This window comes from Opisthorchis viverrini (genome assembly GCF_000715545.1).
Source record: "Opisthorchis viverrini unplaced genomic scaffold opera_v5_453, whole genome shotgun sequence".
Taxonomy (NCBI): domain Eukaryota; kingdom Metazoa; phylum Platyhelminthes; class Trematoda; order Opisthorchiida; family Opisthorchiidae; genus Opisthorchis; species Opisthorchis viverrini.
This window is the reverse complement of record NW_008752111.1, coordinates 1,368-137,984: the sequence shown is the minus strand read 5'-3', so window position 1 is coordinate 137,984 and position 136,617 is coordinate 1,368. Positions and strand designations below refer to the sequence as shown.

The following is a 136,617-nucleotide window of genomic DNA, read 5'->3' as shown; positions in this document are numbered from 1 at the left end:
GAAAGAGTGAAAATATGTTCGCAGGATGACCAGGTGTAAGCTTGAAAGACAACGTCTATAAAATGGAAAATGGTATACCTAAGGTATTGCAACAGCCACATAACCTTTGCTGCTAGTACTTTTAGGCTCATTCAGACAGCCAGCTGAGAACAAGCGCGCGAAAATTTTCCAAAAATTTCGCGAACATGGTCATGATCATTCAAATGATTTGTTCGCCCGAAATATTCACCAAAATATTTTCGAGAGATTGAATGACACTCCAGTAAACAGCCCGGTGGAAGCATAAGGCGTTATATTTATTTCTTTGTCCCTGTCTGCGGTTTTGTGAAGAACTTGATTAAGGCACTATTATTATTCTCTTTAGTCTCATTATTCTCTTGTTTTAATAATGCAAATGCTGGACACAAAAATCAATTTGAATACAAACGTGCTATTTGTTACGCCTTGTAAAGAGTAACTGTAACAGTGTAAATGCAATTTTGCAGCTCCACCGCTCAAATGTCTTGGCCAAATTGTGGATGGGAGTGGTTTTAACCCCGATACAAACCGTCTATTCCTTTTGAGAAAATGTGCCATCACCACATAATCCACAAGCACTGCATTTTTTCTAAGAGCACTTCAGTAGTCTTCGTTTGCCTTAATTTTGCTAAACATGCAAGTTGCTTGTTTAATCTCACATCTGCCTGTCAATTTTCTTGGTCCTTCAACCATGAATAGATGTTGAGTGCATTGTCTGGTCGTCTTCAAACTTTAGCTTTTCCGAAACCATTTTCCACCAAAGGTCATTAGACCATCATTGCTGATGCTTCTCCCACTGGAATGGGAGCAATGCTTGAGCAATGTGACACCACGGATATCTGCACTGAGGAGTGTATTCAGCCACGAACCAAAAGTTATCTCTGAAAAACGTACTGCCTGCAAAGAATCTAAAGTTTTCTAACCCAGAAAATCCGAAAGTTTACGACCGAGGCCACCACAGAACTATGAACATAGACCCTTTTTCGATCAAAGTGCGGCAAATGTGATCAGCAATATGGATGTTTTGTTTATTGTCGTATACAGGTTTCTCTTGTTTTAATTTTACAAGTGATTGACACACATCAGTTCAACTATACTTGTGCGCTTGATGCATGTCCACACGTCCCCACTGGTCAAACCGAATCTCGTTGAATCGAATTCTTCAGCAAGCAAAATTTTACAGGAAGTGCAACTTTTTAATTTGCGATCAGCTGCATATATTGGCCCGCATATTTGACACTGTTTGATGGCTAAAATAAATAACACGTGGCATGTTTAGAAACCGGAAACGTATGTTAAAGACTGCGGATGGAAACTGTGACGGCTGGAATTTATCTGTGATGGCATGGTTAGATGTTGTCTTATGTAACAAGCAAACAGTCGTTAGAGTGAAACAACAAGCGAGACGGTTTCATGCATCCGGTGCGCATTCTTCCCGTCTGTTAACCACTAATGGGTGATCGATACAATTGGTCTGGAAAAAATAGACGAAGGCGTTAGGATCTCAAGATGTTTTGTGACGTTTGCAGGTCAAATATGAATGCTTAGCAAACAGTAACGCAATAATGTATTGATGGTTACATAGGATGATTACTTTTTCTTCCATTTTGATATGAGTTTAAAACATAGACCGCTGTGCACTGGAGACGTTACACAGGCTTCAGTGTTTGAGCATTGAGGTTTTTGAAACATTGCCAGAGCCTGGTGAGAAAATCAAACAAGTCTGAAGGAAGTGCATCAAATAGCTGGTTCGCGATATTTTGCGGTAGCGCCCGGTGTCCGTCGACCAAATTCTTCGGACAGCACGTTCAATCAAAAGCCAGAGCCTGGTGAGAAAATCAAACAAGTAGTCCTGAAGTGCATCAAATAGCTGGTTCGCGATATTTTGCGGTAGCGCCCGGTGTCCGTCGACCAAATTCTTCGGACAGCACGTTCTCGCAATCAAAAGAATAGTGAATACGTTCCACGAGAGGTGCGGCAATGAACGGGCAGAACATTGTGAACGCCACAGCCACAGTCATCTCCCTGGATTAGGTCCACTGGAAGGGGCCCATCAGCTGTTATATACTCACTAATGTATACCCAGTCTTGCCCACAGTGACACACGCATATCTTCTAGTATTGATTCCTCTAAGTAAAAGTCCACGAAAACCGACAAATCGTCACAACAGTGTTTAGTTGTAGACCTCCACATACTCAGATCATCGGCTTTCATTCGTAACTATTGCACGCAGTTGTCCAGCTGGTGGTGATGCTACTGTGTGCTACTGTGGTGACAGACTGGTTTGGTTGTCATCGAGGTTTTCCTAACAAAGTGCTTTCAGAGTGCCCGAAATTACTGGTTGCCGCTGCCCATTTTGAATTCCAATGTAATCAACATAAAGGAAGATTCTTAGTTAACGTGAAACATTGATGGTGCTCATTTTTAATCATGCTGTGCATTGTGAAACACCGTTGTTCGGTTGCGTACTATATGGTAAACTTAGGACGTTCAGTCATTTTTGCTGAGGCGAAGTGTACAAAAACAGTGTACACATCGCCAAGGATAGTTTTATTCGTGCCCGAAATTACTGGTTGCCGCCGCCGATTTTGAATTCCAATGTAATCAACATAAAGGAAGATTCTTAGTTAACGTGAAACATTGATGGTGCTCATTTTTAATCATGCTGTGCATTGTGAAACACCGTTGTTCGGTTGCGTACTATATGGTAAACTTAGGACGTTCAGTCATTTTTGCTGAGGCGAAGTGTACAAAAACAGTGTACACATCGCCAAGGATAGTTTTATTCGCTTTATTTTGTCTCAGCAATATTTCCATAAACATTCTTGTGCTACAAGCAAGAGATACCCTTACATAATCACTCAAATGCTCTTCGTTTTTGAGATGCCATTCAGAGCAAAAGGCCAGCCAGAATAAACATGTGCTAACCACTATTAACAAGACAGACAAAATTGTCTGAGGACAAGGTGCCAATTTCGCACAGTGAAACACACGAACATGAATGCCGGAGCACACATGACGTAACCCTATATCTGCCACCATTCTACACCAAAAAATGAAAACTTCTTTTATTTCTTTGCAGTCCTAGTGAATAAAATATATGGAATTACCTGAACAGTCCGTGTAAGAGGCCCGCAGAAATTATCCAGAAAGACCAAACTGGTCGAAAAGCAGCACCTGATTGACGGAGAAAGCAAAAAGTTCGGCAAACATGTCCATTTTGGTCAGAAATACGGAGTAATTTATATATTTTGAATCAGACAGAATTTACGCATTTGCAGGTCACCATTTGAAAGACCATTAGCTGGATTCTGTAAACTTCTGTCAAAGCACTAAAATTTTTGTCATGACTGCGTCAGTGGTATTCTCGAGAACAGAATCGCAAAACTCAGTCCGCTTTCGACACTCGTCGTTGCACCGATGCGTTGGAAGTATTTTGTTCGTATTTTTCTGCATGGTATTAGAAACGCGTAGGTTGTGTGTTACTTTTAATAAATGTTACACACGCGGTAAGATACTTCCAAGGTGCAAGAAGTGACAAGAGAACACCTTTCGCGGATAGAATAATTTCCCCTGAAATCTGCACTAATGAAATCTGTTCGACTGCCGTGTCAACAAACTGCCAATAGACGAATTCTGACCACTCACACATATTTCTTTATGGAGGCTATTTTTTAGGTTTGATCGGCCTAAACATGCGAGTTCAAACGTTTGCAGGCGTGAAGACAAAGTATTTCTTAATGTACATCGTCAGACATTTTAAATAGCAACTGCATCCGCACTGTGTGAGATGATTATGTCTGTTCACTCATCATAATATTGGGATTCGCACACCAAAACTTCACACAAACAGAACAAATTGTATGAACGAAATAGAAATATGTTTGAACCTAAATGTGTTGAGGAGCTACGTGGTTATGAAAGGGTCATTCCAGACGCTATGCGCATGTGAAAAGAATGACCTGAGTAAGGTAATGAAGCTTCTCCCAAGTTAAAGTTTTACTCCAAGGATTTGGCTGCTTTCTGCACCACAAAAGTTGTTGGCTGCTTGGACCGTCCATACATAAACACCTGACAATCTGAATACTGGGCATTTTAGAAATATCGATGTCTACACAGAGCTTTGTGACGCAGGTTATTAATGTAGTACACCCGAATTGGTTGAGTTGGGTGTAGGTCGATTTCGTCGCTTAGTGACCGGCAGGTTTTAATAAATGCTATCACACATGTGGTCCTGGTTATTTATATGAATTATAAACTTCTCTTTTTTAGCGTGTCTTTTTGATCATTCTGTGAACGCGTTCTTCTATAAACATGTTGGACTTTATGCAGAAGCATATAAGGGCTCCCCGCTCCCCTCAACCAAGGTTCACCTTAGTGGAAGAAATATCGGTAATTGGTGAATTATTTATTTTGTGAGATATCTTCAATTGAATAACGGTGGTGTCAAAGTGTCTGGAATTACAAAGCAGCTTACAGTGTGAGAATTGATTGCAAAATCAAACGAAGTCCCACTGCAAGCCGAAATGCACCATCCCACAGGGTTGTGCCTAGTTGTGTAAACACACCTTCGAAAGGTTCTTGATTGCAATGTATAAGGTTGTAAAAACTGCGCCGCTGCGTACAACAGATGTGACGTGTCAGTAATGTCCTCCATCCGAAACGCCTGCTCCTAATCCAAGGTCGATTTGAAAATGATTGAGTCGTTTGAAAGTATTTGATTATTCGTACCACACATCCGAACGACATCCACGAAAGCTCAGAAGTGCAATTAAACATTTTGTTTTCCTCGAACTGTATGTGCAAATGTTGTTATCGTTCTTGTTTCGGACAGCAAATAACCGTTTTGTTCGCAGCGGCATAGAAGTCAGACAATTAGAAATCGGTCTACAAACAATTGCTTTATTTGCATAGGTACGAATCCTGTCAGTGTATCGAGTAAGAAAAATTCTCCCTCAGCTCATCATTTATCCCACTTGTACCACAGCCCATGTTACCGCACGAACTGCACAACACTCGGGGAAGAGCAATTCAGCCAAGTTGCAAATAATAACAGACGGCAACTTTATTCTTTTGAGCGGTCAGCCACGGCACTGTCACAGAATCTGCTTATTCGAATGCAACTCATTGGTCCTGTCTTTCAGGTGGCAAGTTCTACAATAAGATGGGTCTGCAGATCCTCCAGTATGGAAGCATCCTGCTTACCCTGAGACTCCTTTTCGGCCAACGGCGCCAGCGCCAGTTTCCTCGTCGGGTGCGACAGCTTGTCCGATGTGAACCAGTCTGTCGTCCTTACCCGACTGAGTGTCGAGCACTGACAGAGTAATCCAAGAGCAACTGGTGACTTGACACGTGCTCATTTCCCGCAAGGCGCGGTGCAACCACTGCTTCAGAATAACAATGCAAACCGTCGGATCTCCGCCTACTCCTGGCAGGGTTCGGTCATCTTGTATGATCCCATGAAAACCTCGCCGATCTAACATGACCAACTCAAAGTCGTCTTCTGATTTGGAGCTGTCTGTTACGAAACGCGAAGTGAACGGTTACAAAGAATTGGGTAGGAAAGGGACAACCTCATTTGTACAGAGACTGGTGGAAAGTAAGTATCCTCAGTCGCGCGCTGGAGCTTTCCTTGTTGTCGTTTGGACACTTAACATGAACGAGGAAACCTTATCATGCGGCTTGACTATTTACAAGTCAGTGTTTGGTCACGTGCACGGACAGGGTTTTGAACTGCTCTGGCGACTTGTTAGTCGCTAGTTTCATCAGTAATGTACGCGCTCGCAGCAGAATAATCATAAATGCTGATCAGTACCCTACGCAGTTTTGTAGCATAACTGTAGTTTTGCCTCAATGAAAATACACACCCTAATTTGTACAATAATTTTGCACTGGTACAATGTCAATGTACGCAAATCTGTCTCCGTTTTTTCATGATTTACAAAAGCTATTTACTCAATATAATGACCTTTTTGAATACGGAATTTAGATCCTTTCTGGAATAGTTTGTCTGGTTGCGTAAAGCACCTCAAACACAAGGAAATACAAAAAAGGAGCTCATCAGGGTTTTCCAAGCGGCTATTTTGTGAAATACGCAAAGCATCTACTAAATAAGCCAATTTTTATAAAGCTGTCTGGATTTTTGGTTAAAGTGTGTATGTTTTATCAGTAATTCGGGTGGGTGGTTAAAGTTTCGGTGGCTAGTTGATAGCTGGAGTTTTAATTGCCCATGTTTCTGGTGCATGACAAAAGGCTCATGCGCAAAGTCACAATTAAACCATCAAGCGTTGTAACGCTACCCCAAGTTATTCAAACGAAACAGAAACTGTTGGATTAGCACCCAAGTGATACGGTTAAAATGTTTTTTTTAACTAAGAATTTTTTATTGGTGGGTGCCGATGCACCCATAAGTACTGTTGAGTATACAGCGGTTAACCCCTTAGGTTGTTGGTGGTTGACGTTGTAACCACGACAATATCTGGCATCTTGGTCCGCCGGAGCAAGCCCTTTAGTGCGTCGGAAGAGATTTTCAGCTGCACTCTCTTTGTGTGTGAGCAGCCACGATGAGCGGACAGCGAGTATCGTGCCTGAACAGATAATATCATAGAAGTTGCGAACAAATCGCAAAAGGGCGTCATCAGTGAACAAGTTATCTACCCGAGATCCTTCAACCCAGTGGCTAAGTGTAATAACAACCGAAAATAACAGTGGCTTTGGGAGATGTGCAACCATTGGCCAATGCATAATACCGGTGGGAAGATAATTCTAGCAACCATTCTTGGGTCTTGAAACCTTTTTATGCAGACAGCACACATCAACATAAAGTGAGTCTAACGTACATGCCAGAGTAGTCTGTTGTCTAGCCTGTTTCAGAGTGCGAATTTTAAGTTCTGTGAGGTGAACTAAGCGAGACATTTTGTAGGATGATTTTCAAGTGTCTCTGGCCATGGTGGCCCACGGTATCTATAAACATTCCAGGTGACAGCAATAGATGGCAAAATTATCCGTCAGCTTTAACACACAAAGATGCCACTGGAAAAAGGAGATGATACCCAATTCGTAGCTCGTACGTTGCTCACTCTGCTGTATGTATCAATGGAGACGATATGGCTACTCACAACACATGACTAACGAGATAGGCTGTAAGGGTGGAATTCACGAAGGTGCGTGAGCGGGGGTACAGGATGATGTTCATACTTCTCAACTAGAACCTTTTATTCTAATGCCTAAACACATTGCGGTGGTGTTTGGCGTAAGGCCATTAAGGCAAGGAGCAAGTTCCCACCGGTGTTCAAACCAACAAACTGGAGGACGAGAAGAATGGGTTAACCGAATCTCCACCCAGCGGCCATTGTTGAACATATACTCCCAAGTATGGGTAATGGGGGTACACAGTCGTCAACCCGCGGTGAGGTTTAGTTATCAGTGTTGTTTTAACGCGAAACATTGGCCATCACACAACACACATCGGTCGTTATGATATATAACTATTATTAGACATTAATTAATCGTAATGAATAAGTACCAGTAAATCAAGAGCCAATTTATGGAAAACTGTCGTATATATTCCACAGATGCATGATGCATTTGCTGGTTTTTTTACCGAATGCCATGATCTCTTACAACATTCGTTGCAAAACAAACGCAACTTAACTTCATGGCCAAGTTTAAGAACCAACATTCTGGATAAACGAAATTGTGTTAAAAAAAGAGGAACAAATGTGAATACACTCTGGGTGAAAATAATGGCTCATCTGTAATTTTGACTGTCAACTTTGCCGTTCCACTAGCTGATTGTGGTAATGTCTTTTTGCAAGTGCATGTCACACTAGTTTCTCCTTCTTTTGGATAAGTGTCATGCATACTAGGAGGCTGTATTTGGGATTTATTGTTGCTGATCGAGATTAGGTCTGTTTTTTTATCATCGACAGATATCTCACATGTTACTCCCTCTGACTTTGCGCTTTCTGGTATGCAGTTTATCACATCCTTGCTTCCAACCTTCAGCATACCATCCGCAGGCTGGAATTTTGCTGTCACCGTTTGTTGTTCTGCAAACAACAGAAAATTATGACAGCGATTATCCAAGGTGATGCAAGTACTGATGCATATTACTCGGCTTCTTAGTCTTATTATTGAAAGCTGTCAACTACGTAGTAAAGCACTGAATATACCGCACCCACCTTTGTTGTAAAGTATTTAAAGCAGCATATTTCTGGGTATGGGGATTAACACAAGTGTTCTTCTTTGCGGTTGATTTATAAACGGACTGGGCGGCACATACTACCCTCCAAGTTGTTCTCATTTTAGTAGGTGTTTATGGGTGGCAGCAATATACAATACAGCGGTTTGAGTGTCAAAAAGTATATTACATCACACAACGCGGTTGCATTTGACACTGCCCCGTTCAACCCAAATGGTGCATATGATGTCCCCAAAAAGCAATGGTTGAGATTACCGGCAAATTTTCTGTCACTAACAAGAGCTAATCAGTGACCATTCAGGCGAGGTTCCTTTTGATAACTGCTGCCTTTTCACTGAAGTCACAAAACCAATGAAATAGGAAACGTTGAAATGCTATCAGGACTCCAGGAATGTAAAGACAACGAATGTAAAGACGGTGGATCTGTATTTACGAGGCCAGAATATCTTCTGAAGTTTTACAATGCTTCGATTAATTAATCAACTTGGGATGTTAACTGGTACTCCGGAGATCGCGGATGCCGAAAAACCTCTATTCAGGCGAGGTTCCTTTTGATAACTTCTGCCTTTTCACTGAAGTCACAAAACCAATGAAATAGGAAACGTTGAAATGCTATCAGGACTCCAGGAATGTAAAGACAACGAATGTAAAGACGGTGGATCTGTATTTACGAGGCCAGAATATCTTCTGAAGTTTTACAATGCTTCGATTAATTAATCAACTTGGGATGTTAACTGGTACTCCGGAGATCGCGGATGCCGCAAAAACCTCTTTAGATGAATTTTCAACCTCAAAAGATATCTAATACATGATTAAAGCACAATGCTCAGACGATACCGAAAGTCTTAAATGTTCATCGTTACAAACTGGACCGAAATAACGCTAAACACACGCCGTTTTCCAACGTGAGGGTAAAGTATGCAGCTCAAAAGTTATTTCAGTCCATCATTGAAGTTTCCAAGTATAAAATGAAGAATTTTAAGTCATGTGAGCGATGATATAATCAGGAGTGTTTTCGTGTTCCCAACAAACGCTACCGCCTCCTATTCCGGACGTTTATTTCGACGGTGAACATCAACTTTAATCCCGGATAAGTATGTCATCTTTATTTCAAAATGATCAAAGGTTACTTGAGCCAAAGTTTGCTTTTTCATCATATCCTGTACGGAAAATGGGAAAAAATTTGATGGTCTCGTTGAAAACCTCCTATTTACTTTTTCAAGATGCCCCCCGACCCAAATTCTGACTGTACATTTCGTTCAAAAGTGAACATGTCAAAGGAAGCTAGTCGCAAACCGACAAGGGGACTGTGTAGATGCGGAGTTGATAACCTCGGTTGAAATTTCACTGCTTTGCCTGTACAACAGAATTGGGATTCCACAAGACTGGTTGTGTATTCATCGGTGAATAGTTTTCGGAGCCAAAAGAACTGGATATTAAATGAACGCAATGGGAAAAAATTTGATGGTCTCGTTGAAAACCTCCTATTTACTTTTTCAAGATGCCCCCCGACCCAAATTCTGACTGTACATTTCGTTCAAAAGTGAACATGTCAAAGGAAGCTAGTCGCAAACCGACAAGGGGACTGTGTAGATGCGGAGTTGATAACCTCGGTTGAAATTTCACTGCTTTGCCTGTACAACAGAATCGGGATTCCACAAGGCTGGTTGTTCTAACTACTACATGGAACAGACTCGATGCAGTGAGGAAATTAAAGAAAAACAATTGGACGAAAGCCAACTAACAGTCATCCTGAACAAGCCGGATTATTTAACCAAATTAAAGCTTCCCGTTGAATGTCACCAGTCAGGTGAATGACTAAACCAAAAGGTCGACGTACAGAAAAAAAGGAATGTAACATTAAAGTTGAATGGCTGATAGGAATTGACTCAGGGGCCGAAATATGGGCTACAACATGCAGTAAAATATTGAATCATACTGTTTCCGCTTTCGCTGAACCCACAGTTCTGAACGCAAACTTTTCTACAGGGTTCAACATGTGGATCAAATTTTCGAACAGTCTATGTTCATTACCGTTTTATAAGTAGTTCAATGCGCTTCTGAGATGCCGCAAAATGATGACAAGTGTTTTTTTCAGTGTAGGCCAAACCGCCACTCCATTTGTCTGAGAGAAAACATCGGCACTGTTCTTGAGTCCTATCGATTAGCTGATTTATAGCCCCGGAAGCCTTTGTATGGTTCGGTGCAAAGGCGGTCAATTATTGTCAGCAGGGAAGATCCTTCGATGGCATCTAGTAAACCTTTTGGCAACAAAGTGACTGAAGCATATTTGCTCGACGTCGTCACATACGTTGTTTTGTCCGCAAAGTTTAGACTGATTAATGTCCGGTTGGTATTGATAAAGAATTCCGAGACATGCCAGTTCAGATGCTAATCACAAACATAATAACAAGATGTAAGCTAAGCTTGGCAACACGAACGTAAAAGGCTATTGTTTATGCAGCGTACGCAGCTGGATCCCTTAGAAACCCGCGAAAAGCTGTCTAAATACCTAAATATAATCATTATTTTGGAACTTCTCCTCGGCCACCATGTTGTCTGTTACGAGACCTGTTTAGCAAAATGTGGAGACTGACCATTGAAGGAGGTACCGAAATCTTACGGCCATTATCGCCACACTTACTCTCGTAACTGTTGAGAAAATACCTGATTGGATAACAACACAACCGCTCAACGCATTAGTAATATCTCAGTGATTATCGCTGATACACCGAAACTGGTGTGCCACACTGGATACTGATATATCTGAAGTAGTGTACCTAGAATAATCTTTGGAACTATGCATTCCGATACAACTAACAGTGAATCAAAACAAACTAATGATTCATCTCGTGGGTAGTGATAGGTGTGTGGTTAGGCTGACGATATAAAACTTAACAGTTCTTGCTGTTGAATGAAATCCTGTATTGTTGCACTAGACCTCTAGAGCTCACACCTTCCTAAACCAAGAATGAGGCCGAACCTACATAGTTGTCATGGAATGCTGAACTGAAAAACTTGTAACCTTAGAAAACTGCGGCAGATAGCTCTCCGAAGATTCATTTGAAGAAAGCAATAATTTTGCTTTATTTGATCTTACGTAATAATGAATATCTGAGTTATTTGTTGGAAGTAGGAAGGTTTGACAGACCTGAAATTTCGAGAACAAATTTAAGTAACATCAATGCAGAGACACACCAGAGCCATTGCATTCCTCCCGGCAGAGCTGCAGACGACGTACTGCCTCAGCCAAACTTGTGCACCTAAACAGTACAACTGTGTATTGATGATTGCATTCTTGGTAGCACATTCGGTGGTGCATCTCTCTGGCAAGAGATAATGTTTCCAAGGCTTTATTTTTCGGAAATCTATTGCGGATAAATTTTCACTTCAAGGTATGGTGACGCAGACACACTCATAGTTGCTGAAAAAAGAGGGGCTCCGATATTGAGAACGATAATAATGATCAAAATAAAAATAAGAACTACAGCAATTAAAAATCATAGTTTTGTGACGTCCGCCACTCAAGTAGCTTTCATATGTTGTAGACGTTTGACATTCAGCGTTTTCCGGTGCCAGGTAAACTGCTTTGAATTACAGAATGTTTTGAGAAGAAAGTGGGTTGATTTCAATTCCAAGTTCTGAATGAATCATTTTTGTGTACAAGGTATGCGTGGCTTCTGTAATACCAATATTACCTGACATAATGCAAGGAGGCTCGGTTTTCGATTATTGTGTGACAATAAATTGGAACCACAATCAGGGCCACCCCGGCGGCCTTTCTTCGTGACATTTTTTATTTTCACCAAAATACGGTTAAACTTAGCAGCTAGTTGAGCCAGCCAGCTTCCCAACGTGGTCTGTAGTTGCGAGACCTCAGATAATGCTTTTACTGTAGCCACAAACGGAGTTGTAGCTGGTGCGCTGAGCAGTGTGATTACTCAAATTAATGGACTAATTATCAGGAAGTTTTCGGAAACGGCTTTATAATTTTGGTATTATTTTTTGGTGCACTGCTTACACTGCTGACAAAAAATACGTTGCTATTGTAAATGAGTAGAAAAATTAGGCTGCCATATATGAAAATCAGCTTTCCTTTGAAACCAATCACTAACAGAAATATTTTCAAATGCCTAGTTTTGGAAGTTGATTGGAAGCCTAGCCATGAAGAACGCCACTTTCGATTAGCCCTGCTTGTTCACTTTCAGGGAATGACTGCATTATTTGAAATAACAAATTTCATATCGAGTAGCTTCCATTCAGAGGACGGATAATTCATAGGACAATGGAACCTAAATTGACTTTAGGATTACACTCCCAGAGAATATGGCACACTAAATTGAATATCATTTAGAAAGTCAGTAGTAGACTATGGGGATCGCAACACAGAAAACAAGGTGCTATCGATTTATATTCCATCATACAATACAATGAGCATTATTATAGACTAAGGTACCCTTTTAAAAGAATATTACATGCAAGGATTGAAACATCTAGGTTTTCCACAAAAACATCTATTTGCTTGCTAGTCTTTCCCTCAAGTTGCAAACTAGTGTTTTACATAAAAGACAACGCAATTCTGAAGAAAATTAACTGGATGACACAATGGGTAGTTCAGTTTTGTGATTTATTCGCTGAATAGCCAATCGTTCCGCATATTGGGACGTTGGTTAACAAACATATCTCAATAATGTGGAACGTTTTTGAAGGAACCACTTAAATTATATGAACTAAAGGAGTAATCTGAGGAATTCTTTGATCAGCATTAGGAGTAAACGCATCAACTAAGAGACAGAACATGCACCAATGTACCTGGCAGAAACAATGTTGACAAAAAGGTGATTTTCATAACGTCATCTTCTTCTTCTTGGTAAATAACAATTTTCAGCTAAACATATATGTTGCCTTCCATGTGTTTATAGTGGCGGAACGTTTTAAAATCTTCAGTATTACGCATCTCGTTTTCAGGAAAATTTGTGCCAATACTATCGAGAAATAGCTGCTGCGATATTCTCTTATCACGGTCCTCTCTCTACCGAAGGGTCTTTGGTGCAGCGTACCTGTCAAAAAATAGTAAATACGGCCCTGTATATGTGTTAGGGAAGTTTCAAAACTAAAAATGAAAATCAACATGACCATATTGCTCTTTAACTGAATTTAGACAAATTCGCCACTAGATATAAGTTGAAAATTTAATACCAAGTCTTACGTGAACACACAATATTGTGGAGAAGTAATATACTGAGACTAGCAAGCTGAAATTTCATCATTCCTTTGATCCATTTAAAAACTCAAGACACGGCTTATTTATACCATTTGTATCTGACTATATTCTATTTGTTACCAGAAACAAGGACCACATACGTGTTGCTGAATAAACTCATCACAACCAAGCTACTATAAGAAACGTATCCAAGGTTGCATCGTGTCTGTACCACATCTTTCATGATCACACTACAACGTCGATTCATGAAAGTGTAGACAAAGTTATTACCACGTGTATTAATGCACCTTTTTTCTTGCAGAGACTCAAAGATCTGTCAGGATTGTAACTTATTGCTGAACGGTGGATATTATTGCTGGTAAATGGCGGAGCCTGGACAGTAGGACACATGTATGCCAAACATCTCCAAAAAACATCCATAGATTTTAAACTTAACTTCAGAAGACCGTTAGGATTTCCACCTTGGAATGTTTTTGAAACATATTATCACCATAAACTAATCTGAACTGCAGTGCACCAAATTATGAAACTGACCATTAAGTCAAAAATAGTCGGACACATTTGAAAAAAACTTGAAAATACAGAAAGCATGTATGACAAAACAAAGTATCAGACCATCGTGGCTCTCAAGGTACACAAATGCCGTTTTCAAAGCCATCTTATTGAACCACAGTTTTAAGTTGCTTGAGTAGTTGAGTGAAATAACACAGATTCCTTAAATTTAAATAATGAGCAACCCGGTTTTACCAAAACTGGGCAAGTCAGATACCAAAAATTAAACTCACCCAAATCTTGCTCAAATTGCAGTGAGAGAATGGAACTAGAATATACTATGCTTGGAGTTTGGAAGTTAGCTCAAACATCTCTGGTACCTATTACTTTAAAAGCAAATGAGCGTTGCTAGATTTCTGTTCAGAGTTAAATTTTGATCCATTTTTTATTATTCCAGCTTCATTGTTGTTTGTTTTTATGCCAAGATCCTCAAAAAACCAGCTGTTGATTTGTATGTTCGGATGTGTTTTCGTAAGGTATTCATAAGTGCGTTCACGATAGTTTTAGGGTCAAAATTTCTTCTTAGTAGGTATGAATACATTTATCCTCTGAATAGTAGAAAGTGAGTAACCAATGAAGGACTGAAAGTGATTTTCATGTTGCCTTGATCTAATGGCAACAACAAACACCGACCGATGTCAAGGTTGCAAATAGGCAAGAGTTAAAAATAGGGAAGACTACTAGCAACCGAGAGATCCTCTACAACTGGCCAATAAAGTGTGACCAATAATCTTCCGTGTTGTCCCAAAAGACTGATTGTGGCAGTATCAAGGGACTTGCCGATATGTAGCACTTCTAACGGGCAGGGTCACTGACTGTTTACTTAACCATTGAGGAAGTAAACGAACTTTTTATACAAATCATGTCGCTCTCTGGTATCGTTCACAGATGTTGCAGATTTCGTCCATAATAAGCTTCGAGCAACGGTCTATCGTCTGAGTGAATCACAGTACATTCTACGGTCTATTTTCAAAATTACTGCGACCTCCGTTAGACAAACGTATAATATCTCGTCATACGTCAATCACCTTTACACTAATAAATAACTGATTGGAGCAATGATATGGAAATAGATATAATCAGGCGTGTAACTTCCTCTTGGAATTCGTTTTTTTACGTAGCCGTGGAGGGAGAACACTCCCCGTGTTAGATGGAAAACCTGTTTGGGTAAGGTTTTGCTTGCTTGACCAAATAAGTAGATAAGCTAGCACCTTTCAACCAATACATAGCAGTTGGGAGCATTTGTAGTCGTGGGACCACCTGAAACAACATACTTGTGCTCAACCGAAGGTCATTTCGCTTAAGCGCACCGTGGCCGGTTTACATCTGGGGTTATAATCCCTGCTATTTAATGGAAGGCCATCAGCAGGTCCGGTTAAAGCTTCACAATAGCAAGGTCCGCGCGGAGTACTAAGTGCAATAAAGTGGGGTCTGCAGACACTTTTGGCGACAGCTTAGCGGTTGAACTCAATGGTACTTACTTTGAATAACCTGAGAACCCTAAGACGAAAAAAACATCGTGTTTCTCTGTAGTTATCCATCAACATGATTTAGTCGGTTCGTTGAAGGTCAGTAGAGGCAAGCGCCATTGTTGGCACCGTTGCGGGCCTAGCACATTGCAGTTTTCGGTGAGTTGAAATGCTTAGGTCTTTACGGCGGTGGGTGCAGAAAGTCACATATGGCCTTACAAAGTTAAGGCAGGTCTGTTAATTAGCGTACTTGGTTTACCCGCAAACGTTTCGCTGACGGGCGGTGGCTTACCCTGTTTTGCCAATGACTAACGTGAGAGCTAGTTGCAGAATAAAAACACTTCCCCCCTCAGCTGGAGACACAAATGAAAAAATCGAATGAAAATTTGTTGAATCTTGTGTGATGTGCAGTAGAAGCATTATCACCGGTTAGTCACGCTGTGAGGAGTCACCTCAGTTTGCGTATCATTCTGAAGTACTGAGTCTGTTCTAATGAGCCAAGTGACATTCATTTCTCATATCAAGTAGGAACATGTTATTAATAAAACAACTTCAGATTGTGTGATCTCGGCTATAATTATTCTTTCCAGAAAACAGAGGTTTTCTAGGAGCAACCTAAATTAACACATGGATAGAGAATATCCTCCCTATGTAAACGGTTCGCCAAACCCCGTCATTGTATAGTTTAGGGCAACTAAAGCCAACAATATGTTGGTTGAACATGAGCGGCTTCCTTGCTGAGGCCCTATTTCTAGGCCGGCCGCTGGCTATCAATAATTATGCTCCTGACAACCAAACACACGATTTCAAATTTCCCACCGAACAATCGCGTGAAAACGTCACAGGAACATAATTTCGTTGTGAAAACGCCATAAACATCTCCTTCCCATGAGTTTGAATGGGTTGTGAGACCAACATATTTCATCACAAAACACCTTTTTGATGTCTGAATCCACAAGGTTTAGTAAAAAGAAGGCTGTGTTTGATTTACATTACCTGTGTGATGTACATATTCACAACCTGCCCTAACATTCTGCCAACCAGCAATTCTTTCAACGTTAATATTCTCATTAAATTTCACGATGTTCGGTTACAGCTATTTATAATTTATTCAGCGATTACTCGAAATCGTCTGCTTTAGATACCTTTAAGATAAAATATGCCTTCTCAGTTATTTTATCAATTTTTGGACGTTTTCTGCTGAAAATATATACTATAACACTAATGTGATGGAGCATAATTCCTCCGGAAGCAAACAACATTTTGTAGTGATTTCCGAGAGCTATCGAATCGCTTGAGTTTGTGGCAGTGCCACCGGGACCAAGAACCACCCGTGATGCGAACTTTATACTAATATCAGCAATTGGTGAAATCCCTCTTTGAGCCTCATGTTTGATCTAAAACTTGCTTTCATCAGGATCGAAATCGTCAACATAAATCGGTAAACTGACAGCTGGATCAATCAAATGAAATTGCATTGCTCCGTATCTTGAAGATCAGCGCGAGAAATTGGCTCTTTTCAGATTGCTCCAGTGCGATTCCTGTAATCGGCGCATTTTGATTAGCATTTGATCTGTATGACTTTCAAACATGCTGTTTTTGATGCTGCCTCGTAGGTTTCTAATCTGGGGGCGGGAATATCTTACAAAGAGTATTCGTCCTTGGAACTCATTAATTGCGATATCTACTCTATCAGTGTTTTACCATAAGTTTCCATATTTTAAAGGCAACAGTAAACCCTACATAAGAAACCTCCTCAGAGGTAGTGATATGTGTACATCCGCCGCGCTAGTGCTTCCACGCCGCAAACTGTACACTAACAAACTCAGTTTTGCCTCTTCATGACAACTATTTAGAACGAGAGTAAAGGCGTATGAACACACGCTGCTTTCTTTCGTTTGAACCATATCTGAACCCTCTGGAATGGGTTTGTGATATGAACAAATGACTGTGTTCATACAGAACGAACAACCGTCAGTGACCAATTTTACTCAATGAAAATCAGAAGGTATTCTAACGCATCCAATCACCGTCGTCATATTGGCACCCAACCACTCAGTTGCGGTGGAAGTTAACAATAGAACCTTTGTTGACTGGAATGCCCACAGGTTGCACGGACTCTGTCATTTTGCTTGGGGTTTCTCAGAGAATACGTTAAGTTCATCGAAGGGACCGAAATATTGAATGATAGAACATCCGTCTGTCTAGCGTTGCGCAAGCAGGGCCAAACAATTCCACTGTCAAATGATTTCCTTTTTCCAGTGTTGTAATTGCTCTTTGGATCTAGAGTGTGTACTTGATGAGGAGGATGCAAGTGAGCACTCGCTGAATTGCTATGATATGATACCTATTTTCGGTGATATCCAGGTCGCCAAAGCCGAACCTGATATAGTTTCTAATCGTTGGACGAAATAGCTAAACCATTTTGTTTCTAGTTGTCTGATGCTTCTAGCACTTAAAAATGAAGTAACTAAATGGGCCGACTGTTTAAGGAGAAAAACATGATGTGGTAAGTTGAATAAACAGTGGAATTCAATAGCACGACTTGCGTGAGTCTGTGATTCTAAGGTTAGGTCTGGTGCTTCGAAACGTTGCATATATTGAAGATTCAATGATGACTGAGGCAGACATTGAACCAAACTACCTGCAAGAGTATTCCAATCTTTCAAAAAGTCTGTAAGCTTTCCTCATCTTGATCTGGATGGCTGGATAAGAGTGGCGACGTGTTACTCACTGAAGTTGTCCAATATTCGTGAGCTTATGAAGCTTTCTTTAGGACTTTTTTGCCCAGTTTCACAGTTGTAACATCCTAGTTGTTCTCACGTTTGACGCTGTTTGGATGACAAACAGAATGTGTACTGAAAAAGACCTCCAAGTCTCTGTCTGATCTGGCTTCACCATGTTTGTCCGAATGAGTGAAACACCGTAAGAGTTCTGGCACTTATCCACCTCTAGTTGAAACACCCCTATAAAAATAGCGGAAATACTAATAACGTTTTATAAAGCAAATCTCATTACACTGCGAACATGTTGAGTATAAATCTCGCTTGAAAGAGGTGATCCCGGGCAAGAACATTGGACTACATGGGAGCTGAAAGACATGGAGTTCAATTCTCATCAAGGCAACAGTGAAGGTCTCTCAATGTGTGCACTGTCTCATGGTCAGTTACGACGAAAAATAGCGCTTCCAGATAAAGCTGATATCCCTCCACTCAGGTTGTCGAGCACCTTTCGCTTTCCTTTTCCAGAAGGCGGCATCGATCCAGTCTCTTGTCGGACGCATTGGGTAGTTTCATCAACCTAAATATAAGAATAACTGGTTAGGTTTTAAAACCGCATACTGAGCAGTACGGTTCCAATTGTTATAGCACCTATCCAAGCTGATATCTAGCTGATAATTTTGCCTAACCTGCTGGCACAATATTTACGACCAAACTGCTTAGCTAAATGGTGTGCCTACAGCCACCCCCATGGGGTACTTCGACTTGGGAAAGGTGAAAGCCTTAAAACCGTGGAGTTGACACCAGAGAATAACTCGTTTTGTATTTATAATTGACCAATAAAATGAACTCTGCTTCAAAACGGTCTTTAAGAAAAAGATCTCTTTAGGGAACAGCTTGTTGCAAGTCACCAAGCAGATAATGGAGGACCACCATACACAACCTCTATCGGATCGAATCATTTTCATCTCTTTCGTGTCGTATTGTGTTTTATATGGTCTTGCACTAAAGGTGATGCTCAACGGCCCTTAAAATGTTGACCTAGTTTATAGCTCCGCCAGCCTATGGGCCAGCAAGGGGTTAATACCGAAAAGACTACAGGCGTTGCGTCTTTGTGTTGTTCACATTTCGATTCCGGTCAGAAAGCCGCTCCATCACTGGTAATCCTCATTTTCCACTTAAGTGAGTCTCTGCAACTGATTGAAATTAAGATTTGCTGTAGAAACAGTCTTTCTTGAGCTATCGCAACCATACTGAGGACGCTAAACGCTAACTACACACGAAGATAATATTCTGAAAAGCTTTGGGTGCCAACAAAGTAGTTTGCAGTTTACTGTGCCGAGAACAGGGTCAGCTTCTGAACAAACCGGAGCAACCCACAGGGCTGCTTACACACTTACAAAATATAGTGCTGAAACTTGTCAGCGAACCGCCAAGTTACGTACCTGTAGCCGATGCGAGACAGTCTGATACATTATCGTATCGAGTACAGATTTTGGTAACCCTTGCAGTTCGAAGTACGAAAATGTTTTCTGTAACGAATTCATGAACGGAAATACAAAATTAAACGTAGAAACATTCGAACTACACCACAAAACCTTACTTACACCCGATAGCAGCAGCTAGCTTAAAGAAATTTGGATCATCATAATGAGTCATCATTATGATGACAATGTATTTTGGGGTTAGTAAAAATCTATGAATGACAATGGATTTCATGCGGCAAGTGGTATGGTACATTTGGTGTAAAACTTGCACAGAAGTCTTCTGAATGCAAAAGACTAGCTCATGCATGTAAGTCGCTACGGCTGCAGCTGTACCGTATTCTGCTTCTTGCCCTTCGTGGCACACACAAACCATTCCAAGTACATGACGCTAAACACCATCTCATAATTTGTTCTGTCTTCTCTCAAGCAGGTGTACTACAACCTAACATGTCCCTTGGGCAGCTTCTTTTGAAAATTTGCCACCATTCTGCAGACGTAAATTGGTCCACTAAAAAAATAAACAGACGAACATATAGAGTCGCCTTTGCAAAAGCTGATGCTTTTGTCAGAAACATTCTTTGACAGCACCGAAGACCAACTTAGAAACTAAACCTAACGGCACACACCTGCTCACATGTACAAATAATTTTGCCCCATATTTGCAGTAAATAGTGTGTAGAAGTTGATAAGTTCATTTGGCTGGCATGACACGTGTTCACCAAGCAAGAGACGTATGTTTGTCTTACAGCTATGGTCCACAATCCTTCTTTTGTTCCGTGTGCTTCTAAAAATTCTGGAGAAATAAACTAAATAAAGCTTCAAAGGAGATTACTCACATGGCCAGGAAGTACAGTAGGTTCGTCACATAATTATGTAACGACAAGCTAGATCCCTGGGTGCTTGGACATCATGTAACGATTACTAAAGTGATGGTTTTTCCAGTGTTACTCACCGGTTCCGTGAAACATGGTGCAAACCAAATAAATTGGCTGAACAACCATTGACTCTTTCTTCCACAGACCCGTATGTGATGCCTAGTCTCCCATTCCTTTTGTGGTCTAAGCTGTATTTGCAGGTAAAGATGCATGTATGTTTCGCATGTAGGTTTTCCTGGCAGTCCACACTGCGAAGGATAACATACGGTTCCTTCTTTTGTATGGATGGGTAATTTAGATCAAGAGAACATTTTTATTTATTTATGATCGTCTCATTCTTAGGAAGGTGATACCATTTCCTTCCCTAATGCCTAACTATTAGTTTAAATGAAGTGAGGAAGGTGTTGACTTTTCCAAATTTCCGTAAATAACAGAACCGCAATGGACAAAGTATGTACAAGTTTGCGGAGCCAGGCGAATTTAATTCACATAGTACACCAACACATGTTTCCTAATAAGGAGAACCGTTAGGACACACTTGGCCACCTAATAAGTTCAGTACCGATTTATTCGCTTTTTTTGGGTTGTCCACGCATAAATGGTTCAAACTAAATGAAGCGAAACGCCATCACCTGCAGTAATGAGACGATAAATGGAAATATGCAAGGTCGAGTGACTTACTTTTACAATGACTGAAAGACATTTGATTTGATATGGATGCAGAAGTATACTCTTGCGATGTACAAGCCATTCATAGAGCATGCGAATTTGTCGGTTGTACCAATTCTGAAAACAATGGGTCGAAACGTATAGGTCGAAAATTTGTGTGCATGTGAAACTTTAATATAAGTCCACCTCAATAGTAGTTACTTGTTTTTTCCTACAACGGTGGTCCGCAAACTGCATCGCCGAAACCTAAGATTACACTTTGCTAACCTGTTCAGAAGACAAGACTCAAATTGTAGATTGATAACTTCGGAGCCAATGTGGCTGGATTACAAAAGACAGTATTTCAGAGCATCTAACATTCTCATTAGCCTTAGATCTGCATATACATCTGTAAATAATGTCTCCTATTCAGTTTTATAGTCATCGTGCCCCTTACAAAAGCCAAAAACATCTCGATACGAAGAACTGAGAAATTCGTTACCAAGTATTAAGGCTAGTCTTTCCACCTAACGGTACGTCGAACCTGGAGCAGAGAAAGGGTTTTGTCCCAGATATACGAATTTGATCAGCAAAATGCCAGTAAACAGGCACGTTGGACATAAGCACGCCTAGGTTTTATCCAGGAGTGACGTTCATGGATGAGCTTCTTGAAAACTGATGCATATGAATACTCCAAGTGCTCTAGCGGTCAAACGAAGGAAGATTTGTATGCATGAATGGTTTAGATGTATAACCGTTCAAGGAACCAACTAACGTTATGTAATGAATGTAATATAATCAATGTAACTAGACGGGATACTGTGTCTCGCATCTGGTAGCGTGAATTGTCCATATGGAAAATTTTTAAAATTCAATACAACTTAGAATAGTGTAAACCAACGTGACAAGTAACGTGTGTGGCTATTTTCAAGGATTTTTAGCAATCAGCTTAGCACTAGTCAACTACATTTCCATTTTTCATTTTCATTCATGTGCCCTGTTTGGTGTGTTCATGAAATGCACCTCTGATTCAGCTGCGTGAATCACCTCTGTCGCATGTTATCACTGCCTACATGTAGGAGTCACTGTTCGTGCGGTGACTGGGCTCGGGCTGAGTTTGTTGTGGTATACAGAGTGCAACTCTGTTCTTATTTATGTGTGTGTGACTTCTGGCTTCCACATCTACTGACGTGTGCGGTAACTCCTACCCCGATATACTGGATGCTAGCCCCATCGAAACGATATGTTTTAGTATCTATTGCTTCAGCACATCTTCATTCAGGATTTACTTGAGTTTGTACACAATGATTGGCAGATGAAGTTGTCCGGCTATCTGATTCAATTCCTGGCAGATGGAAGTGACCGTAAGGTAGCGTCGATTAGGAGCGAACCTTTTTTGTCATGATCCAGAATCAGCTTTAATGTGGCTACGGTAGCGTCGTCATTTTTAGGGGGCTACCCCTCGGGTCTCTGTCCCGCAATTTCAGGTAGTTTTTTTCTCATTTTTGCTTAATGAATATTTCAGGGCATTTCTGCTTTAATAACCTACTGGGCTGTTCAAGGTCGTTTGCTCGTCTAAACGCATCCAAGCATAATTACTTGACACGGTCGACAGACGGTCCAGTATCCTTTATTTTACCGAAGTGCAGAAGTGGGAACTTGCAATTCATTTAGCCCTCAGAATATGTGGGATTCCTGTGGATTCCTTATGGAATCCATTGTTGGCTCTGCCGGATAACCTACAGTCGAGGTAGCTCACAGTTCTTCGTTGGCAGCTAGTTCCCGTAAGGGAACAGTTTTGTTCAAGCAGTTGAGGAAGGCTGATTGTTGCGTAGCTGTTTTACCAAAAACTACGCCATCAACACAATACACGAAAGTACTTGGATTATGGGCGTTGTAACGTAACAACCTTTCAAAATTTTCCAAACAACATCAGTCTTTTCGAGGCTACAAAGACCACAGCAACGCAGTGTCTGAATTGTGAAATAGGTGTCGGTTGGACTTATTTTAACAGCAGTAATAATGTCCTTACGGAGCCACGTTGTTCTTTGTGCAAGAGACATAGCCTCACGTAAAATGGCGGGAAGGGGTAGTAAACAGTTGTTAATTATTGAGTTCGTGTGTAAAGATTTCATGTCAGAATTGATTGCTACCACGCTATCACTTGGATAGGTAGCTTGTAGAGAAATAAATTGGAAATTGTAATTTATTCGCTTTACCACTAAATGAGAACACAAATCCAACAGACTACTCGAACAATTATGGTGATCTATTGTGGAGTGTGTTGGAGGGCATAATTTTACACTTTTCCGCCCCACAGAATCCCCCGGCACTCTTGCGTCTTCGTGAAAATACAAGCCACCGAAATCGCTCGATTTTGGGTTATAGCTGCGGTACACACCAAAGTTTGGTTTTTTTGAAAGCTAAAGATTCACTCAGTGTTATGTTTTTCTTGCAAAAACCCGATAACACAAGTTATTACACTTTTATTTAAGTCCCTACGATTCTTCACAAGTGCGTATTGCTCATGTTCCCTTTGATGGTGGAGATCGACTAGTCTTTCTAGATTGCTTTCAGTGAATACACTTGCACGGCCACAAAATGCTTTGACTGGTGGTTGGCATTTGAAGACATCCTGGACAAGTAATTTGGCTGCTAATTTTTCTACTGGAGGACTTAAAAATGCGGTCTGCGTAACCAGTATTAATTCGTTACGACTTTGCAGCTTCTGGGTGAAGCCAAAGATGGCATCTGTTCATCAAATGCTTCCCACTCTGAGATAAGCTTCTGTTAAGCAGTTTCGTCACTCTTATGAATAGCCTCGAGTGGGAAATACTCCGATAGTTTGAATATCGCTCCAGCAGAAGCGGGAGGCGACCTTTGTGCTGAATGTTGTTCAGTGTCACGTTAGCAATGACTCAACTTAAAAGATGTGATTTCGTGATTCTTCTGAATGCTAGTGACCACTAGCACTATTGATCAAGTACCAAAGGGCTGATGAAATGAATCTGGATGCAGGCATACTAGTGAACAAAAACAGTAAACCGATGCAGGGGAGTGTAAATTGTGGCTGAAATTTCTATTTCTTCCACCAACCTTAGGAATTCTTGGTCTTTTCAATGGGGGTGTGCCTTCCCTGTGGAGAGAGACTGTTCACCTTCAGGGCGAAGAAACTTTAGGAACCGAGAGGCATTTGCTAATTTAGCGTGTAATCACAGTTTATTTGGTTGAACCGTCACCCAACTGAACTTAAGTAGGCTTACCTCACAAAGCGAGATGAGGGAAACTTCGTCCACCAGATTGTCGTTCAATTGTTGCAGGTTATTGTGAACGAAGACTGAGTACGCTCGACCCTCCTCGTCCGTTGGTTTCTGTTGAATTGTAAATCCGTTAGCAACAGAGGGGTTACAAAACGCAGTGTTGACAACCTGATAATCTAATTCAAGCACCTGATTTGAGGCGATCCTTGGGATGGGAAAACTCTACGGCATTGATAAGAATGTTTCATGGTCCATAATGGTTTCGATATTTACGCTTACTTGCAATGAATAACGGAGTAGCTGGATCGACGACTACCATGTGGGAATCATGGGCACTAACTAGCTAGCTGTGGATTTTAATTTACGTCCCAACTGTCGATAAAAATTGAATTTTCCTGACCTTACACGGTAGAAACTTGTTGAAATGGATATATTCAACGGCTATTGTCCCAAAACTTCCAGTTCTAGTTTATTACGATCCACTACCAGTTTGACAGCGATTTTCACTCTTATTTCATACTACTCACCGTGAGGCTCAGTAGCGAAGAAAGTAACTTGTTTTCGTCGAAGCGAGTTAGCTTCCCGAGAACTCCATTCAGTACCGCCACAAGTTGGTCCACGACAATAACAAGCATATTGCGGTGAACGCCTTCAAAAAACTCCTCTGTTTCTATGTGTAACTGGTTCTAAAAATGAAAAAATATACTGTTATCGAGCAGAAATCCATAGTAACTATGATAAAAATATGTTGGCCGGCACGTTGTTAATTGTCACAGTACCACTTAAAATACACTTTCTCTGCAGTCAGGCTACACTCATTCATAATGCCATGAAAGGTGCTGACTAAGTTTTTTACGACCACATTGATGTGATACGAGTTACGACCACTTTGACAAAATAAGTTTTCACATCATCATGTCCTTGGGAAAAAACTATGACGAATACCGGTCTCTTCTTGCAATTCGTTCTTCCATGACAACACTATCTGAGTTTCTAGGGTTGAGCTGTAGTTTGGTGTCACATAGTCAAGCATTATTTCATTATAGAAGCTCTTTTCTTTAAACAATGACTTTGAGTAGCCACGACTTGACTACTCTTTTAATGGGAGAAGAAAAATGCACCTTGAGTTGTGATGTGTAGCGCAACATAGTCATTCACGAAAACGGAAGTAAATTTGTGGCATTTAATGTATCTATATATATGTGGGTGCTTTGTCTGAACAAACGAATTGTGCCCAGTACCACTTTTCACCATATTGGTGTGCATCAGGTTAAAAGTGTTGTTTATTGTGGTCCGACAGAGAGAAACACTCAGTCAGTTCATTTGTAATTATTCAGCTGGTTTGGCGGAATAAGGAATTAGGTATCCCTCCAATCGATGATAACGATGCAATCGTGATTTCGGTTCATAAGTTCCGTTGCAATGAAGTCGGCCAGCCGCTTCGGCTAGCCATTGCTTTACCAAGGTCAGTAGTTCAAATTATGGTATTGACTAGGATGAAGCCGCAGGGCTCAGCGGTCGGTAATGAATTAACATCAACCGACTGAGTCACCACAAGGATAATGTAGGCTCGATTGATTGCCAAGTCCGTAAATTATGCCGATCACCAATGATTTTTTAAGGCGGCAAGTCTCTGATTGAATTACCTTGTGACCAATCCCGATGGAAGCCGTAATCAAATGATCAGGTACCACTTGCGATAATCTAATGAAGTTGATGGCAATTTATAATAATACACACAGACCTGCAACGCTAGTTCTCTTCTAAGCAATGCTTCAGAAAATGGGGTTTTGATCAGCAGGTTATAAGGGGTGGTCCTTGTTGAACTTCTTTCTTGGAGGCAAGCATTCGCTCAAATACTGCATAGACTATCACGCTCAATCAAAACTTGAAGCGCCGATGCAATATTTAAACTCGTCCAAAAATAATGTGAAGTTACGTTCCAAATTCAAATTAACAAATTCTCAAAACGTAGGATAACTGGCCAAGTGTTTAGTGGGGTGAGTAAACATTAGTTGCTTTTGTCTTCTGTTTAAAAAGCACCGACCCCCCAGAAACATACATCGAACGCATTTGTAGGTACTCTATGAACGCACTAATCGGTCAAAGAGAAATGATACAATTTTAAACTCACAGCATTCTGTGTCGTCCCCTTAGTGGGACTACCTAAAGAGTTGCTTGTATCCATAGAATGGCACAGCGAAAATAGGTGCGACCGTAGTTCGGTTACGGTGTTGAGCATTGTACAACATTCGATCGGTAGAATCAGGTCGGTGTTTTTGCTGCATTTTCGTACTGTTGACTCCAGTTCAATTAGTGTTCTAAAAATAATGAAGCATAAATATTTTAACACTTCTATCCAGAAAAGTTCATGATAGGAACGAGGTCATTATACCATGTATCCTTGCATTTTTTCAGCAAATTCCATATGGAGATAGAAAAATGTCTCGCACTCCCACCAACAAGCTTCAGGTACATCCAAAAGTAGGATAACCGTTGCTTTGAAATATTTATTCCAATTGCACTGAATGACGTTTTTAGGATTTCAGATATTCTGACACATTCTTCTGCTGCTAGACTCAGATACTCCTCTAGAGCTCTTGAGACTATCAGTAGTAGTTCCACCAGCAATATCCTGATAAGCGCTTCATAACTTTTGGTTTCACTGTTTCCAACTGGCATGTTACTCGAGGAAAGTACGATAGTTGGAGTACTGCCAAGTCATATACGATTCAGATGTCGGGCTAGAGCCATGAACTATCCGGTCAAAGTTTCTAAGTGTTGGTGCAAAACATTGTTATATCCTGTGACAGAGGTGAGCTTTGGTAGTTGTTGCATGCCTCACTATATGAAATTATTCAGTTTGTACTAACCAGAACTCCACCTGAGTTCATCTGACTCTCAGTGGGGAATCTACAGCAGTTTGAAGGTAATACGAACCTATAAGGATATGGTAACTGAGAATGGAATGACAAGTAGCCAGACTTCAACTAATCGAGTTTTTTTTAACAAATTCGCCTAGAAGATCATACAATTTGTCCATCACATTGACGAAATAATGGCAAAGGTGGGTCAAATTGAAGACCATTTCTATTATCTGAAATCCACACGAAACAGACAATCGGGTAGGTTGTTTTACAGAGGCAAACAACTTCACGCTTATATGAGCTTCGCCTAGAGATCATACAATTTGTCCATCACATTGACGAAATAATGGCAAAGGTGGGTCAAATTGAAGACCATTTCTATTATCTGAAATCCACACGAAACAGACAATCGGGTAGGTTGTTTTACAGAGGCAAACAACTTCACGCTTATATGAGCAAACGTAAAGTGCAGAGTCGTACAATAATCCTTGCCCCATATCACTGATGTAAATCAGCTGTCTATTCTAATTGCTTTGATATCGGAAGTGAAACCAAAGGAATGGCCAAGAAACCATCAATGCAGCAAGTACCAGAGTTTCGCACTTCTCTTTAAACCATCTTTCATAGCTTTGAGACGGAGGATCTACTCATTGTCAACAGGAATTTTAAGACATGAGTTTTCAGAGTGAGTTTCGAAACTGATTGATTTTCGCTAATACGTAGTACTTTGTTAAACGAAAGAAACAGCACACATGTTACTCAGGTACACACTAATAGAGTCAGACCTTTCAGGTAGAAATTATCATCCTTTTAATATAAATCAATGTAAAACTATGACCAGCTACTTCATGCCCATTGCGTGTGATTTGCTCAAATTCCTTGGCAAGTAAAAATTAAAACCAATTCGAATGGACCGTCACATGCTTAGTACAGGTCCGCGTGTGGGTCTTTAACATTTCATTTAATATAAAAAAGAACTGACATAGTACAACTTCCTCGAAGTGCAAATAGTGTTTACTTTTGAACCTCCATTACTTGTGTAAAGATAAACTTAACTCAAGTTTAAACATAAACTCAAAGATTCTCCTCCCAGAAGTTCACAACCGACATTCTCCCAAGCGTAATGAAAGACAGCTTTCGTGTCACTCATCCAATTGAAATGATGTGGATTTGCGCCAGTTTGCTTAATCAACATAATGTGTTGAAGATTGACCCTCTTAGACATGAACATCAGCATTCAAAAGAATATTGAAAGATCAAATCAGAACTGCACACGATTCGACGAGCAAGGATGAACATTCTTAGGAACCAAAAACTAGTACACATTTCCCTGGTAACTCCAAACTTTCAGGATCTTGTAATTTTCGTAAACAGGCGTTCTTGAACCATAAAAATGTAGCTTGTTCTATCCATAATCTTCCTTTTTGATTCCCTGACACTGAGCGCGGACATGAGCAACAGCCAGATATTATTTTGGTCAGCATGAGTGAGCAACATAAATTTCCGATGTGGGAAACTACAATCCCAGTGGCCGCCGAGTGATATGACCGTATGAATAGTGCAATATGAATATTTCCTGTCCGTTCATATCATCGAAACGCATCTCTTGAGGAACTACTGCAGAATGATGGGATTGAGAGGAAGTCTCCATAAGGCCATGCCCGATAAGGTCATCCAATCTGGCACAGTTCAGTTGTGACATGGATGTCATAATGAAGCCGATACCGGATCTCTACTGTTGGGGTCTCTGTAGGCAAAAATCCTGTCAACATGGAACATGCTGATGACATCGTTCACATCATCGAAACGCATCTCTTGAAGAACTACTGCAGGATGATGGGATTGAGAGGAAGTCTCCATAANCTACTGCAGAATGATGGGATTGAGAGGAAGTCTCCATAAGGTCCCGTTTTGGCAGAACTTCTCATGATCTAGCTTTATACTCAAAATTTAAGGGCACTCAATGCACATTCCACATTGTATCACCACTACGTGGACAACATACGATACTACCATCAAAGCAAGCAAAGCGGTTTTCGGTTCAGTTCATACTAATATCAAGGTAACAAGTAGGCCAAAACGGAATGGATCGTTAAGTTTTCTTGACATTAGCATTGAAATAAGACTGTTGGGACTATGGAGTACTACGTATACAGAAAGAAAGGCCAGAATATTCACTTTTACAGTATTTTCCTTTGAAAATGAGGCACAACCTAGTTAAATGTCTGACTAGAAAAGCAAAGGAGATTCGCACTCCCGAGCACTTACAAGGGTAACTAAATTTCCTGAGACACTCATTACTGCAAAACGGATATCGCGAGAAGCTCGTACTCAATACCATCAATTTCAAAGTCCACATCTAAACAGTGTTGGTTTGGGAACAAGCTCGCCTACATGAGGCTCCTATTCAAAAGTGAGTCGGTTGCTCAACTAGTTACAAGAATCCCTATACACTGTTGACACCACATATTTGGCTGCCAATCTGTGCTTGAGTTTAATTTTGACCCCACTCTCAGGTTCCGTTTTAAGGGCAAATTCCCAAGTTCTACCACCAGCCACCGTGTACATTCATTTTTATGCTGGTGCCGAGCATCGATAAGACGTTTGCTGGACGGAATGCAAGAACACAATCCCGTGTCTCCGAGCGGTAGCTGGAAGAAACCGGGCTCAAGTACTATTCCATCAGATTTGGTTAAAACCAGTCATGCCAGCGATACCGCAAAGCAGGTACCAATGAACCGGTCACGGTTGATGCGATCTTGACCACTATTAATCGCAGACGTGATTAGAATCCGGCTGATGTACCCACAAATTTTCTTCTAAAAGAAACATTAGCTACCTCTGAACTTGAGTTGGCCTTCCCACAAACCTGACTGACATAGATGTCACCTACCTGATGCCGTGATCCGTTGACCCGGTATCTCGCATTCAACTCCCTTTCCCTTATTTTTCTTCCTATTCTACCTGATTTTCACGTCACGTTTTCACGTTTCCACCGGTATATTAACTCGATTTGTTTACGCTGCTGCTAACTGCATTACGTGCCATGCTTGCAAACTTGACCCGCACCAGGTTTTTGTTTAGGCACTCGTCGAGCTGGAATGGCCTGTCCTGTTTTCACAGTGCACACAATAAATACATCTGTAACTCGCCTCAGTACACACATACACGCGCACAAAGAAAAGGGAGGCAAGAACTCTATACGTTCATGGGCAACCATATAACACGCATAGTAGTTATACTGTGAAGTAAACACGCCCAGCGCCCGAACCTTCACTCAGGAACTCATACCAGTTGTGCTCAAACCATACGTCACCTTTTAACTTATTTCGTTTTTCGCATTGTATTTATGTTGTACACGGCGTTCGAAGTAAATGGAAAATAATTTTACACATTATAAACTGTCATTGGTGGATACATTGGATTCTTACATTACCCTTCACAACCACACAACTAATAAACCTACATGCTGTAGTAGTTTAGGCAGAGCAAGAAATGACGGCGGGGTTTCAGTAGGGTGAGGTTTCCGTCCAGTCTGTGAGACGGAATATTATAGGTACATATCTTCAAGGCGTTTGTGACTTTTCCCATTTATCATCTTTACTCTTTTCACTAGAGACTTGAATAAACTAATGCGAATATATGGTGATCAATAATCGGTTGGCTTCAATTTTGGCTGTTACTGTTGTTGACGAGAATTTCAACGATGAAATCGAATCGTAACGGTATAACTTGTGAAGTCTTATCCATCCTGGGAGAAGAATCACTTAGATCTGCATTGGTAGGCTTTCTCTTTCCTCCAAGTCATGGGCATGTCATGGTAGCATTCAATGCCATTTACTGGACTGTGAGTAATAGCTGCAAATGTGGTAACGTTAAAAAGGCTCAGAATCAAAAATGAAGGTTCTGAGCAAAACACTTACTGTCTCAAAGGTAATTGTGCAATAAACGTTTGGTAACCATATCAACTATGTGAGCTGTGAATTTAGTCAGTCTGGTAATTTACTAGTTGTAATTTTAATTCATGAAAACTTTGCTTAGCCCATCTGCCGCATTGCCAGAGAACAAGTTTGTAGCACATTTTTTCTGGATTTCGAGAACGTTTACGAATCGCGACTAAGATATTCTTTTGTGATAAAGAGTTCATTTTCCAGACTCTATTGTTCACAAATTCGATAGTGGAATCTTCGATATCTTTGGGTTTGATCTGCTAATATTAACTGTCCCTATCAGGCAGAAAGAGCCATGAATATGACCACTGATTAGCAATCAGTATTTTCGTATCCAAACACACTACATCTTTTGAACCCTTTTTTACATGGTTTCATAGCATCGTCAATTTAGCCCAAAATATAAACAGTTTAAATTCAGTATAAGTTAGTTCGAACGTTCGGAGGGACATAGCAGAAATATGTTGATTTATTCATTGATTAATTCCCCTATAACAAGAACTCACCGTTTGACTCCTTCTCTCAACATTTGTGCGCACAACACCCGAATACGCTCACTCAGGTCCTTCGCTTTCACTGGTTGGGGCCAGGCAAGTTCCTGCACAAAATATTTTAGTTTGTGTAATCGCCACAGTAGCTCGATCACCGTCTGACAGGCTCGACTCCCAACCATACCGCTCGAACTCTCCGGACACGCAAATGGTTCGGAAGTGAATGGCAATCCAGAAATGGAGAACAAAGGGTTCTGGAAATTGCCACCAAGCGAGCGACGAAATTCCCCAGGTGAATGTTGTTGTGCGCCTAAGTTGACGGATAAACGTTGCTTCATGGCATCCGTACCGGCGAATGTCGCCACGTTATCCGTATACGGCGCGGAACCTGTCGCCACCAATGGTGGATGGACTTTTAGTCCGGACTGCGTGTCGCCATTCGGTAGCACTTCCATACGACCTAAGGTGACAGATAAGAAACGACTATGATCAATAGTAACGATGAAGAACTTGAAGAGTCCGTCCTCAGAAAAGCTGTCCAGAGTCTCCTGCGAATATTTGTGTCCACTGTGATCGACAATTTAAGCCTCATTTTTGGAATTGTTATACCTTTTGAATGTTTTAATAACCCCAAAAACTACCTGATCAGCTCACTAATACATATTAGATCAACCCGAAGTTCGAATGCAAAATCTATTTGTAAGAAAGTGGGATGAAAAAGCGAAGCCTGAGCATGTCATTGATAACCTAAAATCTGAAGAAAACACATAAGTCTTTTTAATACGAGCTTCCAACCAAAAACCTCTTCTCAAACTCTATGTCTAGAGTGAGAAATCCAGGACGTGGGTTACAGAGATGACCTACGTATTTATACAATGCTCACTAGAAAATATAGTCAGTGAGGATGCTACAGATAAACTAAGCGGATTTTTAAAAGTGATCTCCGTATAAATAAACATAAATGAAATGAAAAATCTGGTTAGTTAATTAGCGCGACGCTGCCTGTTTTCCCATATTCATCAAGTAAAAAGAGCATCTGAATGCCGAAATGAAACTGCACTGGATGGTGCAACCCAGAAGGGATATAACTGTCATTAAAAGCATTTTTTGTGGCAACCTTTTTGCTGGCTACTATAAGAAATCTTTTTCTCTGAAGCAGTGTGGATATGTGGTGAAACAACTTATTTTATAATCTAACTCCGAAGCCCTACCTACAGCTGTCTCTTTATCCTGGAGGCCGACCTTCTGTGCTACACTGATCCTGCGGGCCGGAACTCAGTCCCCAAGGGTTCAGTCATTCAAGAAAGCCAACGGGGGCAGCCTGACGAAGAACAATGAATGAGGCTACGTGCTGCCAGTATTCATATTACTAGGCGGCCTGCAGATAAGCTCATATTATCCTCTGAGGTAGAAGTGCAAAGACAGCAGAGGTTTCCCCCCAGTCGACCAGCCTGTTCATATTTATGGAAGCAGCGATACTGCCATCTCCATAGGAAGGACGGGTTAGCAAACGTCGGCCCAATAAAACGCACATACCGGTCGCCCAACCGTTGACCTCGACCACCGGCACACTATTAAATATGGCCAAAATACCAAAACCAAAGTGTTTGGTGCACAAAAGGCAACTGGTGTTCGCAGCTACATAAATAGTGATACAGTAATACCCTACTCCCTGCGCCCTCGGGCTAGGCCGGCACCATACAGTCAAGTAGGTCAGACTAGTGAGTCATTGGCGCCGGGTTATGTCCCCAAGAAAAAATCCTAACAACCAATGTCCCGCGGTCAAGACTGTTGTGTCAGTGGCTAAGAGCAGACTTTATGAACAAGCCCTGCGTTCTCTGACGGCATTGCGGTCAAAGGCTTAAAATGGAGAGCCTCAAATCAACCCCTCCCTTGGTCTGAACAGCCGGCTCTTTCAGCTATTTGCTCACTGGCCTTCTATTCTTCACTCCATCCTCACTCATCGTACCATGCAGTTCAGTCAACCTATCTGCCAGTCCCCGAGCCACTACTCCATGTCAAACTTCAAAAGATCTGATCTACGTTTCAGCCTGTGATGAACAACAGATATCTCTGGCTGAAGCCTTGTTTCTCCTCCCGATCGGTGTATGTGTTTTCGAAACAGGCATAGAACGTCCCACTTCGATTATGCTCCTAAAGCCGCTTAGGATGAGCTCAGGTGTTCCACATTTCAAATTTCGGGTGTATGCTTCGGTCAGCAGGGACAGAAATAGTATTTAGGGCGGGTGACGTGAATGCATAAGTTGGAAGGCTTTGACCGGAAGAAACAAAATTAGCTGATCGATTCCGAGTTGAGGAATCAACCTGGTATCCGTCGCATCTAATGTGTTCTCTGGCATTATTTTACGCAGATTGGCGGATTATCGGGTGAATACTTCGTGAGAATCAAGCTGAGTTTTGCTCTTGTCAAAGAGGTATCGATCATGTCTTTACCTTGAGGCAAATTGCTGAACGGCGCCAATCCGTGAGACCTCTCATGCTGGTCGTTTTTCATGATTTGAAAATTTCTCTTGATTCTATCGATCTTCAGAAACTTTGGCAGTGGCTGGCGATCAGTGTCCTTTTCGAATTTGGTTCTCTTGTTAGGGCACTGTGTGTAAACTCCTGTGGTCTCGTACGAGTAGATGGCAAGCTTTCGCCTGATTGCACCACATCCAGTGGTGTAATATAAGGCTGTCCTGTCTGGCCTTTCCCCTTGAACACTGTTATTGCTCTGCTGCTTAAAATTTCTCTGCCTGCTTCTAAAGCCTCGAGAATCGAAGTGCTCCCCGGGCGTTTGCTCACAGACTTTGTGTATGCCCCGATACTGCTCCCTTTGGTGCAGAACCTTCCCAAATGCAGTCGTTTTCAAATAACTTAAATATTGCTGCCTAGAAGTTTGGCATGCGCTTCATACTCTGTAAAGCTGGATCAAACCCACACTTCATACTTGCAGGCGAGCCAATCGAGGCGGTAGATAAATTTGTTTACCTGGGCAGCTGTATAAGCTCCGGTAGACTGGCTAGAGATGAGATTAATTCCCGAATCGGGAAGGCCAGGGTAGCTTTTTCCAATAGTAAACACTTACGGCACCGACGTGACGCGAGTTTATCTGTCAAGGACAGATTTTACCCTGCGGCGGTGCGATCCAAGTTGCTTCGCTCTTCTGAGAAATGGCTTCTACTCGCAGGGGACATACTAAACGTGTCTGTGTTTGACCATCGTTGTCTGGGAACCATTGGTCGTGTCTGATGGGGTGATCAGATGCGTAATGTCGAGGTAGGCCAGACGGCTTTAAGAAAGGAGGAATCCTATCGTGCTAGTCGGATTACTCACGCTTCATAGGTTACGCCGGTTAGGACGTGTACTCCGCATACCAGAAGTTCATCTGCCCCAAATAGCTCCTTTTGTTCACCCCGGTGCTCAGAAAAAGCGACTGAGAGATAGACAATACTTGACCTGGCAACCAAGTATGAAAACACTAACCAATAACCTTAGTGAGAGCGACAAACGCAGCCTCCTAAGATGGGGACACCGGGAATCAATTCATCAATGGCTATTGACACCGGTAAAAATGTCCCAATCGAGCAGTCAGTGGCGCTAATGCATCAAAGCTATCACCTTCAATGAGAAACTACCCAATGTCCAAACGAACTGAAAATGTCATCGCCTTCAAGGCTGGGCTGTATGTCCCACACTTACCTGTTTTCCGGTGATTTAAACTATAGCAGGTGAGACCAATGTGCCTATGGCACACGGCTAATAGATGATCAATCGACGAATAACCAGAACAGCCAATATGGATTGTGACGGCGACATCGTAGCCACTATCAGTCAACAACCGGTTACAAAGATGAAACTCTATTGAAAAGTAATGCTGGAGATCAAGAAGAAGTTACAAAAATTTGTTTGAGATGACTCACCAGCGCCCGCGACTACAGTGATGGAAGGTAGCCAGCGTTCATTCTGATAGCCCGTGATCAGAGCTTGTTCAGTCATTTCGGCCATCAGCTCGATGTAGCTATCCACTAGAGGCGCGAAGCGATTAGCTAAGTTTTGGTGAAAGTGGCCGTTGCACAGATTGGCTAGAAAGTTAATGTTTGTGATATGATCAATAAGTGAATGTGACGACAAGTCATCATCAGGTCTAGAGAGGTTGACTGTCGTTTTTAATGTTTTCACTTTTACGTAAACTTCTCACTTATATAAACTTCACCTGGATATAAGTGATAAAAAATAAAGCGATCAAAAAAGAGAAGTAGTCAGTATGACAAAACGTTACACAATTTGTTTCGATTAATCCTATGAGGTGACTGGCACTAGATGGAAAGACACGAGCAATCCAGATTCCATGTGACAATTGGTTTGGTAATTTCGAGCTAGTGCGCTTGGAGAGACGATTTAATAAATGACAGATCACTTATCAAACTGGAAACGTTCATCGTGAACAATGGCTGTTCAGCCATCAAAGCTACTAAAGGTAAGGCTCCGACCACTCCACATAAATTGGACATGTCTCTATCCAGTGGCATCACTCACTACCACAAACTAGACGCATAATGACTTATCCACATTCAGGGAGGTTATTTGTTTTAGCGAGTTACATGCTGAAGGTTATATTGAACAAAGCATCCAAGCGAAGCGGCTATACGGTTTCACTCTTCTAGATAGCCAAACCCATAGTTCACTAAAACAGCTTGGCGGATCTGACAATAAGACTGACTTATTTTAACGCATATTATGCGGGTTTGGTATTGCATAGAGCTGCCGCGAGGTGGAAGGCACTTATTTGATCATTTAGTCTGGTCGCTCTTGCTGCTTCACAATTACCTAGCGGTAGTCCCCACCATTATGGAAGACAATCGGTTAGTATGGTGGTGATGATTATTCGATGCGTGGGACGCATTTTCCAGCCTAATTGTCGAGTTTGGCGCAAAGGCCGACAAACGCATCAAAAACCACCAAGTTTGGGTGACTGCACGTTTTTTTCTGGAACATTCGAAACAAACGCAAATGACAGTATTGACGCTACATGCGCATAGACCATTTCGTGGGCTAAACAATACTACCTGTGCTTCCGATCCTGGTTTCCTACCAAGCCTGGAAATCTACCATGCCAATGTTTGTGATGTAATATAATCAGATCACAACTGATCGCCATTGTACTCATTGTAATCGCCCCGGAATAGGATGAACTTCCTCCCTGTTCAACACTACTATCGGGGCTAAATTCATTATCCTCACAAGCGTTGCAGTTCACTGCCACTGTGTTACAATTACTGCCCTACACATCAAACCAAACTGGTATACCGAGCTGGAATGTTCATCACTAGTAAAATTTGTATTTTTTGAAAGCAAATATATTTGACGGGGGTTCGTAAAAATTGAGATACTTTCTCTTTGTGTCAACAAACTAATACCACTCAGATTTTCAAAACTGCAAAACCTAGCTACATCAAACGATATCCCACAATACCGTTGATTATTTGAGGCGTAAAACTCGGATTTTAGTAGTTCAAATTAATGCTGCCCATTTTTTTTATTTCGTATAACCTCTTGACACAGACGAAACTTACTGTCATTCAACAAATAATCATTCAGTAACTGGAAGAGTTCGAAGATTTCCCAGCGATAGTCTGGAAGCTGATCGAGAAAGTCAAATAGATCCATTTGAAACAGTGACCAAAAGTTCTCCGCATGTGCGACAAACAGGTCACTAAACCAGGAGAATGACTGACGGGAGAGGACAACAAAAATAAGTCAGTAGTGAACGGAATGTAAACATTACATCTTGCTAATTAGGTGCGTCATCATGAATCATCATTAATGAGTTGGAGGTCCGTGCAACTCGAGATGGGTCTGCATATTACTCTATAATGGCTGAGATTTGATAGCAAATGGAGCTAGAACACCAAACATTAACAGTAAGTCTTGGGGGACCGTTTCATTTAGGACTGACGAAACGTCATACTTTGTTGAGAATGCTGATCAAGGTGAAACACTCTACATAGTAAAATTCCAGGAATAACAGTTATATTGAATTGTGATATTCAAATCTTAGATCAGTTTATTATTTTATAAGGACTGAAAGTTACTGTGGTCAAATACATTTATTCAAGGTACGCTGCGAAGAAGCCTCAGGATGAGATACAAAGGTGTCGTAAGTTTCTAAAATGACGGTAGTTCAGAATGCTAGTCCAAACACGAACGAGAAGAACAGTCATTGAGTGCAAGTTTAAGAAGCAGGAGTTCTGCTTTGGTCAGACGGGTGAAGCCATAGCTCCTGCAATAGCCACAAGCATATCCGTATTTTCCTGAAATGTCTTTATTTGAAGTGTCTGCAAAAGCTTAATTTTCGGTTCCACAAGACGGGCTCATGCATCAGATAGTGCCGGACCTAATCACTCACTACAACAGAAGTTCCACTACGTTCGTCCTCAGTAGGATCTACTTCGAATCTTGCTTCGGATGATTATCTCATTAGGCATGTCAGTACTTTCGGCTGACATGATTTCGCCACCCCCTCCCTTTAGGTTAGTCCCGGGTATATCTATGATGTTGCATCTGTAAGCGCCTGACATAGCACTTAGTTCTCATTAAATTCAGTGAATTAATGAACACTGAACGTATGTGTTAAAAACCGTATGTGACCCAGTATAACCACCCACATCACACTACATGGAGTGGACGATATGGCCGATGTTACTTCAACAAAATGCCAAGAGCGACACACCCCATAGATTGTGTGGATAACGCGTTCAACACAATATCTACGGATGTTTTAGCGCTAAATGTAGTTAAACTTTCCGACCGTACGTGGCTGTTATTCACAGTCATAGTCAATGTCGCAGTAAGTATAACGATAGAGGTGGATTAAAAGCAGGTTAACTGTTTCACATGCAGATACTACTGTGTACGGGTTGTGCCAATCCAAATAGGGTCCAATGGAGAGGCCACAAGTTTGTCGCCAGAATGAAGCAGTTTAGGACAAAATATCCCTTCATAAAATGGCGACAAGCCTTGAGGGAGTCAAAGTTTTTGCCTATAGCAGTAATGGTACATTCCAACATCAGATTATTGTTTGCTTGCGTCCAATTTTTGGGTAAAAACTTGAATTACTGCCACGATAAAGTCTAACTCACCTGTTTTCTTGCTGATAGCGAATACCGCTTGGAGTTACAAAACCAGCCATAATCCCTGACCATCCAGAATATTTTGAGTCTCTTTTACACCAGCAACATCATCCAGAAAGTTTCATATCTCAACTTAATCTACTCCACGAACACTAGAGCCGCTTTCCTTTATTGCATTATTTTGCTGAGTTTTCGAACTTTAACCCATCGCTAGAACTGACACTTTCATCTACTTCTGCAAAACTCCTGCTTCATCCAGGCATATAGTGACAGTCATCCATATCTCGCTTATTTGGAAGCTCATAGCTGGCCTAATTGGGCTTGGTGTCAATAACGGAACAACAATTCCATCAACTCTAGGTTATTGCAACCCATAATTAAGTTAGGCAATCAATCTTCCTCAAAATCACGTGAACTGCACTGGTCAACTTGCAGCAGGAAATCAACTCACGCCATCATGTACACGCTTGTTATTGACTTTTCAGAGACCACACGAAGCTGAAAGTTGAGGTTATGGAAAACAGCATGAGGCTGAACTACATTATTCGACTCTTTATCCGGTACTTTGAATTCTAATGCTCTATCTCGAGAATAAACCGATTTCAGTATGTCTGTAATTTAGAACACAAGACGGTATTAACCTGCGTGATTGCCCTAAATTCCCTTGCGAAATTTGGAATCGGATTTGTGCACTTGTGAAGCTGGCATGTGAAAATGAGGTATTTACCAGCTACTTATGGAGTTGAATGAACAGCGCAAATACCAGATATGGTAAATACCGCTAAAGTCATATAAGATCCGGAGTGATGTGTGAAGTTAAACGGGTTTTGGTGAATAAGCTTAAATGAGATAGGTTCAGGAGTAGATTACTCTGGTCTTGTTGTTGTCTACAAATATGTACTAATATCCACAATCCAATGCTTTGGCTGACAAAACTGCTAGAGGCCCAACATTGCAAACATTTGAAGTCCATCCTATTCCAGTGTTTCTGAGTTCATTTGCGCAGTTTGGTTAGCTACCGAATTAGAAGTTACGCACGAAATCAATTGTGGTGAATGTTTTTATCCACAAGTTCTTTGTGAAAGATGAAGTGATCAGGTTCTGTATTTCGTCTTAGAGGATTAAGACAAAACTTTCAGGTGCTTGTGAGAGTTTTTGGCCATTAGGTTCTTCTCAGATGACGCTTGTTCGGTAGAATGCATTTTCCGCTTGGACGGTATCGCTAACGGCTACTCTCTTCCTTATCACTGACTGCCTCGAAGGGCCGTTAACACACAGAGAGGCTGTTTTTTTGTTAATCAATCTTGACACTATTTAGGTATGCATAACAAATGGCTTTTTCCAGTAATCCAGTTTGAATCATCACATGTCAGAGTTCTGGGGTATAATAGACGAATACCGGTGATCGCAACCATGGAAAGATTGACCGGTGCCTTACTTTATACGGTCAAATAGGATCGTTCTAGGAGCGTCTATGCCCCTTAAATGACGATCTCGACCAGTTGAGATAGCAAGCGTAGCTGGAGGACATAAATGTACGAACCAAGTGTCACATAGTATACACTGATGTTGGAAAGCAGTGTATCAGTATCATGTAGAGTTCAAGTCAAGCAAACACAGGCATGTTAATAAAATAAGTGAATTTCCACCCGTCTGGCGACAAATGACATATATTCACCCGGTTTTGATATTAATGTTTTTATCCTGGTTTTGAATTCATTACGGCTGACATGAATGTGAGTAAATTTGTACCGCGCTGTCCTCTCAAATTCTCTGGGAGCAATCGCTTTATTCTGGGTATAAATGATTCATCTTATCACCAGTTAGCCGTATCCATAAATCTTGATATATCTACGAGAATCAGATCTCAGCCACCTATTACAAACATCTTTTATGGAAGCTGTAAACGTTTAAGTAAGTTACCCAGGAAAGCTCCAGATCTAGTTGATCTATTCGTTTACATTTTTGAGAACGTCCTTTAGCTATTTGCCATGGATTTTGCTTTTCGTTTGCAAGAAACCGTTTGTCAATTAACTGGTGATGTTGCCACAGTAATTTGTTCGATTTGGCTCAGGTGGAAACTTTCTTTGCGAAACTCCAGAAAACACTCGAATAAAACAAAACCTGCGTCTGTGTAGACCTGATTTAGTTATCCTTTTGCTCATGTTAACAAGCAACAAACTAGCCTATCCTCAACCCGTGGGATGACAAACAGGTCGGGAGTTTTGATACCCCTCAGGTGAAACGGATACGGTCCCTCCTAATATATACAAAGCCGGCTGCTTTTGGTGATGGGCAAATGAAAACATCGGCCGAAACATGGACTCCAGGAGCAATTTAAATAATAAGATGAAGTAGGCCTGACTACAATTCAAGCTCGTATTACTAAAAGAATTAACCAATTCCCAGGTAGACCTGACCTTTATGATGCTGTTAAACTGAACTCTGAATGGCCTCCTGAGTCTTCAGTCGGCGCGATGCTCGATATTTCAGAATAAGGTTTTGACATTAAATAAGGTAGGAAGTTTTTAAAATTCTTCGCGTGCCGCTTACTTCCTTCAACCCGTTCATCAATCATATGCCCTCATCAAAAGTAAAGTATTTTGCACGGACCATGGTGCACTTGCTTGAAAATAAGGCCAGTGATAAAGACATACTTCATCTCATTTTGATTAGCTTCTGAGGGTGGGTCATGCCATAGGAACAGAATTAATCCAGCAGATTGTATACTTTTATGTGGCAGTCAGAATATTCCATGGAGCTGCGGTAATGACAAATACGTTTATGTAGCTCATATTCGTTTTCTATAAGAATTGCGCAAATATGAGAATATCTCTCCTCTGGCTTTATTTTAGCCACATGTCTGAAAAAATTAGTTGGGATGGACCCACAACAGTAATCGGTATCTCCAACCACAGAAAATCCCATCAAATGAAGTTTGTGCCCATCCTTCTGCTGGAATTTTGTGCTCAAATCTGTTCTTGTTTTGGTATAACCTAGGAAGAACATGAAAATTGTTATTCAATTTAAAGATAATCTCCAGACATTCATGCGTTAACTGTGAAAGTCAAAAACGGCACTAAAGATTCAGTAGTAAACGGAAAACAATATCACTGCCTTGTAAATTCAAAGGACCAAATTGAGTCTTTACAAAGAGAAAGGTAGTCGTATTTCCGTAAATTTATGGACCTAGAACGTGCGTTAGCATTTTACTTCTCTCTTCACGATTATTTTGTGTAATACTAAAATAACAGTTAGCAGAAGTGCTGATCTAAGAGACGGGAGTGACATAACTGTGTGGAACGAAGGCCAACAGAATATATGGAACGTTGCGAGGTATCCGTTAGACACCGTTGTACAAGAGAAAACAGTTGACTATTATATAAAAAATATACAATGTTATTTCCACCTGTTTGGTGCCCAGTTCCAGTAATTGTTTGAGTGTGAAATGATCGGAATTGTGATGAACAGGTTTCGGCCTGTTGAAAGTTGAGATTACACAGATATACATTAATTTCTTCTCTGTTTATGTTTTTCTTGATCAATCCAATCTTTACTCTTGAAGAAAGTCACGTGCGATGTGCAAAACACTGTGTCATCAAGCTGTGCGATAAGATGTTTTCCACCAGTAACCAATCTGGAATTAAAAAGCAGTGGCAGTAGTATTCCTCATGTTTTTTTTTCTATTTTTGCTATCTTGCTATTTCGCTGCCATAATTTATGATTACCAGAGCTCCTGGTTATGGACAGGAGGACGAGCGATGTTCTTGGCTACAGGGTGTATTTTACCTATATAAATACAAGTCAGCATTCGTGACTTTCAGCTTACTGAATGATTCAGCTTCTGGAGGCAATTCGCCAGGCGCACTCTTCAGTCAGAATGGTCGCAAAATGGGGCTGTTCATACTCCTAGCCGTCAAACTATGACGGAAAAGACAACCTGTGCGCTCAGCACCCCTCAGTGTAACGAGTTTGGCTGAAAACCATATCTAGATGATCGGGAGGCTGGAATTTTGGCATGGTTGATTTAAGTGCGCAATAGAATTCGCATGAGAAACTTTATGGGGGTAGCACACCACTTGGACATAAATACGAAAGTTAATGTCGCACAAAAAAAACCTGCCCGGTATGCTCTATTGATACGCACATACCCATACGTTCAAATTACCTCCCCAGCTAAAACGAAAACAATCTTTTGATATTTTGAAACTGGTGTCAACATGTAGCCTTGAAAATGCAGTTTATGGACTTAGAATTTATACGCTCGTGGCATGCAAAAACCAAAACCTTTTAGATGTTCTTATTTGGATCGCTACAAAGGCTAAACTAACTTGAAATTGAAGACCATATATTAAATCTATCCTGTAGATTAATGTATGTTGTCTTACTCCATTGCAAACAACGTGGGCTGAATATTTAAAAAGTATTCCGATTTCCTGTTGTTCAGCCGCTTTGGATTGTCCGGAAACAACAAACTCCTTGTGCTTGTTAGTTTTTTACTTTTAGCTTTGCGTCGATTCGGTGCTAGAAAATTTTGATTTTCTTAACATACGACTGTCGAAACTGTGGACGGACGCAGCATGACACCAGTAATTTATAATTTGACCGACCTATATGTGCGGATTTAAAGTAACCTAAACGGCGTTAATTATCTCGTTTTCACTGCGCGGAACTATACCATTCAAACTTCGCACTCAGCCAACGATATTACTCATGAAGATGTATCGTTTGAATCTTATCCACAGTGGATAGTAATGTCCAACTGCCTATTCAGGCGATGATGTCGAAAAAGAAATGTCAAACCGGTGTCACGCAAGCTATAGAACTCAAAAAGTGTGGATTGGGTACTTTTTCATAGCTTCATGCTTACATTTACTAACAAATGGGTCATAAACTGTACGAACATCGTCCAGGGGTTTAGTAAATGCCCAGCGAGTTAACACTGTGGAAGCCGGAATTATAGCGTCCACGCTAAATTGATGATCACGAACAAAGATTGTGAGGCACAGCACTTTGAAGGCTTTTGAATTTGATGCTCAGTCTGACGCCAACGTATAATATAACAGTGGAATATTACCTTAATTTTTGAGTCTCATCTTCCTGGCAAGTGATCGCGCACTATGATATGATATAACACTTGTTCCCAGATCACTATCATATGGGTAGACGTGTTTGGAAGTAAAGCGACAACCAAAATCATCATCCCGAAAAAGGTATAAGCAGCTGCTAACGGGGCTACGTCCTCACTGGTTTGTTACTTCATGAAGTATATCCAGAAAAGCAAACAAAAACTGAGTATTTGTAAAAGAAAGATTCAAGGATCTTATATGCATGAGGACACTGAAATCAAAAAAGATATGTAAGAACAGTTGTCTAGCTGCTAACTCTAATGCGTGATCTCTGTTGAGTTAGTGAACGACAAATCAGCGAGATTCACTATTGTGTATTTATCATGTGGACTGAAATAAATTTTTCCCGTAGACTGTATCGACCAATGAAATTTTGAAAGCAGTGAAAACCTACCGATTTGTCCGGCACATGAAAGTTGACATTCGAACTCTATATGCGTCGAATACACAGTTACGGATTTTCGATCATCGCCAAATGTATATGAAGCGGGGCAATTTTTACAGTCAGAAGAAAGCCACATCGCACTTATTTGTAGGTTGTGATGCAGAGTTATATGTTACTCATGTGCAAAACATATGTAACTTCCGCAGGTTTTTTTGTGATACCCATGGTATAAGTTAAAAAGCAATCCCCCAAGATTTAGCTCCACTTAGCATTATACAAATCAGATGACAATCTTTCTGAGATCACGAAGGCAATTACTGACCTCAGCATGATGCTCCTCATTTTGCTTGAGTACTTCTATGCACAGTTCGGCCAGATGGATCATCTCATACATTCTTTTGTTGGCGGCATCCACACCTGGTAGAAATGAAGAAGAAAGCGAAACAAACAGGGATTTACATTCTAGTTGCAGGTGGTGACCGTCTAGTTTGAAATCGATACGTTTCACCAAATGACTGTTTTATTGCATAGACGTTGCAAATGAACTTACTACGGTTAGCTTGTTCATAATAAATGAAGGACGAAACCGTACTGGCGGGAAAAAGCATAACTAAAAAATACTACTCACATTGACTACACGAGATAATCGTTATACACATTAAGAACACTGGATAATTTGTTACACCATGAAAAGGGACGCGAAGTCATCTTTCGTCGTTTCTCACAACAAATTTACTTTTTTTCACCTCACCCCAACCTTTTTGAGTTTTACGAATAAATAACATTAATGAATGACCACAAAAAAGAAATACTGGCCAAAACAAATTTGTTGTATGTTATCTGGGTAATCCCTGGAATGCAGGTGCCGTAACTAGCAAACCGCCTTTTGATCTAACTCCTGGACATCATCACAGAGTTTCTCACAGACACACCAACAATCGCATCAGCGACAAACAAGGATTGGTGAGCAGATTGAGTGAGCAGACCGTTTTGCGCTCAGATACATGACCGTTTCGAACAGGGCTACTCAAAGCGTGTACAGCTATGATTACACTAATCGACCAAGCATGTGCCCTAGTTTTTGGAAATGGACGCCGGTTTGTCGGTCCATCCCGATGAAAGAACATTACTCAGTGCTTGAGGGTCCATATTCACTGATCGTAATGAGACGCAGTTCGACTTTGAGTGAATGGGCGTAAACACTAGTCTTTATCACATATCTGGATACCTTAGTTCATTGATATGCTACGGAAAGAATGAAATTCACGGCTTGCTATGCCTTCTGAACAGAAAAATAGCGTCTAAGTATTAAATTCTTGGGTTTGAAAATGCCAGAATATTTTTGGTAACATTGCTAGAAAAATCTGGTTGCTTCTAAAACATTTGATCGAAGGTAAGCCATTTAGCGGGATTTTCATTACGGGTAACAACTAGTTTTGCGCCAAATTGTAGCTGCTGTTTGGCGGACATTTCCAGAGTAACGCACATTTGGTGGTATACTCCTATCTCAGAAAATTTTGTACCCAATGAGACGATATTATTTGGCTACCAATATTTTTTTCAATACCTCGTGTCCGGAGAACGCAACTCAATAATGATGATATTCATACACTTAGAAAAATGCGAAACAACATGACGAAAGATCCTGGCGTAGGAGGTCCCGAAAGCAAATCACATCCAAATTAAGCTGAATGAGATTACGAAGAAGTCCTGTAGTTTGGTCTGCCACGTCTAGCATATTTCAAATTAACATCAAAGTATACTGGAGATTTATACATCATCTTGTTTCAATCTACCTTTTAGTCGTATTCTGCGGCAGAAAAGAATTAATGGTGACCAAAACATTTTGCCGCCGGATTTAAGAAAAAATTGTTTTAGCGCGTCCACGAAAATAAGGCTCAGTAAACGTACGGCAACATGGTATTGATGTAAATGTGTTAGAAGAGTACTCAGGAAAGCAATACTGTCCCTTACAAAAAACAATTAACTCTTCGTAAACATTTCTTGATAACCACACCTGATTAGAAACGGCATCACAATAGATTTTGTCTCTAAATAACCAACAACGCAGGTGGATTCGGATCGCATACTAGAAGGCACCGATCAAAGGGACTTTCCTAGAATTCAACTCTCCTAATGACGGTTGACCAGCATGTCAGCACGAAATTCGCCTGACATGTCTAACGGGCCTAACAGCGGTATAAGAACCACTGATTAGTTGCCTATTCTCTCAGGGTATGACGGGGAAGATTTACTCACATGGTGGGAGATACCGATCCTAACGGTTCGAATGACAAAAAAGGAAATTCCCCATCACTAATTCAGAGTTTTACAGCATCACTGTGAACCGCTAGCAGTTTTTACGGGGATAACTTGGGGCTTATGTAACTCCAAGATTTATATAAGGTACAAGCTCATAACAGTTTAATATAATCGCCGTGCATGGCTTCAATCTGACAGTGAGACTGTAACTGGGTTAATTCATTTCACAAACTACAACAAAACTTACTGTGCTTACACTTGAGAGCATTGGCCTATATCCAAAAAAAGTCTGGGAGCAGTTAATGACGGGATTGGCTAACAGTTCTCGACAGAATAAACCAAACATCATTTCCCAAAAATGTTCCTTTTGAATACTTATAGAATAAAAATTTCAAACTTTTTGCACGGGATGTAAAAACTGAAAAACGTAACTTATTACAAAACTCCGCTACCTGAAAGCTTCAGTCGGAACCGAACAAAACGGTCAACTGACAGCCACGCAGTTGGTTTTTGATCCACCTCATTCTACAGAGGACAGGCGTGCTTACTTACAGGTTTCAACTAGTTTTTTGAGGATATTTCGTCAGCTAATTCTCAAGGGCACTGTAGGGTCACAGTTTGAGTGAGCAGCCGGGTTTTAGACTTTTCTAGCATGTTCACCCAACACCAACGGATGAGACATGAGTAAATGACACGCATCAATTGAAGCACCTGCGGATGTTTGGTATCCGAAAAACCGTGTTTCTGTTTTACCTCATTTATCAGTTTAGCCTACTATACTGCAGCTAACCGAGTTTCAGGGGGTTAGTTGTAAAAAAGAATCTAGCTGCAAGACACTACTTCACATGCCACCAAGAGACTTGAGAGGTTAAATTGTAAACATTATTGTTCGTGTTTCTTCACCTACCTCACTTCATACTAAGGAATCTAGCTGCAAGACACTACTTCACATGTCACCAAGGGACTTGAGAGGTTAAATTGTAAACACTATTGTTTGTGCTTCTTCACATACCTCAATTCATACAAATAATTCGGATTTACCAATCGGACTGGCATATGCGTGCATCATCAGCCAAATACATGTATATTCGGAGATGTCCACCAAGTTAACTGCTTACGTCCCTTAAAACAATAAGTCACAAAACCTCCGTCTTATATTTGTGGTACCGTTTTTTAACGCAAGAAGCGATCCTACAGCGACTATCGATTGTTCAAAGGGTGGTCAAAAATTCCAAGTCGGGTACCATCAATCAATGTAAAAAAAGACACGTATAATGAGGACAAAGAGAGAGATTCACTCAAATATAGGCCTCGCAGAATACCGAACTTGCTAGTACAGCATATGCTGTATGGTGAGTTAATAGAATTAAGTTACCATACATGGAAAATCGGCCTAAATCACATCAAGTTCGGCAGCCAACCTGATTGAACAGTGATTGATTGTTGCCTTGTATAGCGCACAATGCTAGACGCGATTTGCAAATCTGAAGCTCCATCCTATGGATCAAAAAGTCAATGAAGAGCTTCTACAAGACTGGTTTCTAATGGAATATCTTTTCCCCATTTTGACTGGGATGTGGGGGTAGTTAGGAATAAAGACATTGTCAAACAATGTTGTTGAGGTTCGTTTATAAACCAGCTTGGTTCGTGTTAACACTTTTTATGGAAAGAAAATTTCTTCGGCGTTTTGCATTCTAAAAATAACAGAGATCATAAACAATATACCTCATATCACTTTTGTTTCCTTTTATCCACAAAACAAAACGGCAACACTGTTTTGCAGCTACTTAAGGGAGTCGTTTGCAGCACGTGCTCCTCCCAAATAGACTGTCTTGCGTGCGAGCAAATGATTTTGCTGCTGAATGTGACGAGAGTTAGGTTATTGAGCAAAAACAACTATTTTTACAAAAACAAAAACCCACACTCACCTTGAATGCGAAAGCCAGACACAGCTGAAACACACGCACAAAATGCAAAGAACATGATCAGTTTTGGGTACGAAAGGGTTTAGTTAGGTTATGTAATCTACGTGAAATATCGGAAAAAAGCTATGCAAGCTGCATCAGGCCGCCAAATTCAGTTTATTTTGGATGGTATAACTCGCTAGTTTTTACTATTTGAGCCTTTCGGATTTTGGCCACAGTACGAGTTTTGAGTGCTATTTGACTAGGTTTCTTGGTCTTGGGAAAAATGATCAATTTTTAAATAAAAGACGACCTTTAAAATGAAACCGCCTGAGTAGAATGGCAAGCTAGGTAGTAAGTGGACCATCCGCTGGAAAATGTCAGCAGAAGACAGAATGTCCACTGTTCTGTTTGGCTCTTGTGGTGCATTGAGTGATTTACTTATTTAATAATCTGCATTATCATATTCCATGGGTCGGCATCTTTCATTAAATAAATCTAACAACACCTCACATTAAGTAATTTCTATAACTTACCCTCGATTGTTGCATATTCGGAAATCCTCTCGTAGTTCAAAACAGCAGCGTTTCGAAGACAGGTTTTAATTGTATTTCTGACTAGATCAGCGGAGGCAGGCTCTCCAGTTTCCTTGGTGAGCACCTAGACGTTAAATAATCGCACGGAAGAGAAGTATCTTTTTCATTCGAACACACTCGTTTTAATACCTTTGTGAACATAAAAGTAATGCGTTATTTTTCTCAAAACAGTTTAGTCGTAAAATGCAGTTTTTACGTATTGTATTGAACACCGTTACTTTAAAATCTGATCACCAGCTGAAAAAATTTCGACAAATAAATCTGGTCATTTCTTTTGTGAAACGTATAACGTTTTCAATGTGAAGTCAGAGCAACGGATTGTTAGTTGAAGCTTTATACGAATGTCAACATTTTTTCCTGTTTGATTGTGTTGCGGATAATGTTCCGGGTTTTCCCGTCTATGCCATATGTATATGAAGTTTCCGTGTTCTTTGATAAATTCTTGACCCTACCGACACAGATCATTGAGTAGATACTGGTCTTAGCTCTTTTTACATTACTATTAAATTGCCCTGATGTGTGCTGAGCTGGCTAATTCCGTCCAACACATGGGTCTTCACAACTTCGCTCGTGCAGCTGGCCACCATGAGTGAGCTGAGTCTAAAGCCGCATGAGTCAAATAAATTAAAATTTCGTATTTAGACATTTCTCTAGTCACATTTAAAAGACCCAGACCCACCTATAAAGCTAAGCGCCTCACTGGAAAACATAAGAGAGTTTGCATTTTCAGGTTTACATGAGCTTTTTTATGCAACTACCAGAAGATGTTTATCCGTGCGTGACTACCACGTGAAAGGAACAGCCTTTAATTTAGTGAGGTTTTTCAATGCATTACTTCCAAACAGGCACATATCTGTAATCTGCTCTCGTGCAAATCAATCAAGGGCGGCATACAGAATAGTAAATATAGTGGAGTGAGTATACTATCAAATGAAAACGCCAGCCAAAGCGGTAAGATATATTTGCTCATATTCATAAAATTCTTCCTCCAATGCTGTTCAAAAAAGCAAACACAGAGCAATCAGTGTAATTTTCTCACATGTGCTTTTTCTTCCAAGGCGATACATATTTTGACAACTTTTAGTGAGAATAATCCAAACGGCTTATTTGCTTGTAATCTCACGCCGAAGAAATAAAAATTTCGATGACATTCTATTGACCCCAGTAGGCGGAGAGGTTTGATCTGTACGGCCGCAAGACTTTTACTATTGAATTTTGGGTCACGTTTATTTTGTAACCAACATGTACACTTATAAATATACATACAGACCTGAGCCAAAAAGGCATGGAAACGATTACTTTCTTTCATGCTGTTCTAACTTTCATACCAAAAGTTGAAGATTTTAACAACTCACTGTGTCAATCGTAACACTGTAATTGTCACAAGGTATATACCCTGTTTCAGCCAGATTAAATACATACATAGGTGCTTCTTGTTCATTTTGTTCACGTAGAATTTAGAAACAAGACCTTATAGTTAAGCCGGAAAAATCCACAAAGGGCAATAAATTAGATGGGACCATGCAAAAATTCATCAGTTTTCAGCTTTTACCACAGGTATGCTTCTGATTTAAAGATGGTGCAATCACAAATTTTTCAAAATAACAGGTGTGTAGGTTGATAGTAAAAGCTAGCCTAAGATGACTTGTCTCAGTATTTAAGAGCAGCGTATTTTGTTACCAGGAACTTTACTTGTTTAGCCTTGACGTCCATCGCCATTTGTGAATCGCCAACCGCTTGATACTATCATTTTTTCTCCAAACAAATCAGTCAAACAATACCGGGACAGTATGTTTCAAATTTGCATGAGCAGTTTCCGGAAACGGTAAACTTTCAGAGAATTCTTGCGTCTTATCTCCATAGAAAACTCAGGAAAAATGTACTAACCTACAATGCGCAAAATATGTGAAATAAAGATACTTGCAGATACCTGCAATACCCTTTCAGTGTCTTGCTGCCATACATTCTGGGAGGAAGCAGAACCTCGAAGAAGCTACGAGGTCACCCATCCTATGCAGGAGCAGTCAAGGTTCAGGGGTTGGGTTCGAACCACGGACTTTTTGGTCAGTAAGTTTACGCTTTGTTCAGTGGGCTATTTCGAGCTGGGAAATTGCCTACCTGTCTATATTAGAACTGCATCTACGTTGGATTTCAGTTGGTTTCAGTTAATATCGCAAGACTTTTGTCGGTAAGCCCCATCTCATGTCAGAATCAAACTTTAGGGCCGCTCAGTAGGAAATGATATAAAAATGAGGCTGATTGAACGTACCCTTTCAAGCAAACTGATTGTTTTTTCGAGCGCACCCTCTGGTCGTCCAAACGGAAAACAGTATCGGAATTCAGTGATTTGTTTTTCTAACAGAGTTGTTAAACGTTGCTTAATGTACTGGAATTGTTCACGTTCTACTGCCAGGACAGTGTGAACGGCTTGCGCGTGCTGCCTATAACGAAATCGAAAAGGTAGGAAGAAAATATTATTGGTTCGAGCATAACATCCTGGCTTACCAAGTCTGACGTTGTTACAACATGAATAATACTGTGGCGAAGCTAAGTACGAAACAGCATTTTTCTACATCATTATGATGAACAGTCAAATCCACATGTGGTGACTTAACTTCAAATGTACTGAGCATCGTCGTTCGACCTATGGAAACATCGTCATTTTCGCCTCAGGAGTCTATGCGTGGGCTGAATTTTTTATGGCAACAGAGTTCTCTCAGTTGATCAGCTGTAATCAGTTTACAATACACGTCGACAAATTGATGATGTTCATGGTAAAGATGACGATGACGGTAGCGTTAAGGATGGTGTCAGTGTTGGTGATGATGTGATTTTTGTGGGCGTAGTCTGTTGCGAATATACTGTGGGCATTACGCTTGACCCAAAAAGATCCAAACACCTCAAAAATAAATAACTTGCTCGGAAATGAAATCATTTCATAAAAACGCTAAACGTTCTCTTTGAATTGCTTCTCCGTAGGGTTATACAATACAATACCAAGTTGTTCATGGTTTGCAGTTAGAAGGTGCGTGGTAATATAACTTTGTGAATGCCAAACGGCATCTGATGAGGCATTTGCAGGTAAATTACTCGCTCAAATTCCAGTCAACCGTTTTTTGTTCATGGTTTGCAGTTAGAAGGTGCGTGGTAATATAATTTTGTGAATGCCAAATGGCATCTGATGAGGCATTTGCAGATAAATTACTCGCTCAAATTCCAGTCAATCGTTTGTGATGATGTTCATGGTAAAGATGACGATGACGGTAGCGTTAAGGATGGTGTCAGTGTTGGTGATGATGTGATTTTTGTGGGCGTAGTCTGTTGCGAATATACTGTGGGCATTACGCTTGACCCAAAAAGATCCAAACACCTCAAAAATAAATAACTTGCTCGGAAATGAAATCATTTCATAAAAACGCTAAACGTTCTCTTTGAATTGGTTCTCCGTAGGGTTATACAATACAATACCAAGTTGTTCATGGTTTGAGAAGGTGCGGTGCGTGGTAATATAATTTTGTGAATGCCAAATGGCATCTGATGAGGCATTTGCAGATAAATTACTCGCTCAAATTCCAGTCAATCGTTTGCGGATTCAAATCACCCCACAGTTTTGTGAGTTGCGCACCGCTGCTAATTCACACTTGTGGTGGCACTATTTTACAGTCTCTTGTGGTATTCAGTATGTTGAATTTTGTGTTATCTTCATCGAAGGATCCAGTGCACTTCCTTTACAATCGAAATCATCGGTCGTTAATACTGACCCTTTTCATACGCAACACCTCATATGTTCGTAAACACTGGATAAGGAGCCACAAACAAACAAACAAAATTTCAACAACTTACGTCTTCCCGGTTACGTGATTGGCACAAAGGGAATAGCTCAGATGGAACAAATCCGGATCAATTTGTACTCCATGCTCTGCTTTGTCAAGGAGGTTTTTCAGGAAGGCCAAATGACGTTGGCATTCGCGAATCCCGTAACGTGCGCAATACTCTTCGAGTAACATTTTTTGACCGGGGCTGGGCCACCCAAGCGAAACAAACGAGTCCTTTCGGAAATTGCCAGAATAAAAAATACCGGGATAACTTATTCAAGGTTATTTAGGACGGGGTTGTGCAAAAACACCAGCCTTCTATCCATCCACTCATTCATCTACATGAGAATAACATGTGCTCTACAGAGCGACAGAGAAAGCTCTGCGCGATGATTCGACAATTCTTTCTGTCAATCCACGCAAAGCACGCTTGTTAATTTACTACACCTCCTATTGAGGCGCAGTCTAAATGGAACTGAAGAGGACTAAGGAACCATCCCTTTTAACTACATGCTCATCAGTTTCCTTGCCCCGACTACACAAATTTTCGTGTTCTCACCTGCTCCTATTTCATGATCGCTGAGAGACCGCCGCGTTAGTAATGCGTAAAAACACGGACGCTAGCTTAACTACACGTAGTGTGAGGAACACGGTAAATAACAGGTGTCACGCATAAAATCCAAACTGTAGCGCATGCAATAGCGTGTGAGTGATGTCACGGTGTTTGTTATTTTTTTAGTTAGCAGGAAAGTCTTCATAGTTATCACTGAAATACATTCCGTCCGATATCATTGGGACAGGAAACGTCGTCGATAGAATTGTATGCACTGAGTACCACAAGCGAAATTTTTATTTGCAGTGGCTGGAAGACATATACAAACCAGGATAGCGAAGAACCCTACACGAAGGGTTAGAAACATGTAGGAGGCTGTACGCAAGGTCATTCTTGGAGCACAACTGATTTTGTCATTTTGATTTTCATGAAGGAGCAAGATCCTATCATTAAATCCCGGTTAACTGGTGCATGTCGTGTCGAACTATTGGTTTTGATTGTTGCTTGAAGGCAGACGTACGTAATAATTTAGTTCGTTGTAAAATGTATTCACTATATAATGAAGCTGGGTGAGCAATTCTGTTGTGGACAGATGATGAAGGCACATAGGTTTATGGAGACATCCGAAGCTGCTTTATCGTTTTGCAAATCATGAAAGAGAACAAGCTAATGCCCAAGCAACCTCTTTGACAACAAGAAAGTAGTTTGCAGCTCCGATTTCGCTGTGCTTGCCTGATGAGAACCGTTGTGTACAAGAACATGGGTGAAACTGAACTCACGGCTTGACAATTACCAAGTCTTGCGCGATGATCAACAATTGTTATGTTCCTCAATGGTCATGTGTGTTTGAAACGTTTGACTAAACCAAAACTCAAATGAAACTGACTGTTTTCTCAGACAAGAGTGTGATGCCGTTAACCAGACGCTCACGTGCTTCACGCCCACGTGACCAGTGCCAATCACAACGAACGCTCTCACATTGGTCAGCTCCCAGCGATCTGAACATGAATTTACTCCAAACGCCAAAACCTCTTTCATGATAATTTGAGTAATGGTATTTTTAATGAAATTTATGGATCTATCCACCAAAACAACCGTTTCTAGCATCATGTAAGATGTCACTGTTTAGAGATTTTACACAAATAGTTACGGCAGGTGATAGAAGATCAGGCTGAAAATGGGAAGAGCGGAGACTACGACGTTCCTGATATTCTGACAATTACAAAAAATGCACCCAAGTTTCAGTACTCTTGATTTTCTCTGAAAATTAATTCATTTCTCAACAAAAAGTATAGGCATCCGGTTTGGTCTGTGTTCCAGCCAAACGTCGTTCATATGGTGTTCGATCTGTCCACGGGTTTGTTCCCAATAACCAAATCTATGTATGACAGCGGCTGTTTATTCCGCTTATTGATACAATGGTTTTCAAACTGGCAGCAGCTTTTTATTGTGATAATTTTACTAAACGGTATTTGGTCAGTCATCCCACTTAATATTTTACAGAATGTCCATAATAACTGGTCCTCCAGCCCACCATATGATCTGATCAGATCGTAGAACTGTAGATCAAGCTGCATCATAAAGAAGGATCTGGCCGATTCCTATAAAATGCATCCACAATTTTGTCGCATGTAAGATTAGAAAGAATCACTAATCTTATAGTGATGTCGTTGGATAAACAAGGAATACAAAACTGTTAAATGTCCATGAACATCAAATAGGAATTATTGCACGGCTTTGAGCCTGTATGCCACAAAACCTGACAGTGGCATGTCGTCAAGCCCCCACAGATGCTTGTAGTTTTTGGCCGGAAAAATATTTTATTCATTTCACACAAGAAGAACTAACGGCTCCCCATAACTGCAACATTTTCGAAGTAATTAAGGTCAAATTTTGGGAACTCAGGTTGCTTTAAAGCACCCGAAGTAAACGAGCTAGGGAAATAGCAAAGCTTTTGGGATGAGTGGTGAATATTACTATCACGTTTTCAGAGACCATTTATCAGTGTCCCTTCTGAAGGCACACCAAAGTAATGACGGAACAGCACCTTCCTCTTAACTCAAGAACTTGGCCATACCATTTGCTCAACAAATCAACCTTTCTAAAGCAGATTCTAGTCAGATCCATTTCGCAAACGTGACTAAACTTATCCTAGGAATTACCACCGATTATGCTAATGATGCCGTGCCTATGTACATAATTGATTATATTACCTCATTATCTAGACAATATAAATGTTCTAAACAGTCACCTCATCTTGTTTTCCTTGTATTAGATGTGTTACGGTTCCTCCTAAATAACACCAGTTTCCTAATATGTTAACAAGGCCTTTTGAGAACAATCTTGTATAAGACGCATGAAACACTTCATGAATAACCACGCGAGCATAAAATTAACTTTAATTAACCCACTCACTTGAAGTCGTTGGTTCAGGCTCTGCGCTTGTAGTTCGCAAAAAAAGTCGAAATGGTCAACACTGTAAACAGGTGTGGTTGCCAGTTCCTCAATTCCACTATGGCGTGAACCCTCAAATTCTAAAACAAGAGGAAATAAGTTCGTTTGAAATAAACCAATGAAGTTTTAGAGTCAAAAGCAACATAGTGCTGACAACTGTGGACGTTTATTATTTTCCAAGCGAGTTAGGTATAAATAAACTTTTCCTTGTACTGTCCCATTTCTCAATTTTTTTCAAAGCATGAACAAGCTTAAAATTTGTCAATGTACTGATATGCAAAATGAGTAGGAAATAACTATCAGTAAATGGTAAAAGGTGTAATTCTGTTGTATTCACGGATGCTCACGAGGAATGCACAGTAGTCCAAATGACCCTAAGAAAACTATCTAGTTTGCCAGCTTTCTGTAAAAATCCCTAATGTGAACTGGTCAATAATTTGAGTGAAACATAGTCCTGTTAATAATAAACGTATCATGCAAGTTAATCCATAATAGGTAGTTTGTTCTCTTAGGTATCTTCATTTGGACCCTAAAAAAGATTGATGTTTGCGAAGGACATAATGTTGTAGATAGTATTTTACGATTTTTGTTCTCGGCAGCTTATTATCCGTATTCCAAAGGCTCTCTCTGTAAACTATGAGATTCTCAATCCTCATAGTATAGAAGTAAAAAACTCGGATATTAGGCTCACATCTGAATGCAGATTTTCACTTGATTATTCCTATTTTATTCACTACTGGCTATATTGTTCCGAACTTATGTGCTTCATTTCATGACAATCTACATGAGGCACAACGTATGCCATGTATGCCATACTTCTGGGTTACGTCAGTGCACCGCTAATATGAAAACAGAAACGTACATGTTTTCAATCAACTGGAAAATGTTGGGACCGATTGGGAAGTCATCGTTTCAGAAAGGTTTGGTAAACAGATGTCGATTCAGATATTAAAAATCAGTCCTTTCTACTTCGATATTAATTTTACTTTTTTTTGTGGACAATTTCTCGTTTGCTTTGGTGTCAGAACAAGCCAAACTTCGTCTATACGAAACTGATCAAGTAGTCGTTTGCTACATCTTCTCAAAGCACTTCCAGCGAACATTGTACATTACACAGAAGCTCTTTATTATGTAGTTATAACTGCTGGCTAAAACATTTTATTATCGTTTAGGAACTCAAAAAATAATTGCTTATTCGATCTGAAAGGAATTGTCCACTGAACTGCAAACTGGCAACCTTTAAAAAAGCGGTCCTACCATTTTTGAGAAAACACCAAGGGATTACTTCACTTGGTGGCTTGTGTCTGTGTAAATCGACGTAAGTAGTAGGTAATCTGTTTTTGTTGATTTGTCGGAACATATATACATCTTAGCCGTATCCATTTTAGCGCTGTTTAAGCAATCGTCTACCCGTTCAATTGTCTTTTGGACTCTGACTGACTACGCTTTAGTCGAAGCAGCTGGAAAACTAAATACCAGCCCAAACAATTCGATTTGTCTGTGTGTAGTTTTATCCTGAGTTCTGTTTCATTCTTTACCGCTGAAAAAATTTTCAAATGCCCTTGAAAAACGCAACTCTTTTGAAGGTTGTTCATTCAGTCCCCATGAATTCATGTTCTCCCTCTCAAGGGGAGGTTCCATAGACTGTTATGATAATAGCGTCGTTTTTTTGCTTGCTGTTGCCAGTGGACCAAGTCATTTTGCGAGTTTTTAGTACAAAGGAGTAATCGCATCTGGAAAATTTATTAAAAACCCTACAATAAAACGTTTGGGCATTTATGAGATTGGTCAAAGCAAGAATCCCAGTATGCAGAAACAACAGCATCTCAGTTGTTGTCACACTGCTTTTATTCTAAACAATAATTTTAAGAAACCCAACGACCAAACCTATCCGCATATGCTGTTCTAACAGAGCAGACGTTTGCCTAGCCCAGCAACTGGTAAGGATTAGTTCTTTTTAGGCTTTGGGAAGGCTATTCGCCCGTTTGAATAATCGGTCACCTCGAAAACCGCTAGCAAACACAAAATCACCTATTTTGGTCTTTCTTGTCAAGCGCGATGACTTTTACGTCCTATTATTAAGGATTTGGTGGATTAATTCGGTTGTCACAGGCAGGCTAGATAAATTGCCTCCAAAAATTTGTAACTGGCAGGATTCCTATAAATCACTGTCCTGATAATAAATCTAGATTGATTGAGCCGAAAAAGTAATGAGTTTTTTAACGGAATAAAAGTGTGCGCTAAATATGCACAAACAAAAATTGGGTAGAACTGTTTGCGATAAGTGAATTGTATTTAACTGAGCGCAAATGTTTCCATTTTACGCGAACCATTCAAGAAAATTATCAAATTTTCTTTCACTGTTGATTTCCATTTCACAAATAGTAGTTTTGAATTCTGAATGTGTCCTTTTGCATCGGCTAGTGTGGGACACGATATGACTGTAATCCTTGACTCAAGTCTGAGACAGCTCAAAACTCGGGGTAGCAGAAGGATGTCCCTCACAGCTCGTTTCATAAAGCTTTTTAGTTAGATGATTTCATGCTCCGTTTACTAATTGATATCCTTACGCATAGCACTAGGTTGAACAACTCCACTTGGGGTACAAAAACTAGGATCTACTGTGATTTACAACTTATCGATGAAAGTCAAATGACATGTGGTGCGCACGTTACGTTTACGCTAACCGTCCAGTACTTCAGATATTCAAGCATATCCTTCTAAGTCAGTTTTGACCTCTGAGAAGAAATTGATTTGTGACTCCATATGCTTTGATCACAACTCAAGATTAGATTTCGCAACTAAAATGAGGCTGACACTATAATAGTAAAATATCACAAACAAAATAGATCTCATTTATTTATGGTCGTCCTTCTTATGAGTCCGTTTAACATCGAAAATAATTAGAGAGTTGAACAAACCGATCCCTTCAATCTTCTGATTTGTGATATATTTAGCATAACTACTGCACATGATGGTCAAAAGGTCTAAAATACACTCATTTTCCAAATAATTTAGTTTCAACTATGAAGTATACTGAATCCCAGGTCGATTTCTTGTTTACGACGTACTTTAACTGAATGTGCTGCACAAAGTGGAGCCATGTATCAGTTAGTACGGCATTCGAGATATCACATTAAATTTACTTCCTGGAATATATTTATAATAAAGTTTCGGGGAACTGTTTAAAGGCCCATGATCGGTTTCGCATTTGATTTGGGTTCATTCAGAGCACGAGTTTGACTGTGCATACCTGATGACCTCGAAAATGTGCGAAACTGCTCGATCAATGAAGAAGAGCATTTGATAATACTGTTTCCTTAAACATGTTAACTGCTTCGCTAATTATTCTGTGCGACCTAACCAAATATTTTCGATGACTGGCCTCATCGCGTTGAAAACGTTTTTTTGAAAAATCAGAACACCTAATGCTGCGGACGTTCTTCTAATAAGTGTGACGTTTCCAACAGTGTAATACCCAATAGGACTAGGTGAGTCTAACGAAGTATACGTTGGATTGCTTCACTGGTTCTCGATAGGCGACACAAAAATCCAGGCAGTGAGCTGTCTAAAAGGCATTCTTTTCAGTTGGGTTCACCCGTTTTGTAGACGCACTTTTGGTGTAGCTGAATTTGTGTTGGTCCTGATAACGAAACTTCCCACAGAGTTATGAATTGCAACTTCAGAAACTGACAAATTTTGTGGTCAGCGGAACAACAGTTTTGAGTGTCACATTGTTTGTCCCCTGTGAGTTTTGCAAAGCTGTTAGTATTTTAATCAGCTGAGTGCAGAATATGTCTCACAAATGTTTTGAGCAGATTTCGTTGGGAGCGTTCAATTTACTATTTAGTTTTTGTGCGAGCTTGGCGCACCTATAACAAACGGTTGAAAGTATTCCAAGTTACTAACCACAGTTTACAACTACGCCAAATCTACTTGTTGTACTTTACCATCAATAAGAATGTCTTATCCAATACGTGTTATCAGCCTATGTTGCACCATTAATTTCGAAAATTGCAGAGATTTTTATAAAATGTTCGTAATTTTTTAAAATTCCTTTTGTCTCGAGATTTGACTCGTTGTACTATTGCCTAAGGTCGTCCACTCTTTGGCGTCTCGTTCATCCAAAGGTACTTTCAGGCCTTCCAGTACATTACGAGAGCAAACATGGCGGTATACTTTTCAAGCTTTAAGGGGTGCGAAAATTCTGACAGTGAACACAAGAACAAAAATGAGAAACGCAACGCGAAGTTGTGCCGCGGAGGACTAATACTTCGCGAAGTGACTAGCGGCAAATAGATGAATTCAAGTGTAGGTTTTCACTACACACCGGAATCCTACCATATTTATATTGCTTTTGTGGTTTTGGTGGACAATCCATTAGAATTCACATTTGTGGACATAATATCTGAAAGTACCTTGTACAAATTCAGAAAATTCCTTGTTTAACTGTAATGCAATTGCAAACTTAAATCATATAGTTTAAGCAAAAGCAGTTCACGTCAATTTCGATATAGCTGGAAATAAATATTTAACTATTTCACTCTGCACTTACCACGAACAGGGGTCCTAGTAGACAAGCTGCTGGCGGGGTGACCTGGCATAGATGGCTTGTGCGTTTGACCCGTCGCTCTATAGATAGCTTGTACCCAACTTTGTCGATCGACCTCAGTGGATGTAGCGACAATGACAGAATCACCCTCTCTGACTAACTTAAAGAAGAAGGAAGCAACTCCGTCTGCTTCCGGCCGAGACATGCTCGATGAATCTTCATTGTGCTGTTGACTACTAGGTCGAACGATACTGCTTAATAAGCGAAGTTTCGAAAGGGAGTTCAGTGAGGAGGAAGACACATTGTGATCTGGTTTGGTCCGTGAAGCCGAATTGGCAAGCGTCAACTCTGGACAAAGACAGGTATGGTTACGGAAATCGATAAATAGAAGGGACACCATGAACTATTGTTAGTGTGATAAATATGGTCGGGCTGAGCTGATCGTGCATATATAGAGAGCTTTGAAAGGGAGAAACGGTGATACGCATTCAAAACCTGAGCTGTTTTGACCTTAAAATGCGCGGCACAATCTGTATGTGCACGAACTCGTATCTAATTTTGATAGTTTGGGTGAGATTATTGATTGTTGATCCCGTTGCAGCTGGCTTGTTCTGCGAACTTCGAAACTCACTCACAAGCGTTGCGTTCCACTGCGAGGCTACACTGTTGGTGAGATGTTTTGTTGGTGCCATTTTTAACTCTGGTTTCAGAAAACTGTAAAATGGAGGTACTAAGCGAACCACTCAGATCCAAAAAAATCCAAAAACAGTGCAACAAAAGTACCCAAAGCACCAAACAAATCAAACAAAACATTCCTTACAAGCACGTTGCGGAAGCGAACTAGGTATTTGTAGATTTGGCGATGCTGGTTTGGGTTCGCCGTACCTGGCGATTTGCTCGCAGACGTTTCGTCACCAGCGGTGGGGGGCAAGACCAGGGAGTATTTATATGCTTACCTCGATATAGTTTACAAAACAGTAGCTGATATCAACCGACGTGACTAGCTGACTGATGGAACAGTTCAGCGTTCAAGGTTTTGCCTCTTTGTTTCTGTTCGACTGGCTTGCTGAACAATTTTTTCCGGAAAATTTTATCTCAGCTCCAACCGGTCCATTTACAAGCGTTGTAGCCTGCCTTTCTCCGATCTCATTAATCATTCCGGGAACTTTTATCTTAAGAATTTTCGTCGCACGTTTTGAGTGTTTCATTTGCACACTGTGCTGCGTTTAACTGTAACATTCTTTTGGAGCATAGCTGTCACACCGATGGAAGGAAACACAAGAACTGTGGTACTGGCAGATTACCCTATTCGAGACAGGAGCGGTCGAGTTGCAGAGGTCTGATTCGAACCACGCACCTCGTGGTTGAGCCTTGGTTTGCTTGAATAAGGTTAGTTAGTAGATCCTCTTCCACCATCCAATTAAAATCCACTGATCTTCATGTTTATTCGGTTAATCAAGTATTTTTGAGTTCATCTCGTTCTTTCGATACAGTAGATGGAGAACAATGTATACCCGTGTTTTTTCCACATCTCCCACCTCGTTGAAGCTGACTTGGCCCCTCAAACTATAAAAGAAACCAGCGCAGCAGTCTGTAGAGCTAACAGGAGAGCTTGAAACTAGCTTTGTTCACTACAAGCGATTCTATCTTCAGTGCGGAGGGGTACGTTGAAAAGGTAAGACCAACTCTGCTCACAAAATCTGACCTTAAAAAAATCGCCAAGGATCTTCAACCCCGAAAGATATTATTTGTCTGTGTGTATGAAAAACATAAAAGTTAGAGGCACGGGGTAGCATATGTGCATTATGCAGCGTTCCCGCACTACTGGTCAAACAGTAGTTCGCAACAGATTTGTTTGTTAGGTAACTCCTAATAGGGTACGCTTCAAAGAAGCTAGAAGTGACTTGAACTGTGTCAGTGTAAACGTAACTGAAGCGTCTTGCACATTGCGCCGTCTAAATATTTAATTTTGCCTTGAATTTCATTTACTACCTGTGAGAAGGCTGGAAATTTGTTAGAAAACTTTCGGTCGAATTTACAGACTCAAAAAGGCCAGCTTTTAGCTTTTGAAAAGAGCGGTAAGCTTATATGCGACATGTGCACGAATGAGACCATACCAGCGTGAAAACAACTGTTTAAACCGTATCAGTGCCACTTCTAGTACACAATTTGCGATGATTCGCTGACCTCCATTCAGCGAGCTCTGCAAAGAAGCAGTATATTATATCAAGCCGCACCTGAACATCCTACTAATCAGCCGCATGTAGACCAGAGTTGTGGGACGTCTGCTTAAAAGGGTGATAAACCAGCAATTCTTTGGTTTCTTTATAAAATATAATCCATATTTTTCGCGGTACTGGTTCACACTTTAGGTTATTACATCGGAAAGCTTGTTAACCGGTGATCAAACTGTGCTCAGCTTCGCATACAAATAAATCAGCACAACAAAATCCCATCCTGTGGTTCCAGGCCTAACAAAGTTTACACAGGCGCTCTATCACGTTAAGCTGGCGCATACAAAGAGGTACTTTTATTCAAATAAATAATATCGGTCAGTGCATTTATTGAATTTGTCGAAGTGTTTGATTTTTGTTATCAGTTCACGAATTACAGTTGTGTGATTTCAACAAGAAGCAGTGGCATACTAAAGTAGAACCTGTAGACTATATCCTAACAGGCTTCATAAATTTCTCAACACACAGTTTGCCCTATATTTGAAAATGCACGTAGAAGCAAAATATTCATTCACTGATATGTTCCCACTTTATAAATACGACTGAGTTAGACAGTTTCAAGAAAATTTAGCGTTAAAGATCAATATAATTTTGCTACAGAGTGTTACTTCCGAACTGCTTACCAGGACGGCTTTCACAGTAGTCAACAGTGAAACCATCAAGGGCCATGAATTCTGTAGGATGAGACTTTTGTTCCCCATAGGCCGCAAGAACAAATGTGTATTGAGAAACCTGTCACCAAACCAAAGGCATAAGACTTAGTCAGTTTTGCAAACAACAAATTTATTAATAAAAACAGTAAAAAATGGAACTGATTTATTAGTTTACTATGGCTTCTCATACTTAAGCCCACTGAAGTCCCGCAAAGCGACAGAATAAAATTTAACTTGCTGAATACAGTATCTGTTAGTCCAGTTAAACATTAAAATATGCATTTGTCTGGTGAGTTTGGAAAGCCCCACTTACATTCTGGGACCTCTTGCGTTCAAAACAGCATAGATTTCATCTCGTAAAACTCAATTTTGCACTCGATTTGATAGCAGTACCCAATTATCTTATCTCTATTATTTCACTAATTCAGTTGCTGTCCAAACAGTTGGTTGCATAAAAATCTGAGAACTGGTTACCTTTACATTTATTAATTATCACCTGTGCTATCATTTTTCTGAAATCAAAGAAGAGCTGATAAACACGACGTAGAAGTAAAAACTTCACAAACGTGCTTAACCACCATTCTCATGGTTAAAACACGAAGGATTTGGGCTTTCAGATAGCCTTGTGAGATGCCACAAGGAGTTAGTCCCAACGGAAGAAGGGATCTTGGCTAGTATGTATTGCGGGATGATATCTCAAGAATAAAATAAAAATTAACTAAGAACGCGCTTAAACAACTAATTTTTAAATAAGATAGTTCATATTAGTTCACCTTTTTTGATACCATGTGAGTTACTGCAAATAATACTGGATTTATGTGCACGTTTCTTAAGGTACATAATTTTATACCCTTAGGTTAAATTTTCTGATTCGTGTGAAGGACTACCTCCTTCTGGCTACAATTGAACGCTCAATAAAACTTATTGTCGACTAGTTATGGTTGTACACAAGTATAATCTCTAACTTAGGCCTCAGAATATTTTAGTCTGTTAACGTGTACCATTTTCTCATGATTTCCATATGGCTATCAGCGCTTGTTCCATTTGAAACCCATCGATGTACCACTGTTTTGTATCACACAACTCATTGTTTTCGGGGCATAAGTCTCTTTGTGATAAGCTGATTCATTAACACTCTTATTTTTGACCTTCAATTTTCACCACTGCGATACAGCTTTCGCAATAAGTTTCACATCTGTGTTGGTTTTACATCTTTGGTCTTTTCCAAATAAAAAACAATTTTGGTAAACGCAACCCGTTTTCGTAGATAGAACCCGGATATTATTTTCAAAGTGATTTCACTTATGAGTTCACTTGTACGGGGTTTTTGCCAGTGTTTTGCTAAAATGCATGCAGAAGATTAGGGAAAGGGTGGATGTAAACATTTTGAGGTAGTCTGCACATTTCAGTGTAGACTGGGACCACAGATTCCACTTACGCTTAAGGGCTCATTGAAGTTGACACAAATTCCCATAACTTTTGTCAGCAAACTGTAGTATACAAAGGTATTACAAACCCTAACATATATACTATACTATTAGGCTGCAACAAAGTTATAGCGTGAAATACAACTCCGCAATTTTTTATTGATTATTTTTGGCAAGCGACTTACTTCCCTATTTACTCCTGAGTGTTTCTTTTATTTGTGAATATAAAGGTAAAAAATAGAGTCCGTTACTAGCTCATCTACTTCAGAAGGCCAAGAATCATGATACGGCAGTTTCATTTTCATGCAGTTTGCACATCGCCAGCCTCCAGGGCAACTCACCCCGCAACCTCCCGCGTAATAACTTATCAGAAACGCAAGGCTAATCATTAATATGATTACCGCGCAATCATACAGGATATTGCGCCACTCACTAGAGATTTTGATCACCAATAGTCTTCCATTCAAGTCATATTGTGCAATATATTCACTCAAAAATATTTTCTTTGCCCGTTGCATCACATTACAAGGTAACTCGGATATACTGCTAGGAGAAACGTAAAAGAGCGTCTCATTTTTATATGGGTGTTTAAAATACCCTGTTAAAATGAAATAACATATGGACAACGTAAAAGATTCCGTATAGTAGTGATAACGTCATAAAGTTTTCATTGAGATCGTTAGCGCAGAACCATTATGACTTCATAAGTCTCTATTTTCCTCCAGATAAAACACTGGATTCGCCCACCCTCAGGTTAAGAGAAATTCTACATTACTAGGAGGGACCATCGAATAAACAAACTTTCAAGTGCAGAGAAGAGTAAAAAGGCCATAGTCCCGTCCACATCACGTTTGGATCATCTGATAACTTTTCAATGGGCCAAAATGCTATGAAAAATGGTGGTTCAAAAATGTGGTTCAAAAGTTCTCATGAACATTTAAAGGGAATGCCTATTTGGGTCACGCTAGACCATATAGCTGCGGCAAAAACTGGGAATCAGAACATGATCCAGAGTAGTTTCTCGCTGCCTCCCTCTTAAAAACGTCCTACCGGTTTAATAGAAATGATTCATTTGTTGCGCATTTTTATAAACCATACCACATTGTTTTGTCCAAGCTACCAGAACAGCATATTCGCTCACGGAATCTCACGCGGGACTGGCTGCTGTTTCTCAGACATCTAGTATGCGTTATTTACAATATTTGCCTCCCAGCGGAAAAATTAAAACCACTTGAAGCCCCAATAAGGAGCAACGTACAGTCTTAATTGTTTCATTCTTATTAGGGATTACAAGATATGGTAAGCAGGAAAAAACTTCGTTTTCTCAACCGTCAAAACATGTATCTACCCTAACGGTATTACCGGATTTGCGCGGTAAAGTTGACATGGATTTGTTGATTGACAGCAAGATACAACAATTTATTCGGGAGGTGCATGAAAGGTCCCTTTTTGTATTGCATTTTTTCACGTCCAGCAACTTTGTTTTACTTGTACTTTTTGCGTAGAATCGCTACCATAATTAGGCCTTTCCCAGTGCAGCTAAATAGAGGTCGTAATAGTGAGCAAATAAATGTCTTTGAAACATTCGGTCGTTTTAACGGCTAATTTTGATTTTTGATTGGATAACTGATTAATACTGAACAGAGAGGGTGGCCTAAAAATTATCTTTGACATCGCAGGCCACAAGGATACACACGCAAAATAAATATCCAGTGTGTTACGTAAGGTCGAAAATTTACAACTAAGAGTGATCTTTGCCGACGCAGCTATCCACCCATACGGCCTCGAATAAAACCCTTTCAGCAACCCGCTTCAGATTATAGGTTTTATAAAAGGTATCAAAATGTGAAAATTCAACAGACGATATTATTCACCTGTATTAGACAAATATATCTTCGCTTCCACTTCTTGAACGTTGTCCTACCCTGTATCCAGCAGTGGTTCGCATACTTGCAGTTGGTTGGCCTTCGCATTGTTACAGAGATTTGTAATTCGAGTATATCATGACAGTGTTTTGTCGGCAGAAGTCGAAACCAAGTGGGAACACGTGGACTGGTCCAACAAGGGTAGAGGACTATCTGAAATTTAGGGAAAAACAATGTTTATTTATTTATGGATACTGGTTTTAGCTGGGACGCTTGAGCGTTTTATGTCATATGTAGCCTACTCCAAGATAAAGCAACCCCAACCTGTTATTTTGTTTTCAAAACTGCAAGATAAGCGGATAAATGTACAGTGTTCTTGAAAATAACATCTGCTTTGAACAAGCACTCTTTATCTCCATAATCAGCGTTTGGTCTATGTTTTCCGTTAAGTGAAAAGCTGAATACTTTTCATTCAAGGCAACAATTTTTTTATTATTGTATACCACCATCTCCTGTCCAATACATTAATTATTTTGTCTATGTAGCTGCAAATACTACCCCTGATATTTTCGGGCAAATATGAATGTATCCAAGTTCTCAGAGGTGCTAACTATCCTCAATGGGTAATCTGAATAACGTTGTTCAGTGAGCAAAAAAGCTCGGATATGATCGTGTGAAATGAAACTTTATTATTTTTAAACAAGCGCATGAATGCATACCAGGTTGAGTTTCCTTCTAAGTGATCTACTTGAAACACCAATTTACTAACAGATGATGGTGACGTACAAACCGAGGTAAATCTTTACATCTTCTGAACATACAGTGATAGTTGATATTTTAGTATTTTTCACACGTTCCCGTATATCTCCTACACACAAGGGCAACGACCGATTTATCGGGCGGTAAGGTCGCACTGTTACGCTATATGCATTGCTCACTATATATATATATATGTAATGGCGATGCTGATACCAGTGGTGTTTAGATTTAGCGGAACCGTCTTAGCTTGCCCGTCATCGTAGAGAAGTCCTGACAAACGTCAGCTAGCTGATTTTTAAGCGTGATGTATCGGTTTTCTCTTATTTACTGGTGCAGCAGCATTCCGTAGTTTTAAGCTCATGTCAAACAAGGCAAACAACTTATTCCAATAATCCAATGTTTCAAGAAGGGACTAAACCTTCGAAGTTCAATATCTTTCAAGAATCCATTGGTTCTGAGCATGCTTTTCGAACAATCATACTATTTTTCAATGTAATAGCACGTGTGTACTGACGATTGTGGGAGAAAGTGGCATTGTTTTCACCCAAAGTAGCAAACTTGAACAGAGACATCTTTTAATCTCCTAGACGTTCAAAGGATTGATAGCACAGTGCCAATATGACGCAGCGGGAACATTTGGTTGGGACAAACCACCGTAGTTTGTGAATATTGACAGAACTGAGGGACAAATTCCGACAATTAAAATAGCTAGTGATTGGAAGTAAAAGATACCCACTCCACGAAGTTGACCGAAACATCCGCAGCCGGCTATTACCTCGGCTTTGTTGTTGTGACATTTCTCACTGTAATCGGTCACGTTATTTGGAAGAATGCTGAAGTAAGCTGCGGCCTGATAACCTTATGTTATAATATTTTGTCGTGAAAAAATTTTAACCCAAACTGCCTCTCATTCTTCCAAGAGCAGGTGGTACCTTTTTTGATGGGGTAACACAAGCTCTAATTTTTGTTAATGGCCAAGATCATGCGCTGACTTCCAATTCAGTATCATCTTATGCTCGCAGAATGCTGGTTGATCAAGATAAGCTCAACCGTCCTCATGATTTATAACTCCATGGGCAAGGACGACGGGCAAAACTGTCGATCCTTTATTTCTACAAACTGCTCATTTGAATAACTGATGGAATCGGCCCAAACGGTGCCCAGACCTCTCCTGCTGCGGCAGCTTTCCTCGTGGGACGTTTCGTGGGACGGAATATATGTCATTCAAACGGCCTTCCTCGGCCATCATGCGCTCTTATCGCTGGAGTAAAGGTTGTACTGGTAAGAGCGGCTGATTACGACAACGCCGTGTTCATATAATCAGTATAGGTAATTGTTCGAAATAGCTTAGGGCGGTATTTTCCACCCGCCACAAGATGGATCATTATCACCACATGCAAAATTGTTTAGCTTAACAATTTCAATACAGTGTGCTGAGATGGAGAATTATGCCGGAAATGTTGATGCATCTGACTTGATCCCTCAGCCACCCATTGGAGGCAGAAATACTTATAAAGGAGTAAGCACAACGAAAGGGCGGGAATCACATTAGCTTCCCCCAAGCGAATAGTTATAATTAACTAAAATAATCTAGCGGAAACCAGCTCTTAATGAATCCAACAACATTTAAGCACGGTTTGAAGTAGATATTAACTAGTTCACTTGTAACCTATTTGGCGCTCCTACGGAGGATCACTCGCCGCGCACTTGGCCATTCAGCTGGGCGACAAATTGGATATTCCACTTCCATCGTGAAGGAACTTCCTCTCTGCTTTCTGCTAAAAGCCTGTCTGAAACTTGATTTTCCCACACGATAAACACAGCGCATCAATGCATTGATCATAACCATTAGATCACCTCATTCTCGACACTGGTATAATACTTTTAAGTCTAAGCTGCTCACAGTCAATTAACAGCTGACTTTACCCGCATGAAGAGTTTAGAGTTCAGACACGTGAATCGGACACATATGTGTGCTGACTTGATTGACTGCGCGTTATAATTTTGTCAAGCTATACGGGTATGATTAAGGCTAAGGATTCAGCTCACTTTTCCGATTTCCTTGTCTTCAAGGGACAGAGGTCCGGAGCATTCTTTATGCAACCGCACCTTGGCAAGTGGGAGCGGCTGGAAAGTCTGAAATTCAGCGGTTGTGTCCCATCTGTAAAAAAAAGGAAAAGTTTTCCAATGAATGATTAGGTTAGGTCACTGCGGAAACGAATAAGGATTCACGGAGAAGCAATAAGGAATGCAACCATTTAGGACATGGCATTTCTTTTATTCTTTTATTCGAAAGTGGACCCAAGTGTACATTACTAACAAAAAAACAATCCTAGGCTGGGACTCTAACTCGCAACCTCCGTTCCATCTTGATACCTGCAGACTTCACTGTCCGGTCTACTGTAGAGTTTGCTGTCGTTCACCGATTGCGTCATTGGACCGCAGCCGTCATTTTACCATGCTTTAGCCCATAGCACATATGTGAAGTGAGGTGACCTTCGCGGCAGCCCAGGTGTTAGGGTGTTCGCTCGGTAAATTCAAGAATATTTCAGTCCACATTTTCTCAGCATTAAACTTATATTACTCCAAATATTCGTTCGCACACCCCGCTCAAACTCTCCAAGATTTTCAAAAGATTTGTTTAACTGTATGACGGCATGGAAACGTAGAAGCCAAACAGTAAACGCTATAAACTGTATCATCACAAGGCTTTTGGATTACTTGTTTTTTGGAGTTGTCATAAGTTTGTATGGGGGTGGAATTTGAGTGAACGAATAACGTCCTACGGGATCTTTGCCGAATTTGGCCTTTATCATTACGTTATGATATATTCAGTAGCTCTGAAGATAGCAATGCGCACGCACCTGTTCTGTGTGGTTTGTATTAAATCTCAATGGAGAAAAAGTTAAATAAGGAGCTGTATAAAAAGTGAACTGATTGCTTCTTGAGAAAGACTTTTGGAATGTAACCGCTGTTCTTAATATGAAATTATTTTCCCCATAGATCCCCTTTCATTACTAGACTTATGTAGAAATCTGTCTGTTAAATAACGAAGAGTGCATTAAGACCAGCCAAAACAATCAATAAGGCCAAATATATTCAAACATTGCGTTCAGTCTGATAGTTCCGGTGAGGATTTTATATTTATTCAACTTTGTGTTGAACTTACACGGGAGATCTTGCTTCAACTGTTTCGGTCCGTTTTTTGTCGGCCGTTCCGTCTAGTTCAACGGTGCAATAAAGCCTTTTGTTCGCCATGTTTCGTACGTTTCGAAGTTGGTGAATCAGTATCTGAAAAAGTGAACGGTGGAACTTATTAATTATGGCTTTGGTCAAACCACGGAAATGTTCAGATAAGTGTCGCATCATTGCATGTGTCGCCTAGGCGAATTACAACCAGACTGCTGAAACGCAGACAACAGCAATCGAAAGTAGAAGAGGGCAGAAACCATGAAACCATTGGTCTGTGAGTAGCGGTCAAACCTAAAGTACACCTCGGCATGTTCTGTGGTCTATTCACACTCAGAAATCATAAGCGTCTCAGTTGCTTCTAAAGAACCCAAACATTTCAGCGGTTGCTTTGTCGTAACCAGAAATAGTCCTGGTGTTCAAGAGAACTACTCATTCAAGAGGTCAGCATTTTACGCTCAGAAGTATTATTCTCTGTCAGCATAACCGATTATCACCACCGCGGTCACATGATGCTTAGATAATTAAGGCACCAACCTTTTCAGTTACAGCCATAACTCGTTTCTTCTGCTAAATTGGGCCACATGCGGCTTAGTTGCGTCAGTCCGCAATCTATTCACATAGCGAGGAGTTATATAGTGCCATTTAAGGACGAATTCGCAATAAACAAACATTCCATTAAAGTACAAGTTGCCTCGGTCCGAAAATAGAGTACACACCCTATATGACGCTGGTTGCTTTCAAATCACTCACTTACATTCTTTACTTTAGCATCAAATCTAATCTCATTTTGACCTTCAATTCATCAGAACAACTGGACTTGCTTCAATTCGTTTTTATTCAACTGTTAATTTTACCAGATAACTCTTCCCGGTACCCAGTTAAATAAAATTGAATTCACAACTAAAAGACATTAGCCGACAAGTTAAACTGACCAGTTAATGCAACATTCACCGCAAAATATCTGTTTTGCCAAATAATTTCATAAAAATCCGCCAAAATTTTTGACTCTTAAATAAAGTGCATATTTGAGCCCAGCATTTGTCAGGTTCCTCGTTCCAACACTCGCGGTTGACAGCAGCAAAGTTACAAATATCATGGAGCACTTTTTCATCCAGCTTCTATTCGCAATTCTTATTTTGAATTCTGTTTCCTGAACAAATTTTGTTCCCCTTCTTTTGGTTAGCTTTTGTAACGTCAAAGTCATCCTTATTCGCTGGTTCAATTTTTCCAAATGCATGCAGCTGAAATTTTTAGTCGGTACAGACACTTTGAGGTTGATGAAATGTAAAGAGCTATGCGGTACAAAGTTCCTTCCCAGAGAGCAAAGATTGATCTGATGTTAAACGTCGAATATGAGCAATTTCAGCGTTAGGGTATTCGATCGAAGGTGACTTTGAATGTTATTATTTTCTGAGTTCCACTGACCGAGTAATATTATTGTCTCAATATTTGAATACATAAAATCTCACAAAAACCTGAATTACTTACATCAAGCGAAAAGTTCATTCGAATCGCCTCTCGACTAATCCCATGTCCGTGGAGTGTACCAGCAATTAATTCTTTGGTGGGCATGATTTGCTCGGAAATAGCAGAACTTGACCCGAACGCCCCTCTCACAGACGCTGACTCGATGCCGTACTGTTTAGACCACAGATCAGCCTCAGCGTTTAACTCTATTTCGCTTTTACTCACTCTGCTGTCATCAAACTTGGAAAGCATACCACGGATGGTTTTTTTGCGAAACCGGCGCTGAACTTGTCCGGAAGCTCCAGCATAGCTTTTTATCACGGGAATGGCGTCTACTCGACGAATTAGCTCGTTGACCCTCAGTCGTTCCTCGTCGATATATTGCGATTCCATTTCCTTATGTACCAACTTTGGATATGACCGCTCCTATGATTCAAATGAAGAGTATACGACAAACTGCTATGTCACTCCATATTATGAATACTTAGGTTTGTTATCACAAATTAAGTCACCTCAATTAATACGAGGGTAAATCCAAGGGTAAGGAAACACTGATCTCTGCCGACTTCGAGAAGTTACTACTATAAGCACGATATTACTGAAGCATTTCAGTAGGACCTTCAAAACAATATTCCATCTGGTGAAAAATCCAGATAGAATGCAGGCCATCGGACGGTCACTTGACCACTGTTCAGATAAGTGGCTTTTCCGCAAATAGTTAATTAATTTTATACGTCACACAACCACCCAATTTTCTACCGTGGGAAATTTTCTAATCATCCGACAATTCCGAACGATTTCACCTAATCACAGGATTTGGGGATGCATCTAAACCATCAGCATTCGAGTAATATTCTGCCTGAAGGACAGACTGATGCAGTTTGTCTGTTTTCAATCATAGGGAATTTCGTCTTTTCAACTATTTCACATGCATTCAAGTGTTGAAAGCACTAGGAATATAAATATCACTTGAACGCCTAACCTAAAAACATAACAAAGAGCAATTCGTACGAGTAAATTTTACACCAGCACTACAGTGCTATCGGTTCAACTAGAATAAAGCTAAGACAGACTTAATGAAGCTGGTCTATAATTACACCACTTATTGGGAAATTGTTATTACCTGGTGTGTAATATCACCGCACACAAACAAGAAAAGAAACCGAAATTTCAGCACCCTAGCAAACTTACAAACACAAAACTGGGCGTAATTGGCACAAGAACTTACTCTAGCCATCTTTTCAATGAGTGAAAGCCTTTCGGATAATTCTCGACGAATCTGAGCAGCTTGCTCATCAGCATTGTCCAGCTGAGTCAAAGATAACAAGTACAAACTATTTGGACTTCTTTGATTGGAAGAAAAATCTTCAGCATGGCAATCATCTAGCGTACCAACTGTAATGAAACGCTGAATTGTAAATAGTGCTAAAAGGCACTGATGTACATGACAATTAAAATCACTTATCCTCAGATTATTGTTATGATCACATTCGAACTTTTCTTTGCAACGGAACTTGGAATTCTAGCCACTAAGTTAGCCAAATTTGTAATAGCTCACTCAATAAGGCCTAACTAATATTATTAATTTTGCGTTTTTCTTGGCATAAGTTGACATCACAACATTACAAATGTTGAGGTGCATGCACCGGAAGCACATATTCCTGGAGGCCGTACTGAAGACCGTTATATGTTGTGATGAGTGCTGTGCAATAACTGCCTAAGTTGACTGTTTTCTACTTTTGCTGGGGGTCCCCCAACGGGGAAAGCTATCGAAATCTGATCGCAGGAACCTTGAACTAAAATAGAAAAGGGTATTAAACCGCAGAAAACGTTGATAAGGCGTCTCACTCTAGAAATAAACACGTAGTTGCCATAGTATTTCCGGTGAATATGCACTTCAAAGTCCATTCAAGTGATCAGAGATCCTCCGAAATGACGGACTTATTTTCACTCGGCAAGCAACATATTCCAACCAAAACCCAACCCATAAATCACAGCAATATTATTCCAACAAACTGACGTAAAAGGAAGGAACGACCTTTGTAAATGTGAAACATCAATACGGTGTCATTTACAGATGTTTGAACGATATTTTACTGGCACTTTCGCTTCAGGTCACCTCGACCACTGGTTATTAACTCTCTCTTTTAGATGAGATTTTGACGGTGGTTTTCCACTCATGTTCCCGAGCAGCCATTAGCTCGATTCCGGACTCTGATTCCGGCCTGCAGATTTATAAACCCACTGCGCTACTATGGTCTGAGGTGCTTCACTCGGGTGGATACCAGGATTGCAGAATGGCCAATCCAGTAACATCAGTAGGCAGAACAAAAGTCATTCCTTGAGTATAATAAACGCAAAGTAGCTTTGTCCGTTGACGGACATGTTAGGGGAATCCTAGTTAGGTCGGCATTCTCTGTGCAACCACAAGAGACTCCATTTATCACACAGCAGCTGGTGTTCTATCTAAATGTTACATACTTATGAGACATCTCGTGCTATCAGCTCAAGTTTGATAAGTATATTTTTTCGTAATTTTTGTGAAACTGTGCTAGTTTTATAGCAAATGTTTTCAGTTGTGAACACATGCATGCAATTTATCCAAACATAGGCTTGCGTTCACAAGCTATCTCCATGTCTATATTAATTCTCCGGAAACCAACCCAAGAAAAACTACTTTTTTAACGGAAACTACTTCAACTTCTGGATGCTAAAATTCACAACGGTACCCTCATGACTGTCCTATGGGCGGTCGCGGAATTTGTATTTTTGACACGGTAGACACAGGCAGTACCACTTTGTTTTCTGAGGAAGAACTCAAGCTAAAAATAAAATAGTTCTCACGCTGCGTTTGACGCCCATGGCAATCTCGGTTTTTTTTATTTCCACCTCTCCTTAAACTGAAAAATTGGGAGGAAAGTTTAAAAGGACATACTTCATCGGATACGAGACTATTTTAACCTACCTGGCATGCGTTGAATAGAACCTGATGTTCGTACTTTTCAACGGATAGTGTTCGCATTAACAGCTCATAGAGCTGTTCTTTCGTCGGAGAGACCACTTCTGGTTGGGGAACGGCTAGTTTCATGGCAACAGGGCACGGTCGCTCACCACCTCGACAAATTTGATCAAATTTGATCTTCCATGCACTGATTACGTTCTCTCGGGACAAACCTTCGATCAGTTGCTGATTCTGAAACTAAGCAACGAGTTGGTAGAAACTTGTAATGAAAGTGTTCCTCCTGATTAACTTGCACTTGATGCCAACAGGGATCGTTCCTAATCTTTGTACAAGTCAAACTGCAAAATTTGAGGCTGCTAATTCTGACGGCCGGACAAGCAATCGCCATCCGAACAATCTGTGTTTTTTAGTTCTTGAAACGTGATTACGGTGCAAATAGTCAACAAATTTAGAAGCTCACTTCTATGTGGATAAATATTCCGGGTACTAAAATCCTTAGCATAAGTAATTGATAATTATTGTTATAACCCCTAACCAAAACATAAATGAGAAAAGAATGTTAGTAGTGATAGTTTGTTGTTGTAAAAACACCTGTATAGGTTTGGGCTGTTTTGCAGGTTTATTTGACCTACGAACCGTTCAACAAGGAATACAGGCCCAGAGCATTAGTACAAAGCATGGATATACATCAGACTCGTTTAAAACTGGACTACATGTTGAATAGCTTTGCACAGGGGACTTCGGTGATAAAGACGTGAGGCATATCCCACAGCGTTCCGATCAAAAATTTCCTTTCTCTTGAACAAACGAGTTCGAGTTTACCGTTTTTTGAACAAGAACCTACTATTTTCTCACAACTAGAAAAGCCATAAGAGCTTTAATGCCACACACATACAAGGAAGCTTGGGACGTACAATCCAGTACCAAAGATAGGTGAAAACTTTTGAAACGTTTTCATCATATTGCGGAAATCCAGAATAGTCTGAAATCATAACACCGGGTGTTTCGTATAATTCTCAGTTAGAATCAAATCATTGGTGATACTGTTATTAACTAAAACTGACCTGTATCTTACTAACTTATCCCAGACATCTGGGTGTCTAACACTCTGTAAAATGTAAGAATTAAGCTTATGCTTCATGTGTAATGGTATTCTTGTGACCGAATTCACAGTTGTGGTTGATTATGTCAACTACCTCCCACAGACATTGCAACAGCCATTTGGTATCCTTTATTTGACAAGTGCGCTAAACCAAGCAATCAAAGGCAGTTCGTTAGGCTTCAGGATCCCGTCCTGAAGACGCTTTCACTCGTTAATCTCACAATTGCAAACAAAATTTTATGGGCCTGTCAGTTTGGTCTGGTTGATAATATTATCGGCTCTCATCTATTGTCGAATCACATGGAGTGCCAAGAACTCCCGTAACGCCACCTTAAATGCAGTTCACATCTGAAATCCCAGTACACAAAACATATTAGGCGTATAGGTCAGCAAAATCTATTTCCACGTTGCTTACTTTTCAAATTTCTTCCAGTAAGTAAATAACAAGTTATTGCATTTGGCGTGAACTCGACGAGGTAACCACTGGTACATATAAAGTCACATCTGAAATCCCAGTACACAAAACATATTAGGCGTATAGGTCAGCAAAATCTGTTTCCACTGTGCTTACTTTTCAAATTTCTTCCAGTAAGTAAATAACAAGTTATTGCATTTGGCGTGAACTCGACGAGGTAACCACTGGTTACATATAAAGTAACTGATAAACATCTTGTACATACTAAATCAGGTTGACTTTTGCCCCAACCACGAACAGTAAACTGCCGCTACAAAAAATAGAACTGGGTATTCAAGGGAGCTATTACTAAGTAAAACCCGTTCTGGCAATAAGGCAACTGTTTTATGGTGATATTTTAAGAGGACTTTTTGCGATAAATATCAGTGCATTCGTCGTTTGATGGCGTAATTATAGACAGGCTAGCGCACATTTTGCAGCGGACTTATTAGAATTACTGGTAACGAACTACTTAAACTTGATATCTTGTAAACTCCCAACTTTCAAATTAAACTGTCCAAACAATTAAATCAAGTCTGAAGGTGTCAATACATACCCGTCTTTCGATATTTGTAATGAAAACTTCGCGCAGGTCGTACATGGAGCAAGAACCAGACTTGACCATACTTGCGATCCGGTCACTTTTCAACACAACCTCGAAGAAATCACTTATTGCGTTCCGAAATGCTTCGTCGCAACTGATGGCCATTTCTCCTTTAAGGAATGACTGAAAAAAGAAATCAGAACAGACGATCAGATTCATGGATCACTGATGGAATTAGACTGCCGATACATTTGCTACTTTACACTAGGTTAAAAAAACATTTTATTCAAAAATTGGATTCCTGTCCTAGGCGATCATTCTGGGTAACTACTGAGTTTTAGCTTGTTGCCCTAAGTACCCACTCTATACAAATGAGATTCCAAGAACTGATCCAATGTCAGTAACAATAGTTAATAATAGTCACTAAAATTGTCTTTAAAACATCTCCGCTAATCTCAGTAGTGATTAGTATAAAAGCACTGTCCCGTTGATAGCTCAAGACGGGTTTACTAACGCTCGCCACATCACCCAGGAATGATCATTTTCCTCAAAGATAACCATATCCTACCGGAGCACAAACTTACAACAAAACCAGCTAAAACATAATTGACTTAGATGTTTGACCCGTACCTTAATTCATATCTCCGAGAGAACATTAGGGCTGATTTGTTTCACCGGAGAAAATCTCTCTAAATTCGCATTAGAAGAAATGCCTTCCTGTATTTAAACACCTAAATAGCCCGAGTCGGGTTTGAATTCCAAAGACAGCCTATAGGATTTTAACACTGGCTTTTACCACCGGCCTCTAAGACAACTTAAATGGTCAGTGATGAGTGACCGAAAATTGTTTAAGGTACATTATAATAGTCCAGGGATGCAGCTCAACCAAAAAACACGAAGTAGATAGTCTAGCTAACAGGCTTTATTTGAAATAAGGTTAAGCTTCCGAATAGACGTCGCATACTGAGTACATGAGTTTAGATGGCATACACCACAACTGTTCAATGATTTAATTCCATTTGCGGCCAATTTGTAACAAATTTGTGTGCCCCTGGTACATGAACTCAAACGCATGCTGGGTGGCCTTTGGATTATAAACAACGTACATTGATTTTCTCAACAAGCTAATTTTATGCACCCAACTTAAATTGTAAAAAGTAAATAGACTGACTCCTGTTAGGGACGAGCATCGCACCCTAGATCGTACGCCAGTCAATTTGGCGAGAAAGCTTGCTCACTAATTAACCACTGCTATGTTCAATGAATCGCTATTTATAAGACACCTCAGAAAAATCACTCCACGGTTTTTTCCAGGGAAACCGAATTCTCTCGGATAATGTACAACACTAAGTAAAAGCGATGACACCGCGACATCATTGGTTGCCAACCCAGTATTTCCTTGACATTGAGACCTACATTCGTCTGAGTAGCGGCGGTACACAAACATGTATATAAACAAACATGAACTTTTAAGGTTCATTGAGAAGATCGTGGTGGACCTCATTAGTCAAACGGTCAACCATATAGTAGATGGAATAAGAACGGCGCCTTCAGAGAGAATCATCGGTTACCTACAAAATTACCTTAGCAGTCAGAAGACAACATGTGTATACATACATACATAAATATATATAACCTCCAAAGAGCTACAACCTAGATGTTGTTCAACCGTTCAATTGGGGGTGACATGACTTAGTAGATAGAAGGTGAATTTACTGACCGAAAGGTCAGTGGTTCGAACCCGACCTCCGCCTCTCAACTTCTGTCTAGGCTTTGGCAAATGATACTACCCGCTGTCCTCGTGCTTCCTTTGGGTGGCATAGCAGCTAGGAACCGAAAGAATGTTACAGATAAACGATCATCTTTTCATGCCGTTCAGCTGATGAAAAGCCGATGTTGCATCTCCTTCGCAAAATCGGAATCTGATAAATGTCTTTGCTATCCATGTTGCTTCTCAGAAGCCAGGAGTCCACAATAGGTCACCTCAAGTAAGTCATTTTCTAGTTTCCAGTAAAATGCAAAGCTAAGCGCATTGATGTTGATCCCCTGATACTGACGAAAATTAGCCCATCGGTCGCCCAACTGAACGAGCAGATCAGAGATCACCTGACCAACCACAAATAAACGCGCACGTTACCAATATTCCGGCATATTTCAGGCCAATATCAGTCATGCGAATCTAAGAAACGATTTCTCTCCCCTGCTGACACCAGCAAGAGCGATTTGACAAACACAGCAGTCACTAATCTGAATGAAATTTTGGATTGGAAATCATTGACGCACTCCACTAGATGCTAGAAATTATGAAGATGGCAATTAAAAAGCCATATAAATTACTGTACAGTATCTTTTGGGGATTTTGACAAGAATCACAGGCAGTCCGTTTTGCTACACACAGCGTCATCTGTTCCACATAACCAGAAGCAAAACGGACATATCAAACATAAATGTAGTCACATTCGAAATTTTTAAGACAAGATTTTTCTGGTTGCACAATATAAACTTGCGCAAGTGAATCCGTATGCCTCCGATGTGTACATGCTATGAAGTTACTGGCCTTTATTGGACTAACCAGACCTCCGCAGAGGGTTCTCGAAGTAAACTTAAAAGAAATCGGTTGTGATGGAGTCCCAGCACTTTCCCCTCGTTTACATAGTATATGCGCTCAACTGCCTAACTGAATAAATCACTCAGCTGGTGACCCAACATGTTAGGAAAGTCGGTTCATAAAACGGGTAAAGTGAAATAAGATGGCACCATGACTTCTGGAAATGTGTAACAAAGTACCCGCACAAGTAATTCAGCTCTGGACTCCGCTTTCAAGGAAAGGCCGGCATCAACCAGTTGATTTCAACTGGCATAATGTATCAAGGATCCTCTGGAGAGCACCGGGATGTTCTAGAAACTTTTGGTCGACTTTTTGCCTCGCCTTCATAGCGTGAGCTGAATGCTTGAGGATTGTCGCCTGTGTCGAACTGAAGACAAGTACCAAGTGAGAAGTTCTTATTGATTAGTTGGATGAGTACCGACCAATAAGAAAAAGAACCATTGATTAAGTGAATTACTGATTGAGGGATCATATTGTGTCATACCAAGTGGTCCTCAGGTGGCGTACACAACAGTTATTTTTACTTATGATAGGTATTGTTATTTTTTAATAGCATGATTGCAAACGTGAGTGACAAATGTAGGGAACTACACATAAGTACGTTTCATTCGAATGTGTCATCAGTAGACTTTCATTTGGGAGGAATGAACTCCAGTGCATGTGAAATTGTTTGGCTTAGAGACACACACGTAAGAACCCGGCAACTGCAAAAGGGAAAAAACAACCCTCGATTTTTTTTTCAAGGAGCAGTAAGCTCTGGAACAGCCAGAACGCGAACATCAAAATCTTCCTTATACAGGTTTAGGCGTGAAAATAATGGGAAGGGAAGAACACAGCGTCCCAACTAAGCACAACATCGTCGTAAGTACGTAGAGGGCACAAAATTGTAAGCAAACGTAAATCACCGACCATGAGGTTACAAAGCTCCATTCCAAAAGCAACCTTAGGGAACTGAGGAAAGCAAATGTCACGATAAGAAATGATTGTCGGTCGGAAGCCAAAAAATCAACCTAGTAATCCTTTGAATGTAGGAGTGAGATGAGAGCAAGGAAACAATCGTCAGTACCTTACTTTCGCTTTTTCCCGTTTCACACACAACCAGGCCGTACGTATCCCAGACTATGGTCAAATTTATGACTGTTTCTCTGTGATAAAAGCAATTAGTATAAGCTTGACGACAGATGTCAAAGTGAAGGCTCTCATCTTCTCAAAGATGGCTCATCCTAGAAGGCAATGAAAACGTTTTTGCAGTTGCCGTGCGATCCAGTTATGGAAAGCACATCGATCAGCAATGGGAGTGTAGAATATGCACCGAATTTTCTGGTTGACCACAGTTTCTGCAACATAAGATCGTCCTGTCACCATGAGAACGCAGGGTCTTCCTAACTCTTCATTAGGTAGCACCAGAACTGGATACCGCTACTGAATTCCCAAGAAAACATGCGTTTTAGAGACAAAGTGACTCGATTCGAGAAAGGCCAACCAGTCAAGTCACCAACTGAAACTGTCAATGCTGTTGTGCAGACTGTCACCCAATGGATTGGAGTGAAATCAGCTGCAATCTATGCCTTCAGCGATCAGCACGGAACAAGAATGGATAAACCGGAATTAGGTCAATCAGTTGGAAAAGATTTTGAACCGATTGAGAAGTGGTCGTTTCAGAAGAGCTTGATAAACAATCGGCGATCAGTCTGTGACGTGGACCGTAGTCCTCGCCTCAAAACCTCAACATTTTCTAAATCTAATTTGTGTCCCGTGTCGACTGCGTGTTCCGCAATCACTGAGTCTTTCAGTAACGCCTGATATCCATCTGCGTTTCTCGGCGGCTTGTTTATTTTTCTACTATGCTCTCCGACTCTGATGTGTAGTTCCCTGGCCGTCTGTCCTATATAGACCTTAGTGCAGTCATTACACTTGATTTCGTAGACACAGTCCCTGGTTCTGTTTGCCGGGAGGCGATCCTTCAATTGCACCAGTGCAGAGCGCAGAGTGTTCCCCACCCCCTGGAAAGCTACTCTAATGTTGGCCGTGTTTAGAATTCTTCGAATTACCTCCAATGTCCCTGGTCTATATGGAATGACAGCTGTTCCGATCCATTCCCTGTTGGGCTTCGCTACCGGTACGAACACCCTCCGCAACTGATGCTTAATCAAGCTAGCTGGATATCCACTACCCCAAAGTTTGTTCTTTACCTCAATTTGGGCCACCGTCTGATCAGCTTCTTCTATGCACAGGGCCCTTACACGCCTTAACATTGATGAGGCAATACTGGCGAAAACCGACTTCGGATGGGCAGACAAGTAGTTCAAAACTCCCCCAGTGTCGATGGGCTTCTCGTACACTGTGGTCTTTAGTTTTCCCCCAACCTTATGTGTCATGCAGTTTTAAAAAGGCCAGTTTACCCGAGGTTGACTCTATCTCCATACTTAATTTGATTTCTGGGCTCAGTTCATTGAGATAGTTGTAAAACTCACTAAACTTATCCCGTTTCATCACGACAAAAGTGTCATCTACATAACGCCAGAATATCCTTGGTGGGTATGGGAATCCGGCTAAAGCTCTCTGTTCAAATTCTTCCATAAATATGTTTGCCAAAACCGGGGATATTAGAGATCCCATTGATAGACCCTGTTCTTGAGTATAAACCACTGAATCAAAGACGAAGTGGGTGAGATTCAGACATGCTTTTATGCCTTCCACTATTTCATCTACCGTAAGCTGTGTCCGTTCTGAAAGGGTGGTGTCCGCTAATAGCAATCGCTTGGCTATTTCTAAAGAATCCCCTTTTGGCACATTTGTATATAACGAATTCACATCGAAACTTACAAGGATGTCATCTGGTTCAACAGTGACACCCGTTACTTTGTTGGCGAAGTCATATGAATACTTAATGTAAGCACTAGATTGCTCGGTGAGGGGCTTTAAAATACCGGCCAAGAATCTGGCCAGTTCATGCGGTGGGGAACCTATCCCGTCTACTATCGGTCTCACCGGGACATCTGGTTTATGGATTTTTGGAAGGCCCTAAAGTCGTGGTTGGATTGCACTTTTCGGGTACAATCGATACCAGCTGCCTTGCCCTAAGTGGTTTATCAAGGACCGCAAATATCTCCCAACTTCGGCTTTACTTCCATTCATTATGAGATGTAATATTCGCACTGACGATCTCCAGATAAGGACCCTCAGCTAGATGTTGCTTAACACCAACAACAATGCAACAACAACAACAAAGTCATCAAGTGAATCTCCAAGTGAAGCATTCTGAATTGGAAGATTAAGGAACGAAAAGCGATTGGAACTAATTTGGAACACCTTCAACCCAGCAATTCAAGATTTTGGCACCCACACTAGCCGACAAGAGCCGTTAATTGGCACTCACACTGATCTAGTTTGAAGAGGACTTAATGAATGGTTCCCCGTCTGCCTTATAACCTGGCCAATTTGGTGGCCTCCTCACTTGGCCTGATGAAGCTTTTGTGTCAAAAGCGAAGCGTTGCCCAAATAAAAACTTCCGATTGTTTATCAAGCTCTTCTGAAACGAGGAATTAGGTCAAGTTTTTGGCGAGCTTTGAAGTAACCCGAACACACCCTGGTGGACAAATCCGAGATAATAACAAGTTAAGATGACCAAGAAGCATTCTTGTGCAAGCATTTTCAAAAATAGGGACGCTTTGTCCACAAAGCGGATCGTATGGCTTTCAGATTGATTATGGATCTGGGTAAATAGACCACCCATTTGATCATCTGCTAAGCCCCCAAGTGCTGCGTGAGATATTCCGTTCTCTATATACTTTTCCAATGTAACAGGAGATAACCTCTGTTATATGTCAGTTTGAAAGTGTCTGCTACTAAAAAGTTAACGCCGCTAAGGGTGACCCCAACAAATATCTGCGATCAATCATGTGACCACCGACTGCACTCTGATCAGTTTATGTTCCATGATCACTGATTTTGCTGAGTCTGCTCTATACATTAGACAGTAACTTTCAGTGACAGTCCGCCAAACAATGCTCTCCATAACCCAAAGCAGCAATCAATCACGCATGCTCTGATACATGATCGATCTATGGAGAATAACGGTTACAGAACCCACGTGATTGGCCCATGCTATCAGACAGAATACTGCCTCGGTTCACAAGTGTAAAAATTGTTTTGTCATATTCGAATATGAGCAACTGGAAGTTGAATGTCACATAAAACGGGAAATCACATCCAGAAGTGACGAAGCGTCAACATTTTAAAGCCTTAAAATGATCTCAGACTTTGTATGAGAGCTCCACAAGACCATGTTTTCCATGTCAATATTCTGCTTCGCGCTCCAATGGAATAATATTAGTTAAGTGGTGATAAGTAGCGAAACTTAATTGACAACTGAGGTTTCCCTCTAATCATTCGTCCAAAAACTCCTCACAAACAGTATTCGCTGCATTTAGCAAAACATGCTGGCTCAAACAGAATGATCCAACTTCCGTGTTTGACGTGGCTTAGCAAATTGGCACTTGCAACAGCTCCTGTACTTGACGCGTTGTACGCCTCATTGTTATGGGTATGCCGGGCAACATAGCACTTCTGTAGAACTGCCTGTCAGGTGTAAGCTTGTCTGTTGACATGGTAGATTACTGGATACCTCAGAGCTATGACCCGGATAGTGAGGCTACTTCAACCGGCATACTGGTACTTATCGTCCAAAACGATATGATTGTTTTCCACAAAACAGGATTTATCAAGTGGGACGGTGCTAATTTTATACTCAGAGTCTCCTAGAAAAGACGGAAGGCGCGAAATGCGTTGAAAATTACGCGAAAGAAAATCCATTTGGTCAACTGACTGAAAGTACACTGGGTTGATGACGAACCCCTTCACCAATAGTGGGTTTGAGGAATGAGAATTCGCTACATAGAACAGGTAAAAAACGGCATGTTACCCTACCAGATGGCAAAATTAGTCCGCTAAACGTGTCATCATCAAGAAGCGATTGTGGGAGTGACTGCTAAATTACAGCCCAAACGACTTTATTAACTTCAAGATGTTAGTTGCTTGTAACGCAAATTTGCGCAGATAATATATTACAAGTACAAATCATGATGCCCACAACTAAACACTCCTAGAGAAACGAGCGAATGAATTTTCTCGTTTCTTTTCGGGTTGAAGTTCGCGTGAAGCAAGGATCAAGAAAAGATTATCGTTAACATTGTTGGACTTTCTCTGATCTTCCCCTGACACATTAGTAAGTTATGTCGAGGTTAAACCTACCACGTTAGTCTACGGTCCACGGATTCCTTACTCCTGTCTGCTATAGGAATATTCAACTTTTCCAAGGTTTGTGGGCTTCCTAAACTGATTTTCTTACACCTATTTATTTTATAGATTAATTTTGCCATCCTTGTTTGAAACTAGCTTCCTTTCGTCACGCAACCGCATGCACCAATTTTCTTCGTTGCGAGGTTAAACATGTGAATGACAAAAATGACGGGAAGCGTTCTGGCAAAATTCACTGGAACAACAAAAGCCCCGAAATGGTTGGCATTATGTCGACTTAGGCATTAATCATTGTGAATGACGTCAAATCCGTTTACTTCTTGCTTGAAAGTGCAAGCAGTATTTTCCAAAACGACAAACGCCATTACTGCTAACAACGCGTTCTGAAATATGTCCACAAAGATGCTCATAATCACAGTGTACGTTCTCCTTAATACAAGCATGCAGTTCAAACATTGCGCACTCTATCATATCACAAACATTATTCACATATTTGAAACGACGCATATTTTTTTACAACTGCCATCATAGTTCGTTGTTGTTTTTTAAACTGATAACGAACCAGCTTAAGAAAAAAGTATTTGGAAACCCCGAGCTTAGAATGGGTGTGTTTGATTTTAATTTTTTCCGAACTTGAAGTAAGGAGCATTACCTGCGCAAAACAGTGCACCCATGTATATTTCTACGATAAATTGACTTTTCTCTGCTGGGAACATTTCATTTCGGCAGTTTGTGCCGCCTCGTTGGTTTTGAGCTTAGCAAGCATTATCTGTCTGATTGGCATCTTTTGATGTGAAGCAGCCACCTGCTGAGTTTTTGTTCCACATGGTATAGAATTCTCATCATAGATTTGGTTTCAGTGCTTGATGGGTAAAAGCTGTTGCCGAATAAGATTCAGCTCCTTACTCACAAAGCAACCGTAGTTGATTTGAGCCCAACATTATGTAACACAAGGATTTCAGTGTAATTTTTCCCTATTTCAGTTTGAAAAATTACTCCGCAAAATATAATCACGAACGAACAGGATGGTGACGGCATGCGAGCGTTCCATGTATCCATCACCATCTGAACGCTCTTTTGACTTGATACTATGCTCTATTCACCAAATGTATTTTGATACCTGTAAGCCTTGTCTACTTGAGGCGTGATGCATGAACCGGTTAGAACTTGACATTTTTGAAGGGCCTGAACATCTATGTATCCTCCCGAATGGAACAAGGACTGGTAACAAGTTATACACTTGGTACACTTGACATTATTATCTTCCTGCAATGAGTTCACTGAATTCAACTGGATTTCCTGTAAGTTGACTTATAACGTCAGTCACTGAGCCATTATTGCTACTAACACCGAGCTTATCAAACCAGGCAAAAAATTAAAGTTCGAACCCGAAGAGGTCTTGATCAGGTTTTATCTGAGTAAAAGGCCAATAGACACGTTATAGTCAAGAAAACATCAAGTGCTTTCCTGAGGGTTGCATGTGACTTTGTACAGTCTCCATCGGCAACCACCAAAACCTAGCTGCAAAGCCGTAGCGAAAATTCAAGAAATATAACGATCTGGCTACACCTGGAATGTCAGTGATAAATGGCCACTGCTAACTAGGCTGCTCCTCTAATACGGTATCCAATACCGTATTATTGTGATTGCTCACGCACCACGCGAAATAAACTTGAAACTTAGTCCACTTAAGTAAGTGTGTGAAATAGTGCCAGGTAACAATTTAGGTGATTGGAAATTTCCTTGTCCCCGTACGTGACCGGAATATTAAATGCACGGAAAGCAGGAAAAGCCCGTTGCGCCTGCGAAACAACTTTCGGTACTGAAGAACAAGGTGTACTGTCAGTCTTCGGTTGCGATCTATTAGTCAGCACTGTTTTCAATTTTCTGAATTGCTTGGTAAACGCTGGTTAGTCAACACTTCTGGCCTCTTTTAAACAACCAGCTAACATCCAACGCTCTGACCTCTTAAGCTGTGCCACTCCACTCTGATTAGTGTTCAGTCTATCAAGGCGTTTCTACACATTCTGTTGGGATTTGGTCATGCGCATGCCTCCGTAAATATAAATTTACTCAATGCGATTGTGTGGACTTACTTGGAAGCGCTCTTTTAGTGTGAGTAAATAATCTTTGTTTACCCGTAAATACCGTCTGGTTGGGCCTTGGGTTATAGGAGACAAAATGGGGTAAGCAACACACCGAACCGCGAACACGTATCTGTGACAAGATAAGAAGAAAAGCAGACATTATGAATAAGACATGACACTAAGTTCGCACATGTGTACTTGTAGGATACTTGAAAACATTAAATCCAAGGACTTTACCTTCCCTGTCCCTTCCCCTGGTACACGTACTAAGGGACGAGCTTACGCGGACGAAACCATCGAACTCTTGCCTACCGGACTGATGCCACAATAACTGAGCACTCGTACGCCTTAGGCCACGTCGCACATGAGAAGCTGAGTCCCACACCGATGAGGTTCTTCCTGATGGATTTAACAGTGCTATTTCTCAAATTTATCGTTTGGCATTTCTTGAGAGTTCCATAATGAGTTAGGCGATGCTACCCAGGAGATTTCAGTTCGAATTGATGTAGAAGTGGCGAAGGTTTGTTTAAACTTGAGTACGTGTAAATAGATGCAAACAAATTATAATGACCGGTCTTGCAACCTCGTGCTCAGTAAACGGTTGTCATACCGTAGCTGTTGGTAGTACACCAGTTTAGTATGCTATAGGCTATGGTATCCGGTAAAGTATAAGTGCGTTTGTGTTTCTGTTTGAATTGTGTATACTTCCGGTCTTGCTCAAGATTGGATGAACGTTTGTATTCTCCCCTTTTTATGTTTCGTTGTATTTGGCTCCCTCATTTCAACTATCCCTTTGTTTCAATCAAGCTCCTTATTTTCAACGATATAACTCCCCAACCTCATTCAAGTGATTTTTCTGCAATAATATATCGGATACAAGCACGTTTTTGTTCATTTCCCACCACGTTCGAGTTTTGCAGATAGGACTGTGCGTTAGGTAAAAACTAATTTTGGCAGCTCATTATCTCATCTAAAATGAATTCTTGAAAGGAAAGTTTTTGAATTTTATCATGTCTGCATCCTCAGTCACTCACATCTGAAGCGTCCGTCTGTGTTGCTCTTCTTCTGGGTCACTAACCACCAGCGACGGTGGCGTCGGCCCTCCTTGTTGCGGGTTCGGCTGTGTGTCCAGCGTGAGCTGACGGAAGTATCTTGTTTGGATTGGGCTTCCAAGACAGAGAGGCGCAGAACGGACCGAATGGGATGCCGACTGCAAGTGATGTGTGTCCAGAGAATAATTACCCCCGGATCCAGCTGTTCCTGAAGAGGGTTGTCTCTGCAATGGGTTAGGTGCATGGCCCTGAACGGTTTGCTGTTTGCCAGAACTCATGGAACGCCCAGCGGAAACCGAATTAGTACTGCCACTAATTAGTGAAGAGGAATCTTGGGATATATGCTGTTCAGAAGACCAACAACTGCTGCCCACCGGACTAAGTCGTGTCCCCATAGGACCAGACTCAGAAATCCCTTCAAAACTGACACTGAATTGTGTGACGCCGGTGGAAGTGCGTGTGGTGCTGTCACTTGCTGGAATGTCACGATTGGTTCCTTGAGGGATCTGATACTGTTGTGGTCGGGGTATGGCAGATAATAACGGCGCCCTCTGAGATAACCCTTTGCTTAGATCGAATTTGGCCTGCTGTTCAAAGTTGAGAGGTTGCCACCCCGTACTTGGACACTTGGTAGCACGTTGTTTTGCACCCGTAAGCAAGCCTATGGATGTAGATGCCTGATCACACACGTTTATTCTTGGGTCCCTCAGATGGTCTTGTCGGATTCTCAGGTCGAATTGACGATATTCGCTGTAATGAAAAGAAAGAACAGAGATATTTTTGGTACTTAGCATGGCAACCGCATAACTGCACAAATTCTTTCAGTTCCAGATCAAGCAGACAGTGACTTTATGCCTAATCGGTTTACTCAGTATTTTGTCCTGAAACCAGTTGGGAATAAACAAAGACTTCTGTACAGCAAACAAATCAGAGAGAACTACTTTCTGTGTGTATTCGGCTCTAGGACAATAATGAACGCAATAAAATTTCGCCACTCGTTTTATCATTTAAGCTTGGTGTGCAACGATTTTATGCCAAATTTGGAGTGCTGATAAGAACAAAACAACTGATAATGGGAATAATTTCAGATCTTCCGTTTTTATCTCTTTCATGCTTATTTTGTATGACCGTCGAGAGACGCGCGACATTCGATGCATACAAATCATCAACTGGGTTTTGACCATCTTTAGTTCGCTTTGACATCAGGTCATTGGTCTGTCTACCGTAAGAGAAGCTCACCTTATCTGCGCTCACTGGAACTAAAAAAAGAAGAAACTGCTGAGAATGGACTGTATCAAAAGAGCCGAGTTTACTGACCGGATGAGAACATTCGGAAAATGAGGCCCATTTCTTGGATAAAAAATTGAACTACTGTTTATCCGCCGATGATCAGCTACAATCCTCCTAAATGAGTGCCTCTGACAAATGACAACGAAATTCAATCATTTATCAACGTAATTTCATGATGTTTTTGGGACGAATGAGAATTTGGTTCATGCCTATTTTAGGATTTAGGTTGTATACGGCTTTCAGAGTTCCAATTATACATTTAATAACCTTCCCCGCGTAGGTGTACATTATCTACAAATTGATTATCGATGAGAATACAAGTCTGGCATGCGCTGGTGACCTCAAAGTGCTATATGAATAACCGCATGTTAACACGAGTTTCCAGCGGAGGTTCTTGTGGATCTGGTCTCACTTGATAAATGATCATCTGTTTTGCTGCATAAGTATGTTTTACACTGGAGTTAGGCGGTGATCCTTTCGGTACAGCACGCGCTTCTTAAGCGACGAATATCAGCTAAAGTGGTTTCTGTATAAACGCAAGTTGAGAAAAGACTCGTTGGTTTGGCTCTTATATAAGGATGATGATTTTTAAGCTTGTCAGGCGTAAAACCTTGGCAGGTGGACAGTGAGAACTTGTGAAACCTGCTTATATAATTCGCTTTTAATTGTCCCCTAATTTATCGTTGAGGCAGTTAGTCGGATGTATTTAATATGTGACTGCCGCATAACTCACATCCACAGGCCACGGCCTTGGACAGTTTCATACAGACCCCGGCAACTGTACTCCCTACCACTTACTATGGAACAGGGCAAGTAGAAAGACAGGAGTAATTAAGATTACCTTGCGCATGACGGCGCCACTTGAGAATTAGGCAAATAATGTAGTTGTTTAGTGTGTTAGAGCTTTTGGGCCCCGGGCATGTTAAACCGAAACTGTAAAGTTAAGACCATAAGAGTGAGCTATACGTCCACGTGAGCACCTGATTGCATGTCTCTAAAGAATCATTTCCAGGCAAGAGATCGAGGGAAGCTCACTTACAGACATGAACCAAAAGCTACCTCCATTCGTTCTTCATTACCATGATGCTTCAAGGTATCGTGCATGCTGTTGGTTTGTTTATGCATATGAACGCCAACACAGAGGTGTTCACATAATCCGCCTTTGTTTGTGATTATGTGAGAGAGGGAGAGAGGCTGGACACATACATAGCGCTCTTGTGTTAGTTTATCCACATAAATTTCGACCGTAGCACACGTTCATCCTACATGTGTGATTTGATGTTATGCGACTCGCGCGCGCTCTCAGTCGAACGGGTTCGGGAAAACAAACCACACCCCCACCATGCTTGACTGTTTTCCATGCTTCTATGCCGGCCGCAATTCTCTCGTGCAGCCACCTGTGTTGTCTGTCTCCTAGCTAAATCAATGAGTCAAGCGAACTTTGGAAAGCTACACGTGTTTATGGGTAAAAACTGATTTTGTGGTTTTGTGATTGACAAAACCCATGTATTTTACCGAATATTCGTTACCTGAATGCTAGTTGTTGAGACAGATCTGTAAGGATGGCTTCTAGGACTTTGCTGACAATATGCATGAGCAATGAAGTAGCTAACCAGTTTAGTATTCGGAAGACACAGGGCCTTTGGTGATGGCATGATGGCTGTTAGTGTTTTAGCGGCAGATTCGCATAAATTAAATCACATGTGACGAGTATAATAATTTAGTTCATAGCCGCACCACTCTCGTTTGAACGGCCGTGTTCCTGTTCTGGCGTAATTATTCCGGTGAGTCCACACCAAAGGGAAGCACTGGACCCGAGTTTCGCCCTTATTAGAGCTCATCAGTGCATATCCAATGGCCGTGCCGGGATTTGAACCCCGGACTTCTGACATGCGAGGCGAGCGTGTAACCAATACTCCACCAACGCACGTTGGACGCATCTGAATTATCCAGTCTGAACGGGCGAACGTGTTCACACTTGATGCTTGCAAGAGTTAGTATGAGCCATGTAAGACAGCTAATAATGGACGTAAAGAAAGATGGTGTGGAGTAGTGTGAACATTGGATAAGAAATTCACTTATCCTACCTAATAACTTGTGGTCCGGAGAAATCCTCCAATCAAATTCGTGATTATTTTCACGAACTTCATCGACTACTGCTTTAGCTACTAAATTTCATCATCTGTTTGTCAGCGCCATAAACTACTCTCTGAATATAATCTCACAACTTATTGCTGCTCTGCTTAGAATAAAGTGCACTCTGTCGAAGATGTTATGGAAAGGAAACAACTCGTCGATGAAACAACGCTGAAAGCACGCACTTTCTCCTGATGCGAGCCCGTTTTGGGGACACAAACCTTATGGAATCAGATAATGGACTCATTCTGTCTTTCCAAATAGTAAGCCGATTACCAAATAGCAAACACATCAATGAAAAATCCATATGCCTCTGGTCATTTTTTATAACTGACCACTATTTTTCAAAGGATCCAAGCCATGAGTGCAGCGGACTCTCCATACCTTCAGGGCGGCAAACATTTTATTAAATTTGATTCAATCTAGTCTGTAGCTTAGCACTCCAATGACTGCCATCATTCTTGGTGGCTGTCTGCGGTCAAGATATTGACTGGAACTAACAAAAATGAAGCATAGAAGAGACCGATGTTGGATGAGCTGAAACGTCTCGAGTTCCGATGCTATATAGGAATATTTCTGCGTGATGTTTCATAAGGATAACTGGTTTTTATTCAAGTTCATCTGAGTGAAATTCGTTGAGTCTCCTCTATCCAGATGACTCGTAGTGAAGGCCATTTCAGAGGGGAACTGAATATCCGGAACTTTCCCTTTCCAGCAGGATTCACATAATTCCGCACCGAAATGGAACCCACCGCTACATCCCATTGAGCAAAGAGCCAGACTAACGCCCCGGAATTTCAGTTTAAAAAGAGCTGCCGTGTGAAAGGTCACAAACTAAGGACAACGATAAACCCGAGGTTTCCAGCTGAAAACTTCGACTTTCTGTGGACACAAAGTAAACAGTTCCGACTGAAGAGTAGTTGAGAAATGTACATAATCGTTTTCGTATTAACTTTCACCTACAAATGTGCCTATACACAACGGGTAGAACATTCATGAACTGATATAACGTTTTCACTATAACTTCAACACAAATCTGTGCGGACGTTCAGCACAAGCCTCTAATATGCACGTTGGCAACCAACTAACTTAGGCTTTCAACTGCACTTCAACTAAAACAGGTTAGCTCACAAAATAACTGAAGATTCGGTGTCCGGTCAAAGTTTACTATGGTGCGCCAATGAATATTTTCCCCATCATACATTTTGGTCTTCTTATCACTGCAAAGGATCTATTTCTCTACTTATAATGCTACTGCTAAAATGGATACAAAAGGGAAATGGAAAAATGGACAGCCAATTTTTTATGAATAACCTCAGTATGTTAGGATTACTGCATTCTTATAACCCGAAAATACGTCTTCCCGGACCTATGCTTGATATATATCATTTAAACGAGAACCCTGATGTTTAGGAATTTCGGGATATATACACAGACTTTGTTTTAACCAAAATGCATCAGTGGTAGTCAGCGTTCCATTGTTCAGTAAGATCTGCCAAAATAATCGGTAGTTTGCCAAAATAGCCTCTCTTCCCAGAGACCGAACATTCTCCTAAAGTGAGCTAATGCTACGATCCTTAAACTTTCGCTTCATAAAACCATCAGGAAAGATAAATTTATTGTGAACGCCCTGAGTAACCATGAAAGTGATCTGTTTCATTGACATCAAAGCAAGATTTTATGGCACACTAAGTGGTATTTATGGCGCTAATCACGACCACTGGTTAACATTCTACTATCACACAGGATGTTCTGGGTGAGATTAAACTGACGTGTTTGTTGGGACAGTAAATAGTCAAACACGGCGTGTTTCTTGAACCGGGTGGCGTAAGCATTCATGATAGATCGGAGGGAATGGACATGATTGAATGCAGCGATGTAGCATGACCAAGCCACTTGTCGAAATTCGCCACTGTCTACGCTGCATCCAACATATCTAATGGATCATGAAAACCAACAGTAGAGCAATTTGTGCATATTTCTCCTGGACAGAATAACACTGTGTAGGTGACTGAGTCATCGTAACAATGAGTTTGGTGCTGTCCGTGGAATACCCCTCCAGGTGTTCAGAATAAATCTTCAATAGCAACGGTAACATGTGGCCATTAGATACTCCTTGGTTTTTGAGATTCTAGAATACAAACGCGATACATTTATCTCATTGTAATGAATGGAGAGCGCGTGCGCGCACCGTTTCCTCGTTGATTTGGCACAATGAGACCTATTCTGTGGCCGTAGAACATGGTGCCACCCATTTTTGGAACCGGAAAGGCTGGTAATTCACTTGTGAATTTGCAACAACTCCTGAATCGAAACGCTGAGCGAATGTGACAAGTTCTGGAAAAGAGAAGTGTGTAGACCTCGACCAGCAAATCCCCAAATTCTCGTTATTATTCACATGTCCGCCTTTCAGTACAAATAAGCTCAAAATCTCAGGCTTGTCAACAGTTGAATGCGATTTATTACCAGTATGATTCCTCATTTTCATAAAGCTCGAGAACAGCACTCTTCCAAATTTGAACTGGCCAGGGGTTTAGATAGGTGCTTTGCGTGATTTGGCTTATTTGCAACAACACAATGACAAGGATTTTATACCAGTTTCGTGTCGACTTTAATTAAATTCTTCACTCAGTCTGTCACCTACCTGAATAATTGTTTTCAATGACGGTCCAAGCCCCTTATTCTTGATCCATAAAATGCTGCTAAGGCGTATTTTCTCATTCCTCTGCAGACATTTTGGTTTTTTTCACGTCGGATGGAGGGTAGTAATCGTTAGTCTCTGATCAGTCAATTAGAATTTTAGCATTGGCTTCTAAAGAACATCTCAGGTCCCCACTACAGAACCCACAGCTAAGTTTAGAGGCAAAAGAGTACAATTACATTTATGGACCAGTGGCATTTCCGAAGCCACTGACGGAGGAAGCTCCTTGAAAAATTGATGCTATCTTAGGGATCACATACAGAGAAACCGTGTGAATAGTGGATTATGGTCAGTCTTTTCAATAGGGCAACTTTTATTTAGCCGTGGTTGATATTTCCCGTAAGGCTGTAGAACGGTTGTTCTGAGCTACTTCCAGGTGACATGCCGCTATCAGATGATACCGCGCTACTTGTCCACCACCTTAAGTCTTGAAGGCCCTCCTTAGCTATCCATGATCAGAGCTACACTACAGCAGTTTTTCAAGTAAACTCGCAAGACTGGTGGGCAGCCTTGCTTAACTTGAGCGATGAGAAGCACCCCCAGCATATCTGTCTACATACTAAGATATGTTAAAGCTGGCGGCTACTTTTAGAGTTTTAAAAGAAAATGCTATCAGTTTAACTGAATCTCTCAGGATGTTCATCGTTTTGTATAACATCTGGACCGAAATGACGGGTCTTCATGTATTGCTACACGAATGTGAAACCCAGCCTGTCTGATTTAAAGTCTGTAAACAGCTTCGACTAATCGCTGCCTGCGATGGACTCTGACTGGCGCATAGAAAGGCCATCCCATGAATGAATGATTGGTTGTAAACTTCCGACACAAGCTTATAAGGCTGGGGCGGCTAAAACCTTAGCAACTGTCGCTAGCTGCATTGTTTCAAACGCCGAGTGCCGTCGAAGAAAGTGTTTAAGACAGCGGAGTGGACAAAATTACTGCTCGCCCATCCACTTTTGTCCGGGCTTGAAGCCATTTTGGAGTAGAAACAATAAATGGTATTTTTCAAGATCAAACGCATTCAAGCGACTGCACTATTTACTGAAGCCTAAACTATTAAAAAACATTAGGAGTGTGCAAAATGTTACCAGCCTATTGAATAAATACATCTTTGGCACCTTCCGATTTTGGCATGTCTCCTATTTTAAGTAGCGTAATTGTTCTGGAGCCTATACTGTTCATGGTGGAATATCACCACAGCATTGTCTTCCACGGTCGCATGTCATACCATTAGCCACTTCTTGTTGGCCATCATAAGATCAGTCTAAACTATTCGGACAGCAATAGTCAAAAAACCACGTATAGTGTTTCTTCACACAACCTAACGTGGTATCTGAATTGCTGTAGTAATTTGCATCTGTGTTCCCAATCTAGATGAGCCGCTGCCGATCATTAACATGGGTGTTTGCTTTGGCATGGTTCTACATGAGCATGTTTCTACATTAATTGAGTGGAAGAACTGATGAGATAAACATAGGGTCCGAATCGTACTCAAACGGTCATTGTTACGAATGACTTTTTTGGGCTGCAAACTAAAAAAGACACGTTTGCAGCTGACAGGGGATAGTCAAACTTTCGGACAAGTAACAGCTATTTCAGCTATTTCTGCCAGCTGAGAAACCTGGCTTTTGCACACCACACAAAGAAACCCAACATACCGTGATGACGTCCGTAGCCGAATCACAGACAACAGTACATCATTATGGAATGGGAGAGAAGCACTACAGGATAGCCTGGATGCACACCCTTCAAGCAAGGGAATTGTGGAACGCATTCCTTCGTCTCCAAAACACGACCTAAGGTGCAGCAGTTACGTCCTTGTCCGAAATGGGGGAAAACTAAATAGGACGAGGATAGCTATCACGAACTTATCTTCTTATGCAAGGCAGGTAAAGCTGCTTTCTGCTCACTCGACTAGTTAATGGAATTATAATGCAAAGAAACGTGACAATCACTAGAGATTACAGAACGATCAAATTATGACCACCCAAATATTTGCTGAAAGAGGGTTGCAACAGACACGTCCTTATCGGTTTCGGTCAACTAGGAGGTGATTTTAAACCTGAGGCCTTTCACACAGATTCACTGTGGATCGTTTTTCAGAATCTGGGCTGTCTAGAATTTTGCAATTCACTATCTGCTGTTATTGTCACAAGCACAATTGAGGCACAGCTATCTCAATCGATACAGGAGAAAAGCACACTTGTGCTCAATCCATGCCCAGCCCCCATTTAACAACCATCTGCCCACGGGCGTTTAACCATCAAGCAGATGGTGTACCATTTTTATAGTATATAAATGGCTGCTTGTTCCGAACGAAGTGAATTATTGCCAAGGCTGCTGTATGAATATGGTGACTGTATACTGGTATTTACGGATGAGTGCGCTTAATCTTTGCCCCCGGCTGTTTCTGAAGAGGCATCCTGCTACAGATCAAGTATAAACGGTTCCAAACAGAACGTCGTTTATCAGTCTGAACTGGGAGTGCAATCCTTGATGCAATCTACAGCTGAATTCAGTGTGGGAGAGCAATACCACTGCTGCCATCGTAATCATCATTATCTTGAGAGGGCAACAACAGTGATGACATCGGAGCTTCACCAACGTACATCCACGAAGTATATACACCTATACTTAGGGTCTCAAAAAAAGAAGTGAGGAGAATAGATAAGTGATCGATCTGATGTTGCTCTCGGGTGCCTACATTTCCAGGCACTCAAGTTGAGAAAAACTGACAGCGCAAATGCAACTGATATGAAGCAGCCGCCATTTTGTTCCGTGTTCTCAGCCAAGCACAACAGGGCACCATAGGCACCCAATTCCGGAAGGTCATTCGCGCCAATAATACTTAAAAGGTTTCGCAATCTCTCCGTGTGCCAAGTCACACGCCCTTACACGTCACTTTGAAGGAACCACATAGAATAAAACTCGTCAGGGTGCACAATGTTTCGGCATATAGAGCACATGGCTGAGCCACGGTATTTGATGGTGCTTACTGTTTTTCGTTACTGAAGTACCTGCTGCTAGACCAAATACCCGTTTCCAAATTGCCACGCTAGGAATTCGTCGACGCCATCCAATACCAGCAATGCTTCTGAGGCATAGGGAATCGAAAACCTGAAGACTTCTCAAGTTTGTCCGCAAAGGCCATGTCCCCCAACCCTACAACAACAACGTTCTTACTGTAGCCTGATACAGGCGATCCTTGAGACAAAGTTATATGGTTTTTTGATGCCATAAGCGACTCAAACGTAATTCGGCCCCTTTGGATTTGTGCACAACTACATCAGATACACTACCGGCAGAGAGAGAGTCTAGAGGATTGATCGATCAACTGAATAGAACGCACCATTAAAGTCAAGATTATGAATCGTCCCTACATTTAGTGCTCCTCCAACACTTGGCGGAATGTGAAGATGTTGACGGCGGAGCTCCTATCTGGTCTTCATTTCACTTGATTCTCACCGGGTCATGGTTTCACGTGCTGTGTTGCATAAGGCTCCACTATCTAGGCGATACATGTTTCTTGTACCTAAGTCCTAAGAGCACGAATCTTTCAGGTCATCAGTGCTTTCAGAAACTTGTCTCTAGCAGGCAACAAGGGTGTAAAAATACCAGGAGAGTTATTTTCTAATATATCCATCAACGTCCAGAAGCACACTTTTGACTCCATGAGGATAAAAAGTACTGTTTTACCTGCACCGACGGCATCCAATACTCTTGATTGGATGGACAGACCGGGGTTCGCTGTTCGAGCCTCTTGGAGTTTAATGCAATTGAATTAGAAGTGGTCTTGCTAGGATGAATTGCCAAGATGCCTATCCAAAATTACTTTGTCCATGATGGGTTTTGGAACGGAATTCTAACACAAAGATACTTCAAATTCCGCTGTTGAGATATATATATATATACATATATGTATTGGTAGTTTAATTTTTTGGGTGAACACAACAAGAAGTCTGAAAAAACATAACTTTTAACTAAAATTCCACAGATGAACGGGTGCAGCCTGTGTCTAGTCTGTCCCAGAGTCAGCAGCTTGAAAACTTAAGCCAGAAACTGATGTAACCAATCCCATCTGCGACAACAAATTGGGCCAAACTAAGACAGAAGGTCTTCCTGCCCACTATTAATATACTGGCGCCAACGACATGCGCCCTCTTCCCCCACCAACAACATTACCTAAGGTCAATTTTTTGTCACTTACCAATATGTCTCTACAAAGTGCAGAGCGATAATCAGTGTATGCGGGAGAAACCTGCGTACAAAATCGACGTTTTGTGCTCCAAAACTTATCTTGATCACCTATCGATAGCCGCGCGTGCGGGAAATATTTATAACATCCTGAAATTTCTTGATCGGCTTTAGCGAAAAACGGCAGCTTTTCACACAAATATTATCTTCATTCCTTGATCCAGTCGAGGTGGACCGGGAAGCAAGGCACGAAATTCGAGAAGCCAGATATTTATTGGAAGGACTAATTTAAAAGTTTATACTAACATTAACAGAAACTGACCTGACTCTTGCGGTACAAGGAAGCCTCATATGATTTACCATTCCCTAGTTTACCGAGATATATTCGGCTGAAGTAAAGTTGTCTAGGTATACTGAATGCAGGAAAGAATAAGGGTGAGTTGACATATACCCCAAAGCGTCTATGCCAAAAACGACCCCGTCGGAGGTACTGTTTAAAACTAAACTGGATTGTAGGCCAAAAGTTCAAGTGGTGCTCACAACTAGTGGCCCGTACCAAAGCTGAAAATAGTCACAATCGAGACGCTAGTAAAAATTTTCACGAGAGTCAGGGGAAGTTTCAGAACGTAAAAATTACAAGATTTGAGGCAATGACTCTTCAAGTAACTCAAGAGACTAACAACATCAAATGCCATTTCATCACTATTTCAGATAAGCATGGAATACAAAGAGACCACAAGGGACAATGTACCAAGGTGCTGGGTTGTTCAAACCTTTTTCCTTTATTTTGTATAAATGGCTGGTCAAATACCTTGATGTACATGATTTCTTCCTGTAAGTGGAGCCAATCTGTGCTGAAAAGCCGAGAAGTACTGTACAGCTGTTTCATCCTTATTGGGAATCATCAGCAGTGCGCATCTCACGAAACTCCGAAGAGTCTCGAACCCGCGACCTCCCGGCTAGTAGTTTGAACAGTACAGTTTAAAGGGATACTAAGTGAAAAGGATTGGGAATGTCTATCGCCATTAATGTCAGCCAAGTAGGTTTAACATTATTCTGCGTTTTTATCACCCTAAAGTTTTACCGCAGAACGTCCCACCCAATAAATAACTGTCATCCAGCTTATGTTGCTCTGTTCTTTCCTCTACGCGCGATCATGTTAAACCGCTGAGTGTTAATCCGGGCAGATATGCCGAATCAATATCTGTCACGTGACGGCCTTGGTGACATTCTTTATCTCCCAGTCATATTTACGAACAAGCGGAAAAAACCGGAGGGAGCGATGTTGCATTAAAATGGCCGTCCTCGTATATTGATTTTCAAAACGTCATTTAGAAGGGATCGTTCCCGTGGGTATTTCATTTTCTTTACATGATGAATCTGACCAGTGAATGTGCACTGGTAGACTCGATGTTTCCCACGAACGTATGAGCCGAAAACCTGTAGCCTCGTCGGCCTTCCTAAATTCCTTTGTTTTCGAAATGTAATGGTATGTAACCTCTACTGCCCTGTGTACATCCACAAAGATTTACAAATTAGTTCCATTGACTCAACTCAGCTATACTAATGATATTAACAATAGTAACAACAATAATAGATGTACAATACTTACTGACAGTCGTCTTATAAATAAGCACACAGACTAGCGGCATCAGATCAGCCACAAACAAATATTAATATGCTGAAAGTTTTGGTAATACCAATACTCGAGATTCATCCATCTTTTGTGATGATGCTCTTGTTGGCTCGTTCGTAGGTTTGGGAACAAAATGGACACGCCCACAATATAAATGTGAACAGCGGGGTTGTTTGCTTGTTTCTATCAGTGCGTCTCCAATAAAAAAGTGATGACCTCACAGAAACTGAGGTCTGATTTGTAGACGAACGAACCGAACACTAAGGTCACTAGGCTGTTTCACACCCATCTAATGCATTGCGACGCGTCTTGAATATACACGAAATTAGTCAACTGAAGATGTGTTAACACCCCTGTCTAATTCTTCTCATCAAAGACTTATAGGTCATTCGGAAATATTACCATTCGTTGATGTATGTCCCAGGAAAACATGAAACCTGATTCGTTCATTGTTCAAGGAAACAATGAGGCAGAGATTGACGGTTCATTTTAAAAAAAATTACTTGGAAGCGCAGAACGAAAAAAGAGAAAAAGTGTGCAATGTGTAGCTACGCTTACACTGGCTGGGACCACCTGACCTTAAATCCGATAACCCAAATTGTGTAGATTTTTCTCAACATCATACTAGGTTGCTACGACACTCTGGGCCCTTAGACTACCAGCAGAAATCCTTAAGTTTCCTTGGAAAGGTACCACACAGAAAAAGATTTTGTCTTCTTCACGGATGTGGGCTAATTGCGACAGGAATAACTAGGGCTCAACAACTGTGTACAAGGTGGCTGGTGGACTGCAGAAAGTCAGGAAAATTTCAAATATATATTTTCTTAACTAGTCATCTGATGCCTGGTCCTAATCCAAGGGATTGTTTACTGCTTCACAGCACACTGCTTAGGCCAGTTAGCAATCCCAAAGGAGTCTGATAACGTAATTGTTCCTCTCGTTAGTTCTAATCCCATGTTCTAGGGCAGCGTCTTCAGAATCTGTCTATTATACTCTCATATTCGTTTCTTCAGAGGTCTCATGTTCATAAATTTCTACTGAGTAATGTCAAAACTCACAACACTTTACGTGATCATCCAGTGATAATACAAATCTGTACTTGCATCTAAACTTGACCGGGTTGACAGAAACGAATTTGGAGCATTTTGAAAATTACTGATATAGTTTTATGTAGACCCTGAAATATAGTGCCTTTTGATGCATCTCTCAATACACCAAGAGAATTGCGACCGCAGTTGTATGTCAAATCGGTCTCCATAGAACACATTAGTAGAATCCGAATAAACGTGTAAGAAGGCTGTTTCAGAAATAGGAAATATTCCAAAAGAGACTACTTATTATGGACCCTTATGGAGAAATACCCCTCTCCGGAGAGGCGTATGCAAGTTTGGGTTTCAGTTAATCAGTTTGGATGTTGCTTTCTTTGGTGAAGTATCTACTACCAAACTGAACCCTTATTACATCAACTGTGTTTTCAGTTCATGTACTTTAACATTTCAGTGTTCATTAATCCAGCTTAATTAACCGAAGTGCCCACTTAGATGGACTGAATGGATGTGAGTTCATGACCACCAAAAAATTAAACAATCACAAATTTAGCCCGTGCTCAGCATTTCAGGTTTAGCCACACACACCCAGATGAAAATTAGCTTGAATGAATAACTGGTTAAAACACTTAAACCAATTGACCAGAAAGTAGCTGGCTAGTTACAAGTTACCAGCTTCTTTCAGTGAAGTGAAGCATTGTGTGATATACGAAATACACCCGGTTTGAAACCGGATCATTACGTTTCTGACCAGTGGAATGAAGCTCTAATAGAGATTACTCTTCTGAACCCATGTTTTTTTTGATAAGTTAAAATGGATCCTCTGCGCAACGCCGATAACCGACTATTTTGGTTCTTTATCGCCTGGTTGACCAATATCTCATCGTACGTACATCAAACTCAAATGTTGTATTGATGTATAAGGGATAGTAATTACAACGGTCAAGTTGTGAAATCAATAGAGTCGGGGATTGCGCGTAAGCAAGTGACCACTAATAAATTTAGGCTATTTGGTTTAGGTGTTTGCTCACACAAGTTTCATCCTACTCTGTGGTTAAGGCGCAGAAATCTCGTTATTCGAAGATGACTGTGCTCACGTCTGGAGCTAGGCAATTTAGTAATGTTTCAACCTCCAGGCTTCTCTTATGTTTTCTAACAACCAGGCAGCGATGAGGTGTAACATCTGAATAACTATTGTTTTCATGAAATTTTTCGCGTCAGATTAGCGTTGCAATTGCCTGCTCGTCCATTTGAAATTGCTGTTTTTGTATGAGATATTTCCTTAATTGAGGAGAAATGGTCTGTTCTCAGTACAAAACAAACTGATTAAATGGTAGAAAGTTATTCGCAAACAATTTTGTAGGAATATGCATAGACAGAGATGGTTCTTGAACAGCCCCACCACACTGCCCCGCAGTCAACCAATAAGCTTGAACTAGGAATTAACGCAGTGGAACACACATGTTTTCGTAATGCTCTTTTTGCCTTTTGACTTTTTTTAATCAGCACGAATACACACAGTTTTTTGTCCTATAAAAACAAATATGATAGGATAAAAGTGGAAGGTAACTCGTGTGTGATAGCAGTATTTTGAAATTTCGGGTCAGCCGCATATAAGCAAAGAACGCATAATGCAATATTGGAAGTTCAAAACTCGAATTCCCAAAGGAAAAGAGTAAAACGTATAACAGTGAGTTCTGCATAAACTGTCCTCAATCATAAATAACACCAGATACTGGTGCGTGTTTGTAATATATTTGCCATATTGCATTGCATTGGATGGCCCACTAGACAAATTTGGATTCATTATGGGGCTTTGAAGGGATAAGAATTTCAGACAGAAATCTGCGAAAGCGGACAAACTGTGGTCATTGTGGGGTGCAGAACAGACAGTTGAGAAGAAATAAATTGACCTACAGCTTGTGTCAGTGCAAACTATTTTGTTGGGACTTGTGGTCACGTTAGATTTAACGCAACGAAGCGTATGGCCTCATGATTGAACGAAAATTGCGCAATTGTTCGAGCGAATAAGCTGAGTGAAATAATGATAAGAAGCCTTGAAGTGAATTATGCTATCGACTCGCTCAGTACAACTTACACTTAATAAACTGCATAACTTGTGGTGTTCAGGCAGTCCGGTCACATCTTCAGGCTTACAAAAGGGCTAATATTGGTCATTTACGTCCCCAAAATTTGGATATGTACTGCGTGTTCTGGCATGCAGAAATTACAAATTGCAGCAATTTCCCTGTTAGACATAGAACATATGGATGAGTATATGGAGGTTAGAGTAAATTCACTTCAAAAGACGTCGAAAACTGATGTACAGCGAAACCAGATTCCGAGTGCCATCACTTACAACCCTTAGTTTTGTGATCTAGTGAATATCGATTCACTTAATAAATAGTCGTGATCTTTCAAATTGTCTCAAGGTAAACTATGAGCAATTTATTCGAATTGAGAGGGGCTAATATAGCAGTCCATGTGAGACAAATGATACTGGATATATTTGAAAGATACACCTCCAACAAAGCGGAAAGTCATCGTAATTATCCTTTGTGGTGTTTGAACTGACTTTAAACCCAGATAAATTATTTTTGTATTGCTTCCTCCTATGCGGACACACTGCACAACTACCTCAGTAGTGGTGTCTGCTGTTTATTTGCTTACACGACAATGCCACCCTTGGCTTGGGGAGCACTCTGACAATTCATAAAATCTGTCGTAAAAGCCTCAATTGAAAAACAACCGGTCAACTATCTTCAGCGATAATTAAGAGTAAGCATGCTATCCTTGCGATGCTGTTTCATGCTCTGCACATTTTAGATAAATCAGTAAATAAACAGTTTTTCAGCCTCATTATTATCTGCTTGTGTTGTGAATTCTGGTAGCTAGGTTTAATAAAGACGATGCTGGTCGTATCTTGTGGATGGAAAACTGAACAAGCAGTTTACCGATAATGCATATTCTATCTACGATCTGCAAATAGATGGCACCGAAAGCTCCAGCTTCAAAAGGCTTACCCCAGCGGGAATCCGCACCTCTTCCCGCATGAGAAAACTTACACAGTTCCTGCAGTCCATGCTCCTGAAAATGTTGATCCAACTGGAGCAATTCAGATTTGCATAATCACACAAATAATGGGAGTTTATGGTCGGTTCAATGGAAAGTGTCTCTGCACAGGTGGACCCTGTGTGTGTGTGGTTGACATCTCCCTGGCTTCGTGGTACTATACTGCCCAAACGCCAATTTTGGACGAAAATTTTATTCACCTCCGCTCGTACGTTACCCTGCATTACTCTGTTGAGCCTCGGAGCTAATGCTACTACATCCATACCACATTCCCAACACATCAGCGGCTGAATATATGTTGTGGCTAATCCGTAGTATTTGTTTCGTGCGATTTCAACCAATGGCCTCATTATTGTGGATTAGTAGTTAGTTGAACCATGAACCTTGTCAGACTGGCAAAAGGGTTACTGTGGTTTCGTCGTCAGTAAAAGAGACACCATTAGTGCGCTGATTAATGGAGAAAGCTTTGAACAAATCTGTCAAGCTCAGCAGTAAACCCGACCACCAGGTGAACAACCTGAGCTACCAATATCCTCTCCTATAACGGTCCCAAGTGGTCCGCTCTTGTGAGCCATAAAACCCAACGCTCAATACCACCTTAATAAAAAAGTACTTCAGGCCGTCCTCAGTGATACGCCAAAAGTTCTTGCGAGGAGGGTGATATTTGAACATTTTTCAGTCGAGCTCTTATGTTGTAAACAAAGCCAATATATCCAAAAAGACAGAGGAACACTGTAAGACTCTTACGTCATCACCATCAGCAGCAGGCACGTCAATGATCTCCAGGAAGGATCAAACTCAGGTCAACAAACAGCTGCGCAGTAGTGTGATTAAATTGCACTTAAACATGATATGGTGCCACGCATCCTCCAATCATATATTTCAAATCACGTCGGTATCAGTAAGCGGATTTGAGGGGATTTGACAGTATTACGTCAGTCAATTGAGTACATAGTCGGCACTGATTCGTTACCAGTCCTTGGATCAGTGACTCACTGAGTGAATAGATACATGCGTAGTAATGTGTTATGCAAGCGCACAAGTTCACAATCGTAACGGTTATGAAGAGTTTAATTAATGTTTCAAAACTTTCCCCTCTCTTAACTAAAAAACACACGGTTTCCGTTTTGGAGCCCTTTCTTAGCTCGACAAAACTTTAGATTTGCATTCAAAATTCCCCGTATTCCCATTGAGAGCAGCACATTCTGCCGATAGCTTTTGACTGTCTGCTTCAATAGCCTACGATCAAAACTACTCATACTTTGGTATCAGTAGATGAGGTCAATATAGCCCGGGAGGTGCGTAGTGAACATACTTATTACGCAAAACGTAAACACTACCACAGGCCAGGATGTTTTTGAAAGCCGTTCAACGCTAAGAATATCGAGTATGCCTTTTAGGCTTTTCAACTTGCAGGGTCAATTTAGCTCACCAGTAGCATCTTCAGAGCAAACTGAAAGCATCTTTTCATCACGCCATCCACAATTTGCATCTGAAGCTGACCTTGAGTTTGTTGGTTCTAATATGGTAACTCTGTTCATCTTCAGAGCAGTAACTGTGCGATAATACATTTCGAAGTTTTTCGATTCGGAAACAAAACACGCATTTTAAAAATATCATAACCATACTGTCAATCAGACATTCTTGGCAACCTTTTTCCCGTGGTAACCGAGAAGTCGTATAGTAAAATCCTGTTTCACTAAGTGATGTTGTGGATTAATTTTCCATACTATGCACTACAGGACAATTAATCTTTTTAAAAATACATGAGCTGAGTTCGGCCTGGACCTCGTAAAATAGGCAAAACTTTCAAAACTTCGAGCTACTGTTTGGTTGTATACTAGATGCAACCACCCTACAGAAGCATTACTAAACATATGCCCTTTTAACCTGCGGTCTTTGTCTCACAAGCTTCATTTATTCCCTGATCTTTTCAGCTGACTGGAGTGTTTTGCTGCTTTCATGACATTCAGTGACAAAAGACTGAGACTTATCGAGGCTCGACTGGATTTCTAACCCTACTAAACGTCTAAGCCACATCTTTAGATCGTTTACTGGACGTATGAAAACCAGAAACAGCTCTGCCGATGGGCTTCTCACTAAATTTAAAGGAGGAAGTCACTTCTCCACAAGTTTATTCCGTATGAAATAGCCTTTGGTATCAACGGTTCCATATCGTACTTATTACACAGAGGATGCTAGTCCACAAAATCGGTTATAGGCTTCTAATTTTTTGCGATGCGTACAGCCGTTGTACTCAAGGCCTTCAGTTTTTCAGGCCATACCATATAGTAAGAACTAGACCTAGACGCTGAAACAAGCCAAAGTTAAACCACTTAGTAGCCGACCGTTAAAAATTAATGGAAAATTAGTAAGCAAACGACATTCTTATAGAAGAAACACAGGTGAAACCGAAAATCCCAATATTAGGCATTCATCCACTTCTCTATCTTATGCTGTTTAATAACAAGTTTATTCCGTATGAAATAACCTTTGGTATCAACGGTTCCATATCGTACTTATTGCACAGAGGATGCTAGTCCACAAAATCGGTTATAGGCTTCTAATTTTTTGCGATGCGTACAGCCGTTGTACTCAAGGCCTTCAGTTTTTCAGGCCATACCATATAGTAAGAACTAGACCTAGACGCTGAAACAAGCCAATGTTAAACCACTTAGTAGCCGACCGTTAAATATTGATGGAAAATTAGTAAGCAAACGTCATTCTTAGAGAAGAAACACATGTGAAACCGAAAAGCCCAATATTAGGCATTCATCCACTTTTCTATCTTGTGCTGTCTAATTTTCCTTGATACCTAAGGTGGTCCGAACTACATAGGCAATTTATGATTCAGAGATGCACAAACAATGATCGAAGCCATAAAAATTTTAAAAAAATTTGACCGTTGTTTGTCCTGTTTTAAGCCCTACTCTCATTTTCTGGGAATATTTGATCACCAATGAATGATCTAGGGTTTGAGCTGCCCCAGGCAATCGAACTTATTGGCATTCAGTCACCACTACTAATTGCCTAAAGTAACATTTTTTGTTGACTGCTGCCACGGTGCGAATATGTGGAATGCACCACTCATAACAAACGCTTAGTTGGACGCATCCAGTATCGACGGAAAATAGAAATGGAAGTGAGAATTTCCAATACAATTAATACATATATATAAATATTTTAAATGCTTTCACTTATATTTGGTTGACGTAAAATTTTCAAGCGGTCATAGAAGAAAATTAATTACTTCGTTTTGAGGCTTCCGAGCTTGACTGATTAAGGCACAGACAAGCTTAAAATAGGTCTTGTGCGCATGTGATGTCTCTTGAATCCTCCCAGATCGTGGTACAAACTTCCTGAGTACCGCGGCAACTGGATCAATATTATGTTGGCTGCACATCCCGTTTTCTTCGGCGTGAATATCGATCGTGCCTTCAACTGCGCTGAAATAAACTCAAATGTGTTTGGGTAGTGTTCAATAAATTATATCGATCGGTACCTCATTACAGTCACTACCGACCGACATGCTATTCAGATTAAACATCGCTTAGCTAAGGGCATAAAATTGATAGATGGCAATTTAGTCTAAGTCAACCAAATTCAAGAAACTTTCCGATGATCTCTTCTAATGTCTAAAATCTACTCGCTTAGCACAACTGTGAAAGCCTTTCCATCTTCCGTGAGCCACCCTACGCCTAGAATCTTCCCATATGTCACCCATAGATTGATGTTTACGACTCAATCACAAGAAACTTTCGAGCACCAGGAACGTAAAAAGGCTTCTGCCCTACTACACACACGAAACGGTAGATACAACATGCATGGTTACAACCACTTCGTCCACAATACCAGTGTCCGACAGGGACAAGTTGTAAGGTCTGCTTGTTTTGTTCACTGTACCATAAGTTACTAGGATGCAGGAAAAGAGCAGAAGGGTTCACTTCCTGGCCACCAACCTGTAAGACTGGGTGACGAAATACGTTGCGCCTGGTGCAGTCGCGGTTTCGTCCTTTAGTTCAAAATGAGCAAGAAACTTTCACATCTGCTTGTTTTGAACTTCGAAACTTGATGTGTTACTGCCCCGAATAATCCTTCTATAGGCTAGTTAATTTTACTGCCTTTTTGGACAAAATGATAAGGGATCACCTACCTTATTGTCGAAAATGCAAACAGTGGGAAAAGAACCTGGTTTTATATTCCCTGGAAGCCGGGTCAAGAATGACAGGCTTTTGGATAGTTTTTTTTAACAAACAGGACATGTGACTGATCTTCGGTGGCCTAAAATATTTAGAATGTTATCCCATGGCTTTCATTTGTCATGCTTGTTCTGCTTGCCATCAGAATTTGCTACCACGCATCAGTGACCGTTTCCTGACCAGCCTACCAGGCTTTATCACATTTATCAATTCAAGCCCATTTTAAACAACAGTCACAAGCTTTAGAATATGTGGTAATGGTAAATAACTTACTGACTATATGTTTATTCCCCACTCTAATAGGATGATCCATGCACAGCCTTCAGCATCTCTGAGAAATATGTTAACTGTATAGGTCCCTGAGATAGATCATACTAGGTGGAAAGAATTACGCCGGATTTGAGGAAACATGATTTCATACATTCTTTGTCAAGATAAATGTCTTTCCCTGTCTGGTTAGAAAGTTTTAAACTAATGGAAGCGTGATTCTATCCCTTCCGCCATATTATGCATTGTTCATGGGCATCTTATATTGAAAACCAATTGTAAAACGAAAAGGCATGAGGAAATTGCAGCGAAAATCACGTGAGATGTAAGTGAATGATCAATATCGGACGGCTTATCGGTCAATCAAAGGATTCATGGATAAACAGAAATGTTGGTACTCAAAGAACGGTCACTAGAGCCCATTTTTTGCACCACATATATGATCTGCGAGTGAGTCCAGACATTTGCGGTAAATTTACAAAACTCCAAAGGCAGCACTCTGTCCAAATATGAACCGACGACTTGAATGCTAGCTGACCTAACTTAACATTCCTGAAATCAACCAGAATTTAGTAATGGTGAGCTAATTTCATTGGATCACAATGCACTAAATCTAGTGATAAAAGTCAGGTGCCGCTGAGTAATACTTCTCCATCACTTTCTGGACAAAGTGCTCTACTTTACCCTTTTTATACTCCTAGTCTATTCATATTACTCACTGACGGACAGTTGAATGTTCCTAGATAACTTGAATCGACCCATATCGATTGCTTTACATTCCCTGTTGACGAAACTGACACACTTTTGCACACCAGCATGCACGCCACCGATTGCTGCGTCCAGCATGAAATACATTCATCTTTTTTATGTACTTGAGGCTGCTGCTTGATTTTGTGTCATACGATCGTTTTTGCGATTCTCATTTCTATTAGTAGCAGGTATGGCGTCAGTAATGAATCATACCTTACGAAGGCTATGACGTTATTCATTTGTCAAGGACGCGTGGAATAACGGTCGAATTAAGGACAAATTTTCTCACGTGGGGCAGAAACAGACACGCTTTATCAGACCGGATATATTTAGCCTACGTGACTCGTTTTGGAAACATTCCATGTACAAATCAACATCACATATTGCTATCTAGCTAAGATATTATTCAATCCATCATCATCATCGTCATCATCAACAGCATGACATCAGCGTTTAAAACCGATGCTTCACCGCCGTAATTAATCAATCCAATGCCACCCTTTCCATGAAGTAGTCTAGGTCAAAAATAAACTGTTTAGCCCAACGAAATTTATAACCCAGGCAGCTGAACAGATCCTAACAATCTACACTCGTAACTTTTAAAGAGTCGTCAACAGTCATATGAGTGTAACGTTATGTCAAGAAAATATATTCCGACACATCGAATATCATACCAATCGAAACTTGAGGCGGCTTTCTTGCCAATTATTCATTTGAGGAATATCACATGCGAGCACTTCAAATTGGAATCATTAAATAGCAAGAAATGACTAAAAGGAGCGGAATATATTTCTTTAGCCCACAGTGTGGTAGAAACATGACACATCTGTGGCATATGACATTTGTGACGTCTATTCACTCAGCCTTGTGAGACTAGTGTTAGCCGAAGTCCGCATGCTTGCACTACGTTCACTGGTCCGATCGACTCACTTGTCTTCCAGTTGTGCGAGGCTTTGCGTCTCGGAGCTTCTCAAGCCTGCTTGGATAGTCGCACTTCATACCGCTTCGTCGGGTGCCAGGCTCCCACGGCCGAAAAGCTCAGTCACCTACCGAAAAATACCCTCATTTGCAAGTCACGGGAGAATCAAATGAATGTGTTACACAAAGGCCACTTCATGTTTTCGTTGGCACAACATTCGAGATATCACAATGCATTTTCAAATGAGTGTATTTGTCAAAATCTGTTCAATTTGGGTTTAAGGAGAACATGAGGTTGAGGGAACCCTGGGGACTACGTCTACCTGGTGAATCCCAAGGAAAGCGAAACCGGTCGCGAGCTGTCGAAGAGTTTTCAGCAACTATGCGAGTAGTTTCCTGTATGCCCCGATTTCTGTTTCATCGGCCATTTAGCAGTGATCCATGAGACGACACCCAGAGGCAATATCTGGCCGTTGTCTCCGCTATCAATTTTCGTTCATCAGCATCCCATAAACCGGTGTCGTCTATGCATAATGGATTAGGTCATTGACTGAATCTAAAATGGCTTCTGTTGTTTTTAACTCTATAGGGAAACAAATCATGTCTCCTTAGGCATCAAACTCGCAGTGCAGCAGCTGACAATGAATATACATTCCAACTTGTGAAATCAGCCCAATCGATTTGCCTGAAGGTTTTTAAAATGAGGTGATCTTCAGGTTATTGACGTGACCAGTCGTCAGCCGGCCACGTAAATTCAGTTTCGCTACCTTCTATGTTCCGATTCCTCGCCCCAGTTTGCAACTTCATGAAGTAGTGAATTACAAACACACTTTCTGAAAACGTTCAGAACTTTCCTTCGCTTCGATTATTTTAATTTAAATATAGTTCATGGAAAATGGTCACTTTTGATACGCAATCGACAAACACCTAATTTTACATGGTCGTTTTTCAGTTTGTTTATGAAACTTGGCCTATTGATAGCGATTTCCGGGGCTAAAATTGGTTTCACTCGATTACCTCGAATTCTCGATTTTTCGGAACTACACCTGCTGGTGCTGAGCTGAAAAATTTTGTCACAGTGTATGTTATAACACACTGCAACATTTCATGTCCCCATATCCTGCTCGATCGTCTTTACAAAACTGTACCCACACATATAAAAAAATCGGAAACACTTGTAATCATTTTGTTCCAAAAATAATTTCACTGGAAGGTTTTCCGACAGTTTTAGCAATGACAGTATGCTCCAAATTGAAAATTTCTGATTCGTATAAAAAAATCTTGAAGTTACCAAGCACGGAAGTACCGGGCAGATATAGAATTGCTGTAATATCACGTTAATAATTAATTCAGAATTACACAATCAAGAATCAAAAATATGATCTAGTTTATGTCTTGGTGTAATCCTAGACAACGTGCACACGATATCTGCCAAAATAAATCATACTTCTGGTATGCATTTTGACAGCCCTAAATGCATTGATTGCCGGGGTCGGATCATTCACCGAGAGATGGTTTTTTAAGCCCGTAAACTCATTTCTTCTTGTTTGTCACTTAAGATGCAAAAAAGCACTGGCTACGTAAAACATGATGCAGTTCAATTGCAACTCCAATTTTAGAGGTAAACCGAGTGTTGATTCTAGCCATTGCTTATCATCGTTATCATTCACCAAATGTTCAAATGATGTAAAACACAGTGTACATGATTCTAGCTACAAAGCTAGCTTAGTCGGTTTGAATGCCCGATGCCTGGTAAGCGGGCGTTTGTTTAGACTCGGTGATTTTGCGACTCCAGCTGTATTTTCCACTGTCAGGTGATATTTACCAAGTGCGAGTGATAGTAATCGAGTTGTAAAATTTAACTGGATAGTGAATAATTAAGAATTATATGACAGCTATCACTGATGGAAATTCTACCAAACACCACCAAGCTCTTCAAAAGTGCCAGCCGTTTTCCCATCCGCTTGTCCCTTATAATCTTATCGTTAGACCGCTTCGTAAGTGTGCTGTCTATATTGTCAGTATTTCATGGGTAACATTCGTTGGCTGCAAGTCAAACCTAATCAGTGTCAAACTTTGCTCTGCCAGATTCAAAGATATTGCCCTTTCTCATCAACCGATCGTTATCTGCTGCGACACCTAATTGGTACGCACCCAGTGATCTGATCATACCGCAAAATGTACATGATTAATGGAGCCGGGTAAACTAGCTGATACTGAGCACCTAAATCACATCACTCACCCACAGCGGTCTCAAAGTAGCTGTGCATCATCACTCCACGCAACGTGGGAGTGAGTGCTCAAATTCCCAGTTTTTTTTAGCAAAGCCATCATTTGATTTGCCTCCATAGACTGTCTAAATGATAAAATGATTGTTACGGTGTCTTCATCACTTTAACAGTTCATATTTTTTAACCCTCCGCCCACAAGTATCACAGTAAAAAGGTCTTCCCTGGTTCTCCCTAGTCGCTAGCATGTGATACTCTAGTGCACAAACTGCGTGCACAGTACCACTCGATTCCGATCATTTTTGGAACGCTACATTTTGTTACCATGACTCCCAAGCAGCTGAATGCTGTCACCACTCCCCAAACCGAATAAAACAAATGCCTAACTTCGGTCATTTGAAGGCAAAGAAGTGGCCAGCGCTATAGGCAGTTCCATTCATAAGATACAGCTCCGCCAAAACCCAAACATTTCATTGCGCAAGAACTAGGTTTTATACCACGGGAATTTGTGTAAGGTCAACTAGGAAACCCCAGTACGTCACATGTATTTAGTTACCGTTCAAAATGCAGGTGAATAGATTAGTGTCAAGAAAATTAGTTCCCTATATTGTCTGTCAAAGTAAGTGTACTCCCTTGTTCAGTGAAGTAATTTCGAGGTTTGGACAGACAAATCCGGTACTTTACGCATTGCCGTAGAAATTTTGGTGCATGTAGTCCGTTGTTCCTCAAAGTGGCTCACGTGACTTAGTAGTGAATACTCGGTGTCGCTGGTACTACTGATCGACTGAATGGCGACACGCGGAAACAAAGAGAAGGACTCGTTCAAGAGAGGTTTGGTAAACAACCGGTGCATTTATTGCTGGGCAACGTTTCGCTTTTGACACAGAAGCTTCGTCAGGTCATTTGAGTAGGTAAGTAGGTTGACTGGCTTTTAAGGCAGTCAGAGGACCAATCCGTGAAATTCCTTATGACTAGTTACTTGATCAGTGCTGGGTTTTTATTCTGATGTTCCTGTTTGTTGGATTGGTGGGAATGACCAAGATTTACGATGGACTGGTTAGGGGGGGGGTTGTCTTCATGATGAACCCGGATTTTCGTCCTTGCTTTTTCAGACTAGGACACCCTAATGGAAAATTCCTCTTGGGGTCATTCACAGACTTCGTTCACCTGTGTTCGTCACAGGGTGCTGGGACAATTGGTTTTGGGATGGTTAATTAGATGGCGGTTAGTCAGATCTAACTCCACCTGGATTTTGTACTTTTAGACCCAGACCATTTCGCTGATAACTGCACACCGCCTCGTGTCATTTCGGCTGATTTAAGACCGCCCTCTACACATTTGCAAGTTCTACTCCCTCTATTCTATTCACACTGGGATGCTTGGCGATTTCCACCGTCTCAGCCACCAGTCGCTGCGTGTTCATATTTTCTAAATCTATCCTATGCCCGGTGTCTGGAACATGCCCTGCCATTGCCGAATCTTTGACTAACGCCTGGTATTCATCTGCGTTTCTCGGTGGTCTGTTAATGGAACGCTTATGCTCACCGATTCTGGTGTGCAATTCCCCGACTGTCTGACCTATATAAACCTTCGTACGGTCGTTACATTTGATTTTGTATACACAGTCCCCAGTCCTAACAGCCGGAAGGCGATCCTTCTAATGCACCAGTCCTCATTCTACCGTCAAGTCCTCGGGTTTGTTAAATGGTACATAAAAGAAGCCATTCCTTCAGCTGGAAAATGTTTGGGACCGATTGGGAAGTCATCGTTTCAGAGGAGTTTGGTAAACAATAGGTGGATTTATTACTGGGCAGCGTTTCGCTTTTGACAAAAGTTTCGTCAGGCCAAGTGAGTAAGTAAGTAGGTTGATTGGGTTTTAAGGCAGTCAGGGAACCGATCCGTGAGATTCCTGATGACTAGTGACTTGATCAGTGCTGGGTGTCCAGTCTGGTGTTCCTGTTTGTTAATTAATGGGGATGACGAAGATTTGCGATAGATTGGTTGGGGGGGGGGTTGTCTTCATGATGAACCCGGATTTTCGTCCTTGCTTTTTCAGACTAGGACACCCTAATGGAAAATTCCTCTTGGGGTCATTCACAGACTTCGTTCACCTGTGTTCGTCACAGGGTGCTGGGACAATTGGTTTTGGGATGGTTAATTAGATGGCGGTTAGTCAGATCTAACTCCACCTGGATTTTGTACTTTTAGACCCAGACCATTTCGCTGATAACTGCACACCGCCTCATGTCATTTCGGCCGATTTAAGACCGCCCTCTACACATTTGCAAGTTCTACTCCCTCTATTCTATTCACACTGGGATGCTTGGCGATTTCCACCGTCTCAGCCACCAGTCGCTGCGTGTTCATATTTTCTAAATCTATCCTATGCCCGGTGTCTGGAACATGCCCTGCCATTGCCGAATCTTTGACTAACGCCTGGTATTCATCTGCGTTTCTCGGTGGTCTGTTAATGGAACGCTTATGCTCACCGATTCTGGTGTGCAATTCCCCGACTGTCTGACCTATATAAACCTTCGTACGGTCGTTACATTTGATTTTGTATACACAGTCCCCAGTCCTAACAGCCGGAAGGCGATCCTTCTAATGCACCAAAACCAAACCTTTCTCAAGCGATGACTTCCCAATCGGTCCCAAACATTTTCCAGTTGATTTAAACCATAAGGACTTTCGTTTGGCCAGTAGATATCTTTACCGTGAGTGAAGGAGATAAACTGTGCTAACGTTTTAAAGACTGCAAGGAAGAAATTAAAAACATTTTCTCCAAGGATACTCGACGAGGCCTAGGACCACCCACATGAACTAACACTGAACATTTCTGATAAACCGGAAAAATTAAATACACATTGCTAATTTGGGAAGAACGTTTTAAAGGAAGGAATGTCTCTCTGAAAACATGCTTCGGATCGTTGGTTAGCCACACAAATCTACTCATATGCAGCTGTTTCTGTATGTCTGAATCGAATCTTCGTTTTTCCCGCTTAGAGAATTTAGTGGTTTCGGGACTTGTTGAGTGCACGCCAAAATCACTTTCGTTCGGACAGTCGTCCTCTTCATTCTGGTGAGTACACACCGAATCTTTGACATCGCCGGGGTCTAAACATTGCATATCTGACTGCACCATTGGCGCACGCTGGACGCAACTGGATTTTCACGTCTTAACTGGTGAACATGTTCGCGCTTGAATGCTGCGAGTGGTAAGCCCCACGCCTCGAACGACGACCAAGAAACATTTCTTGGTCGTATCGATCGACTGGCCCAATCCTCAGGACTTTTCAGTCAGGTCACGTCACGGACGCTTGAAACCTGCCAGACCATTTTTCGTTTAGTTGTGGGTGTTTTCGGGATTTTCAGTGCACGCGTAAACTGCACTTTTGTCTAGATCCAGACATGTTAATTCCCTTCACACGGTCAGTTTTGTGGATCTATCAGCCATGCATCAAAAGGCTAACATAGCTCAACGATTATTATTTTATGTACATGTCCCTTAGTTGATCAGTCATCCATGAGACGCTGGGCAGAAATTAATAATTTAGGTGACCGCCCCGACAACGCAATCTTGCCTGATGTTGTCGCAAGTGGATTTGAACATCAATAATTCGTAAAGGGTGTTTTGAATACCAGAATGAGCATTTTGATGTCTCGTGTGCTTAAACCTGTTCCAGTGAACAGAAGTCATCTACTGTGACGAACGGCTTATTAATTAATCATCCCCCATTTCGTTTACTCTCAGTCTGTCATCTCAACGAACTAACAAGCGCAAGTGCTGTCTAGGTTGTTTGAAAAAGTTCCACATTCTGGTACAGTCAATTTTTAACATTTTTACAAGTGCAGTGTCCCCATCCTGCATGTGTCGAGAAAAAACCGCATACACACGAATAGGCCGAACCTGCTCTTGTTCTTAATTTGACTCACGAGCATCTAGCGCAAATTTTCACTTGAATGGTTAACCTCTCCAAAGTTGTCAAGCGTTTGCTGATTTTTTTTGTGAAGCTGTTTGTAAAACCCCCTTTGCTCCCACCTAAAACCGAAATTCAAACTTTTTGTGTGGGGCATGGTCGTACGTAGAAAGTAACAAGTAGGTGACGATTGTAATTTGGTGCGCTAACTAAATTTCACTTCCTCATTACCCACAAAATGTTGCAGTTACACATCAATCATCACACATATTGTTAGACCTGTAAGCAGCCCGGTATGAAGAGGCTGTTTGAAAATCTGTCGACAAGGAAATTATTTGCTTCTACAGTCTTCTAAGGTGTCTAAAAACACGCTTAACCTAAACACTCCATCCAAAATCATTGCTTGCCTTTTAATTTTATAGGAGTTTGAATAGTGGATGTTTTTTTAAGAAAAAGTCACCAACGTTTCATTTTTTGCTAGGCGTATTGCCATACATTTACCCAAGTCGAAGATCGAAAATTGCTAATTATATATGGAATACAAACTAAAATATCAACTGCTGCTTAAAAATGCACTTAAAATTAATTTTATTATTCGTGGAATTGTATGTCTTGTCCTCAAAACGTCAGGTCGTTCTTTATTCAGAAGTACAGCATCATCTCCAATCGATGTTGTAATACCTACAGGGTTAGAGAACAGAATAAGCAAGAACCTGATGGGTCTCCAAATTATCCCCTTATAGTTTGTTTATAAATATTTAACTCCGGACTTTTGGCTGTCTATCAGCAACATTGTCACATATAATTGTCAACTTCCGTCATCTATAATTGTAGAATGGGACCACAAGCAATTAGGCAATTACGATAAAAAACAAGTTTGGTGATATGAGAATAATGAGTAAAGTTGGTTGCAGGAAGTAACATATCCGGTTCAAGGGGGTTTTGTTCATTCATGTAGATTCAGCGGCTACTGTCTAGTCCTGGAATACGGCTTGATTAAGATTTGCTAAAACATGGATTAACCAGAGTCCACTGGTTTTACTAAAATTGGCAAAACTTGGTAGTTACCACATACGCTCCTTCCTTAGGACGATTTTAGACCTAAGGATAGCTTACTCATTGTCTTCTACGAAGCCTTAAAGCATCATGACGCCAGTAGGCAGCAGACTGACATTTGCCACGTGGTATGTCGGTATTCTCGAAGATCGTCCACAGTAATGATCCACCCCATCACATTCGACCTAACACAAGTAATCACGAGCTACCACTAACGGAATTGATTAGGGCAAAAGCGCAAAACGCTGAAAGCACTCGAAGTAAACGGTTATCTCCATCGTAAGTGCATGTTTCCCATACTGACTACTATAACCCGTTCTTTTGATATTCACAGAATCCCAATGAAAAAAGCTGTCCAATTAGGGCATACTAACACTTGTCCAAATGTTTGAGCGATTTCGTCACCCACCAGTTTGAAGCACCTTTTAATTCAATTTTTTTGTTTTCTAATTTTTTCTAACCAAAAGTGGTCAATGGAAAGTTACTCGAAGGTTCGAAACACCATCAACTACTTCAGCAATCATTTTTTATCCCTGGGTTTAAATGTCATTTCCCATTGAACTTCATACTCGTGTACACTGGACATGTATGATATACCGCTTTTATAAGTTTTATTTACCCAGAAAAGTGCTTACGTTCAATCGAAATTTGTACCGGGACTTCAAAGAGCTCAGCTCTTCCACTCTTGGTAAAATTATTCAGTTAGATCTCGACGACCTATTGGCCACCAATCACGGGCTGTTACTTCTGGACCAGGCCTTCGGTGATCATTATGTGGAACTACCGAATTCGATTTAAGTTACCATTCTTGAACTATTCAGCTTTTAGGTAGCTCTGACTGATGGCAGACGCTTTACCCAACGACTAGTTAATCCTAAAGCAGGACCTGATAACAACCAAGCCCTAAACTTGGGATTCTGCTGAGTGTATGTTTAATCATCGTCCACTGGGTCATTATTCAGGGCTTTTTCCTAATGCGGAGAATTTCTACTAGAAACTCGTTGATCTGGTGTTAGAACAACTAAATTCCAGCTTTAGTTAAAATGGGCCAGGAAAGATTATTTTACACAGCTTTAGCGTTAAATCGCTCAGCCAAGGAACCACTCGTTCTGGCTGAACACGTTAGTTCAGCAGTCAAAAATGTATAATATCAGTCAGCTTAAATACGTTTCTTTTTGCCCAGCTTTTTATAGTGACATATCAGTAGTCTGTTTCTTGTCACTAAGCCACCAACTGAGATATTTCATTTTTATCAAATAATGCAACTGTCTTTCTCCCGCGGAAGTTTTATCGACTTTACTTTCTCCGAACAGGTCCAGGTTCTGGTGAGAGGAGTGTATCGTGTACAAGAACTATCTCCGTGGACCATGAAAAGCGGAGCTGATTTTTTTTGTTGACCAAGATCCCTAGATGACTTCAAGCCATTGAGGTTGATTTTGTAAAATGTACCCTAAAAACTTTACCAGGCCTATAAAACCATAAAAACAATGGTTGGTGTAAAGGCACAGGTAATTCACAGATGCTCGTTATAAATGACCTCGACATTTTAAACAATGTACTTCTTTTCTGAAGTGCAAACTTGCATTCATCTAGTCCATATGCAATTCTGAGCTGAATTACGTCTTCATTGATACAGATGTCACAGATTTCTATTAAGTCTTGTCAACAAATATATAATAAAATCACACTGCGTGCTAAATGAAAAGGCTAGGACCTCAAACGTTTGCAAAGTTGTTATGCTGTATTTTCATAAAGGAAACAACTCACAAAGTTGCTGAAAACTCTTCAACAGCCCACGACCGGTTTCGCCATTCTTGGGGCTCATCAAGTAGGCGCAGTCCGCAAGTTTCCGTTGACCTTATGTTCTACTTAATATGCTCTATTTTTGATGCATTGCCCAATGGAGAAAATACATAAATTTTGGTTTTAAAAATTCTCATTGGTTTTCTAAAGTGGAAGGTCAACTCGCCCTTGCCGTGTGTAGACCATACTGCTTGCTCCACTGAACTACAAAACCCGTGTGTACTCTTTAGGGTGAGATTCAACTCCAGATATGCGCTGTTAGCTGGTGACTGCGTTAAAAAAGGCACTTTTCCTAACCCGAATTTCCCTCATCGAAAAATAAATTACGCTGACTGGTCTACAACAATCATTGAATATCATAAATGTATTGGCGTTGCGTGAATTCGCTTCCTTTCTCTAACTCATTCAACAATTTTTTTAATTATTCTGGGTTAGGGAAAACCAGGGGGTGACTTGTCTGTTATACGTCAAACTTCCTCCCACGTTAAATGTGAATTACACACAACATTTTCCACCTAACAAGTGAAGAATTTTTGTCCATCTGTATTTTAAGCGCTTCTATCTTGTACGATTTTTGGCTAGGTTACTTGAAAAACTAATACAGATGCTTAAACAGTAATCATAAACACTATTTGAAAACCAAAAGAAACCAAACAAAAATCACAATTTGGGCGTTTAGGATTGTCCGCTTAAGGCTCCCGATAAGCAAAACGTAGACACTAGACGCCTTCACAATCAGCAGTCTTTATGGTTGCCAGGCAAATTTATCTGGCACAAAATACGGTAGTTTTGTGTGCATATTCCCTAGATATAGGAAGCTAAGAAGGTAGTGACAATAAACGTATGCAAACAGAGAAACTGTGAGTTGGGAAATGTATCTGAAACAAAACTAGTCGTATCCCATTTAGTTCACCTTAATCAACCATTACATTCATGGATCCCAGCAAAACAATTCTGCAAGAAGGGTTTATGGTGTGATTTAAGGCGGCTCCAAAGAGCTGTTTTCTCGGCTTCTTCAGGAAAAGCTGTCAAAATTTTGGACACACTATGTGGGTGCTTGCTCAGGAACTGCGAGTTTATGAAAGATTCTATATCCTCACTTGAACGAAGTACCTGGGCTGAGCTGTTTGTCTACTTCACCCTGTCAACAGAGTTCACGCTTGACAGGTGGCCTAAAAACTCTTCCTTATATTGGTTATGATTTGGGTGGGTGAACGTTATAATGAATTTTTTCACTGTGATTGATGTCTTTAAATAAGACAAGCTGAATTGTCTTCACTGTTCGTTGTATTACCCAGGGTGCTCACTCTCTTATTGCAAAGAATGATTACATTTTGTCGAAAGCAGACACTTGAGAACAAACATGGTCATTTCGTTTCGTTTTCTTGGGGAATATTTATCGCTATTTTCAGTTTTAGGAAATAAAAATGGGTCGTTCCGCCTATATTTGCCTCTATTTCTTCTAAAAGCCAAAATCCACTGCGAAGTTTATAGAAGTTTCTGAGTGCATGATCCAGCTCTCATGCATTTCCTCGACATAATAGTTCACATTGGCTAACAGCTATATCGTCATCCTGGTTACATATTGTTGTTTGCATATGAAACCCGTGAGTAGGTCTCTTCTGGGTTACAGCTTAATATCATCTAATTTTCTCCTTTACTACCATCTGTTACTTTAAATAATCCAACCACGGCTGATAAACAGCCCAGCATGCGTTCAAGTGTGTTGAAGGTAAAATAAACCTGGAAATATGTATGAGATCAACACAAAACTGTAATCCTTATATAATGGCATGTTATGTAAATCGTAAATGGGAAACCTTCGCCCTCAGAACATCGTGCTTGTTCGTCACCAAGTCTACTGAACCGCCAGCTTACTTGGCAAGTCTTGCAATCTACGTTGAAGTTTCAAGGATATCCAACGAAGTGCACGCTGCATCAATAACACTAGCAAAAAAGTTCATTAAGCAGGATTACATTAGGGCTGCAAGCAGTCTAACTGAAATGATCCTGCTGATACTTATATTAGAATAAATGCTCTCCACATATGTAACGGTACACAAAAACACAAAGCGCCTTTAGATCCTTTCCGGTTATACGCGGCACGTGACCTCAAAGACCTACATCGCAAGGACGGACTGAGAATGACAAAAAGTTTTAATTTAATAATGCCTACTACAGTACCCGTCGATTGGCATGAATTTCACGTTTAGGTGCTCATCTGATGCTTTTACTTCAAGTTTTCATAGAACGTTTGCACTTTGTCCGCAAACAACCACAGTTCATTTCCGCACATAGCACGAATGTCGCACAGTGCCGCATACACGGCATATATCACGAGGAACTCCAAGACACACATCTATTGAGTTTACAGCCAAGTGGGAAGCGGAGCAGTGAAATTTTTGACCAAATTAACCACCGCAGTTGCTCTGGTCATGGAACAGATGTTGTTGTGGATTGTGGGCCATGCTCAGCTTGGTAGACAAACGGGCTTTTTCTGGTGCTGATTCATTGGACACAAAACTTAACATCTCACAGCCTAAGCCCACCTCCAGTGCGCATATAGGTGAGCAAATGATGATCCGGGAAATCGATCGATTCAATATCTCCTTAACTAGCACGTTATTTTCAAAATTTTGTCACCATATGGATTTGCGCGTAGTTTACCATCACAAGTTCAATTCACGGTTATCTGCAAAGTATCAACCAAGAATGGCAACATGTTGTTTGAAGAAAAGCATTACCATTTGTGTTTCCGGAAGCCGGCCCATCATATACGGTTACCACTTAAGTGGCGACATAAATAACCAGTCCTCTGTTATTCATTTTAAAATGAGACTTCCTGATGCTCTCTTCCAAGTAGCATCCGTTATCCAGAATAAATGCGAAAGACGATAATGGTTTTCCCCTAGAGGACTCTTAATTAGCTCTGAAGAGGGCACTTTAATTGTTAAGTCTAGGTTGCCAAGCTCTATCTACGTGGGACATACAGTTAGAACAAGAAAGGTGTATTAATAAGCCAAAACGAACTAATCGTCTAGCGTCAACGACACTGAGTGCCGTCCGACATGTAGCACCTATGTAATATTACGCGTAACGGTTTTGAACCAGCTCTTCGGTCTGTCGCCTGATGTTGTTGTATGTACCTGTTTATCTTGTGTATATGTCTCCTTCTACCACAGTTTCTAAATCCAGCTGGCAAAGCTAGATTCCAAAATCTAGCACACATTAAATTTTTATCGCGCTTACCAATCGATTCCCCCCCCAGAATCCCTGGTCCCTAAAAGCTTTTTACCAAACGGACGAACAAATCCAGGAGGACGATCAAAATTGAACGCTGCACACCTAGCAAGCTTACGCAGTTGACCTTTATTGACCATGCTGCAGCTCCATGCACGGAAGCACGTTGAAATAAAGGACTGCATACAGCGACACTCAAAATAGGAGCGCTCTTTTACACCAATTTCACCAATTTTGTGTACTGCATATTTTCCCAGACTATATGCTCAAAGCACATGGGGTGATCTCGAGAAATTTCACGAAGTCGTGGCAGTGAGTAGAATTGTCACTGAGTACTCAGTGTCATCCGAAGCCTGATCATTCCGCTGGCCACTGTGCTCAGACGCGCAGTCATTTTGCTCAACGGCTTATCAGAATTGCCTAATCTGGACATCTGAGGTATAAACCAGGCAAAGTATGGTGTCTGGAAAATAATCTACTCCAATACTCCTACATAGATTTTGGTATCCGTTTATTTGTTTAGTTGTGGATTCAGGCTTTAAAAGCAATGGCTTTTGTCGGAATCAAGACGATGTTTTTCATCACACCCATGGGTGCAAATATTAATTTTTGTGCTTCACGATGGAAGAATTTTTTGTCTATTCCTCAGGACTGTTGCCAACAGAAACAGCAAAGCATTATTTATCAATGACACTTCAAGTCATTTAAAATGCTAACAACTACCTTCTGTCCTCTGACTCCTTCCAAGTTGGTTTTGACTGTGCATTCATTCCATAAGTAATATCGTTGGAACCGAATTCTTCTTCTTCGCTAGATGAAGTAGTTAACATTTCGTCGACTCTATATCCTGGTAGTCTTTCTAGCTTGGTTGCAGCATGGTGTATCTCCGAAGCATTCCGATGGGTAGAATTTCATTTTTGCGGTGGTTAAGGTTCATGTATGTTTGACCTATTTAAACTATTGCGTTCAACAGACTCTTGAACTTGGGATTATGAAATTCACGCGAAGAGAAATCAGAAGTCTAGAAATTCTGATAATCTGATACGGCAACTTTGTCTATTTGGGCCCGGGCCTTCACGAAATGTGTGAGCCCCACCAAGTAATGCGTTGAGCGTGTTGCTTAGAGTAACTCCCAAGCATGCTAGAAACAACTGGGCACAGATTGTGGTTGTGCACAATATCGTTCATGATGTGACATGAAAATACGAAACGGTTGGACAGAACTAAGTGTGTCATCTACAGGCTGAAGGATATATGAGCCTGGGTGCTAGTGCAATGGAAATTTAAGGCAGAGCGGGAGAGCCCTACAAATGAGAGGTAGGAGAACGTGGAAGCACGGGGCTCAATGGTCAGAATCAATAATCATCCAGCTTCTTACACCAGAAGCTACGGTTTTGTCTTTCATTGATCTGGAGCTGATTGAACTTTCAGTTCAGCTCTAAACTAGTTCTTCTTTCCCGAATACGATGACCGCTGAAAAACACCTAGTGGATTCGGTAGACATATTGAGGAGCGTAACGCGAATGATTTTACGAGATGTCCGCGTGCCGGCAAGCTTGCCAGAGTGGCTCAAAAATTAGTCAACAGTGGACGGAGGTGTGGCAGTGAAGCTTTTCAATAATTTGAGTGAACTGAACTGCCTACGCTCTCATCTTGCACTACCTAGCTGCAGGCAAACCTGTGGCTAACCTCATCTTGAAGTCGTCCACCACTTCAGATTATAGCTTATTCTGCTAGATTAAGGACTTCTAAAGAAAAGCTACATTATATGTTTGGGCGGGGCTTCTCTTGTCCAGTTAGGGGAGGTGCATTCGGAACTGAGGATTTCATCTTTGTTGAAAGCGTGCAGGCACTAAGTTAGTCAACACTCGGAACTCTTTAAAGGCTTCATCAGCGCCATCGCATCCCCGATGCCTGTTTGGAGAGAATCAGTTAAGTTTTATCCTGTTCCTGTATATAAAATCTCCAGTACCCCTGAGTCCACTGAGTGAGACCTCATTGGAACTTCCCCAGAAGCACCACATCCCTTTTCAGCCATGTTTTTTAGGCTAGCGCACACTATTTGAAACGTGATTTTGCCTAGCGGAGTAAAGCCCATGTGTTACAGAGACTACAGCACCGTATACTAGAACAACTGCAGCGTCTGCCTTTCCAGAGGCTATAGCCTTCCATTGGGAACTTAATCCGGCACCGTCAGAATTCTAAAGTCCGAAGGCCATGACCTGAAACATGCATATACTGCGATATCTCGAATATCGTACCAAGTAAAACATGAGGAGGTCTCTGTGCGGCACATTACGCTGAAGAATGCCACAAACGAGAGCTTCAGTTAAGTCTCTCGTGAAGACTAAATTTATTTGCCAATGAGTGTATTGTCAGAAAGACTTGACTCTGTTTTGCCAATTTTTAGCGAAAGGCCTTTCTGTTTGTCCAATGAAACGAATCACTCCTGCGGTCTTATGCGCAAATTTCATGCTTAGGTCCGCTTATAAACGCTCTGATGTTGACCACAAGTTCCTCTTCTTTGAACTTGTCAAGGATTCACATCGTCCGTAAGGATATAGTGTAGACATTTCAACCCTTTCGGCGGGTGGTTTTTTGAGGAGTATAAGCAGAAACGGAAGTGAAAGGATCTAGCAGTATGCATAGTCTACCCCACACATTGTACTTACTACTAGGACGCCGAATCTCTTCAAATCTCAAATATCTGGGGTAACCCGGGTCTGCACATGCTTTAACAGCAGAAATCGGCCATATAGTGACTTGAAAGCCTTTCCGACCCCTGAATAACAGGCTTCAGCCCACTCTCCGCTCTCTGAACCTTTTGCTATTTCCTAAGGGCGTTTGGTTGGATCGACTTGAGGTTTTGACAAAACAAGCAGCGGAACTAATGTTCCGTCAAATGTCTCTCCCTTAGATCCCACCCCAATAGATGGAGGGAAGCGGATGTGTCAATCACTTGAAAGATCCCCTTCCTTGACCATCCTGTCATATAGGTCATCGGTGGCTTGACTTATGCCGGATGAGTTTCGTTTGAGCCCGTTGATTTAACAATGTCTAGGTATTCCAGACGCCTAACGTGCTGTGAATGGAGGAGTTTGGACAAACGTCAACGCACCACATTCAAAGTTTCTGCTGAAAACTAAAGATTATTGTCATACGTGCCCCGCTTTATTCTCCATATGGCCTACCAGTGACCGAGAAGATGACTTGGCTTACAAATAATTAGAAGGCTGCAAAATTTTGATGGGCTTATTCCCAGTCCCAGCTGGCATGCACCGTGCACCCCGTCGGTCTTATATTGTGTGTGGCTGTCTATCTGTCACTCCTAAACTTAGCCCGCACAGCACGCAATAAGGAGATGACAGGAAACCCTGGACACAGTTGTATTTCCAGGACAACATACCGAGCTTCTGTGTTAATATATAGGAAAGCTCAGTTTCAAACTATGGGCTCGCTTGTTCGTTGTCTAGCCGGTGGCTACACTCCTTTCGGGAAAAATTTCACACCCACTTCGCTGGTAGCATGCTGCTACGTGGTGTTCGGCAAGCTTCACTTACGCATCTTCTATCAGAAACGTGTGGCACAGTTGGCGACCCTGAAGACGCGTCTCCCCTGGTGCATGTAATTTTCGTGTCAGGAAGCTTCTGTCAATTATTGGTCATACCGTCCAAACTAGCAGCCCTCTGTTACCCTTTCAGTGGATTTGCGCGAAAACAACGTCACTTTGTTACTCCTTGCCTGTAATTAGCCGATTTGCAGCTCTTGTACCTTGTTGCACAAGTACTAATTTTCCGTTGCTTGTGAGCACAATCTGAATGCTATGAACCTTTTCTTGGACCATCTTTGTCAGCTAACTGTAAGTCAAATTGAGCACTACTCACTCAAACTTCATGAATTCTTCCTCCCACCTACAGATATCGAACTTGCGCGTGTCACCGGGTCGTCTGTTCACACGTCACATTACGTGAAATTTACCTATCATCGTGCTAGAAGATCTCAGGGTTATTGGTACCAGGTTATGGTAAATGTTTTGAGCAAGGTGCATGAACAGATGACGGCTGATTGAGGTTTTTTTGTTCGTCCGTTTCACTTGAAATGAGCGTTGGTGTCTTTACAGTAAGGACTGATCAGCTCATGCTATGTGCTAAGCCAACGGTTGCTCAGTAGTTGACAGTGGACTTGATTAAACAGAATCTGGATTGATATCTGCATTTTAGATAGCAGAAAAGTTTTTGACATTATTGCGAGTGCCATATAGTGTTGTCAGTCGGTAGTTCTTTGGTGGCCACTTTTGGGAATGACACTTCAGAAGCCGACAGCCGTCCTGATGAATTGTCGGAAAACCCCAGCTGTGACAACTGGATAAACGCAGGACAACAACGGAAAGTGGTGACTAAATGCCTTGAGAAAACGTGATAAACAGCAGTATGCAAGGGGTAGGTCTTGCACCGAATAATTAATGGTTCCTATCATCTTCATGGGAAGAGGGTGATTTCTTTCTACTGGATAAATCTCATGTAAATGAGAAAACTATTTGCATTCTTATTTTCTGGTACTGCGAAAGTACTGCGCGTCCAGTGTACTGCCGCGGGCCTCCCGTTACTCACGAAGCATGCAAAAGACCACTGCGCTATCGTAAATAGCGGTACATTGTGTTTGTTCTGAGAAAGCGGCTACAGCAATCACTTGCTTTATTTGTCGAGTGCAGGAGCTTTCTAGTAAATTCACAGGTGCATTTGTTAAGTAGAACTCTACACTGCGCACCGGGGATGTACGCGGTGTCAGAAGAAATATTTTTGACCCCAATCACAAATTCACTAGTGAATGATTCCTGATGAAGTTGATGCTATAAATCCTGATGAGCGTAGGAGAGTGCCAGTGTTGATGAGCCTGGTGGAGGGCGCGCTTACTTTGGAAGGAAATTCTGATAAACATGAATATTCCCGCCGTGCAACGGTAATTCCTGGGAGGAAATCATTCAATACCATATTACATGAAGAGGAAACCGGTGCATTCCCTGTGAAGCCCACAGGGGCACGCACTGCGGTATGATACCAGTAGTATATTCTATGCTTCTACGTAGGCTAAACTAACACTCTGAGAAAACCCACGAGTGCCACAATGCAGAACTAACCTTAAGGTGCAAAGACGTAAATGAGTCGGAAATAAATGTGATGCAACCTGAGGTGCTGGAGTTCTCTCCGGCAAACTCATAAAAGCCACCTTTCACTCCGAACGTATTTGCGAAAGCAACCATTTGTAGGACCATTATTTAGCCGACGAATTTTTGAGTGCAAGTAATACGTCGAGCTTCGCCTACACCATAATAGCGAGCCGCAAGTAGGAAAACATTGACGGCTTGCAAGGCAACCGTTTGTGGAACATACCCCAGGTCACCTTTATGAGGCTCGTATAGTACGACAAATGTTTCTTATCAAAAATGTTAGCACCCCGTATTCTACTTGTCAGGAACATCTGATCAGCATTCAAACTATTCCAGTATTCCAATATGTTCATTAAGACACTTAGATAACTGATCCCGAAAATTAGTGCACGTTTCAGTGTCCCAGCGTAATCTCTCTGAATAAGATCCGGTATTGTATCAACAGTAGCTTGTTATTAGGACCAGAAACTCGACAGCAGGACCACACGATCCAAGTGAGAAAAATTTGTTGTCAAATACCGTTATCAGCGGTATATGATATCTAAAAATATGCGGTAAGCTGTGCCGTAATCGAACGTTCTGCACAATTTTCTGCCAACGGCTTAACTGATAGAGTGATTTCGTTTTTTATTAGTTCTGTATTAAAAAAACAACTCTGGTGAGTATTGGTGTGTTAGTAATTCCAATATACAAAAACTCCAAGGTCGAATAGACTGAACGGCACACACGCATGCATTCTTACTTTTCACGATCAATAGACACATTACACCGCTGCAATGTAGGAGGGGCCACTTTTTCTGTAGCTTCAGCGTGGCTTCCTTAAAGTTCATACAGTTTCCCCGATATCGCTTTATCAGCCGTTCTGACCACAATTAACAGGTCGACGATGTAGTGGTTTGGCTACCCATTAAGTTAGATCACCAATGGCGTGTGGCAAAGAAATAAAAATAATAACGCTAGGTTGGGCATACAGTAATAAAGAGGTCATATGGAACAGACCCTACCAATTGTTCTCCTTAAAAACACAATAGATTCCAAAGATGGTCTGAAAAGTTTTGACACCAGAGTTAGCGCATGAGACTGGCGAATGACCGCTGCAAGCGCAAGCAAAACCAGAAGAGAGACTCGAAGCACGTGAATACGCTTGTATTCTGTGAAATTGCACAGGTGCGCGTTTTTGTAGTTTTTCACATCCAAACAGAACACGATTATGTAATTGATGAAATACGTAGTGTTATAATGGGTTGAGATGTGTTCTGTTCTAGTGTGTCGGTGTCGCACGAAGTTCGGACTTATGCTGTTTCAAACGGGTGGCGAATGTGACGGGTGACTCGGGCTGTGCGCCATAGGGGGAAACCAGTTCACCGGGTAAACGTAAAGTTGTACAGTATACTAGTTCGGCTGGTGAACAGCGAAGATCCTCCTCAATAGTGGAGCGAATAGCAAGCAAAATGAGGGGTAAAGAAGAGGATCATGAGGCTGGGTTTATTTGAGCAGTCAATGCAGCTTTGAGTTATCGATGAAAACGCTCAACCAGACCGTTGGAACAGGGGTGATACGCGGTAGTCGACATGTGATGGAAACCGAATAGTGTAGAAAACTCCCGGAAGAGATTACACTGAAATTGTGAACCACGATCGGCGGTAACGGTGGAGGGTATGCCAAAATTACTCACCCAGTGCTGCAAAAATGAAAAGGCAACCGTTTTAACTGAAGTATCCGAAATGGGTACAGCTACTGGCCAACGTGTAAAACGATCGATCGCGGCAACGATATAGGTGGGGAAAGTGGACCCACAATGTCGAGATGGACGTGTGTGGATTGAGCAAATGAACAAATAGGTGAGTTCGTATAACGAGTTACTTTACTGCGTTGACAGGCGATGCATTGATTGGCCCAGGATGTCAGGTCCATATTCATGAGGGGCCAAACAAAGCGTGCGCCAATCAACTCTCTGGTTTCTCTGGTTCCTGGATGAGAAAATCCATGTACGTGGTCGAAAACAACGCGTCAAAAGTCTTCGGGGACGATTGAGCGAGCTGAGCCGGTAGACATATCACAAAAATGGTTTCGGATTGGAGGGTTAAGGGAATCGAAGAGACTTGAAATGAAGGGAAGGATAGAATGGGCAAAAAATTAGGCTCACTATTTTGAAGGTTCGCTAGCTTGGCTAGGTCACAAAAGGGTGGAAGGGTGAAGAGCGTTGTGTCAGGAAGCGACAGTGCATCTGCGACGACATTGTCCGAACCAGGAGTGTACCGAATGTCGGTAGCGAACTGTGAAATGTAGTCAAGATTTCGTATCTCGCGTGGTGAATACCGATCAGGCTTGGCGTTAAGAGCATACGTGAGTGGCTTATGGTCGGTTTGAATGGTAAACGATCTACCTTCTAACAGTTGCCGGAAATGACGAACAGCAAGGTAAATTTAGAGTAATTCACTACCAATAGTACCGTAACGTGTTGGGGCAGCCTGCATCTTTTTCGAGAATAAGGCTAGTGGTTGAGAGGCGTTGCTAACAACTTGATGAAGTACTGCACCGCTAGCAGCGTTCGAAGCATCAGTTGTCGAAATCAGCTTTGTGCTTTCATGAGTGTCGGGGAAAGATAACTTTATGGCCTGAGCAATGGCTTGCTTGGCTCTTTCATAAGCGGTAAAGGCGGCGGGGGACAAAGTAACAGATTTTTCTTTGCAGCTAAGTAAATCAGTCAGTGGCTGCAAAATAGCTGTAAAATGGGGATTGAATCGCCGGTAGTAGTTGGTGATACCGATGAAACGACGAAGTTGGGTGAGAGTAGTGGGTACGGGAAATGACTCTAGGGCCAAAACGCGATCGGGCAACGGTGAAATACCTGTGGGTTTAATGTGGTGGCCGAAAAAATTTAGGCTGGTAACACCGAATAAGCACTTGTCAATGTTTAAACGTTTGTTGTAAGTAGAAAGACGCTCAAATACTGCCCTGAGATGAGCTGCATGCTCAGCTGGGGAGGCGCTAGCGATTAAAACATCGCCAAGATAGGTATACAAAAAGGCAAACCATGTAAAACCTCCTCCATGAAACGTTGAAACATCTGAGCTGCATTTCGAAGACCGAAGGGCATACGCGTAAATTCGAGAATGCCAAACGGTGTTGTGAAGGCCGTTTTAGGAGTCATCCGGGGCTATGGGCATGTGGTAGTATGCACGTACGAGATCGAGTTTGGAGATGTTTGTGCGGCACAAAGTGCTTGCGAAATCGTGGATATGTGGGGATACCTGTCTGGGATAGTACCGTTATTGAGAGGACGGTAATCTCCACAAGGTCTCCAATCACTTCCAGACTTCTTGGGTATCAAATGTAGGGGTGATGACCAATGACTCGATGAAGTGCGGATGATGCTGAGTTCCAGCATGTGTTCGAACTCGTGTTTTGCGATTTTTAGCTTATCCGGATGAAGTCGGCGGGGGTTGGTATGGACAGGTGAACCTCTAGTCTGGATGTGGCGAACGACGGAATGAGCGACCGGTTGGGTGTACTGACATGGATGAGTAAGGTTTGGAAAATTCCCAAGTATGTCAGCAAAATGTGACTCCGGTAAGATAACTCGGAGGCCTGTGGATGAAGCTGAAGCATTAATTCCGTTGACTGAGAGGGAAGTTAGCATGTCCAAAGGGCGTTTGTGTCGCACATCGACAGATCGGTTGTAGTGGGTCAGGAAGTCTGCACCGATGATGGGTGTTTGGACGTCGGCCAAAAGGAAGGTCCACCTGAACGCAAGTCGCAATCCGAGATCAAGGGTGAGGGGACGTTCGCCGTATGTAGCGATGCGTTAAGGCCTGTAAGGAGAAAGAAGCAGAATCGGGAAGTGGATTCTTATGTGGTAGCACACTAACTTCAGCTCCCGTATCTACGAGGGAACGTAAACCACTTGAACGATCGGTGATGCAGAATAGGCGACTAGTGCGAGGAGGGCCACAGACAGTCGTCGCCGTTACTGACTGGCCGGGGGGTTTAAAGGGGTGTTGGGACGCGGCTTGAAGGAACAAGGCGGTTGGCATTTTCGTGCCCGAGGACCGAAAGTTTGGTGATACTAGCATCAAGAAGGACTGGCAGGAGACAACTATTGGGATCGTGAACGTGGTCGATGCTTGTTGATCTCTAGCCGTTGTAGGCGACCGGTCAAAGTATCTAACTTGGCTTGTAGTTGCGATATGGAAGCAAGGATCGAGTTGGAATCTGTAGAAGTAGTGGGTGCACGCCTGGAGACGGGGCTTACGGGGTCACCGGGGTAAGTTTCATGGATCTTATCCTCCATTTGGGCTAACTGCTCCAAGCTGTGGTCTTCAACGAAAGCACTGACGACGTGAGACGTGGAGGGTGGAGGTCTGTCGAGCCATAGTTGGGCCATGCTTCCCACTGCTAGCCACAGAGGAGACTGCGCATGAGGCGAAGCAGTTGTGATGGCGATCTGCCACCAAGTTGGGCGGTGGTGAATAAATCCCGTAGCATTTTGTTTTCTGACTTCCCTGTCCTACTGATGTCGGCCGCTCGAAGGGCGTCATGGGTATTTTTTTGGAATATCTTCCAACAGATCCACTTCTGTTGCTACATCACAGGGAAGATGCTGGATAACATAGGAAAATCGAGTGGCTTGGGGAGTGATGCGTCGGGTAATAAAAACGGCCTCCACCTGGTAAAACCATACCCTACGGCTGCGTGGATTATGGTCTGATGAACGTATGCTAATCGCATTCTCGACTAATTCCGCCGAATCAAATTGTGCCTCCATAATTACCAGGCAAAAGGAAAAAAATTACGACGACTTGGGAGGAAAAGTTCTCAAAAAATATCTAGAAATAATCGGGCTCACCAACTTTGTAGTGGTCTGACTACCCAATAAGTTAGATTACCAGGAGTGTGTGGCAAAGAAATAAAAATAATAACGCTAGGTTGGGTATACAGTAATAAAGAGGTCAGATGGAACAGACTCCCTACCAATTGTTCTCTTTAAAATAGTTCGTCGTTGGCCCAGGTCAGCGAATAAAGAATGATCCAATTATGGTTGTCCAACGGTCTTCTTCTGAACAGTTCCCACATGTGATAAATTGCGAAGATGGTCTGAACTGTTTTGAGCACATGAGACTGGCGAATGGCCGCTGCATGCGCGAGCGAAAACAGAAGACAGCGTCGAAGCACGTGACTACGCTTGTATTCTGTGAAATTGTACGGGTGCGCGTCTTTGGAGTTTTCTCGTATTCAAACAAAAAAACGATTATGCAATTGATGAAATACGTAGTGTTATAATGGAAGCAAAATAAAGTACAAAACGCCACAACGATTTCCTGAACTTTTCATTTAGGCGGCAAAAGTCAGCAAAGCCATGAAAACTAAGTTTTCCAAATTTACTCCGTGTGTGTGACCTTTTGCATCCTATAATGCATGCATCTGATTGCTCTCAACCGTCTGCCAAATCCAATACCGAGCGCCGAAGATAGACAACCGAAGCTTTGTAAATCAAAATTTGCCGGCTCGTTTTTCTGTCCTCTATTAAAGAACGAAGCATCATTTCATTCAGTCTGACGTTTGACTGTTATACTGTTATATCAGGAAGTCAACATTAGTTAGCTTACGTCTACCGCAGTTCAGTCGTCTCTGCAATGCAGCGAACTGAGATAGAGTTTGCAACATAGACAAGGAGCGCGGTATTCGAAATAACTTTACGTGAGCATGACGCTGGACGATTTGTTCGCCAAAAAAGCCAAAAAGAAAACTAAGAAACATAACCCACAAGATCTGTTTGAGAAACTTACAAAGGAGGTTAGCAAACAGCATGTCCAAGAAGGAGACGTTAACAGTGACAATACAAAGGCGATTGCCAACCTGGTGGTACGTTCGAAAGTTCACATTTGACTCTTTCAGAAGGATGACGAGTGGGAAACCATCGAAGACGATGAGAAGGAGATCGATCTACAGACAATACAGCTTGGGAATCTGGCACTGAATGTTTCAGGGGAACCTAAACAGCAGTCGAAAGATAAATCTGAGAAAGAAGGCGCTGGTGAGGCTGTGGAAGAAAAAAAAGTTTGGGGCACGAAGATCCCGGAGGTTACCGGTAAGTCTTGAAGGTGTTGAATGTTCGGATATCTTCCAAAAACTTAGGTTGAATCTTATCCACACCGGACAACTAATATCCTCTTAATATAGTCCTGTCCGTTCTTGGGCTTGGCAGTGTCAGGACACGACAGACTCGAAGGCGCAATCCAGTATCATGCGAACCCATTTACCGACATCCACAAGCATGTCTAGTATTCCGGTAACTCACCGCCGTCGATTTGTCCCAAACTTCCGAGTGCTTGTCGGAGAGTAGGCCTTATGGTGGCTGTTTCTTGCTTGCCTCATCTAGTGCTCGCGACTCGCCTTGCTTGTACCTGCTGTGACCTGAGGCGGGCCACTACTGTGGTAACACTCCCCATCTTAAAGTCAAGTATTTTCTCTCCCGCCCCATCACACCAAGGTGAATACTTTCTCCGCAAGCCTCAGTAGTAGAACTGACAACTGTTTTCTCCATGCATCACACTCAACTGCAACTTTTGTGCATCCGACCTCAGCAACAGCCCTAGACACTTCGAAGTCTATTTTCGAATACGAAGTGTTCCGTTGTTGGTGGAATGAGGTAACGTGACCTCGCCTGTGCTCAGCTGGAGACTGCAAGAAATGGCGGTTAATGGATATCAGTGGCATCCGTTGCGTCAGTTCCTTTTCAAATTGTATGATTGTGCGCTTGGAGGTGTAGGCACCTCAGAATGCTTGACGTAAACCAGCTCTAGGTCCCCTCCCTCACCTAGACTTTTCCTCTTCTTTTCACTCTAGGGATTTAAATATGAGATGAACCTTATGGTTGTACGACAGTGAAGCGTCGGTGTCGACACTGATGTTGCTGTCTTTGACGATGATAACTGACCTATCGAAAGCCGATGACCATATTGTCCATCGCGAAGTTCCGTCGATTCATAGTAGATTTCAGTGCACAGGTGAGATTCCCCAATTCATCAGACAAACGTCTGGGTTCACTGGTGCGAATTTACTGACCGGAAGGTCCGTCTTTCTAATCCAACCTCTGAATCTCGATTGATTCTGACTAGGTTTGGGCAGCTTGACAGTATTTCGATCCCCGGACTTCCTTTGGGTGGCATGGCAGCTTGGTACCAGAAGGGTGTTACAACTTACCGATTATTATTATTTCTTGGCGATATGTTTGTTCAACTCAAAACGTAGTAATGTTGAACGTCTTCACCAGTTGTCTCCCGAGTCAACACAATTTCAATTTAATTTACCAGCTATACCATGGGCACATTGGTTCCAGATGCTACTGTTTCGATCACCGGGAAAGGAAACAGCCTGGGACATACAACCAAGCCTTGGAGGCGAAGACATGTTCAGTTTGTTAGGACGTTGGCTAGCGACACACTGAAGACGATATCTTTCATGCACGAGCGCCATCAACTGTCAGTGGCGCTGTCAGTTTCATTAACCATTACTGAGATGAGTCTCTGAGTCTTCTTCCAGCGAGGCGACAGTTGGTGACTCGACTAGGTTTACTGGTCAGTGTTACCATACTTCGTTGGCAGGTCATACACTGTCCACTTATCGATCGCTCACACTCAACACAAGGCTGGGAAACATAGCTTTGAGGCAGACTTTCTTCTGGCATGCGGGATACATGTCCTAGCCAGCATAACCTATGAAGCGTGAGCAATTCACCTAACACGGGAGACTTCTTTCTAGGACCGTCTGGCGCACCTAGACATTACTAATCTGATGTTCCCACCAGACCCGACCAATGGTTCCCAGTCAGCGTATTTCCCCTGCGGGCTGAGGTCACTTCTTTGAACCACAAGGCAGTATGAATTGCGCCGCTTTCAATGTTCGCACACTGAAGCAAGCAGGTTGACAGTTGGCTCTTGCTTGTATGCTGGATTCCCTTTGCATTGATGTATGTTGTCTGTCGGAAATTCAGGACGCAAATACTGTGATCGAATTGACTGCCCCCTCCCCCGGCTGCGCTTTTTTGGCGATGCAGAGGCCGGTGGAGCTGTATATACTGGGGTGGGTATTGTATTGAGCGAACCAGCAGAAGCGTCTGTGCTTGATTGGATACCCATTGATAGTTCGTTTGGCAAAATCTGAGAGAATCTAGAGAAAGTGAGGTTTATCGCACCTTGTTTGCTGTGTCTCTTACGTCATCATCATCGACAGCATGACATCAGTGTTCAACACCGATGCTTCACTGCCGTACAACCATGACTTATTTGAAAGTCTTATTGTAAAGAAAAGAGTAAATGTGGACGGGGGAGGGACTTAGTGCTAGCTTAACACCTGAGTGCGAGCGGTGAAGCGGGGTCCGTGTGGAATTCCGCCTAACACCCCCCTTGAAGTTTGTTGACGTAGCTTCGAAGCCGAGGGTTCACTTGCAATAGCCTCACTGGCTTGTGGGTCCTGTCTGTCCAGCGCCTCGGTTGTAATCTGTGCTCAGCTTGGGCCTCTGACGTAGCGGCTGATTGGTTTTCTGGGATGCTGCCGAAATCAAAAGTGTCCAGAGGCATTTGTAGGCTCAACTCACTTAGTCCTGTGGGTAGGATCTGCATTTCTGTCGGCCGGACTCGGTCCGCGTCCAACTTGAGTCTTGTAGAGCACGTTGCCGCGCCGGCGAAGGATGAGTTCCGGGGTCCATTTAGGGTGTCTGACGCTGTAGTCACGAACAAACACTCTCTGGCCTTCGGTGAATGACCGCGCAGTTGAACTGTT

General features: G+C 41.3%; 4 protein-coding genes across 4 annotated transcripts in view; 2 read left to right on the top strand and 2 right to left on the bottom strand.

The window, feature by feature from the left end:
* Window positions 1-6,934, bottom strand: part of T265_15361 (hypothetical protein) — a gene marked incomplete at both ends in the record, with an annotated part of 10,467 nt that extends 3,533 nt beyond the window's left edge. Inside the window, 3 exons of the mRNA XM_009177725.1 lie at window positions 3,130-3,196; window positions 5,225-5,537; window positions 6,793-6,934. Of these exons, the coding sequence (XP_009175989.1) occupies window positions 3,130-3,196; window positions 5,225-5,537; window positions 6,793-6,934 (522 nt within the window). The remainder of the gene's footprint in view (window positions 1-3,129; window positions 3,197-5,224; window positions 5,538-6,792) is intronic.
* Window positions 6,935-18,486: 11,552 nt separating this feature from the next.
* On the bottom strand, window positions 18,487-89,007 carry T265_11143 (hypothetical protein; the record flags this gene model as incomplete). The annotated part of the gene is made up of 27 exons (XM_009177724.1): window positions 18,487-18,767; window positions 19,633-19,719; window positions 21,231-21,335; window positions 24,461-24,646; window positions 24,985-25,143; window positions 26,592-26,778; window positions 31,781-32,225; window positions 35,689-35,850; window positions 37,342-37,498; window positions 44,702-44,895; window positions 48,603-48,626; window positions 49,115-49,238; window positions 51,444-51,615; window positions 53,018-53,260; window positions 55,950-56,076; window positions 60,552-60,896; window positions 63,406-63,514; window positions 66,737-66,940; window positions 69,536-69,647; window positions 70,656-70,777; window positions 72,167-72,571; window positions 73,374-73,454; window positions 75,111-75,344; window positions 82,008-82,156; window positions 82,242-82,839; window positions 87,171-87,291; window positions 88,196-89,007. The coding sequence occupies 27 exons, from the start codon at window positions 89,005-89,007 to the stop codon at window positions 18,630-18,632; spliced, it is 5,802 nt and encodes a 1,933-aa protein (XP_009175988.1).
* A 38,486-nt stretch (window positions 89,008-127,493) lies between these two features.
* T265_11142 (hypothetical protein) lies at window positions 127,494-127,721 on the top strand (the record flags this gene model as incomplete). The annotated part of the gene is made up of 1 exon (XM_009177723.1): window positions 127,494-127,721. The coding sequence occupies one exon, from the start codon at window positions 127,494-127,496 to the stop codon at window positions 127,719-127,721; it is 228 nt and encodes a 75-aa protein (XP_009175987.1).
* Window positions 127,722-133,539: 5,818 nt separating this feature from the next.
* T265_15360 (hypothetical protein) lies at window positions 133,540-133,923 on the top strand (the record flags this gene model as incomplete). The annotated part of the gene is made up of 2 exons (XM_009177722.1): window positions 133,540-133,698; window positions 133,732-133,923. Coding segments are annotated over 2 exons (351 nt in total), but the record flags the coding sequence as incomplete, so codon positions are not given.
* Window positions 133,924-136,617: the final 2,694 nt, after the last annotated feature.